General features: G+C 34.9%; 2 protein-coding genes and 1 long non-coding RNA gene across 8 annotated transcripts; 2 read left to right on the top strand and 1 right to left on the bottom strand.

Annotated features, from left to right (window-relative positions):
• Window positions 1-12,211: 12,211 nt before the first annotated feature.
• On the bottom strand, window positions 12,212-13,273 carry LOC128997379 (putative nuclease HARBI1). The gene has a single exon (XM_054423019.1). It carries the CDS (start codon window positions 13,271-13,273, stop codon window positions 12,212-12,214), a length of 1,062 nt encoding a protein of 353 aa, XP_054278994.1.
• Window positions 13,274-14,353: 1,080 nt separating this feature from the next.
• LOC128982742 (uncharacterized) lies at window positions 14,354-33,223 on the top strand. The gene is made up of 3 exons (XR_008489716.1): window positions 14,354-14,464; window positions 31,194-31,288; window positions 33,002-33,223. It is a non-coding gene; the product is annotated as an uncharacterized LOC128982742 (long non-coding RNA).
• Window positions 33,224-34,931: 1,708 nt separating this feature from the next.
• Window positions 34,932-121,619, top strand: LOC128983225 (proteoglycan 4). Of its 6 annotated transcripts, none has more exons than XM_054402447.1 (15): window positions 34,932-35,037; window positions 56,523-56,614; window positions 59,168-59,347; window positions 64,674-64,898; window positions 67,986-68,123; window positions 73,555-73,674; window positions 74,855-74,923; window positions 97,459-97,576; window positions 98,454-98,627; window positions 98,984-99,060; window positions 100,302-100,464; window positions 109,511-109,767; window positions 110,183-110,468; window positions 114,204-114,344; window positions 121,389-121,619. In XM_054402447.1, exons 2-15 carry the CDS (start codon window positions 56,534-56,536, stop codon window positions 121,568-121,570), a joined length of 2,211 nt encoding a protein of 736 aa, XP_054258422.1. In that variant the 5' UTR covers window positions 34,932-35,037; window positions 56,523-56,533; the 3' UTR covers window positions 121,571-121,619. The 6 variants fall into 6 exon arrangements, with proteins under 6 accessions (XP_054258422.1, XP_054258417.1, XP_054258419.1 ...); XM_054402442.1 differs by having other exon boundaries at window positions 112,536-114,344; XM_054402443.1 differs by having other exon boundaries at window positions 35,027-35,107; window positions 112,536-114,344.
• The last annotated feature ends 816 nt before the right edge of the window (window positions 121,620-122,435 follow it).

Below are 122,435 nucleotides of genomic sequence, written 5' to 3'. Positions count from 1 at the left end.
TTAAGTTTAAAATATTTATTTTACAAACCAGACAAACCAAGCGAATTTCCTTTATATTAATGTAAAGTTTAAACACGAAGTTTTAAGCATTAAAATATAAAGGGGCATGTGCCCTTATTGATGTAGCCGTTGTAAAGATTATGGTAAATCTTTATAATCTGGAACTTTCCTTTGCGTTGAAACGCTTCAACCGTGATATTGATACATGTTTACGACATAACAGATTAATAAAATTTGCTACCTATGTGCTGTTAGTTACTGTATGTTTGTCTCCCTATCCAAAATGTGCAAATAAGCAATTTAATTATTTAAAATATTGCGTTTAACGACAAACAGAAACATATGATAGATAACACTGCAATCCAAGACATGGCCAAACAAAGGCCACTAGTTAGCGGCTTCTAGTGTTAAATACCCAACTGCACACCTTTGAGTTTTCTTTATTATGCAATGTAAATAATTCACCTATTGGGTTTGATGATGATTGGAGTGTCGAATCGAACTCGATCACCATTTGCCATCTTTTATGTAAATTTATCGTCTGATGAGATAACAGTATGAGAGCACAAAAGTTTTAAGTGTTATTAGACTATCTTTTTTTACTTTTCATATACAATGTAATGTAGTAGTTTATGCAAGGAATGCGTTAAGATAGTGTCGTTTACTCTTTTTACGCGAGTTGCGTACACTACTTTACCTACGACAATATTTTCTTATTAATAACCAGACAGGATGTGAATGAAGCGCGAGGGATGTTGACTTGGAATGTCCAAGCGTTGTCCGTGAGAAATAACAGGGGAGAAATAGCAGCGTTTCGCATTTTTCCAAGAGAGGGTGGTCATTCAGGATTCGTCATCGGTATGCTTCTTTTTGGGGAGATGAGAGCTAAATCTCATTTCCATATGTGCCGTTGACTGTTACACATCGCGATGGAGTACACAACTACTAATAGAGGTGCGCTTAGTCTGATTTACAACGGGTATGGCTATTAAAAAACGCGAGAATAAATCTGGTGAAGTGATCTGGTGGTGTAGTAAATCGTTTAACGGAGGTTGTCTCGGAAAGGTGATTGTTAAGGAAGAAGTAGTGTTGAGGGAAGAAGCTCATCAGTGTATTCCGGACGTTGCAAAGTTGGAAGTGAAAAAAGCTACTGCTAACGCAAAGAAGAGGGTTCGACAAGAAGACAACATAACCGTGGCAAAGGTATGTAAACAATATCTTGAATAACATTTTCCTTGTCAAACAATTTTTCGTAATACATCTCTTTTTTTATTAATACTGAAGTCGAGGTTAAATTGTTTCTTTTCTATGGTTAGAGAATAATTTGTATACCGTACTTGACGAATTTAAATGCTCAAACGAGGATTCATAAGATGTAGTACATTTTCATTTTAATTTAAACAAGCATAACTGTCTAACAACCATCATTCTGTGAAAATAACCCTCTGATTGTTTCAAAATAAGACCGCATTATTTTAGGTTATACTAAGTCTTCATCAATGTTTTCATTACTGTTGTTTGAAAACATAGATTTTAAATATCGAGGGAGCAGCGTTTTCATAATGCACTAAAATATTAGTTTTAGGACGAGTTACGAACAATATTTTTCTTTACATTGTCATTACTTTTTGGTCCATTTACACTGTCACTACTCCAAAATACAGTAACACTGAAGTAGTGTACGCAACTTGCGTAAATAAAGTAAACGACACTATCTTAACGTATTCCTTGCGTAAACTACTATATTACATTGTATACGAAAAGAAAAAAAACGTCTAATAACACTTAAAATATGTGCTCTTATACTATTATCTCACCAGACGATAAATATACATAAAAGATGGCAAATGGTGATCGAGTTTGATTCGACACTCCAATCATCATCAGACCCAATACGCGAATTATTTACATTGTATAATAAAGAAAACTCAAAGGTGTGCAGTTGGAAATTTAACACTAGAAGCAGCTAACTAGTGGCCTTTTATTGGCCATGTCTTGGATTGCAGTGTTATCATATGTTTCTGTTTGCCGTACAGAAACATACAGTTACCGTACAGTAACTAACAGTTCATGGACAGTCAATTTTATTAATCTATTATGTCGTAAGCATTTATCAATATAGATATCTGTTGAAGCGTTTCAACCCAAAGGAAAGTTCCAGATTATAAAGTGGTAGGGGTGATGGGTAGGGGAGGGCTTTTATATAGCTACATTATCTGGGGGTGGGTGGGGTCCTTCCATCCACGGGGCTCCGCCTCCGTGGATGGAATAGGACTCCTGACGCAGGTAGAGCTGAGGATTATTGGGGTTAATCTGGGACCGCGGGCGAATTGGGAGTAATTAGGCTCCGGGCGAAATAAAACTCGGGCGGAATAGGACTACACGCATTTTCCGACCTCAGCTTCGCCTCGATCGTACAACTTGAGCACGGGTCGAAAAGAGTTGCTTTACTTAACATTTGTCACTTTTTAAAAGTGGTTAAATATACTATTTTTGACTATGGAAGCTGTTTTTCTCAATAAATCATATCGTCTCTAATTTGTGTAGTTTCCTTGGATGGAGGTTTTAAAACATTGTGCTAATTGAAATAAATTACTGATTATGACTGTTTGAACAGGAAAAACTTCTACTAATGTTAATCCCAGTCTGGAGAATTCTTTAATTGCTTGTCCTCCAATCGTCTTACTTGTGGTACTCATTGGAATATATTTTTAAAAGTTGATGAATGTAGCGGGCGGCGACAGTGACTGTAGTGCCGCATGTTCTCCTCCACGCATAGCTTATCCATCCGAGCCTTTTACTTCTGGAAACCACCCATATATCTGGGTGTTTAAACGTTCTTTTTAGCCCTCTGTCCTTTCGTATCTCAAATGCCACTATCTTGAACTGGTCCGCCTATTTTCTCTGTTCTCAAACCGAGCAATAAGGGTTTTCAGTTCTTTCGCCAGGGCCCAAGTTTCTAAACCATACAGTACTGGGATAATATGGTATGGCATGAATCGAATTTGTTTTATACTTACACCCTGCAGCTTATTGGAAAGTTTTCTAGAGACCTCAAAAAATATGCCTTGTCATCCTTTAGAGTAAGATAAAAGAATTGTACCCTGAGGGTGTATTATTGTTATTTATATTGTCTTGTTTCTGTCCTCTTATTGTTATATTTATTTATTTATTAGTTTAATTATTGTTATTGACGAAAGTTGTTCTGAAAAGCAGTTGTACTAAAAACACTTAAAAAATAAAGACATTTTTATTTATTTATTAGAAATGGTGGCAAAATTATCTTTCTTTCAACACAAAAATCACGAAAATCCGTCAAGTGGTTGATTCAGAATCGTGAAATAAAAAACCCCTGTCACGTTTTAATATAAATAAATTGTAGCTAAGATGCAGTAAAAATAAAATACCCCGCCGCAGCAAACCTGCAGACTAAGCCAATTTCAATTTGCCTGATTGGATTCACACTTAAATGTCTCCTTAAAAATATCTCATTTATTGCCTATTTAAATAACATTAGTTTAGCGAGTACTTAGGTTTGCTGCAACGGGAGGGTAGAAAGGTGTTTTTTTGTAACACGTTAATAGTTTAGTATGAAATAAATGCATTTTCCAAATTTGATCAAAATATGTTCATAAACAAGCAAACTACAACAGTTAAATTATTTTACGCCACACTACATTATTTTGACGAACTTCCCACGCAAGGATTTAGTCCAGAAAACAGCTGTTTGCCACCAGCTTATTCAAATGGGGTTTCATTGCGTAATACTGTTCTGCAATGAGTTTTACCGGACACCAATCAGCTGATTATACTGTATTTGCGTGGCAATGATTGGTTATAAACAAAAACATAACCTCTCTTAGAGGTTATGACTGGTGATGTTTAGTCCTTTAGTAGGTGGAAATATATAAGGATTTGTACGAATTAAGTAGTATGGCGTAAACTATCGTACGTAACTCGTCCAAAATGTGTTTACCGGACTCGTATGGTAATCCCGTACTCGACTTCGTCTCGCACGGGAACGACCACACTCGTCCGGTAAACACTTATTTTCAGGACTAGTAACGTAATATACTATTACGCCACACTACATTATTTTGAGGAACTTCCCACGCATGGATTTAGTCCAGAAAACAGCTGTTTGCCACCAGCTTATTCAAATGGGGTTTCATTGCGTAATACTGTTCTGCAATGAGTTTTACCGGACACCAATCAGCTGATTGTACTGTATTTGCGTGGCAATGATTGGTTATAAACAAAAACATAACCTCTCTTAGAGGTTATGACTGGTGATGTTTAGTCCTTTAGTTGGTGGAAATATATAAGGATTTGTACGAATTAAGTAGTATGGCGTAAACTATCGTACGTAACTCGTCCAAAATGTGTGTACCAGACTCGTATGGTAATCCCGTACTCGACTTCGTCTCGCACGAGAACGACCACACTCGTCCGGTAAACATTTATTTTCAGGACTAGTAACGTAATATACTATTACATAAGAATAACATGGCCATTTTAAATTTACCGATTTTTGGAATTTTCTCCGTTACCATTAGGCGCATAACAACGCTTCAATATACTACATTAATTTTTTTTAGCTCTACAAAATGGTTTGGAAAGAAAATGCTAAATGTTAAGTTTTTAGGGTCAAATTGGGAAAACCCAATTTTTGCCCCATAAAACCCCCCATAAACCCCTGATTCCATAGTCCGATCATGCTGGTTCGCGAACTCGTTTGAATAAACGTAGGTTTACACGTTTGTACCAAATTTCATCAAAATCGGATGATTTTTGCTCGAGTTATCGCGCTAACGGACACATATATATATGAATTCGAACGGATGGTGTTTTTGGTCTCTAGGGACCTCAAAACGAAAAAGTAAATCGGTCCCGGGTCCAGGTCTTACCATGAGTACTACGGTAATAGCTTATTCCCTATATGGGAAATTCGCTAACAAGTCTATTGCAATGCATATGGATACAGCTTGTGTATTAAATAAACGTTAATGCTCTAAGTAAATAAGCGAAAGGCTCATTTTCGGTCCTAGGGCCGCAAAAACCTGTTCGGTACCGACTCACACGTGCGTCTTTACCATTGTGTAGTCCATGGTTTAGATAATCCGCAATGAGTTGCCACAGCCAGACAACAGCCGTCGCCCGTGGGATTATTCCAATCATCTGAAAATATTTTGGCGTCAACATTGCCCCGTCCAGGCGTCTACTTGACCACGGAATTTGCTTTTCCAGGGATGCTATAATGAGTTGCATGCAACCGAAATACGGTGTACTCAGAATCTAACATGAATACATCCCAATCAGTAAATGACTTGTGTCTTGACGTAGGTAATGAATGATTACATCATAACTTTACCTTTACATGTTTGAGTTCGGGTTTGCTTTTTCTGAGTGGTAAAAGAATTCACTTTTAGCAATAAATGGCCAACCACCTCCATGTTTATTGCTCAAAGATAGAAGGCCAGTTTTAAAATCTTGTAAAATATCCATACAGGTACATATTTTCCTTATTCTAGGTTATAGCAGTGGAATCCATTATTACGACTTAAAAGTGTACAAACGGACATCTGAGTAAAAAAATGGGCTCAGAATGGGTTCAAAAATTCAAAAAAATGTTTCAACAGCTGCCATTTTTGACTCGGTTGTCCGTTTGAGTTCGGGTTTGCGGCATTGTATTTTACTAACAACGACCTTTAATTTGATGTGCATATCAATCTATGCTAACCTTGAAGACGTCCTCCTTACTCCAAGCTGGCGGCCCCCCCTGAAGGGGTAGTGTATCACACCGAATCATTTTTCAAAATAGTTTTATGTCCAGTGACTTTGTTCCAAGTTTTAAAGCTATATCTTTGTCATATTAATCTGTCCCGAAACTCATAAAACGAGAAATATTCTTGTTTTAAATTGATCGTAGATTATTCTTTTAAATGACTATTTTGCGTTAAGCCACATAGTGTGCGAGATATTTTATAAAAACAATAAAACTACATAACATAACTTATTGTTACGCTCCCATCATCCTTGTCACGGCTCGTCATCCTGTCCTGGATAAAAATTAATCACGGCATCCACCCAATCAATTAAATTGGCAACATAGTAACAATAAATCGTGTGCTCCCGCTATCTCCGCGTTCCGCCACCTCCGAACCCAAATCTGTCCCGCCACTTCCGAATTTTTGAGTGACCCTTTTAATGCCGTCATCGCCTGCGTTGGTAGCTGTCATTGCATCCACGGCTGCGAAGCCCCGTGGATGGAAGATTTAATGAAAATTTAACCCGTGGGTTAGGTTAGGTTAGGTTTCTTAATAACCGGTAACCCTTAATAAGCTTTCTGTTGCATGTAATAAACTATTTGACAATCACACTTACGTTAATCCTAATAAATACAGTAGGCCTATAGTTTTTATATGCTTTATCCTCAAAGATAGTAATACGCTCTAGAGTATTTGGATAAGGTCCCTCTAGGAATCCAAGATAGTTTAGCACAGGCCATTAACCAGCAGATCGTTGTGAGCTGTGAACGGAAATCCCAGTGTACAAGTATCGCTGCTGTTGTACCTTGTACTGTACCCAGGCTTAACTCTCAATAACGATCAAAGGTGAACTACAGACATTCTAGAAAGTCCTTTCTCTGTGATAAAGATAACTTAAATACCTCTGGAACCCGTTGGGGTGCCCCAAATCGCATGATATGGGGAAATATCACAGGAAACTTCATTATAATAAGGTACTTTATGGTTTTCAAATATGTAAAAAAATGTTGTTTAATTAATCTCCCACTAAACTAAGATTCACAATCTACTTGAAATTAAAAAGGTTTAAATGAGTATAAGAGATTGAAGAACGCTGCTTATAAAGAAAGACAATACTGTATGAAACACTATGTATGAAAGTTTTAGTTTTTATTTTACAAGATAGTAAAGTAAAATGGAAAATTGAAAAAAAAACTGTCTTACTTGTTTTATTTGCTGTTTGAAAATGTTTGTAATAAAAAATAATGACTTACGGCTGCTATTAAAATTTTATTCTTTACAAAACGTTCCAAATGCCAGTAGATGAATTATAAATCTAAAAAAAACTAAAATAATATTTAAAAAGATTACTGTATCTGTAAAGTTTAAAAAACGGCGCCTGGAACGTTTTACCTGGGAGCCATTGCATATCCTTAAATGGTTCAGTTTCTCGACAAAAACAAGACGACGCCTTCTTTACAGCAGCTGCTAAAACGAATCATTCAAGGCGTGGTTTGGCGTAGAGTTGTTAGTAGGCGTTTTGACTACGGTTTGCCACTCACAAGTAAGTAATTAATGACGCACTATATAATGGTACATGCTATATAGTCATTGTTAACACTAGGTGAATTACAAATTTGCAATATTTGATCTTACTTAGTTTAGTATTATCAGTTCCGATTCCATTAGAAACCTCATTTATATATCAAATGTCAACCGGTACAGAAGGCAGGTATTCCATATTGGTCTCTAGAAAACTGTTATGTCAAAATGGCTGTCAAACCAAACAAAAATAAATTATACTATGCCATTACAAACTATCCCAGTATCACTGTAATTTTCAAAAACTTTGGCATTGGAAAAGTAATCCGAAAAACTCATTTTTGTGTTTTAGAATAGAGTGCAGAGGACAATAATATATGGGCCAGTTTAAGATAATTTATTTATTTATTTATTTATTTATTCCAACGGTTTCTCCATTAATACAATTTTGTCAAACTATGAACTATACATAAGTAGTAAATAATAAGTTAATAACAGTGGTTACAAAAATCGTGCAATAATAATAAATAAAGCTGGCAATAAATACATGAGTGAGACCTAAAAACTACAATAAATAACAACAAGAAGACTATGCCTAGTAATAATGGTAACAAGTAACAAGCAGTAATGACGGTGACTTTACAACAGGCAATAACAACAACGATTAAATAACGATAAACGATTAAACGATAATGGAGGTTGAAGGATATGAAAGAACAGATTAATGTATAAACTCCAAGATATAGGGGCTTTCCAAACGTAAATACCCCCGCCGCAGCAAACCTGCAGACTAAGCGAATTTCCATTTGCTTCATTGGATTTACACCAAAATATCTCCTTAAATATATCACATTTATTCCCTATTTAAATAGAATTAGTTTAACGAGTACTTAGGTTTGCTGCAACAGGGAGGGTAAACAAGTTTTTTTTAATGTAAAATGTTAAAAGGTACTGTAGTTTAGTAAGAAATTAATGTATTTTCCAAATTTGATCAAAATATGTTCATAAATAAGCAAACTACAACAGTTGACTTATTCTCCATAAGAATAACATAGGAATTTTAAAATTACAATTTTTTGAATTTTCTCCGTGACCCTTAGGCGCATAATAACGCTTCAATATACTAAATTATTTGTTTCTTTAAGCTCTAATGGTTTGGAAAGTAATTGTGAAATTTTGTGTTTTTAGGGTCAAAAATGGGAAAACCCTATTTTTACCCTATAAAACCGCCCTTACCCCCCGTTCCCATAGTCCGATCATGCTGGTTCGCGAACTCATTCAAGTTTATCCTGCTTTACTCCTTTAAACCAAATTTCATCAAAATCGGACAAAAATTACTCAAGTTATCGCGTTCACGGACACACACACACACACATATATATACATATATAAAAATTTTAACGAATGGTGTTTTTGGCCTCTGGGGACATCAAAATGAAAAAGTAAATCGGTCCCAGGTCCAGGTCTTGCCATGCCACCTACGGTAATAGCTTACTTCCCTATTCGCTAAAAGGACAAATATGGACAGTCTATGCGTGAAGGAGTGATGATAAACTTTAAATACCCCCGCCGCAGCAAACCTGCCGACTAAGCGAATTTCCATTTGTCCGAATTGATTTTCAGTTAAATATTTTATAACATTAGGTTTAACGAGTACCTAGGTTTGCTGCTACAAGGAAACTAATAAAGTGTGTTTTTGAGTAAAATATTTATTGATAGCTTAGTACAAAATAAATAAATTTGCCAAGTTTGATCAAAATATATCCATAAACAAGCAAACTACAACATTTGACAATATTCTCCATAAGAATAACATAGGAATTTTAAATTTACAATTTTTTTAATTTTCTCCGTTACTAATAATCGAACAAAAATACTTTTATATACTAAATTATTTGTTTTTTAAGCTCTTTAAAAAGGTCTAAAGAGAAATCGGGAAATTTTGTGTTTTGAGGGTCAAAAGTGAGAAAAACCAATTTTTACCCCATAAAACCCCCCGTAAAGCCCCGTTCCCATGGTCCGATCGTGCTAGTTCGCGAACTCATTCAAGTTTATCCCGCTTTACACCTTTAAACCAAATTTCATCAAAATCGGACAAAAATTACTCAAGTTATCGCGTTCACGGACGTATATATATATATATATATATATATATATACATATATAAAAATTTGAACGAATGGTGTTTTTGGCCTCTGGGGACATCAAAATGAAAAAGTAAATCGGTCCCGGGTCTAGGTCTTACCGTGCCACCTACGGTAATAGCTACTTCCCTATAGGGAAATTCGCTAAAAGTATATTCCAAGGAGTACCATAAGGTAGACTAATACTTGGATGTATAAATACCAAGCAATGGAAGAAGTCTCCTATACAAGAGAAGAAGTGGGTGATAGAAGAGAATGGAGATGTGTTGTTTGGTTAGGGAGGCCAAAAACCTCTTATGATTTCAATCATTTCAGTAGCCACGTGGAAACTACTTATTACCAGTGTGGAAATTAGCGGCCAATTTTACTGCAAGCCTTTCCTCACGGACACAGATAAGATGCTGTTTTACTATAAACTCATTGGATTTATGCATGCAGTATATGGTTGGATGAAAAGATAGGTGGCTACGCAGCATTTGTTTACAAGGTGTTCACATTAAAACTCTGATAATTTGCCTTTATGCAGGCTATGTTTATGTCTGCAGCTCTTGAAAAAATTGACTTAAATGTAAACCTGGGGCCTATTCCTCCATAGGACTCTGCAACTCTTCACTCTGCACTTTGCACTTTGCACTTTTCCGCAGAGTGTAGAGTCCAGCTGTTCCTCCAATAATTGTTGCTACTCTTCAAATCACTGCTGTTGTTTGCAGAGTTGCAGAGTAAACCTAACCTCAAAGTTAAAGTTGCAATATAGAACAAACTTACACTTAAAACTTACTTATAAGTTACAATAAAAGTAATTATGAGTTGCAAGCGGAAAGAAACGTTATCCAAAAAGTTAGCTGTGCTAGAAGTAATTCGAAATGAAAAAAAATTATTGTTTGGAGCTTTTTCTGCTCATGTTTCGCACAAAATGAAGGAAGATGGCTGGCAAAAAGTGTTGGAGGTGGCAAAAGCTAATGGGCTAGTCTCTGATAACCGAGACTGGACATTTGTGCGGGACAAGTTGTTCAGTGTATGGAAAAGTCGAACCTTGGTAAGTAAAATATAAATATTTTACCTCATGTTAGGGTTGCCATATCCCCGGATTTCCCCGGAGATTACCGGATTTTGACGTTCAAAATTTAGCTCCGGGGGATTTCTGCAAAAAGTGGGAAATCTCCTCTTTTTTACTCTCTATTAAAATACATTATAAAACAACACTTTTGGAATAAAATAAATGTTTGCTTTTGCTAATATCGTTATGCAATAACTGAGAAATGCAACTCTCATACTCTCTACTAACTTGATGTTTTTTTTATTCCTTGGTTTCACTTTGGCCAATACCAGAACGTCTTTAGTCTATCTTTCTATTCCATTGCTCCCAGTCTGAAGGTATCGGTATTCACTACCAAAGCTTAGCAGACAGAGAGCGTTTTGTTGCCTATTATTCGTTATGTGACTAGTGAAATGTGACTAGTGATGCAACATTTTATATTTTCGTGTACCGTTTGAATATTGACATTGTGTAGCACAAATATTGAACAGAAACAGTAGGTCTATAAACTAATAAATATAAACAAATTACAGTACGTCACTGAACCCAAATGTCTATAGGCGAATAGCGGTAACAACTGGATGTTTTTTGGCAGTTCCATTTAAATAATAACAAAAACATGTTTACTTTCGGGCCAGTGATATCATTTTATTTATGTTTAAGCTTCAAATGACCCATAGTTTCTGTCATAATATCTTTGCTACTAGGTACGCTAACCTATTCAATTTTGCTAGCCCGCTAAATCTTATCCACTATTATAGTGGGGGCCGCCAGCTAAAATCTCCTCTTTTTTGTACATTACCATATGGCAACCCTACCTCATGTTAAATTTTTATTATAGGTTTATTTTATTTATTTATATTATTATATTTTTATAAGGCCAATTCTTATTATAGCCTACTTCTAATTTTAACTGTTGTTAATTTATATATATTTTAAATATATATTTTTTGCTGCAGAACCAGCCTATTAGGGGTGACTTGCATAGGTAATTTTAATACAAGATTATTAATTTTATTTTAGGCAAAGAAAGACAATGCACGCACCACTGGTTCAGGAGGCGGTAAAGATAAAATATTGGATGAGGTTGACAATATCATATTGGATATTATAGAACCAGACTCTCCTGCCGTACAAGGGATTGGAGGTCCGGAAAGCCAGTTTGACAGACAGGATGACGCAAACGTTTCTTCGGAAGACGAAGAATTTACATTTGCTAATGTATTACGTACTAGTACGCCTAAAGAAGAATTGAGATTGAGTAATGAGATGCCTTCCTGCAGTAATGAGGTTCCTGCTGCTAAAAGAAGGAAGTCAAACACCAGCGCTTCAATTAATAGGCCTACTAGTGCTGCTAATTTAAAAGAAGAAAAAGACAGCTTGAAGGTGCAACTGCTCAAGTCACAGCTGTACCTCAACAAATTAAATGCTCTAAAGCTCGAACGAGAACTAGGTTTGAAGCCCTCAGAGTATACCGCAGAACTTCCACAACAGGGAGCTGCGCAAGGTATTTTGCAATTCCAACTTAGTGACTCAACTGATGAAGTTCAAATAGTGGGCGAGTGTGGCATTCTCAACGACCAAGACTGTGTTGTTATGCTTAAAGATTAGAACAACAATTTGTATGAACAGTAACAAATTTATAATTCACACATTCATATGTAACTTTCATTTATTTGTAATAATTAAACAGTTTCATCTAACAATGTTGCTAATTATTTCCTTCATATCTTAATATAAATTTACTCAAAGAATTGTAGCAGTCTCTGAAGCCTTGCTTGAGCTGCATCACCAGCAGCAATTGGATCTGGGAGATCATTAGCTGGTTCTACATGATTATCTTCATAGATATCTTCTTCCATTACAATAAAATCGTTTTCATCTCTACCTACCAAACAAGCAACATTATGCAGTACACAGCAAACTAACACAATTTCTGCTGCATGTCTGGGGGATACACGTAAGTGGTTAAGGCAAGGAAATCTTTCTTTCATAATACCAAAAGTATTTTCAACCATTCTCCTTGTAGCCTTATGGGCACGATTGAATTTTCTTTCCCTCAAATTTTCAATATTTCCATTAAGTGGAGCCATAAGCCATTCCTTCATGCCATATGCACTGTCTCCTAAAATGACTGCATCAGGGAACGGTCTCCAACCATTTTCAAAACTCCTGTAAACAGCCGAGTTCCGAAACACTCGAGAATCATGTACACTTCCAGGCCAGTTTGGGTTTACAGCAAAAACTTCGTACTTAGGCCCGGAAATCATCATTACATTTAAAGAGTGTTTGCCGTGTCTGTTAACGTACTGCTCCTCGTGTGCTGAAGGAGCATCAATGTTTATCATCGTCCCATCCACACAGCCACAAACAGAAGGAAAACCTCCTTTTCTAAAAAACTTAACTGCTATGTCGTTTGTGTCTTCTGGCCAACACACAGTATTTTGAAACATTCTTCGGACTATAGCCTTGGTTACTTGCTTAATAGTTCTGCAAACACTGGACTTTGAAACACCATGCATAGCTGCAGTTGCGTGGTACTGTGATCCTTTTCCCAGCCAACTCAGGCACAGAAGTAGTTTCTGTTCAGCATTCAACCTCTTACTGCGGTTAGTTGACGGTATAAGTAGATCACCAATTTTTAACAAAACAAACTCTGCTTGTGTTCGATTTAACCTAAAAGCTTCTTTGAATTGAAAGTCACCAACAACATTAAAGTTAGACCGTTCTTTGTAAACTCTTCTATTACCTTCGTCTTCACTTGAATCATCACTAGAATTTATAAGCTCTTGAATTATATCCATTACATCAGTCACTAATCACAGATTAATAATTTATTCAAGCATAAATACTATATGAATAAAAATATTTGAGCCAAAGTCTTTTGAAGAGTGGATTTTTTCTTTTCATAACATTTGTAGACTCTTCAATATTTTTAACTCTTCATTATTTTCAAGGTATATTGGTGGAACAAAACAAGACTGATTTGTTTAAAAACTCTGCATTTCCCACTCTGCACTTCACTCTGCCTCTGCAAAAAATAAAAATTATGGTGGAACAGGAATTCGTGTGAAGAGTGCAAAGTGCAGAGTGAAGAGTTGCAGAGTCCTATGGAGGAATAGGCCCCAGCTGTTCTGAGTGATATATAAACTCTTCCATCGAGGTTACTAAAGGACTAAATTCCTGAAGTCGGGCTGGGAAAATTTCGTCTGTGCTGAGGTTGACTTCTTCCACGATAGTCTTCTTTGCTTCAAAAAGAAAGTTAAATCAACTTTAGCAAATCACTGAATTTTGTCACTGTTATATACCTCTGTAGTTTATAGTTTGCCGTTGTTAAGTCACACTGTTATCTATGTGTGTTTATTCGCTGTTATGTTACCAGATATTCATAGTTTATACCTTGTTAATATCATAAGTTGTCAGTCTTTGTTATTCTTATTTAATTAGTATCTGCCCTTGTTAACTCTTCATTGTTAATTTTTGTAACTTCTATGTCGAGTCTTTTGTCTCCACAACTGAATTTTGTCATTTATTATTAACTTACTTTTGTCTAACCTTGTAAATCTAGACTGTTAGTTATACTTTCCACCACCTTGTATACAACACATTGTATTATTGGCATTGCCATTGATAAATAAATAAGTACAGTATTATTTTAACATACTACTTGATCCATGTGCAGATGACGCACCCACCGCTAGTTTCCAACTAATACTAACCGTTTGAAAATTTCACCAAACCCAGCAAACTATGCATGATTTTTAGATAATATTATTACCGATTTCATTTACAGGTATTAAATTGCCACAGATAATTAGCAGACTAGGACTTGTTATTATACTCAGTGGAATTTCAAATGGTTTAAGTGAGCGCGGTAAGATGGTGGGAGTACCGTAGATGGATAGTGGCGCAGTCTACCAGCAGAAACAAGTACTCAACAGCTGATTCAACAATACTTACTTAGTCAGCTGAGCGCACGGATACGTCACAACAGCGTAAGTGTTACATTGACATTGATATTACATGCATATTTGCGGTGAATACGGTTAATACCTTTCTACAGTAATATTAACTAAATAACAGTATTAATAAATTAATATTAAATTCTTCATATTAAATAATACTCATCAAGTCTTCATAGTCTTTTATAGTAAGGCTCGTACCTTAAATTTTCTACTCGTGTCGTTAACCCTATTTACGCGAGTTGCATACACTACTTTACCTACGACATTGTTTTAATTATTAAAAATCACTACTTATAACTTCTAAAAGAGGTCATGTTTTCGTTTGTAACCTCTCTTCGTTTTGTTTTGTAACCTCTCATTGCCAGTGACAGTGATGCAACGAAACATTGTATCAAACACTAATTGCACCAATCAACAATTAAATTGGCCTGAGCAGCTGATTAGTTGAATTTCGAATCATTACAATTTTATTTCTCCTCTCTCAATCCTTGAACCTCATTGGTCCGTTACCCTTGTTGTTATGAGTAAAACTATGCTGTTATGAAAGTAAACAATGCTGTTATGAGATACTTTTCAATTCTAATAACTGTACTGAAACGGCTACTTTAATAAACGGTCGTAGGTAAAATATTATATTTACACCGAAATAGATTTTAAATATTTTCAAGCTTTATTAATGTCTTGTTGATTTATTAATATTGAATTTGGTTGAAGGAATGTGCAATAAATACGATTAAACTGCATACCATATTAAGGGTTTACATATTGTGCATCAAGTTTGTGTCTCTATAAAATTAAAGACCCCTTATATCTTAAGCGAATTTAACCTGTATGAGAATGCACATTTATATTCAAATAACTCCATCTGGCCTAATATTAGCATCGCTGTTACTATTTTATGCTTCTTATCAAACTTCAACCATGACTTGGTTACATAAATAATAGTCAAGAAACGGCAAGTTTAAAATTAAACAATACTAAACGTAAATGTCATCTTTTCTCATGGTTATATTATTCCAAAAATCCGATTTAAAACAATAACTAGTGAGAATGGGTCCTATCATTGCTTACTTAACAAGCAAAGATTAGGTTTTATCGTTCCTGCCTCGTTTACAGTAAAACACGTTTTGTCTTTTTCTTTCCCGAGTAATCCTCTCCATTACAAACATGAATATAATTGAGAACGTCGTTAAGAGTCCCTATACAATATAAATTCATAACTTTAATGTGTTGTACCTTACAACTATATATTTACAGCTAAATTTATAAATCGCAATTTTTAAAACACTTCTGAGTTCTATCTTTCACGATTGTTATATGCCTAATGTCATCAAAGCTGATTTCAAAACTCTACATAGTTCTCAGACATTTATGCCTACAACTCGTAAGTGGTTCCGTTATTATTTTATAAGTCTTACTAAAATTTTGCCAATTCCTCATAACTTTTGAACTGTGTCGGTGTCGTAGATTCTTAATAACAATCAAGCTGAAAAGACATTCAAATAGGCGTTAAATGACCATAAATGAATTGTAATTCTTCTTTGTTGAGGCAAACTTAGGACCTCGTGGTCCTTTATTACAGTTACTTAACCTCTAATACAAAGAAGCACACAAATAGGAGATTGGCACAATATCGGGTCCAACCTTAGCACTAAAAAATAGTTATTGTATTTAATTGACATCATATCAATAAGGAAAAATATTTACTAACGTTTGTTTATTTTCATAATCCTGAATCTATTTTCAGTACATGATGTATACTATGATTGTATGCGTAAAGAAAAAGGGCACGCATTTCCTATTTAATTTTAATTGGAAAATTCTGTAAAATTGAGAACGACGAATAAATTAAACAAGGCCTTTCTTGACCGTAGACATTAAATTTAACTTTTGTAAAATTACATATAAACACTATGAGAAAAGGAAAAACGGAAGAATCCAAGAAGACATGTTCCAAGTGGCATCGCTCTTATTTCAGGTGTTAACAAGAAACATCATTGAATAGTGGACTCGCTTTCACACTATAAGTCAAAGTCAATAGGTAACATTTATAAAGTATCATATCTGTAAAACGAGTTGTATTAGTTTTTATCTTGTTTACCCTATTATATAGGTATAATACTGAGGTACTGACTGGTTTGTTTACACCATTGCGCATATTTATGAGTAACCTTGAGGTTTCTCTCTTGACCTCTTGACAGCTTAGAGCGAAGTAGCAACTTTTGGTGTTGCGCCAATAGGCAAGTCTGTGAACCTGAATACCGGGACTGTTGGAGAACCATCATCCTTGGCTTTCTAAATAGCATAAGGTACAGGTACGAACCAAAACTTTATTGTGCTGTGATTCTGAAAAAAAATTGATAATAAATATAAATTAATTTATAATTTTTGCGAAAAAATCTGTTGGCGAACATTTGAGGTGAAATGTTATAGAGTTCATCGCAAAATGGCCAACAAGTATTTCTAAATTAGGTTGGAAGTTTTATGCCAGTATTTCAAGTTTATGAAAAGTCGAGAGTTGTGGACCATATTACCATAACATAAAATAACAAGTGCGATAACGCAATCTCAAACTAACCATTGACCAATGAAAAATCGTAGAGTATTTTTGCCTTAATAAATTAACTAGCTCGGGGGACACAATACGCTACTTTGTACCTTCCAAATAGGTTCCTTAACACCGTCCTAGTATGGTGGTAAAACATTATTCTTTGCTGTACCAAATAAATTTCATAAAAATACCAGTGGGTTACTTACATCAAAACCTTACAATACGTTTCCAAGCCATAAAATGCAAATGATAAAACGTGTGTAACCATTTTCATCTACTTTACCAACCACAAACATTACTTTTAGTCCACAACCAACCGTTAAATGTATAACTAAAGAGTAGTTCAACAATCTAAAATCTGATAGTCCAAAAGATTTTTTACTGCTACTTGTGAAGGAATAGTTCCTTCTAAGTAACAGCCCTTTTAATGTTTCTAAAATGCACATTTAAATGAGTTGTATGATATCTCCGCTCGGCCATTATTTGATACGCGCTTGATAGCCACATGTTTAATTTACTGCAGTTCATTTACGTAGCCACATGTAGTTAATTATTAACTCCTGCTTAAGAGGGTTCTACCATGGTTCTACGGGTTCTACCCGGTAAATTCAAGATGGTGGCCAAACTTGCTAATGTTTCAAAACATGTCCCTACGGAACAAACTCTCGACACTCTTAATTATTTGGAATCTAATTTGTTTCCAATGATTATTTGCTTTTTGTGCTCTTAACATATCAGAGCTTGCAATGGATGGGGATAAATTAATGTTTAACTGTTACTAAAAAGCTAAAATCACATGTGAAAAAGAAAAATTTACGGATTTTCAAAATGATTTTGTAAGTACTTAAAGAAACATTTAGGAAGTTTCAGATCACCCAGGGCGTAATTTGAATCTTTGTCAATATTTTAGAGTTAAGTTAAACTCGATAAACACTTTAATGCCACGAGGTTCTTTTTTGTAGGATCATGTTTACGTGGTAACCAGCCTGCGGGTTTTTCTAAAACCCTCTTAAGTGTAAATATAAGTTTATTTAATTCAGCAATACCATCATGTTTCGAATGCAGAACAGTCTGTGAGCAAAATGATTCTGTGATAATGTAAAACTGTTGGATTTTGCTTCAGTTTTGGGCTATAAAGTGTTATTGAAATAAAAGATAGGACTGTTAAAAATTTTTAACCAGCTGTAGGCCCGTTCTACGCATGGAGATCAAGCATACGGTTAACGGTTAAAAATGTATTTTATTCAGGATAGCAGGTTTAATATTTGTGGGTCCTTGCTACGCTATTGGCATTTCCTAATGTTTTAGCTAGGGAACGGTCTTGTTACTATCCAACGAGAACTGTCAACCTTTTAAAAGATAACACAATCAGATAAAATAAAAACAAAATTGATCGTATAATTGTAATAATAATGTATTGTTGAATATGCATAACTGAGTTAATATATTGTGTGATTGCTACACCATACACCCTTCGAAGAACGTAAAACAACTTGTGTTAATATAACGTATAACATAACGTTGTGTTGTATACTTCGATGAATACACCAGAGTAGTTGCTGTAATTAACAGTAATGTAACAGGTACAATAGAGTATTGTCCAATCCTGCAGCTGCTGTATTGTGTGTGATTTTCACTGTCTGCTGTGTCGACATTATACACCATACACCATTGTAGTAGCTGTAATTAACAGTAATGTAACATGTACAATAGTGTATCGTCTATTGTCCAACATTGCAGCTGCTGTATTGTGCATGATTTCCACTGACTGCTGTGTCGATATTATACACCATACATCAGTGTAGTAGCTGTAATTAACAGTAATGTAACAGGTACAATAGTGTATGGTCTATTGTCCAATACTGCAACTGCTGTATTGTGTGATTTACACTGTCTGCCGTATCGACATTATACACTATACACCAGAGAAGTAGCTGTAATTAACAGTAATGTAACAGGTACAATAGTGTATCGTCTATTGTTCAACACTGCAACTGCTGTATTGTGTGATTTACACTGTCTGCCGTATCGACATTATACACCATACACCAGTGTAGTAGCTGTAATTAACAGTAAAGTAATAGGTACAATAGTGTATCGTCTATTGTTCAACACTGCAGCTGCTGTATTGTGTGATTTTCACTGTCTGCTGTGTCGACATTATACACCATACACCAGTGTAGTAGCTGTAATTAACAGTAATGTAACAGGTACAATAGTGTATCGTCTATTGTCCAATACTGCAAATGCTGTATTGTGTGATTTTCACTGTCTGCTGTGTCGACATTATACACCATATACCAGTGTAGTAGCTGTAATTAACAGTAATGTAACAGGTGCAATAGTGTATCGTCTATTGTTCAACACTGCAGCTGCTGTATTGTGTGATTTTCACTGTCTGCTGTGTCGACATAATACACCATACACCAGTGTAGTAGCTGTAATTAACAGTAATGTAACAGGTATAATAGTGTATCGTCTATTTTCCAATACTGCAAATGCTGTATTGTATGATTTTTACTGTCTGCTGTGTCGACATTATACACCATACACCAGTGTAGTAGCTGTAATTAACAGTAATGTAACAGGTACAATAGTGTATCGTATATTGTCCAATACTGCTGCTGCTGTATTGAGTGTGATTTCCACTGTCTGCTGTGACGACATTATACACCATACACCAGAGTAGTAGCTGCAATTAACAGTAATGTAACAGGTACAATAGTGTATAGTCTATTGTCCAACACTGCTGCTGCTGTATTGTGTATGATTTCCACTGTATTCTGTGTCAACATTAAACACCATACACCAGTGTAGTAGCTGTAATTAACAGTAATGTAACAGGTACAATAGTGTATCGTAATATTGTCCAATACTGCAGCTGCTGTATTGTGTAATTTGCACTGTCTGCTGTGTCGACAGTATAAACCATACATCAGTGTAGTAGCTGTAATTAACAGTAATGTAACAGGTACAATAGTATATCGTAATATTGTCCAATACTGCAGCTTCTGTATTGAGTGATTTACACTGTCTGCTGTGTCGACATTATAAACCATACACTAGTGTAGTGGCTGTAATTAACAGTAATGTAACAGTTACAATAGTGTATCGTAATATTGTCCAATACTGCAGCTGCTGTATTGTGTGTGATTTTCACTGTCTGTTGTGACGACATTATACACCATACACCAATGTAGTAGCTGTAATTAACATTAATATAACATGTGAATAGTGTATCGTCTATTTTCCAATACTGCAAATGCTGTATTGAATGATTTTCACTGTCTGCTGTGTCGACATTATACACCATACATCAGTGTAGTAGCTGTAATTAACAGTAATGTAACAGGTACAATAGTGTATGGTCTATTGTCCAATACTGCAACTGCTGTATTGTGTGATTTACACTGTCTGCCGTATCGACATTATACACCATACACCAGAGAAGTAGCTGTAATTAACAGTAATGTAACAGGTACAATAGTGTATCGTCTATTGTTCAACACTGCAGCTGCTGTATTGTGTGTGATTGTCTGCTGTGTCGACATTATACACCATACATCAGTGTAGTAGCTGTAATTAACAGTAATGTAACGGGTACAATAGTGTATCGTCTATTGTCCAATACTGCAAATGCTGTATTGTGTGATTTTCACTGTCTGCTGTGTCGACATTATACACCATACACCAGAGTAGTAGCTGCAATTAACAGTAATGTAACAGGTACAATAGTGTATCGTATATTGTCCAACACTGCAGTTGCTGTATTGTGTGATTTTCACTGTCTGCTGTGTCGACATTATACAAAATACACCAGTGTGGTAGCTGTAATTAACAGTAATGCAACAGGTATAATAGTGTATCGTCTATTGTACAATACTGCAACTGCTGTATTGTGTGAATTTCACTGTCTGCTGTGTCGACATTATACACCATACACCAGTGTAGTAGCTGTTATTAACAGTAATGTAACAGGTACAATAGTGTATTGTCTATTGTCCAACACTGCTGCTGCTGTATTGTGTGTGATTTCCACTGCATGCTGTGACCACAATATACACCATACACCAGAGTAGTAACTGTAATTAACAGTAACATAACAGGTTCAATAGTGTATCGTAATATTGTCCAATACTGCAACTGCTGTATTGTGTGTGATTTTCACTGTCTGCTGTGTCCACATTACACACCATTCACCAGTGTAGTAGCTGTAATTAACAGTAATGTAACATGTACAATAGTGTATCGTATATAGTCGAATACTGCAACTGCTGTATTGTTTGTGATTTTCACTGTCTGCTGTGTCAACAATGCACATCATACACCAGTGTGGTAGCTGTAATTAACAGTAATGTAACAGCTACAATAGTGTATTGTAATATTGTCCAATACTGCAGCTGCTGTATTGTGTGTGATTTCCACTGTATGCTGTGACGACATTATACACCATACACCAGAGTAGTAGCTATTATTAACAGTAATGTAACAGGTACAATAGTGTATAGTCTATTGTCCAATACTGCAGCTGCTGTATTGTGTGATTTGCACTGTCTTCTGTGTCGACATTATAAACCATACACCTAGAGTAGTAGCTGTAATTAACAGTAATGTAACAGGTACAATAGTGTATCGTAATATTGTCTAATACTGCAGCTTCTGTATTGTGTGATTTGCACTGTCTGCTGTGTCGACATTATAAACCATACACCAGTATAGTAGCTGTAATTATCAGTAATGTAACAGGTACAAGAGTGTATCGTCTTTTGTTCAACACTGCAGCTGCTGTATTGTGTGATTTGCACTCTCTGCTGTGTCGACATTATAAACCATACACTAGTGTAGTAGCTGTAATTAACAGTAATGTAACAGGTACAATAGTGTATCGTAATATTGTCCAATACTGCAGCTGCTGTATTGTGTGTGATTTTCACTGTCTGCTGTGACGACATTATACACCATACACCAATGTAGTAGCTGTAATTAATATTAATATAACATGTGAATAGTGTGTCGTCTTTTGTTCAACACTGCAGCTGCTGTATTGTGTGTGATTTTTACTGTATGCTGTGTCAACATTATACACCATACACCAGTGTAGTAGCTGTAATTAACATTAATATAATATGTACAATAGTGTATCGTCTATTGTTCAACACTGCAGCTGATGTATTGTGTGATTTTCACTGTCTGCTGTGTCAACATTATACACCATACACCAGAGTAGTAGCTGTAATTAACATTAATATAACATTTACAATAGTGTATCGTCTATTTTTCAACACTGCAGCTGCTATATTGTGTGTGATTTTCAATGTGTGCTGTGTCAACATTATACACCATACACCAGAGTAGTAGCTGTAATTAACAGTAATGTAACAGGTACAATAGTGTATCGTCTATTGTTCAACACTGCAGCTGCTGTATTGTGTGATTTACACTGTCTGCTGTGTCAACATTATTCACCATACACCCAGAGTAGTAGCTGTAATTAACAGTAATGTAACAGGTACAATAGTGTATCGTATATTGTCCAATACTGCTGCTGCTGTATTGTGTGTGATTTCTACTGTATGCTGTGTCGACATTATACACCATACACCAGAGTAGTAGCTGTTATTAACTACAGGGTTTTCTATTGTTCAGGGACAGTTAACTGCTTAATAGTTTTTATTATTATATAATCAATTCAATTTAATCTTAAAAGAGGATTTATTTATTAGTGTATTTGTATATTTGTGATAAACTCAGATACCGCTGTAACGATGGCCACGAAGCTTGGTACATAGATGTACAATTTCATGGAGTAGGTTTATATACCATAACTTTGTGATTACTTTGAGGGCTTAGCCCTGGGACCGTCTTAAAGGCACCCATGTCCAAATTTTGAAAGAATTTTAGTTAGATTTATTTTATAACAAAACATATGAAAGTTAAATAATATTGAAGATGCATCAGCTGTTACATTATCTAAATATTAATAGGCAATCATGTTTCTTTAAAACCTTTTTTCTCAGCCCGTGTGCATCATAGGGAAAATCTACGCATACTGTTTGAAAGATATTTTCCTGTAGATGTGCAGAATCCCTTTATAAATTAAAATAGGCTAAAAAAGCACCAAAAATAAATTTGAGATTCGTTAAAAATATACATGGGGCTTATTGGTTGCTATGCTGGTGATAAAATAACAACAAAGTACCTATAAACAGAATATCAAAACAAAATAGAAGATATTTGAGTCACATGTTTTATTTACAGGGTGGGGCTGTGAAAATAGAAAAGTCTGTGCATTAAATATTTTTGGTCTTCACTGTACGACCTCTAGTCCGGCAGCCAAATGAGGATTTTATCCCTAACCTCGTTTTGTTCTATTAAGTTTTTTTTATTGTTGATTTGAGTTATTTAGGGTATGTAGACCATAAAACCAACGGGTACTTTTTTGGTACCCTTGGGCAATAGCCGCCATCTTGGAAAATGGCGGAAAACGTAATTTACAGTGTAAGCTTTTACTTAAAACTATGTTATGAAAGTACCATGCTATCTAGAGCAGTGCAAACACTTTTAAAATACTCACAGTGAAATTCCATGTAGGAAAATATTGTATTTTAATTATATATTGTGTGTTTTAAGGCCAGTATTTCTTTTTACAGTTAATAATTTAGATAAAAAATATGTTGAATCCCTACTTTTTTCAGCTTTGTGCTAAAATCTCTGAGAAAAGGCCATGATACATGTTACAAAAGTTGTAGATATTGAAATTGTGCATCCAATGCACCTATAGGGATCTTTGTTGGATCAAGGATAACGTCACAACACAGCGTTAAAGAATAACTTTTATTATTTTTCTTTCTCTGATAAAGAGGGGTATCTAATAAATGAAAATATTTTATATAATTTTTCCTAAGAATATTCTGTAGTTCTTTTCTACTGTTTTTGGTATCAAAATGCTCGATTAACCAACGGCTTTCATTTACGCTGATTATAATTCAAATCTTAGGATGTTTAATAAGCTAGTTATGGACCCCTCCAAAAAAAAAGTAATTTTAATTATAAAAAAGTCTCATTAAAGCCCTATATCTTTAGTAATTATTATGTTATGGTTTCATATAAAAACCAAGTTTTCCGCCACCATTTTGAAACAGCTTGACTGATATGGCTAATATCTGGTAAATTTTCAGTAACATTTAAACAACTATAACAACATTAACTAGGTGTACAATGCAGTTGTCTGCTAGCAATATTGAGTGGAGCCAGCATATTAATTCAATGTCAATGATATATTTGGTTCGCATAAATGTAAAGCCTATTTACAGATTCTAAAGTCAATGGTACGTCCGGTTCACGTAGACGGATTGTTTACTTGTAGTATCCAAACTCAATGGTGCATGTAAATGAATAGTCTACTAAATCAATTGTCCATTTATTTCGTTCATTTAGATAAAATGCCGAATTGCAGTATCCGAAGTCAATGGTAGGCTTAGGCCTACTTCTGCTTCACTTATATGGGATGTCTATGTGCAGTATTCAAAGTACGTCAAATGATACGCCGGGTTCATGTCAAAGAATTGTCTAATTGCAGTATCGAAACTATGAGTGTTATATTTGGTTCACCTTAATGGAATTCCTATTTGTAGACTGCAAATAGGAATTGCAGTGCATATTCAAAGTCTACATTAATACTTGCTCACACAAGTCATTGGTACATTGGTCTTGCTCACATAAAATACTGAAAAAGTTATTTACAGAATCCAAACGCAATATGGTGCATTCGCCTAATTCTGGCAACCCTTATGGTTATTAATTTTGTAGTAAATTATGCTCAATGCTATTAATCAAAAGCAGGAGTGTAGGATAAGAGAAGTTAAAGTCAATGATATAAGAGCTTTGCTACGCTCTGCTCAATAATTTCTATATCCTGCAAATGAATCATGGTAAACCTATGCGATACCTGCATTATTAAAAGGCAATAACGATTATTATTTGAGATCGCAGGTTCGAATCTCCTCGGCGGCCTTAAAATTTTGCTTCTGATTTTGTTAGAATATGATTTTCTCTTAACTTCACTGATCAGTTTTTTTTAGACATTTATAACTTAATTTTGTGATAAGAATGCATTTTTTATAAATACATTAACTTTTTGTGTGTAATCATTTCCTAACAGCGAATAATTGAGATAGGCTAATCGATTTTTAAAATTATCAATTCATTTTTAAGTATAGACATATAACTTAGGTCTAGTTTTATTTTAGCAGTTAAAAGTAAGAAATATATTGTCAACCACTTTCAAATTTTCCCTTTGGTGCAGTAAAATTTATCAATACGACTATAATGTAGACTAAAAAGAATAAGTGAAAACTTTAGGAATTGGTTTACTGGTACGTTTCATTACATTTATAATAACATCAAAATAAGCAGTTTGCTTAACTTGAAACCTTATTTTTCCTAGTAGCTGGAACCTATATATTTTTCCAACTTAACTTGTTAAAAAGAACATAACGATTATACAATTAAATATAAACGTCATGATTTTAATCACTCAATATAGAACTGATTGTTAATCAATTCGTATTACATGCAATTAACTAATATACTCTTTAGTATTCATCACATTTTTTTCTTTTGTACTGTATTTATAATGTGGTAGATTTGTTGACTAACATATGTCGAGGCTCTTGTTTACTTTTTAGTGTTGACTCGCAAATAATGTCATGGCAACCAATTAACCCATAAGGCCCATGTTAAATTTATAAAAGTTTGCATTCATGTAGGGAAAATTCCTATGGTCCGATTTGTACCATTTCAGATTTATACCTTCCCATGGTTGGGTACTATGACTGTGTTAAATTTCGTGAAGATCGCTTCAGCCGTTCAGGAGGAGTATTTGTAAAACAAAAGCAGGAGTGTAGTATAAGAGCTTCGCTCGCTCCGCTCAAAAAACAGTCGGTAACGTACTGGCTTTCATGGAACATATTGATTATTGGGTTTCAAAAAGTTTGAGGTAAAGATCATCAATCAATAAAAAATATTTTTTTGTAATTTGTTGATTTGTAAATTGGGAATGGCCCGGCAGCCAAACAGAGAATTTTCCTTGAAACTTGTTTTCTTCTATTACGTTTTTTTATTGTTGATATTTAATTTTGGTAGTATTTGCATAAAATAGCGGGTACTTACAAAGTACCTTTGAGCAACACCTACATTTTGAGATAATAACTGTCCGTGTTAATAAATAATTAGATTAATTTAAAATTAAAGTAATTAAGCTATAACTTATGCGTTTTTAGTTCGAACATCATGAAATTTTGCATGAAACCTCGTTACAATGTTACTAAAAATTTACCAGATATTAGCCATATCAGTCAAGCTGTTTCAAAATGGTGGCGGAAAACTTGGTTTTTATCTTTAAAAATTGCATTTGCCCAATTAAAAAAATTGGTATACGACCTTGTTTTAGTGTTACCTCTTAGCAAACAAAATATAAGTTTCGCCAATTTAAACCCGAGCTTTTTTAAGTTACTAGCAAGACACATTCTTTACATCATTATTATGACATGTAATAATAATACTCGATTTTAAAGTTGGCTGAATTCCCGTAGCACTTGTGCCTATGCTTGGTTACATTGAAAAAGACAATATGTTAAACAATTTATTTCAACATAGTTGAGTTTTATTATTTTGTGTTGTAACATAAATATTTTATTCGTGTAAAATTGTAACTTATATAATAGGCCTATATGAAAAAATAACTTGTTAATAATGTTTCAGTAACCTTAGTGACTATTAGCAAATTCCCTATGGGGAAGTAGCTACGAGTATTACCGTAGGTCCCATGGTAAGACCCAGGCCCGGGACCGATTTACTTTCTCATTTTGATGTCCACAGAGGCCAAAAACACTATTCGTTCAAATTTGTTATATATATATATTATGGAAAATATAAAAACTAGTTAATTTAAAATTCCCATGTTATTCTTATGGAGAATATTGTAAAATGTTGTAGTTGGCTTGTTTTTGGATATATTTTGATCAAACATGGCAGATTTATTTATTTTTTACCAATCTATTAATATTTTAATAAAAAAACACACTTTATTAGTTTCCCTGTAGCAGCAAACCTAGGTACTCGTTAAACATGTTATTTTAATAGATTAATTGAAAACCAATCCAGGCAAATGGTAATTCGCTTAGTCTGAAGGTTTGCTGCAGCGGGGGTATTAACTCATTATTCTACATTGTCGTAGTCTTCACTGTCATCTTGAGTTTGTCTCTTTCTTTTTAAAAAGGTACATTATTATATCCACAATGGCAAAATACTGTGGAAGGTAAGCCTGTGCTCACGCAACAACATCTTTTTCAATTCTGTTCACTGGTGTATATCAAACACCAAAAAAAAAAACTTGATAGGAATAATGGTGTAGTTAAATGCAAAGCTAGAGCAAGACAAATTTTGTTTTGGCCTAACATAAACAGAGACATTGAAAACCTAGTTTTAAGTTGTCAAATATGTGAAAAATATAGGTTTGCAAATGGCAAAGAACCATTGTTAAATCATGAAAAGGCTACTAGGCCTTGGCAGTTTGTATATAGTGACATACTAGAGTATGGTGGAAAAAATTATTTAGTTGTAAATGATGCTTATTCTAACTGGGTAGAATTAAGAGAGCTATTTGACAAATCAGCTAACAGTGTCATAAGAGTTCTAAAACATATTTTTTCGCAGTTTGGCGTACCAGATCGTTTTGTTTCAGATAATGTTCCTTTTAGTTCTCACATGTTTAAATCGTTTGCAAATGAATATAATTTTGAAAGTGTGACCAGTAGTCCTTTTTATCCAAGAAGTAATGGTAGATCTGAGAAAGCAGTGGCGATATGCAAAAATCTGTTGAGAAGGGCAAAGGACAGTGGTAAAGATATCGAATTGTTGCTATTGGATTATAGAAACACTCCCCTTAACAATGTTAATGTTAGTCCAGCACAGTTATTTTTAAATAGAGTATTGAAGTCAAAAATGCCTATAAATACAAAGGCATTAAATCCAAAAATAGTTCATGTCAACAGAGATAGGTTAGATGAAAAATCTAAGTTGTATTACGATAGGACATCAAAGTCACTATGTCATTTTGATAAAGGTGATAATGTTTTGATTCAAAAAGGTAAAGAGTGGATAAGTGGTAAAGTCATTGAAAAGTTAAACTTTCCCCCCAGAAGTTATGTTGTTCAGGATAGATATGGTCAAGTGTATCGTAGAAATAGAATTATGTTAAGAAAGTGTTATTCTAAGGTTATTCAGTCTGATTATTCTGATCTAATCGCACAAACTAATTTTGGGTTAGAAAATATTGAAAGGCCTAATCAGAATGAGTTTGAGAATAATGTTAACATACCAGTACCAGTACCTAATGTTTTACCTAATAGGCCAGTAACAAACCAAACCACTAGATTCGGTCGAACCATCAGAAAGCCTAACCATTTGAAGGAATATGTTTAAGTCTGTCTGTTCATTTGTTTAATCAACATTTGTCTTTATGGATTTAAATCATTTTGATTAAAAAAGGAGGATGTTACATAATAGTATAGCCTATAATATCTTTATATATAGTAGCCTACCTTTGCTATTAAAGGACTCTATGATACATAAGGCTGTGGTGTCGGGTGTACTATTTTTGTAACTCAATGTAAGAAGAACTAACTTATGAGGATGTAATAAATGTACTTCAATGCTTAAGCATGGTGTATTAATATTATCCAAGTTAATCTTGTTTAATTATAAATATTACTTAAGTAATATTGAACAAGGTTCATATTTGAGTTTGACCATAGTTGACTGAGGTTTTCTTCACCAAAATGAATAACACAGCTCATTTAGAACTTAAAATATAGATCTTTAATTAAAGACAGTCCTTTGAAAAATTGAAAAATTGAAAACCTAATGTTAGTTAGAGGTCTACAACTCACCTTAGACTCTACATATTTAAATGAAAATTGTCTCAAATGAAAGTTCTAAGTTGACTAGTGTTTTTAGACCAGAACGAATAACATAGTACACATAGCAGCTGAGACATATGTCTTTAAATACAGAAGAAAGTTAAGAAAAATCAACTCTTATTCTACGTTTAGGCTTATAACTCCCCCGAAACACGTTGGATTTCAATAAATAATAGCTCAAAAGAACCGCATTAACTCACTGAGTATTCCCATACCACAATATACAATATCACGTAAAAATAACTCGAGACACAATTATTACCTAATGATAAATTGTAAAAAAATCAATTTTTTTGTTGTTTGGGGGTCCAAAACTCATATTCAACTCAGCCGATTTGAATAGTCAATGGCTTAAATTAAAGCAAGTAACTCACTGAGTATTTCTAGTATTATAACATTTCATACGGCGTAATTATAACCGGAGATAATATCTTTAATTAAAGACAAATCTTGGAAAAACTAAAAAGTTGGTTAAAGTTCTATAAATCCCCTCAAACCCGATAGATTTGAATGAACAATGCCTCAAATGAAAGCCACCAGTTTGTTGAGTATTTTATTATAAAAAAATATAACATCCCATAATCAGTACTCAAAGTAACAATCTTTTATTTCAAAGAAAATTATGCAACCATTAAATTCTTTGTTAGTTGAAGTCTTTGAATTCACCTCCAACTCGTTCGATTTCAGTGATCTACATGTCAAATGGAAGCCAGTTGTTTACTGAGGGGTTTTATTGCAATACATACAACATTTAATAATAATAACTCAATGGGTTGATCAAAATTTAAACTTTCATTTTGAAAAAAAAATTTTCTTTGGATTGGAGATGAAAAGATTGGCCTTTGATGTCCTTAAATATAAATAGTTGATAGTTCAAATTAAATTTGGTAATTTTACAAACATTTTAATACCAAAAACAGTCCGAGAGAAGTACCGGATGGTCTCAGGAAAGATGTTAGAATTCTATTGAACATATATAATATCCTTATTTTTTATTGAAAATCAATAAACAAATTTATTTTCTAATGCTTTGTTCTGGCGTTACCCTTGATCCAACAAAGCATCCAATAGATGTATTTGATGCCAAATTTAAAGCTTTACAATTTTTATAATATACATTATAGTCATATTTTGAGTAATTAAGGCGCAAAATTGAAATAAAAAGAAATATGTCATTATTGTTTTATAAATTATAAACTTTGAAAAGTAATACTGACCTTGAAACAAATTATATATATTTAATATATAGTATTTCTGAGTAGGAAATTTAACCATAAACATTTAAAAATAACTTGCATTGCTCTAGCTTAAATAGTTGTTTAATTACATTGGTTTAAGTAAAAGCTTACACTGTAAATTACGTTTCCCGCCATTTTCCAAGATGGCGGCTGTTGCCCAAGGGTACCAAAAAAGTACCCGGTGAATTTAGGGTCTACTTACCCTAGATATCACATTTCAACAATAAAAAAAACTTAATAGGACAAAACCAGGTTCGGGTCAATTCTGCCGGACTACTCTAGTTTTTTAAATTTATAGTTTGTTAACACTTTCTTTTGATTCTGCCACATAGCCTAAGGGGGTTCTACCCGGCAGCCTGAATTTCAATACAAGATGGCGGATTATATGGATTGAGATATGGTCCGGGATTGAACATGCCTCTATTGTAAAAGCTCTTAACATTCTAAAACTAATTTGTTTCAAATTATTGTGTGCTTTTTGTGCTCTTAACATACCAGAGCTTGTAATGGATGGGGGAAAATGAATTTGTAACTATTATTTAGAAGTTAAAATCACACGTTAAAAAGACTAATTTGCGGATTTTCAAAATGATTTTATAAATACTTAAAGAAAAATTACAATTGACACACCCAGAAAAGTTTCAGTTCACCCAGCGCATAGTTTGACTTTATGAATATTTTACAGTTCATTTCAACTGAATAAACACTTTAATAATGTCAAGTGGTTCTTTTTTGTAGGACCATGTTAACGTGGCAACAGCCAGCGGGTGGAACCCCCAACGGAAATTCACAAAAGATTTTGATTTAAAAAATCATTAAGTACGGTTGAGATTTGTCTGTATATATAGCATGGTAAGTGTGTGAGTATATTTCGAGACCCACATTATTCTCGTAAGTATTCTTGCCCCGTTGCGAAGCACGGGCAGAACAACCAATTTATGTATAAGCTTACAAATGTTACGTTGGATAATCATAAAGATATATTTCAGATGTTACCAAAGCCAGTATTATTATTCTTGCTGGTGGTGACGGTCCTCACATTGTTTGGACTAATTTACTTCTTTCTCTGACCTTCGCTAACAGAGTAAGAGCATTGATTATATATACATGTATGTATTTGTATAGTGAATGGTAAGTGTCTGTGTGGTTTGTAAAGTAGTCTAACCACGTTAACAAGTAACGTGCATGTAAGAAAGAAACATTTTCTGGAAATGGTATACACAACAACTTACCGATGGGTGGAAGGGAAGGGGAAAGGCCTCTTGTTCTATGCTCATTGTTGATGATAGTGACATTATACTGTTTTGTGAATTTTCTAGTCTTTGTAATAGTTTATTGGCTAACTGAATGTGTAAATGAAAGTTCCATATATTTTTTATATGGCATATGATGATATCTTTAAATGGAATAGAACCTGGCATTTAACAACATTACCAAATCCAGACGAATCTTGTACAATCTTGTACATGTGCATTAAACCATAGGTTACCTATGAAGTAATGTCTACTAAGTTATTTAGTAGTAGAGTCATTTCATTGATACTAAGACGTTTCTCTCTTATGTGTATTTTTTCATCTGTACTGTGCTTAATGTTTTCTGAAGTTCCGTCTTCCTCTAAGGCAAGCTAATATTTCAACTTTATTAAGCTGTCTCATATATGGATCTGAGACCATCAGTACAAGTGTTTGTAGGTATTTTTTATTTATTTTAAAGTAACGAAGATTTACAGAAGACTTTAGTTCTATAGATTAAATATTCTAGTCAATAAACCAACTTTAATCAACCTAATGAGATAATTGTTGTTGTCGTTTCCATCTGATGTTTAAAATTTACCTTACGCAATATGCTTTTAATAAATGTATTTTGCTTTCATAAGTTTTTATACAAGATTGATATGACTATTTTATTTGGGTTTTATATCGCTAATCACAATAAAACTTTTCCTGTTTTGTGTTTGAAGAAATGAATGGTTTGGTGAAATTGTCAAACCATTTTGTACCTTTAGTGTATTTAGTAAGAATTTAATGTTGTATTGGTTGATAGTAAAATACCATAAATTAAAATATGAATTGTCAAAATCGTAAGTACTGTTTCAAAATAATTAGGATGTTTTATAATTTGCAATACATACTGTAGGCTGGTAGCTCAAGCCAGTGTCCAGTAAACGATTGATGTTGTAGATAGTCACAGCTGTTGTATAGTCACAGCTGACCATCAAGTCTATCAGCCTCATTGACCTGATGACCGGTGACGCCACTGATGCTGGTCGCTTTTCTGTTATTTCTGTCCCAAACAGATGATTCTGGTCAACCGCACAATGTTCAGCCTCCGGATGCTATTTGTTATATTTCATAGTCTTTAGTAACCGCTACAAAATAAGAACTCGTCAACTAATAGTCTGCCTTTTCTAAATGATTCAAAATACGTCATGTTTATAGAGAAAATACATCGTGTGTCTAGAGTTGTCAATAATTTTTTAGATTACGTTTATGGTGCTATTGTCGAACTGTATGTTGTTAAATTTAGATTCGTTTTAGTTGATGGTCCTCCAGTTTGTGCTTATTTTGTTCTGCATTAATTCAGACTAAGAAACTAGTTTGTTAAAAATGCGTGACTTCGCTTTGCAACCGCCTACAGATTAGCTACATGCTAAGTTCTGTGTACAATATTACCTACATGTGGCCTTCATTTATTGACTTTAAACTTTAACTTGTTTAATGTGAATTGAGAACAAAGTAAACATTTTACTTGCAATTTTTGGCTCAGATACTAATTGAACATTTGACCATTGTTTTAGCCCAGATACGATGGAGAGACGCTATGTTTATGCCTTGATGTCGATAGCGATTGGATCCGCCATCATAGTAGCAGTGTTCATCTATCTTGGCCCAGACTAGACACATCAATAAATAGATGTAAACATTTCATTGTTAATCATTCTTTTCATACTTTGGATACCTCAACATGTTGTTATTTTATACGTACCTTTTGTACAAAATAAACCATTAGATTGTCTTTGTATTAGGCTTTTTCTGACCTTTTTCCCGGATCTTTTTTACACAAATGCCAAAACTAGATAAGGGTATGGTCGTAAAAGTGCTGGTGTCACCTGAATGAATCTAGTACCCAGAATAGATCATTCGGATAGTACCTTGATAGTACCTGACGGTTCAACATCAAATAGTGAAAGACTGTTTATTTAAAGGACACGGCCTTCTCTGAAGCTGATAGAACGTCTGCAATGGATGTTTTTCATAGATCGACATGGAATAGAGTATAAAAAGTACAGCCTACAAGAAGTTGCAATGCAAGTATGTATGTATAAGCGTAAAAAATACAAACCACACGATATGCCTCAGCATAAAAACTAAACCAAAGTATATGTGTATTACTACAAAAATACACGCCTTAGTATTTGTATATCATTATAAAAAATTCAATTATACCTTTGTCTATTTCCTGTGATTTGTAAAGTATAAACTATCATACACAACTGGGTTTAGGTCTATTGCTTTGATTTTTAATCGTTTCAAATTTGTATTCGACCCTGAAGGGTATTGTTATTTTTATCGAATTAAAGAGTAAAAGTACCAATAAACATAAATTTTTTTGCAGTCACGGGTTTGAATTTTAGATTTCCTCAATAGTGTACATACACTCCGGCATTTATGTTTAAATTAAGCATTAAAGTTGATCCAAGCGTTGCACGAAAAACTATTGAATATTACAACTTGAATCTTTTCTTGATTCACAACTACACATTTATATCTAATTATATGATACCTACAGTATATTTCATGAAGAAATGTTCAGGGTTGATTTATAAATATTCCGGTGCCAGTCTGAGGGCCGTCCTCGTGTCGACAGATTTGTTGGCTATAATGTTCCACGATGGTCGGAGTTTAGCGCTCACCTGAGATCAAAGTAGTTTATGACAGTTGTTATGTATTGCTGTAGTCAGTTACGTTCGGTTAATATATTGTATATTAAGTTTCTCCAATAACAACAACAACTTGATATGATAAATAGCGATTAAACATGCATTTATAAAAGTGCTATATAGAAGTAACTTCATGATCAATTGCTACGAAACATTTATTTTAATATTGAAAATAAGACTTTGGGAATTGCTTTAGTAACCTAGGACGGTTCATTAAACAGTTATTGCCATGGCCATTAACAAAGCATGAACTATACTTAACACCCTTTCGATATCTGCATATACTGTATTTGATTGGTGTTCACTTGAACAGAAATCGTTTAGCCTGTCTTCACCCAAACTTAAAGAGAAGCAAACAAAAGCCCTTGAGATTAACCATTTTTGAGTATTACATATTACAATCTGAATCTTACATAATAATTCATTACCATCAAGATCACACGGTGAGCCAATGGCTGTTCTTTATTGTAATTTTATACGTCTCAATGTAAAACCCTGTCACAAAACTCATACCATCAAATATGACGATAAAGCTTCGGACCAAATTGCAAACATTTTACACAAATATCAAACATTATTGTACCGAAAGATTAAGTTAAATAACGAATAAAAAATGTGTGCAACGAATAAAATCGAGAACGCCACTTAAACAATGACGAAAATTGGCATTTTTATCCACCAAGGTTCCAAAACGTAGGTATTTCATCGACCATGGCTGATAATTAAATGGTTAAATGAAAAATCAATGGGAATCCCAGAGAACAAACGGCGGGTGGTTTTGAACAATGAGTGGAGCAAGACGCCAAAGTTATTCCGGGAGCTCCCCTCCATGATCGCTCCAGCTTGTGAGAGGGTCGTCTAGCGCCCAGACCCCGTCGCTGCTGCCGCTGCATGTGAGTACCTCCACACTGTCGTATCATCATCATAAATCACAAACTTACAAAGCTTTACTATGGACATTAGGTAACCAATTAATTAATATTTCCGTTAAGACAGCTAAAAACCACCATTTTAATTTTGAACATCTCATCATCATCATCATCATCAACATCATATCACCTTACCATACAACTATATCCCCAAGATTTTATTTTTTCTTACTCTCTGTTAAAAGCAGACAAACAATGTGTATTCCCCAAATTTGTTTGCCAAAAATTGAATTTTATCTGTATAATTGGAAATATCAAGTCTTGTCAAGTATGCCTTTCTTAAATTCTCTATCCATCATCTCTGCAGTAAAGTTCAATTTTTTTTTAGGTACGAGTACATGTTAATGTGTGGAATACTTCAACAGGCTGAAAAACATACTCAAGTAACGTTTTCATTTAACGTCTCCCCTTTACTAACACAATCACTTTCCATTTCAATTTTTTGATGTAATAATGTTATCAAGCTACGGACCAAAACGTTTACTCTTTCTTGTAAAGCAGTACATGTGTTAAATAAATTCATGATATGTTAAAGCCATTATGTGCAATAACTGTATGACTATTGCAAATTTTAACAGTATTGTTCAACACTTCCAACCCCTTTTGCGTTCTTCAGTATGAACATAGACCTACTAACAGTGTGTTCAATCTATGGTACAGATGATTGAACTGGGGGCCTATGGCGTTTGTCGTGTGGCAACTCTAAGTCGCCACCAGTTCGGGTCCAGTTTCGAACTGTCAAGGAGCTACTGACATTTCTCGGGATCGAACCGGCAAAACTTTGATTTATTGTTGAGGATTCTTCTAATTTCGAGATAAATAAAATAAACGGTATCAGCCAACTGAAACATACTTTCTCCCATAATAAGCTTGTAAACAACCTTTATCATGGGTAAGCGGTGGGAGTAACTATGATATTCTATAGGGATAAATCACAAAAGTTGTAATAACGTTTGAACCGTAATTGTTACAGCAATGGGGGTTGCACTATTTTTGTTTAGAATTATATGGACCATACATAACACATTAATTTTAATCAGAACAGGTTTTTCCTAAAATCCGATATTTTGTTGTTTTATGGGGGTTTTCTGGGAAATAACAAAATAAGTTACGATAACTTTTGAACAGTACTTTTTACGGTCATGGGATATGTACCATTTGTTAACATAATATATTAATTGTAATCAAAACTGGCCTTTTTCCTCAAATCCAATTTTTGTTATTTTATTGATGAATTAGTACCTACGTACCAAATTTCATCAAAATCGGAAAACAGGTGTGGTCTGCAGCTATGTAGACTTCCACACACACCAACACAGACATCACTTCGAAAACTACTTTTTTGGGTTCAGCAGGCTAAAGCGGATATATCCACTCAAAACTCAAACCCGAAATTTTTGACGAAAACAATACTTTTTCCATCTACTATGTATAGGGGAAGAAAGTAAAAAACATGAAAACTAAAGACTGAAAGATGCTAAATAAGCAAACTGTATAACTGAAACATTAAATTATGTTTTATGAGCAACAAGCAAGCATAATCTTAAATTTTGCGTATGTACCATCGAGGTTATATCAGATTGAAGCTCGTTCTGAGTACCCCAATAAATAATAGTGGATAGTTAATACTCTTAACTCAAATTAATCACAATATTCCCCACTCAAGCTTAAGTAATTGATAAGGTAGCATACTAAGTCATATTTGTTCAGGGGATATATTTTCTTAATGATTCAATGTAAGATCTAACGAAACGAGTGTTATAACGCGTCATTATTAAATTTACTGATATCAACCAGTCTTACAGCTCTTAACAGCTTTTTGTTAACGTACCCATACACGCTGGTACGATATCAATGATTACTAGAGTACATGTTGCTCGAATTCGAGCAATTGCAAAGAAATAAAATAATTATTTAAAAACAAATAAAAGTCATCATAATTTCCGATGAGCTTAAAAGACTCAACTCATAGATTACGTACCTAACAGTTCCATGTAATAAACATTTCTTGTAAATATTTTATCATTTTTCAAAAGCTGATCTGGTTTTTTAAATGTTTCCCACTTATAGCCTCATTAGGTTGTCCATGTTGATCTTCGTCAATGATAATGTAGTCTGCATGGTACCACCCATTGTCGCCAGTACGTTTACAAATTTCAGTCAATCTTTTATAGCGATAACATTTTGTTTACATGACTAAGAACTACCTGATTTTCTGCATAACCTCTCTGTCGCAATTTTTTTTGCATCAATTGACATTCGTTTGGCTAGTTACTGTTATATCGTAAATAAATGCAGAATGTAAAGGCCTAATGTCGTTCTGATGGTTTTTTCTTTCCCTTAAATGTGAATAATGCGAATCCTTCAATGAAAGTGGTTGCTAGGATGTAGTCACATTTTTTAAAATTCACTCGACTTTTATGAAAACATATATTTAATGACTAGCTGTACCCGCGTGCTTTGCTCCGTTTAACTTCTTAATTTTCAATATGAGCTCGTTCGCATGGCTCAATCACGTCCTGGTTGAAGTTCGTTCCCTACGCTCACTCACCTTTAGGTTGGAGCTCGTTCGCTGCGCTCACTTGCCTTCAGGTTAGCTCGTTCGCTACGCTAACTCGCCTCCAGGTTGAAGTTCGTTCGCTACGCTCACTCACCTTTTGGTTGCAAATTAGCTGTTGTCATAAATTAAAAAAAATAATAGTGCTGCACCCTGTTGGTAATCCTTGTAAATTTAATGCTATTGAACATCATATAACAGAACCAGCTTGTTTAATTGAAACAGCTGTTAAGATTCATTTATTCCTTTTAAATATGAAAAATCATAAGGTTAACATGGGAAACTCCAGAGCCACTGGGGCGGAGCCGGAAAGCCCGATCAGAATAAAAACCACTTAGTTTTCCTATTTAATGCCCAAAGAATCAGTGTACCGAATTTCAGCCTCCTAGGTAAATGGGAAGTGGGAGAATTAGTGATGAGTGAGTGAGTGAGTGAGTCAGTCAGTCAGTGAGGGCTTTGCCTTTTATATATTTAGATTAATGTCCTTGCCGTACCAGTTTAATTCAGACTTAGAGGGGTTTCCTTTGCCAATCATCATAAAGTTAAGTCCATGTTTCCTACAAATAGTAGCACTTCGGCTAACATCCTTGTTTATTGTTTGTGGGAATCTTCATACTGTAGCCGTATGTGTTCTTCATTACATAGGTTGATGACGATAATCATTTTTTTAAATCTCTATTTATTCTACCTTTGACTATTACCCAGACAGCACACTTTATCCCAGGGACATCCCATAGTAGTCCCATATGTCCTGAGAATGTCTCGGGATATGTACGCTATCCTCAGGATATCCCGAAAAATCCCGGGACGAGTACGAAATCCACAGGATATCCTACAATATACCGTAATGTCCCGGGATTTGTAAGTTAACCTCAGGATATCCTGTAAAGTCCCGGGATATGTACGAATGCCATAGGATATCCCAGAATGTCCCATGACATCCCGGGACATGTACAAAATCCACTGGATATCCTGTAATGTCCCGTAAACTTAATGTCCCGGTAACAAACTGAAGAAAAAAAATACTACCACTGATGAAATGTATATCTAAATTTAAATGTTCAATAAGGCCAATATATAATTATTTGTTTTTTTCACTAGTGCTTTCAGAAACTTGGTTTCCATCTTCAGGCTGTGTTTACACTAGTACAAAAAGTAAATATTTACTTAATAAATTAATTTTAAACAAAGTTAAAACAGATGATTTAAAGGATATTGGAAAAATAAAAAATAATATTAGAAAAATTAATCTTTTGAATGTTGGATATGTTACAGTGTTGTTCTTGATGTAATTATTTTCAGTAATTCCGAATTTATAATTGGGCCGTCTTCATTATTTAACAAATAATTTTAGTCTGTTTTTTTTTCTAAAAATAAGATTCCCACGCATTAAGATGTTGAGGTTTTATAATTTATTTTAAAAGTTTAAGGTTTCCCAGTTTGAAAATATGTCTTGTTAATACTATGGCTAGCAAGGGTTGACTTTACTTTACTGACATATTACTACCACTGAGTTCAGGAAAACTAGAGTTCTATCATAGTTGTGTGAAATGTGAATTTAATTCTAACTTTAAATTAATAAAACAACCAAAAACTAATTTTAATCATATAACAATCAATTATAACAGTGCTAATCTAATGGTGATTAAATAATCTATATTCAAATACCAGTATCCTCTCCAACTACCAGAAAAACAATTCAACTACTTGAGGCCTAAACAGATTAACAGAATCATATTATATACTGTAGTATCAAAAATATAAGTATTGCGACCATTGCAACTGTCGGCTACTCTTTCACCACTTGAAAACACCCATAATCATCAAGCGCAGAGAGCTCAGGAGGTAAGGTAAGAGGCTCATGAGGCGAAGCTATCAGGTTCGAGACCCGTCTGGGCCAAAAACTTTTTTCTCCTTTTTCTTCAAAATTTGTGTTTATTAACTATTTAATCAATTTACTAAACTTATAATTAAGCTTTTCATACTAAATCTATATTATTTTGTGTTTTTTATGTTCAGGCCCAGACCACACTTTATCCCAGGGACATCCCATAGTAGTCCCATATGTCCTGAGAATGTCCTGAGGACTACCCTGGGATGACCTCGGATGTCCCACGGATATGCGTGTGAGCTTATCCTTAGGACATCCCCGGGCGGGGACATTACGCATTCCTGTGGATATCCTGGGATATCCCAGGTTGACCATAGGACCACTATGGGATATCTTGCATATCCTGTCGCAATATCCGTGGGATGTCCTGAGGAGAAAGTGTGCTGTCTGGGTAATACAACCTTCTACTTGGTGGCGTTCTATGACTCTGCTATGTTTCCATGGTTAACAAATCGGTTCTTTCAATGATTTCTAAATACAGTACTATGTCAATTCATTTTTCTTATTTAGTCAAATATATAAAATTGCTCATGCTTTCTCGATTTTTTACATTGTAATATGTACGATTGTAAATTAAAATAGTAAATATTTAATTTCAACAAAATCAGTAAATGTACCCAATGCGTTTCATCATTGACTATTGGATCTTTCATTGAATTGAAAAATAAATAACAGCAATTATATTGTACAGCTGATCAAAATGTAAACAATTTCGTTTTTCATAAGGATAACATGGGAACTTTAACGGCCACTGGGGCAGAGCCCTAGGGTTTTTTCAAAAATGTAAGGTCAGTTTGCAAATCTACGCGACACGCTCTTTCCAATGAGACGTCAATGGATAAAATCGGTTAAGAAATGGCGGAGGAGTTCAACCAACAAAGTTTCATGTAGCGTATTAGTTATATAGATAGTTTTTCAGTATTTTCAAATAGACGGGTAGTTGAATGGTTAATAGTTCTCGCTTAGTAGTGGTCGCCAGTTCAATCCTGAGAAAAGTTAGTAGCTTGTAGATAGCCCAAACCAAACTCGGCCCAGCTGCTATTCGTCATTTTCGTCGTTTTATGAAATATCCTGACCAAACACCAATATATTAGTCATTCAAAAAGCTACACAGATAATCTCATTCCATTTTGCAATACCTTTGAACAATGCACATTGAAATAAAATTATTGCTGGTGTGACTAGTATAACTTATTGATCACTCATTTCGTCTTCGGGTAGCGACTTATCATTGGAAGGATCATTAATTCAATCAACTGTCACGAATACTAAATTTAATGATTCGATAATTGATTTTGAATTTCTTATACTGTAATACAATTCGAATTGGATTTACTGGATTAACCGTTGGACGTTTTAGAGTGTTGTTAGTAGTTTTGCTCGTTGCCATATTTCTACTTCGAGTTAGAGGTCTTCTGGCGTTTAACGTCTCTGTCATTAATTCATCCATATTTGATCTGCGCAGTACAAATGTAATCATCATAATTCCATATCATAAATAGAAACTTAAACGTGAAACAAACGAAGTGATAAATACAAACGACAGTTATTTCTAAGAGACAGGTACATTAACTAATTTCAGTGATTTAACAATGATATCCAGGAATCGTTTTAGGAACCAGGTATTCCATTCAAAAACACCAATAAAAGAAGATAAATATTTCAAAAATGTATACAAATGTTCCCTTAATTGTGATTTCCTACACCAAACTTAATCTACTGTAATATTTCTTCAATCGATCCTATTACTAAATACAATACTTCTCATCTTTAGTATTAAGGAGGTTGTTATCTTCTCTATATAAATAAAATTAGAGTTTTGTCTGTACATTGCTCAGAATTATATATGTTTAGGTTATTTTTACGTCTTATGTACATTAAATAAGCAGAAACGAGTCTTATCTCAATTTCTGTCTGTCTGTCTGTCTGTCTGTCTTTCCCTTTGTCTGTAACACTCAAATTGGCATTTTACGCTATCTTCTCCTGGAAAACGAGAGTACCTATCAAGATCCAAGTCATTTTAATGTATTCACTGGATTGGCGAGATTGTCTTTAGCCATTAAAATATGGCCTCACTACTTTGTAGATAATATTACGAACGTTCAAAAATGTAGTTTTGTGCGATTTATGTCAAGTTTTCGTCCAATTTTTATTGCATAATCATCTATGAAATAACGAACAGCTGTTCGGATCAAGATTATTTTTCCTAGCTGTCACTGATATGTTTACAAATGTTGTTTACAAATACCGCAACCTTTTTCAATCACATTTTGAATGTAAATCCCAAGTGATTAAAAACGTTTTTCTTACATAACGGATTTAATTAATCGAAAGTGCAATAATATAGTGTAATAGTGTAACCGTGTAAATGAAATTAAATAACTAGGCATCATCCAGTTCAGGAACCAGAGATTCTTTGTGTATAAATTGTTCTTGAGTTTTGATAACCAGAAAGAAGACCTTGAATCAGTGTTGTATACGGCTGGGAAACTTTAAATTTAATATTGATCGTCGCCAAATGGCTTAGAAATATGGTTTCTACTCATTGACACGGCGCTTCAATGGCGGTTGTGTAAAGTCTAAAGTAAAAAATCACAACTGCAGTGGGTGTTTGTAACAGAGGTTTACGGATGATGCTAAACTCGCTTTTCTAATGTGTTATTTTCTGTTCCTACCATTGACTATATATATATATAGTCAATAGTACCTACTCACCGTGTGATGCAATCGCTGGACTATACAGCCAATAGGCCCATAGCCCATCTCTTGTGTACGTACGCCTACCCAATTATTCATAACAAACTGTTCGACGACGATCCTTGATACCGGTACTTTTCCCTAGAATACACGGCCTACCTACTTAAGAAATAAAATTACAAACGTCCAAAAACCCAACGTTGTGTGATTTTTGTCACATTTCCTTCTAATGTTATTAGATGGCCTTTACCAATCATTGTTTAGAGAATAGGTACGTAATCTATTAAATAACAAAAAGTTGTTTGTATGAGGTTGTTTTTTTTTTCAAACTGACACCGATAAGTTTACATTAAAAGTTGTTTATAAATAAAGCAATTGATGGGAAATAACTTTGATTGCCGTTTTAAAACGTTTTACGAGAAAATCCAAAACCAAGAGATCAATAACCTCGGGACTTCTCATATAATTGGTCGGCTGTACTATAGTTCTCAACTGTGAACGTTGGTTTTTGGTACTGGTTCTATTCCTTAGAACCGTTGGTACTGTTGGTAGTAGCAAGAATCATTTTTAAGTACCAACACATCACTGTACTTTACAAATTAGTTATCGTTGGTGTTGCACCTTATTTATTATTACAGGCGTATTCAATTTGATTGATGTCTTAACTGTACAATTTTGGCTTTTTCTTTCTTGATTCCAAAATGTTAGTTTATGCTAAGAAAACGATAACGCATTTTAGTAAAACATTTATTCAGCAAACCATAATGAATTGTTTAAATGCTTTACGTTGTTTATGTATCAATAGTTCGTGGCCTATTTTGGTAATATTTACTATAAATTACCAATCGTCTATAGTACTTCATTTCATACAGTAAGCCGTCATTTCGGGTCATCATCGGTCCAAGCAAATATACATTGTTATGATGAAATTTGATGACATTAACAAAATATTTCAGATACTAATTTTACAAGTACTTTGTTATGCTTGAAGCGTAGCAAATCCCCTAATTAAGTTCTGTATTTTTGTGTGTATGTCTGTTAGTAAAGCATTAATGTCCTTATTTCTCAGTGTTTCACGGAAAGGACAAAAGTACCTTTATAATGAAAATGTCAACACGAATAAAGTGTTAAATTGGGAGGTTGAGGTAGTACCTTAAATACTTTTAACCATTGTGGAAGGTAACTTTCAATTATAGGCCTACATTAGGGCTATGCCTCATAGATCTATAAAGCATTTTTTAGTTTAATCATTGGATTTAACATATGGACCAACACGACCCAGGTTACATTTAATTTCGAAACATTTGTTTTGGCTTGAAACTGTCAGATACTGTATTTGAGAAGGTTTATATATAATAGTTTCGGAAAGTAATAATAACACGTACAATGCTGATCAAGAAGTTATTTATATAATAGTTTTGCCAGCATATCTGAAAATATGCAAACCAAATTCTGTTCTTAATAAAAAGGTTTCAATAACTGACTACAATAAGATCCCCGTGCGTAGAACGGGCACACAGCTAGTCCATAAAATAATCATACATACAACAATAGTCTCTGATAACAATGTAAATAGAAATATTTTAAATTAATAAAACGTCTGATCAGTCAGCCACAAATTGACAAATGAAGGCGGTGGTGCAGCCTCCCTAACCTGCCAGCACGATCGGGCTGTGAGCTGTGACCTGTGAGGTCGTCGTCAACACCTGTCTGTCTGTCTGTCATGCCGTGATATTTTAGTTTTAAACTCACTCATCTCTGCCGTGTTATGACAGCTTCCAATTCTTTTGTGCGTTTCCAGTGACAAATCGAATGCACGAACAGCTCACAACCTCTGACTGTTATATATCTAGACAGTGTGAGTTGTTCTATAATCCAGTAAGATCATTCATTGTTGCTGTACCATCAAATCAGTTCAATTTTTTTTTTTACATATGATTACACATGCCGGTAACTTTTGTTGAATACGTTAATTGATATAAACTTGCATAGTAGGTAAGTCATTCCGGTGGCACTATTTAATTTTCGATCATTTATAATACTCTGACTTATTATTAACAATGTGTGACCTCATTGTGACGTATATTTCAATGTGTGATTTTGAGGAGCAACTGAAGACGTATATCGATAACAGAAGATGTAACCAACTCAGTACCATTAGCTGGATAAGGAGTTGAAGTAGGTAACTATCGGTCAGGAGTTGAAGTAGATTACTAAACGGTATATCAGGAGTTGTGTAACTACTATAGTGGCATATTAGGAGGATGATGTGACGGTATATCAGGAGTTAGGTAACTATAGTGACATATTAGGAGGATGAAGTGACGGTATATCAGTAGTTAGGTAACTATAGTGGCATATTAGGAGGATGAAGTGACGGCATATCAGGAGGTAGGTAACTTTAGGGGCATATTAGGAGGATGAAGTGACGATATATCAGGAGTTACGTAACTATAGTGGCATATTAGGAGGATGAAGTGACGGTATATCAGGAGATAGGTAACTATAGTGGCGTATTATGAGGATGAAGTGACGGTATATCAGGAGATAGGTAACTATAGTGGCATATTAGGAGGATGAAGTGACGGTATATCAGGAGATAGGTAACTTTAGGGGCATATTAGGAGGATGAAGTGACGATATATCAGGAGTTAGGTAACTATAGTGGCATATTAGGAGGATGAAGTGACGGTATATCAGGAGGTAGGTAACTTTAGGGGCATATTAGGAGGATGAAGTGACGATATATCAGGAGTTAAGTAACTATAGTGGCGTATTAGGAGGATGAAGTGACGGTATATCAGGAGTTAGGTAACTATAGTGGCATATTAGGAGGATGAAGTGACGGTATATCAGGAGATAGGTAATTATAGTGGCATATTAGGAGGATGAAGTGACGGTATATCATGAGGTAGGTAACTTTAGGGGCATATTAGGAGGATGAAGTGACGATATATCAGGAGTTACGTAACTATAGTGGCGTATTAGGAGGATGAAGTGACGGTATATCAGGAGCTAGGTAATTATAGTGGCATATTAGGAGGATGTAGTGACGGTATATCAGGAGTTAGGTTACTATAGTGGCATATTATGAGTATGAAGTGACGGTATATCAGGAATTAATAGTCGTAACTCTCATGGGTAAATGTATTTAAATGTACGTCCACTCGTTTTTCCATTAAGTGACCATCTTTAACTAAGTGATAATGTCGCCGCAACCGTGTGCGCCTAGCCTAAAGTAACGAGTAAAACTGTTACTTTTTACAGGACCAGGCTAGAGCCTGCGTCCTAGCATTGAAAGGTGAGGGATGAAAGATACATAAATGTGTTGAGTATGATTAAGAGGAATTGTGCGTTTTGGTAATTTAATTCGTCAATATGGTGTTACTGATTGGCTTACCTGACTAATAAACCACAAGTAAACCCCATTTTTCTTTGCGAATTTGCCCATGGTCTCCTTGTTTCATTTGTTATTGAAATGGACATTTTGCTTCAAGTATTCAATAAATACACATAAATGTATATCTATGTACAAGAACTGTATCTTAATTTTATGATTTTATCTTGAACTATAAACTAATTATTAAAGAAAAATAAATTACATTATCATCTAATTATTAGAAAACGCAATGGACATTGTAAATACTACGAAACGTAGCGAGTTTTCTGTAATACTGAAGGTCGAGGGCCTCTGTACCTGCTAAACATTGGAATCCAGAATCCAACCCACTAATGAGCCGAGTCTGCAAAGCTTTTGATGAATCGTCCTGGCTCCGGGCTTGTCAGTAATGAGAGGCGACCTTCTGGTTATTGCCTCTAAACAGGCAGACATAACCAGTATCACTATCAACTACACTTATAGTAGTTTTACCTTTTAAGTTGATTTTATTTTTTAATTGGTTTCGCATAGAACACTTTTCTTCACGCTAACTCATCTTTCACGATCTACAATTCTTTACGTGTTTGCAAACATGCTTAGTAGAAAATCAAGTATATTTCATAACAAGAGTAGAAAGTGAGTCATTACATATTTGAGACCATTATGTTTGAAGTGAAGATTTATCGTGCACTACATGGTCGAGTAATATGTATAGCCCACTTGCACCCCCCTTGCACTCGTGTTTTAAACGTTAGTTTTTGCTACACTACAAATATAATTATTTTCATCACTTTGTATTCGAAAATAGCCCATTTCCATACAGCTGAGATCTTCGAAAATAGACACCATACGCCAAAAACAAATAGTGATCAGCTGAATTTTCCTGACATAAACATGACTTTCACTACACAAACAATACTTTGCCTGACATTAACAAAGTTACAACTGAAGTTTTAAATTTTTTTATTTGATTAAGTAGTTTTTTCATCGTGATGAAAAGTATTGTTCAATACTCGTCACTAAAGTACCATTCTACTCGCATAAATCTAGCCCCGGAATGGGTCTTTTTATAAGTCATAAGTCATAAGTTCTTTATTCCAGAATTACAAAATTACATTGCATTGGAATAGTCAAGTTTATAATGAAATGTACAAAAGATAAAATATAAAAAAATAACTCTACTAACTAAAACAATGTGACCTTCTAGTAATCTAACAAGACAGAAATCACTGACTACATGACAGTGGAAAAATCGCGGACTCTGTAGCAAGCATTTTCAACCAAAATTTGTTTAAGTTTTCTCCTGAACCTGAGCAAATCAGTCTCCAGCTTTAGATGTTGAGGAAGTTGGTTAAAAAGTTTAATTCCATTGTAAAGGAGATGATGTTTGAAAAATGAAGTTGAATGGACGGGAATGTTTAAGTTGTATGATGTGCGTAAGTTATATGTACTGGAGCTAATGTTGGTGGTAAATAATGACTGATGTTTTTTTACAAATGAAAGGGTTTCAAGGATGTATAGTGATGGAAGAGTCAAAATTGCAGCTGACCTGAATGATTCCTTACAAGATCGTCTTCTGAAAAGAGAAAATATAACACGAATAGCCTTTTTTTGCATTTTAAAAAGAAAAGAGGTATGATTATTTTCATATCCCCAAACAGGCAGAGCATAAACTAGATATGGAAATATTAAGCCGTAATAAACAGAAAGAAGAACTTCTGACGAGACTGTTGTGGCCAATGTTCGTAGTACAAAAATGCCTATACTTACACGTGTTATCACGTGATCAACATGAGATTTGAAGTTTAACCATTCGTCTAAGTGGATGCCTAAAAATTTAACAGACTGTACAGGATGAATGAAGGTTTGATCAAGAAGAAGTGACAGATTCGGATCTTTGTGGGATCTGTTTGAGATTCGAAAGTTGATCAGCTGGGTCTTTGCAGTGTTTGTTTTCAGAAGGTTGTCATCAAACCACTGAAGCAAGGTATTTGCCTCTATGAATGCCATTTGCTCGAGTGACTCTAGGGAGGGACTGGATAAGGCTAGGGAAGTATCATCTGCAAAAAGGCACAGTTTACCTTGGGTTATGCATGAGGGGATGTCATTTATGAAGAGGAGGAATAGCACAGGGCCTAGAACGGATCCCTGAGGCACACCTCTCGTTACAGGAGTTTCTGAAGACTTAAATCTACTTTGTAGCCCGGTGTGATCTATGGATTGTATTTCAACACATTGCCTCCTGCCTTTTAAAAATGACGAAAACCACTCTGATGCAACTCCTCGGACTCCTATGTTGTTTAATTTAGCTAGTAGGAGGTCATGGTCAACCATGTCAAACGCCTTACTCAAATCAAAGAAAATACCCATTGAGCGTTGCTTTGCATCCAAATCTTGCACCACTTGGTTCAATAAGGAAAATATTGCACTTGTAGTGTTTTTGCTTTTGACAAATCCATGTTGATCTTTGAATATTATATTATTCTTTTCGGAAAATTCCCAGAGCCTCTCTAAAACAGCCTTTTCATATATCTTGGACAAACTTGAAAGCATAGAAATGGGCCTATAATTATCACACTTCGTATGGTCACCCCTTTTGAGAATTGGCCTTACAACTGCAAGTTTGAGTGCATTGGGAAATTTTCCATGCAGAAAAGAGTGGTTTATGAGATGGGTTAGAGGATTAACGATGAAGTCTGAACACTCTCTTAAAATCGTTGACGGTATTTCATCAGCTCCTGAGCTTATCTTGTTTTTTAACTGATGAATTATTTGTTTTACTTCGGAATCTACTGTTGGGAATAAGAACAATGATTTATGGTTAATGTTTTGACTAAAAGCTTTAGTATTTGCGGCTCTGTAATTGGTCTGTTTTGTTACGTCTGCAAAAAATTTATTAAATATTTCTGACACTAAGGCAGGATTGTAAATCTTTTTACCTCCTTCAACTTCAAGACACACTTTATCCAAATGTTTCTTTTTTGGGGCTTTATTATCGTTTATTATACTCCATATGGCCTTGGACCTGTTATCCGCACTATCAATTCTCTTGGATACTACTTTGGATTTGGCACTTCTTATCATTTTACGATATTTAGATTTAAGTTGGTGAAAATGGCGTCTTAAGACGTGAGAGGAATCGAGGTCCTTCGTTTCTTTGTACCAAAAAAGTAGCTCTTCCTTCATTGCAAGTATATCTTTACTTGCATGGAATTTAAAAACATTACTTTGTTTTACACGAATAATCTTTTTGGGAAAAGCAATGTCAAACAAATACTTCAGCTGATCATAGAAAGCTTCAAATTTTTTGTCAACATCATCAGTCTCAATCATGTCAGTCCAAGTTTCTTGTCCTAGGAGGCATTTAAAAACCCTTTTGTTAGATTCATTAAATGATCTGGCAAATCGTGTTATTTTAGTAGGGTGGTCAGATGAGATATGAGATGGTATAAGAACAGCCTGAGCATGGTGGTCTGACAAAGCCGAAACAATAACAGAGCTCTCAAATGACAAACAGTTTGTAAGTATATGGTCTATTAGAGTTTTTGAGCCTAAAACTTCTCTAGTAAAATTTTTTACTATGTTTGTGAGACCATACGACGATAAGAAAGCCAAATACTTTGTTGTTCGAAGTGAGTGGTCTGATAGGTTGATATTAAAGTCACCCATGAGTATAATATTTAAATGTTTTCCTTTTAGATCATCAACTAATTCAGATATTTTATCGATAAATTCATCAAGTTGGTTACATGGAGGTCGGTAGACTGCTACTATTAGATATTTAACTGTAGGATTGATTTGAAGTGATATGGCTGCAAACTCACAGACTCCCTCAATGCAGTATTTAGAACAATCTAGCGGTTTGCACTTCAACAACGTTTTGCTCCAGATACCAACACCTCCATGTTTCATATGCACGCGACAGAAGGATGATTTATGTTCGTAACCATCAATTTTTAAGGTTTCTATTTGATTTGTTTTTAAATTGTGTTCAGTCAGACATAAAATATCGGGATTTTCTTCATTTAAAAAGATTTCTAGTTCATCTCTTTTACTGAACAGACCCCTTATGTTTTGATGTAAGGCTTTAAGGGGGGACGGTGCACCCTGGCCTCCAGTACTCCTTTGAGAAACTGGCCCCAAGGAACGCCCGTCGGCCTGCGTGCCTCCCCTAAAAAATGACTATTGAAGATGGTACGGGTAGTAGGTTTTGTTTTACGGATTGTTGATAATGATGAAGGTTTTGTACTGCATGTAGATTGTGTATGTGATGTAGATTTTGAGCTGCATGTAGATCGTGTATGTGATGTAGATTTTGTGCTGGATGTAGATCGTGTATGTGATGTAGTGTTTTCGGATTGGATCTCAGTATCTATCGTGGGCATTGATGGTGGGTATATGCTGGATTTTGGAGAGGGGTTATTGATATAGGAGATGATGAGGTTTGCCAGGGCTATTTTACCCCTCCGGTTAAGGTGAAGACCATGCTGGGTAAAGTGATGGCGGGATAGGGAGTCAAGTGGAACATAGCTCACGTTTTCTTGGGATAAAGCTAGAGACTGAAGCCTGAAATTGATTTTCTTGACTGTATCATTCAAATTTGGTTGATCGTGTCTCTGAGGGAGAGCAACTACCAATACTTTACGTGTTGACAGCGTTTTCAAAATGTGAGCCAAGTCGTCAACAAACTCGGTACAGAGCCCGTTTACATCGACATTGTTGGTGCCCCCCATTATGACTACATGGCCTTCGCTCACCATGCTTTTGGTACAGTCTACTACATTTTCTAGTACCTGTTTCATCTCTGCTCCCGGTTTTACATAACCCACAACATTACACTGATATTTTAGTTCCCCTCTCAAGATGGATGACAAAGAACGACCATGGCTGTCACTAAACACTTTTATTGTTGGGCCATTAATTAAAACTTCAGCCTGTTTATACCTGCGACTTAGTGGAGGGGTAGGTTTTGCGGGACTATTGCGCTTGAGAGGTTTATTTGTGACTGCTGGAGTCACGAGAGGGTTGTCAGAGGTAGATTCAGGAGTTTCAGGAGTCAAGGTTGACAACGGTGAGAAGCGGTTGTGTGTTACAATTGTATCAGCAGGAGGTGTAAGAGGGATGCTGTGGACAGGAGATGAGGTTTTCTGTCGCTTTACAATTTCCCAAGAGCCAATATTACTTCGCCTTACTACTAAAGGAGAATGAGTTTTAGTTTTAGCGAATTTCCCTATAGGGAAGTAGCTATTACCGTAGGTGGCACGGTAAGACCTAGACCCGGGACCGATTTACTTTTTCATTTTGATGTCCCCAGAGGCCAAAAACACCATTCGTTCAAATTTTTATATATATATATATATATATAGATTTATATATATATATATATATATATATATACGTCCGTGAACGCGATAACTTGAGTAATTTTTGTCCGATTTTGATGAAATTTGGTTTAAAGGTGTAAAGCGGGATGAACTTGAATGAGTTCGCGAACCAGCACGATCGGACCATGGGAACGGGGCTTTACGGGGGGTTTTATGGGGTAAAAATTGGTTTTTCTCACATTTGACCCTCAAAACACAAAATTTCCCAATTTCTCTTTAGACCTTTTTAAAGAGCTTAAAAAAAACAAATAATTTAGTATATAAAAGTATTTTTGTTCGATTATTAGTAACGGAGAAAATTTAAAAAATTGTAAATTAAAAATTCCCATGTTATTCTTATGGAGAATATTGTCAAATGTTGTAGTTTGCTTGTTTATGGATATATTTTGACCAAACTTGGCAAATTTATTTATTTTGTACTATGCTATCAATATTTTACTCAAAAACACACTTTATTAGTTTCCTTTTAGCAGCAAACCTAGGTAGGCCTACTCGTTAAACCTTATGTTATTAAAATATATTTAACTGAAAATAAATTCAGACAAATGGAAATTCGCTTAGTCGGCAGGTTTGCTGCGGCGGGGGTATTTTGGTGAACAGACTGGCTGACTGGGTCATTGGTTACAGATAAGATACCATTACAACCTTCAGTGATAGAAAAATCCTTGTACCAATCACAGAAGCTTATCCTACTACTGTTTTTCTTGGAACAGTAGCAATTTAGAACAATTTTTGCATTTACAACTACATTGAGACCACACTCAAAACTGTTGTTTTGTCTTTGGCACAGTACAGATTTGAATCGGTCTCTGCTGATTTTTAAATTATCAGTTAAACGTAATGCATGTTGCAGATTAAAATCGTCTAGGGTGTCAAGATGGAATGCTTCTTTGCTAGCAACATTTACAAACAATAGACTCCAGTGTGTGCCATTGCCCACAACCTCAGACTCAGGAGTGGTGGTATTAAGTGTTAGACTTTCATTGTTGTTAACACAGAAGAAGGCATACTTATATGAATCGAAATTCAAAGACGTTAATTGGCTTTTAACAACATCATCTGAACCATGCTTTAAAAGTTCACCAACCGCGGGACTAACAAACAGCGCTCGAGAGGTAACTGCATTGCTACATATTTTATTGAGAGACTGAAAATATGATTGTATGACTGTGTCATCCAACCATTTATCGGCGATCATAGTTTTTTGCCGCTTGACCAACTTTTCAAGTTCTTCAAGTTTTAACGTTTGATCTTTTTTAGCTTTTAAAGCATCGTTCATTTTGCTGGTGATGTTTTTAATTTTGTCATTATCATTTGCAATAAACGTGGTTCTGTTTTCACTATTAGATAGAGCTTCTTTCAAAGAATTGTTTTCATCCTTGATTTCATCCAGAGCGGATTGTAGCTTTTTAATACTTATTTTGCATGACTCTAAGTCCTTACTCATTGCCTCATTGGCCTCAATTACTGTGTCCTGAAGTTGAAATGACCTATTTAGCTCCGCACGCTTGTCCTTTTTGAAGTTATTTAAAAAATCATTTAACTGGGAGATTTCAAGCTTCAGCTCATCGTTTGTTGACTTAAGGTCATTATTTTCTATCGTAACCCTGTCCATTGTGTGTACAAGATGTGTAATGCCATCAACTAAAACATGACAATTAGCTTCAGGATAATTTACAACCATTGAATTGAGCTCTGAAGCTATAGATATTAAAGCATTCTCAGACTTACTGTCTAAATTTAAGTTCAAAAACAAACTATTTTCTAAGAAACTCATTTTTATACACAACATCAACAAATTAAGTAAGCAACAATACTTTAATTAAAAGTTTGTATTAGTCACATAACAACAAATCTATATATATAATACGTGAAGCCGTATTTTGTTAACGCAACTTCTCCCTTATTTGTGGACCAATTTCAACGTTTAAGGTGTCAAAAGATTCTTCTCAATATGTAGTTTTGCAATAAGGTTTTATAACTTTAAAATGCTTACTCTTAAGGGCGCGAGACCCTCTCAAAGGTCGGGTTTTCCCCATTAGAAATACACAGAACAAATTTAAAAACAAAAAAACAGCTGTTTATAAAAAAGAAACTCATTAGCTTTTTGGGAGTAAATATTGATGTTTTAATATTCAGTAGGTTAAGACCAAGTTAAACAGTTAATCAGTTTTGTTGGAAGAACGGAAAATGCCTGAAGTTCACAGAATAAATATTGAACACGGGAGGAGGAGACAATAAGGTATCTTATGCGTATAAGGAGAATAGAGAAAGAGAGGCCTGGTCTAACAGATACACATCCATATACACATTCACTTGGTGAGATGAATAATATTTGCCAGTTCTGCTATGCAACTTACTTTGGAAGTGAAAAAATATACGAAGCACATAGTGTTGTCACGATGGTAAAATAAACTTGCCTAATGTCAGATCAAATGAATGCACGCAAGAAATGTTTACTTCTGACACTGACAGATCTCAAAAAATTTAGTACAAACAATAATAATGGCCTTGACAATGATAAGTTCAATTAGTAAGATTATACCAAATCTTGGCGGACCTTATGTTTTTATTGTAAACTTTTGTCTTACTCGCTCTACTTTATTGAGGAAAAACACAAATGGTTTGTTAACTTCTAGGTTATGTTGCCAGTTCCTCGGAAAAACTTATACAAAGTTTTTTTGACTGAATTTTAGTGGCAATATTAGACATAAGTGAAGGAATTGGTGTTTATGTATTCAACGATCGAGTAGTTACAGTCAAGTTTATTTTTATGATTCAGGAGAGGCAAATAAAATACGCTGTTCAAAAAGAGAAAATGAAAATTGCTATCCAAATCTTATAGCTACCAGAGTTATCCAACCTTCAGCCTATTTCGACAAATGAATCCATACCTTCAAAACTTTGGGACAGGTAGCCTATTAAGAGAAACCCCAATGAACAACGTGAGAACGTTCTGATGCGGGTCATATACTGTGACTAACACACAACACGTTAAAATACGTTAACAAACTATCAATGGTTGTTGCTGCGTTAGCCTATTCAAAGCAGATTATGGCTTTCCAGTTGATAACCCAGAGTTTTTGGGTAAAAAATGGAGCACATTAAATGGTTGATATCATTCCAATTTTCAGGATTCTCTACGGAGAAAATTCGGTTGATTAGGGGGATGTCTAGGCAACAGTTTTCTTAAATTCTCAATACTGGAAAAACGTTGTTGCAACATGTTAGCTCGAATTGAAGCAGATCGTTTAGCATTCATTAGAAGTTATCAGTTAAAACTGAGAGCAGAAATAATGTAGGTGAACCTTGACGACACAAATAGAGATATTTAAAATTAGTTTTCTAACAAGTGTGTTCTAAGAGGTGTTTAAACAACTCTAAGATGTAACTAGAATTACTAGAATTTAAGCATAACGTTTTCCTCGGCGTTATGTTTCATACTATGCGGCTCATTGAGCCGCACGGGTTCTCTAGTCAATGTCGAATAAGCAAAAAAATAACAGAGTGGAGTGAGATCTCGAGGTTGGTAAACAGACTCAGGAGCCTGGCCGCAGATGTCCTCCGAGACGCAGGGAAGCAAGACAATCGCTGGACGACTAACAGACTTCACCAAGTTCCTGCAGATTACAAGCGGCAGACAGCCACACGTGCATGCTCTGATGGTTGCATCTCAGGCCGGGGCGGCGCAGCCGGATAGTAGTGGCCGAGCGGGTAGTGTTATTTGGTGCTGTCAGGTTGGTAACAGGGACAGCAACAGATGGACATGCGCGGGTTTGAATTAGAGATGGGCTAAATGAGTACATCGAAATACTGATTACTACCGGTACTGGTACTCTCGAGTATCAGTTACTTTTGATGATTACTTTGTACTCATGAGTACTCATCACGGCCGACGGGATTTGGTACCCGTAGAGTGTTCCTGTATCAGTATAATACCAAATACCATTAGTGATACCACTGACAGTACTCAGTTCCTTTACATAATGATTACTATGTGTTCTTAAGCAGTTTATTGATTTATAGTGATCAATGAAAGCAGTTTTCATATTTGTGGAATTTGTTATTACTAACAAATGATTATGTATTTTCAGTTATACTACTCAGTTAAGTTTAAACGAGTAGGCTACTACTGAACTGATACCCGAGACGAGTCCTGGTACTGGATTGAAGGTTTAGCAGTACCAGTACTCAATAGTAGAAACGAGTACTCCAGTATCAGATACTTTTGGTTTTGAGTAACAGTTACACACGGGACTGGTGAGTATCCGATACAAAGTATCAGATACTGCTGTCCCGACTCACCTCTAGTTTGAATGCGCAGTCGTGTTTCAGTTCTCGCTGGCAGGCCTATCGTAGGGTTAGTGACACTGTTTGTAACATTCAACTACTTACAGGGTCCGTTTGAAGTGTTCAAACACATCAAAAAAACAATAAAATACCACTGTACAACAACAGATTCCTCAAACAGAGCCCACTAATACGATTTAATCACAGATTAACCGGCAGCGAATTCACGTGTACTCCTCTCAGGCAGATCAGTTCTGCCAACCCAATCGTTTTTCGTGCCTTGAAGTGAAATATACTATCACTTAATAAACATACATTAGATTTTTATTACAGTTAGTAACGTTACAAAACTCATAGAATTTTTTAGGTTACGCCTTTAATTTAAAGTTAATATTTACATACATTTTTAAGGAGATGTTTTAGGGAAACCCCAACCAGTAAAATGGAAATTCGCTTGGTCTGCAGGCGGGAGTATTTAATTTAGTTAAATTTTTACTTTAATGAGAATAATTTCAAAACCTAAAAAGCCAGTTAGTTGTCTCCATGGTTGTGAAAAAGATTCACACTGCTTTTAGAAACATTATACAAGTTCTTACAATAAAATCCAAATTTAGTTCCCTTTTCTAAATTGTATTGTTTGTATAACTAAATATGCACTCTTATTGATTTGTTGGTTAAGAACAAGTTTTCGTTCAACATAAATGAAAAAAAACCCATGCCAATAGAGATATTTCTTCGGAGGGTTCATCGTTGAATTCTGTCTAAAGGTTCAGTTCAACAATTGCAAAATACCTTTTGGAACAGGTGTGCAAACAAGCGTAACTAAGAAACAAAAAATTGTCGAGTTAAAAGTTGAGGTGGTAAATGGTATAGGCGCTGGTTTAATTTGCTAGTCTTGATTTATACTGACATGCAACAGATACAACCAATCTCGGGTACAGGGAACAACACATCATAGCAGGTGCGGCAGTGCCAAGTACTGTTGGGCGCCATCTTGGCAAATCTCAGCACATCAACATGTGGTGGTGGTGTTCAAGACTTGCCTCTCAATTTGTTTCCTTGCCAAACGAATATAGTACTAATTGAATATTATTGCAAGAAACAACGGCTTGAAATTAAATTGATATTTTACATTTTCTGTGTGGTTTTATAGCGAGACCATATTGATATTCTTCCAAGATACACATCACTCGGTTTATGTATAACCACTGTAAATGTGGCTCCACAATGATCACATAATTGTTCTTACAGAAACTCCCAAGATGGAAGTGTCACTGACGGGCGCGGGAGGCAATCTGGTCTCCAGAGAACAGTCAGCCAGCTCAGAGTCATCCAGTTCTGTGGTAAGTGAAAGTGACAATATGACATAACTAATTTGCTGCGTAGTTTTAAATAGATTTCGTATTTTCACCTGGCGTTCGATACAAAAAAAATTGTTTATTCCTATATGCAAAATCAGTTTCACATTCAGTTTCGGTACATGGAAACAAATGTACAGGCAACGCTAAAATTGTGAGATAATATGTGTTTGTAATACTTAAAAAGATTTAAATATGTTTAAATACGAGTATTAACTGTTTTCCTAGCTGTGAATATTCTATAGTGCAACTATTCCAGCTATATTCGTATGGCCAACAATAACACGGAAGATGTATTCTTACTCTAGCGTGTCCACTGCTAGCTGGACTAGGCATGAGGTCAAATTAATTACTGCAGACTTAATCTAAACAATGCCACTACTGTTATTGAGGGCCTGAGCCAAGGGCCTGAGCCACAAACCTTGGCACAGCTACAAACAACACTTACGATAATTAAATGGCTTTACTGAGCTTAATTTACTCAAGGTAGAATTCTAGTCTAATCAAAGCAACCGATTTTTATTACCAAAAGGTGTCGGTTAGTCTCTCGGGTACGTTCTGTCGAATAACAACTATATTTAGTAAAAATACGTATTTAAATTTAATGTCTTCACAATCCAAAACATTGAATCTTTAAATAATATCATCAATCTATACCCTTAAAATGTTCACTTATTTACGTGAGCACGAAGCAACTAAAATGGCGTATTTAATATTTTAAGTGTCAATCATATCTGAATTTATAAATTTTCGGCCAAACATTCCATTCTATATCATATTTGTAGTGTATTTACAAGTAACTTAGTCGAAATGAGCCACCAACATGGAGCACTGTTGTAATTTTCTGATTTCTGTCGAGTACGTCAACAATTTAACCATGCCAGTGTGAAAAGTCAACTTACCATGGTAAACTAACATAATTAATTCACATAAACGATCACAATTACAAAAATTAGTGGAGAAAATAAAATATAAGACTGTCTCTGTGAGGGGATTACTCAACTATGTTATTTTTAATCAATTATTACCTACCTACATCTAAAACCTAGCTAGGTTTAAATGACATATTCGCTCTACTAATATTCTTTAAAACCTAGCTTCTGTAGTCAGTTTTGTATACAACAAGTCGGCTGGCTACACAAGTGATAATTAAATATTCAAGTTCTGCTTAGTTTCAAACCATCAGCAATGTTTAAACTCTCAATTAAATGGATTGTTAATGTATTTGACCATCGTTATACGTTATACATAGAAGCTGCAAAGGACCACTAACTCCCAAACAGCCCGTGCATGTTGTAGTGATTGAGCTGTTCAGTAATCAATCGTCCAACAGCCTTATCTCGCGCAATATCGGGTGTCCAGAGTCCACTAACCCGCACCGCGCCGCCGCTCTGGTCTCTCTCTGGTGCTCGAATTATTTCAGGAGCAGTTATTTTAAAGAGCGGTCAGTCTGTGGTGGGGAAAACAATAGCACTCAGCTGTCTTATATCGTTTGTCAATACGTATTGAAACCCAGAATATGAATGGTTAAAACTTAAGGTCAATCCATTAGGTACCGGTACCTTGTTTTTTACAGCCTACAATGACTTAACACAATATGGATGAATTTTGTAAATTTATGCAAGTAACATTTAAATGCACGAAAATAACAAATTATTCGAAGGAAAACAATAGAACTCTTTGAACTTAGGACCACAAGGTTGTCTTCTCTTAAAAAAATACAAGATTAACACTGATGAAAGTGAACCCCTCCAAATGAATTCTAAGTTGAGTTTTATTATTAACCTTTATTAAATCACATGTCTAAAACTCTTCTTCAAGTTGAGGCATTGACTTGAAAGTCCTTACTAAAACCTCATTTCTTAAATTCCAATAGTAACAGAGAGACCTATCTTACTATAGCGTCCTTGAAGATAATAGCTAGAATATGTTCAAAGCATTCTTGATTTCTCCCAGGGTTTAGGTCTAGACTGTAATTAGGTTCAATTGCGTGGTATCCACATTATTCTGATCTCTTTCAAACGATCAAACAAATTGAAATTAAATTTAAACGGTATTTTTTTTAGTTTTTGAGAGGGTGGTAAGAATCACCGACCTTTTTTTTTTTTTTTGTTGCTATTTGGCAACAGACACATTCTGGCCAAGGAGAGCTCCTTCTCCTCTGAGCAGTCATCACGTATGGGGTCTGAGAGTGCCCAGGACTATCAATATTGTTTAGTCTAATAGGTGATACAAGGTTGTGTGTCACAGGTGGAGAAGGACGTCGGCAACAGACACATTCTGGCCAAGGAGAGCTCCTTCTCCTCTGAGCAGTCATCACGTATGGGGTCTGAGAGTGCCCAGGACTATCAATATTGTTTAGTCTAATAGGTGATACAATGTTGTGTGTCACAGGTGGAGAAGGACGTCAGTAACAGACACATTCTGGCCAAGGAGAGCTCCTTCTCCTCTGAGCAGTCATCACGTATGGGGTCTGAGAGTGCCCAGGACTATCAATATTGTTTAGTCTAATAGGTGATACAATGTTGTGTGTCACAGGTGGAGAAGGACGTCGGCAACAGACACATTCTGGCCAAGGAGAGCTCCTTCTCTTCTGAGCAGTCATCACGTATGGTGTCTGAGAGTGTCATGTCCTCGTCCTCCGTGGTCGTGTCCAAGAAGGTGTCCTCCACCTCCGTGGTGTCCTCCAGTTCCCTCAGTAGCAGCTCTGAATCCCAGGTAAAGAGCATCACCCTCGGGTGATGGACCGTCGCCTCGCTTCGCCCAATAACAGCTCAACTGTGCCGCCTCTGTCGCCTTTAGTCCGTCGTCTTCTGTCCACACACACACACACTCATACTAGCGATCACATACACGGACACACAGTACAGCGTGACTTACCTTTAATATTGTCTCTACTCTACCACACATCTGATGTTTTATGTCACATAAAACACATTCCTAAATAATCATTACCAAACAATCTTTTACAAGTTTGAAAAAACACCCAAATCGCTTACTTGTGTTCTTAATAAAAAAATAGATTTCCAAATATTTTCAGGTGTGGACTAATGATGGACTGAGGAACGGTAACATTCTAGGGCAATTTTGACCAAACCTTGTTTATAGACAATCAAACATTCTATTTGTACTACATTGTGGATTTTGTATCAGAACGCTTTTTATAAAGTTTTGTTTTAAATTCACCGTATGTGATATAAAAAATGGATTCAAACTACTATTCCTATTAGATCTAAGTCATTATTATTTTATTTAGTGGCTTGTGTTTTTATAATTTATGCTTATTATTTGTGATTTCTAAATGTAACGGTTGGTATGAATTAAATTAAGAAGCAACTAATAAGTAAAAAGTTATTATATTGTTTGAAACGGTTATACGTAAAAGCATTTCCCTTTTGTATTTGCTATTTTTTAAACAGAATACTGTGATAGTTTTAGGCTTTTCTGTTTAACAGTGATTAATCAGTTGCTTGGGTTGAGCAATTTTGTGATGTTGTAATCTGCTTCTTTGCTTAGTGCTCTATAAAATCACAATTGTTTATCCTTTTTGAAATACTAAATCTATAATAGTTTTATTCAGTAGAAACAAAGATTGTAACCGTTGAATACTATTTATAAAAAGTTAAACATATTAGTTCGTGTATTACAATCTCAAATTCTGTACAATTTTGAATTCTGTACAATTTTTAAATCACTACACAAACAGCTCATCCTCAAATATTTTACGAATTCTAACACTCAGAGCTTACGTTAAAAGACATTTTTATACATAGGAATGTTGTGTACAATTTGATTGTAAAGATTGAAGTGTATTTCTATGTAAAGTAGTACAATAAAATGTTGGAGGTCAATGATTGTTATTTATTGAAGCTTCAAAATGTTTCCTGGCAGTTTAAAAGTTTCATTATTTGTTTCTATAGTGGGATGATCTAATCTGTTGATATTGTTAATCTTTTTACAATAATAATTTGAGGTCGTTACTGTTTGTGACAGTCAACTGTGACACCACATTCCTATTTATAAAACTATCTTTTGACACGTCTTGAAACATTTTGAAGCTCACATCCCTCTTCTCCTCTGTCTGTCTTAACTGCTTCACTCACCCAGGCACTCATACGTCACCACAACACGTACTACAATCGATATTCAACACATTCAACTGCTCTATTATTTTAATAGATCTACAGTACGCATTTGCAATCTATTATATTATTAAAGTGATACAATCAAATTTTATGTAAACTGTTAAGGTCATTTACCAAATAAAAATATAGGCATATGGCACATCAAAATTAAGCTTAGAGTGTGTAGATTTGCCGAAAAGTATTGATATGGACAAATTTCCTAAGGGCTCTGCCCCACAGGCTGATTTCCAAAGGGCTACGCCTGGCATGCTTCCAATGTTTAAATGATTTAATTTAATTTAGTTAATGAAACAGCTGGTCAGTACAATGAACTGGCGTTTGTTTATTTACTCGAATAAGATGTTTGTGACGCTGAGGAGGGTTATGTTTGGTTTAAAAGTGAGGTTGTATATAAGTTTTGTAAAGTATTGCTCAAAGTTTCATGTTTTAACTTGACTTAAATTGAAGAATTATGGTAAAACATGTAATTCATGAAGCATCAATATGAAGCAATTGATGCTATTGCTACACTAAGGTATGTTGTCATATTCTTATGGATCTATTAACATCAAAAGTAGGGGTTTGAAAGTAAGTAGGTTTACGCTTCTAAATCAGTTTATGTTTTCAAACTAAATCATAGAGTTGCTGTATTTTAAAACACACACCAGCACTACTTTAATAGCTCTCTAGGTCACATTTTCTTCCCGTTGCAAAGCACGGGTATAGCAGCTTGTAGTATTTTAAAATCAGAAATGATTGAAGGAATATCGTGACTAAGCATTGTAAAAGATAAAGCAATTAGATGTGTAATATATTTAATAAATATTTTATTTTAAAATATACAACAAATTACTGAAGACAAAGGTGTCCCGAACAAAAATGCAACAATGGCCACGTCGTTTATAACCATAAAACGATCATTGCTCTATGGAGGTTTCTCTTTCGATGTAAAAATTACATACATTACAACTACTCCTGATTTTTAACCTTACTTTAGATATGTTAACCTTAAAATGAGATAAGATAAGATAAACTTCCAATATTGAAGATATTCCATTAATTATGTATAAAAAATCTTAACTCTGGTTCAAAAGGTAATTTTTATTATTTTCTCATCTTTTATAAGGATGGCGAAATATACCACAAAAATCAACGAAACACTAATGAGTATAAAGAGGCTTGTTCGGCCATCGTTAATAAATTAACGATTTTGCCTTACTATATAGACAAGGACAATTACAGTTAACCATCGTTCCTTTTCCTGTATATGTTATATAAAGAGGCCAGTACAGTAGTCAATATGAATCTAATTTAAAAATCAACAAAATTCTCAGTCAATCCTCGGATTGCTCTTCTGAGATTTATGACCCTTTGAAAATTCGCTTATTTCTAATACTTAAAAAATAATAATATTTTAACAAACATTCATCATGAGTTCATCAATGTAATTTCCCTTCGGATTCAACTTTGCTTCAATCGTTCTACCATTGGAAATGCAATAGTTAGACATTTCCTTGACGAAATGTCATTGTAGAGTTAGTTAGGCAGCAATATTTTAAGTTGAAAAATCTAAAGAAAATCATTTTAATCCTGACATTTACCACTTGCTCAGACGATTGCCAAAGTAGGAATGACAATGGGATGGTCAATGTGTTTACGGCCACACTACATATTTAAATATTTGCTGAGGATCATTTAAATGGTTAAAATCAATGTTTTGTTAAAGAAGAGAGTCTTGAAAAATATACGCAAACGAATATAAGAATATTCCAATGACCTTAAATCGTAAACAGGATTACTCTTGAGATATCAATTATAATATCAGTTTTCTGTCCCCACCGACTTGAGGACTTAACAACCACTACTCGTAACTTCTTTGATAGGTTATGTTTTTGTTAAACCAGTTACTTCCTTTAGAATATTAGACTACTTAGCATTTACATATTTATAATTTTATCTTTAAAAATAACTTAAGCATCAATTTTGTTACGTTGATAATTAATTATTTGTAGGCTATTTACAAAATATATGAGGTTTCCAATAACTAATAATAGTTTACGACACGATCGCGTAAAGACTATTTACGCGAGTTGCGTACACTACTTTACCTACGACCGTTTTTTTTTTTTTTAATTACAGTACTACCAACACTACTCATAACTTCTAAGATAGGTTATGTTTTCGTTAATAACCTCTCATTGCCACTTATAGTTATGCAACGACTCATTGAATAGGTCTTATCAAGCTGAGAAATTTACGTTCGAACTATTAACAATTTTACTACTTTTCTCTCAATCCTTGAACCTCATTTGCCTGTTTCTAGCGCTGCAAACAAATACTGTAATGTAAGTAAACAACACGGTAAAGCAAATATTTTCAATTCTATGAACTGACTATTAAAAAAAAAAAAAAAAAAAAACGGCCGTGGATTAAAAGAAATACAATCAGTCGATGCCAGGCAAAATTCGTTACCGTACAGTGAATGTAATGACATACAGTTGTTTTTCGAAATAAATACTTGCGTGGAAAGTTCACTAAAGAACAGTAAGGCCAAAGTATATCACAACTGTACATCGTTCAAAAAATGTAGGCGGTTTGAGGGGAAGCGATTCCATCCCCTCAACCACATCTTAACTTTGAAAAACAACCGACAGCTGATTAGCTGACATATACTTTACACTTAAATAAGTGGCGGGGAACCCAGGAAATCCCCCTTAATCCGCCTACATTTTTTGAACAGACTATAGTCTAGAAAGTGACCTATTTCGGGATTAGATTGTGGTTTACAACTATCGAGCCATAATATTTTTTGACAATTAGCCTACTAAACGGTACTTTTCATCACGATGCAAAAAAAATCTCAAAACTTCTTGGTTTAAAAAAATTAGTTAAACGAACACTTTTTCGGCTAGGAAATAGTTATTTGTGTAACTAGAGGGCAAAGGCCTTTTGCACTCGTGTTACACATTATATTTTTCCTACAGTCACTATAAAGCGTATAAATAATTAGTCCTTCAAACACTATACAACACGTTTTTAGGTTCAGCTGGCAACACAAATAGGTGCCCTAGAGAAAGTAGTACCCGGTCCGTATCACTCCGCTATTTTTCCTCGGCAAGAAATGTGCTCCGCGACTTGAGAATATAGTTCCGTATGTTTTAGTAATTTGAAGTGGTTTCCGCGCCTAAAAAAATGCTTTAAAGTTATTTTCTTGTTTATTAAGATCGTAGGAATGTTTTAAAAACGTTTAAAAGAAAAGTCCAGAAAGTTCAGAAATACCGAAACTATAAACACAAAATGACAGGTTAAATCGTAGTTATAATGGTCAATCAGCTGCTCTTAATATTTTTAGGTGTTGCCAACCTATTTCTAAGCGTACACGGATTACGTGCATAATAGAACCACGTTGTTCTGTGTTGTTTCGTAGGAATCCTGATGTGCGCCAAAGTATAAACCGTACGACAAAGTTTAAACCGTACGACAAAGTATAAATATGCAGCAATCAGCAGCTTTCTGTACTATAAACAGTACAAGGAAGCCAAATTTGTCGGGTGACTGTAGGAAAAGTAATTTAATGTTTAGGAAATGCAAAATCATACGTTTTGTTATATTGGAAATCGACAATTTTTAGATAGATCATATGTACGGAGATGAGCTGTTTCGATATATTCTTATATTCTCATATAGAGAGACGAAAAATTATCATCAATACTGTGTGACATCACTAACAGCTTCTCACACTAACCTTTGAAATAAAATGAATGTAATAAACAAAGATGCATAATTATGACTTTTCTAAAGGAGAAAAACAAAATGTTTTAAATTTCTTATACATAACCATGCGTTTGCCGGATTGTTTGAGAAACGTTTGTTGAGTCAAAACCAAAGTACTTTTTGCACATTCCAAGTGTGATACATAGGAGAATACAGCCGGGGGTGGGGAGCAGCAATTGGCACCCATGGAAGAGGAGCCACCGGGGGCACAGCCTGAGCAAGCGCCACCACAAGAACCGCAACAGCAGCTAACAGAACAACCACCGGCCACCTCCGGCCAGGAGATCCAGCAAGAGAACATCAAGGAGGCATTGAAAGAGATCATCACTGAGATCGAGCAGGCTGTGGTAGCCGAACCCACCGACCCTCAGGTACTCTATGGGTAAATGATAGTGTTTATAGTTGTTTAGCCGCTATACCCGTGCCTTACAACGGGGTCAAGATGCAGAATATTCAATTTTGGTTCCTTGAAACTGCCGTAAAATTGTTGTTTCATCCTCCATTTAATTTAGAAATTAAATTAAACTGTACCACTTGACTTGATAACAGACCGTTTTCTAAACTCCGACTGTGGACACTTATTTATGGTATAAAAGTGGTGCCGATGCACTCATGAAAATGTTATGGGTTAGGCAAACGTCTGGAAAAACGTCTGGGCTAACTTTTTAACGCGTTGCAGTAGGAAACCCAAACGTGGCACATGTTTAAAACATATAAAACTGCACTTTTTCATCAAAGTCACAACTTTGCCCCGGATACAAAAATGAGCATTGTAAACATGTGCCGACTTTGGTTTTCCTACTGCAACGCGTTAAAAAGTTAACTGGGGGTGTTCCGACTTTTGCCTAACCCTGTTCAATAGACTCTTAGTAATCCGGCAGATATAGAACCGTGATACTGCCGGGTTAGTGAAAATGCCGGATTACTGGAATGTTATCAATATACACTGCAACAAGTGCATTTTAGCACTTAAAAAACGTCTCCGAGGATCGCAGGAACGAAAACAGCAGTTGCCGCGATCGGACATGATGAAGATGACGATTCTGTGACCGCGGGAGGCGATGATAACGTCTAAACGTCCGCGAGAGAGGCTCATGATTTTGACGCGATCGCGCAAGACGACGATGACGTGTCCGTGACCGCGGGAGTGGTTGATGATGCCTACTTGGCCGTGGGTGATTATCAGAATTTTTCCGCGATCGCGGAAGACTTCACCTGTCAAAAGACGCCGGATTACTGATGTGACGGAGTGGCGAAGTGCCGGATTAGAGAGGGTCTGCTCTATGTAGACCTAAATGATTTTATGTTTTAAAAATACGCTTACTAATTATTAGTAAGCGTATTTTTAAAACATAAAATCATATAGGTCTACATAGAGCAGACCCTCTCTAATCCGGCACTTCGCCACTCCGCCACACCAGTAATCCGGCGTCTTTTGTCTTCCGCGATCGCGGAAAAATTCTGATAAACACTGAGAAAAAAGAAAAATTATAATTATTAAGTGTATCTACTAAAAAAAATCATTTTGGAAGTCAATTGTGAGATAAAACGAATCCTAAAACTAAGTGTAATGTGATGTATTATAAATCATTGGTTGTTATAAATGCCACATAAAAAAGATATAAATAAGCCAAATGTTTCGATTATAGTAAGGCCTCTTTCCCTGTAGCTCACTAAGTATATTTTACACTGAGAAAAAAGAAAAATTATAATATTTGCCTTTAGTTTACCAAACATATCCTTGTTGTTATTTAATACACAATTTTCATGTTTGGACTGAATGTGCTAAAACACGGGTCCAGTTTTAAGTGTTAAATCGTTTGTAAGCTCTTGCACAGAGAACTTCACTGTTGCCTTTGTAACAAGAGTTCAACAAGTATAGACTATTCTTTGACGCAAGAGGAACTCGTTCTAACTCCCGACTGCTGTTTGTACAATCAGATGTTATTCTTGTGTCTATAAAATTATCTGCTTGAATATAACAATCCCCTTAAACAAATTTACAATAGTTATTTGTGTAACTAGCTCTCGTGTTCAGCAAAGGCAGTTTGCGCTCGTGTTACACGTTATATTTTTTACTATGAATCATATAAATAATTAGTCTTTCAAAGACTGTACAACACGTGTTTAGGTAAGGTTAAATCCAAACATTGAACGAAATGGGAAACGATGCACCAGCTGATCGTATTCGTAATATCATTAAGTGTTGCCAACTTATTTTCAAGCGTACACAGATTACGTGTATGATAAAAGCACGCTGTTTTGTGTTGTTTGGTTGGAATACTGATGTGCTCCAAAGTTAAAACTGTGCCCTAAGTAAAAACTGTACGCCAAAATAAGGCTTTCTGTACTATAATCTGTGCAAGGAAGCCCACTTTGTCGGGTGACTGTAGAAAAAAAATATTATTTTTAAATTACAACATAATGATTCGGCTTCTACTCTATTCTTTTACTTATTATTTTTCCCCACTTTTATAAAGTTATCCATACAATGCCAATGTCAAGGAATAATTATTATATTTTATCACTAGGGCCTAAAATGACTCTTTTGACCAGAGGTCAAGTTTTACGATCAAGGCGAAGCCGAGGACGGAAAATGCGCGAGGGTAAGAAAGTCACTTTTTGCCCGTGTGGTAAACTATATTTTTCGTCATATTGCACCTTTATTTGAACAAACTATGTTACAACACATAATTTAGAGTAACCTCTCAAAACTACTTCTAACTTGTTTTCAATTTAATTTGCTAATGGAAACAAGCAGCTGTTTAGTAAGAGTAGATGATTCAATCGTTTCGTGTATTACGATTGTGTTACAGTATATTATACCATCGATGTGTCGAGCAATCGACAACAATAGGCTAAAACAAACCTTACCTAATAAATCAATCAATAAATAATTTCAATCGATATGATTGCCACAACAATCAAAATTTATAACTGTTTACAACATCTGATTTTTACTTCCTAGAGACTAAAAATGATTTTTGCTCCCTAGAGAGTAAAAATGGTACTTTAGACCCGCAATGCATGCATTAAAACTGTTTTTAATGCTGTACGAAAAATAGTGTTATTTTGACCAAATAAGAATAGTACGGGATGATTTAACTAAATTTGCCAAATTTGATCAACATATATTTATAAAGGCCAGGTTTGTTCATTTATGCACATTGGTTCATAATCCTAGAAATTAAAACCTTAATTGATATATTTTACAAATATAGAGAAACGATTTAGATTATTATAAATTTAAACTGTTCTAAAATGTCAAATATTAACCTGGTTTGTATAACAAGTAGATTGATAAACTGCTGTGTTGCCAGACATGTTCCAGGGAGTTGTTTTAGATGTAGAATGCAACTCAGGCTAAGATCACTCTCTTCTCCCATTTACCTTTTACAATGATTAAATTCATCTTGAGTGTTCCACTGAGTTATAATTAATTGTTTGTCGTGCCACAGCCTGTTGCAGTGATCGATCTATCCCAGACAGAACCTGCAGAGCAAGTGATCTCTGGCCAGGAGATGCCTAACAAGCTAGACAGACAAACTTCCACCTCGTCCTTAGCAGACTATACAGGTCCTTCCTCTCAGAGACAGGTGAGATTTGGTGTTACAGTATCTGACAGCTGTTCGCGTACGTTTTTAATATAACAACTTTTGGAAATCCGTCAAAATATGATTGAAATCACACAGTGTGTGAAGAATTTATAAAAATATCTGTTTTTTGCATAACAGTAAAATAAAAAAAACGAAACGTGGATGTCATTGGTATGGATACAACATATAGTGGTAACACTGATGACATTGGTATGGATACAACATATAGTGGTAACACTGATGACATTGGTATGGATACAACATATAGTGGTAACACTGATGACATTGGTATGGATACAACATATAGTGGTAACACTGACAAGAGATTATGATGTGACACTTTTCAAACTACGGTTGTTTTCCATTTATTCTATACGTCGTTGACACATTCATTGTTTGGACAAGTTACATAGAACATTTATTGCAATCACAACATTATCATATATATTTAAAATGAATACTTAGCAATCCTGGTGGGGTAATAAATTCCCTATGAAATTGCAAACTTACATTTACTTTATACTGTACAATATATACAATATATATACTGTACAATATATACAATATATATATGTACAATATATATACTAAGATTTCTTTCATAGCAATGTAAGCCAGTTGAGCGGAGCGATCACGTTTGAAGCAATAAAGCTATAAATAAAATCATTTTATTGATATAATACAAAATACAACTATTCCATCAATTTAACCTATCAGTTTCGATCAGAACTATCACCATCTATAACAAGTTTCATAAGTAAAGATGTAGATATTAAATACATGTCCTTTGTATCGGTATTTTTCCTGGGTTTGCTTAATTTCATCTGGTATACCCACAGTTAAATTTGGTTGCACCCGACCTTGAATCTAAACCAATCGACATTTTCTCATTATTTTACAGAAATAATCCTGCATGGATCCATACGATTAGCAGATGCAACTTTTTAAAGACTTGCCTGCTTTTAGAGAATTCCACAAATAGTTGTTACCATACCTTATGAGGTTTGTTTTATTAAATTTTGTACATTTAACGTAATTATTATAAGCAATGTTTTCAAGCAAGTGTTCTACATTCAACTATCTCAAAACATTGCCAGAAGTAGTTGTTGTTCGTGCGTTTCGGGCATTTATTGCTTGTCTTCATCTTCTACAAATATCAGGCAGTTTTGAGAACGCATTCTGAAATTTTACTTAATATGACACTCTTATGTGAATTAGGTATTTTCTTGTAAAACAAAACGCAAAAATTAATTTATCCTTCTAGGGCATAATAATATACCCCAAGTCGTTGCCAACACAACAATCAATACAACAAGTGTGTTTCCAGCACGATGATATCATCAAAAATATTTCAAAGTAAATAATAAGAAAGCATGTTCATAATAGCCTATTTAGTTTAAATATTGATTTGAGAATACTTAGTTTTTAAACTGCAGAATCAAGTAGCTGTTTTAATTTCCAACAACATAAGATAAATGTTATTTGTTATAACCTTATTTAGCTATGTTAATCAAATCTGTAAAATAATATACCTATTTGATCAGTGGTCTTTTGCAAATTGTAGCTTAAATGTAAACTTGAGACTTTTTGTATTATTTGATCAGTGGTCATCATCCAAATATTTTTCCTTTTATTTTTTTATTTGTACTGTGTTTAGGTCGTGGCTTGATTTTAACATATGCTATGATCCCCTGTTTTGTTTACATTTACGTCGTTATTTTGTAACCATCATGGCAATCCGTAAGGCCAATGTTAAAATTTAAAAACTATGAGTTACTTTCAAAATACATATGCATTATCAAAAACTGAAATTGGTTTCGTCTAAACCTTCCAAACATTTGACAAAACAACCTTAGTAAGATTGGCTAAAATATGTTCAGCGGTTATTGAGTTAATGTGTTAGAAATTTTGCATTGAAGTCGACCAAGCTTCGCTTCGCTCCACTCAAAAAACTATAAATAACATCTACATCCTCATTTTGTATGCAGTTATGTGTGTTTCTGAAAATAAGAGCTTTTTTAATCATCAAAATTATAAATTTGCCAGAAATTTGACATTGCATTTAATCAATTATTACTTACTTTACATACAAATGTACATATTTCAAGGAATATTTATTTGAAAACCTTGACATTATCCTAAAAATATAAAATTATTCAGACCATAATAATATGTTGTTCAAATCGTGACGAAATTGTCATACGCTAATACATCGAATTAATACACGAATACTTGTTATGACACGACAACATGGCCGATGTTGCGTATTTAGAAGGTCGTGATTGTAATAAGGTAACTATAAAGCACACAGTGGAAAGTGTAACTGCCACCTCACTGGACTGTAGGAGAGAGTTTCTGGACCACTGCCTTTGCTGAGGTGTCTAAGTGTGTCCATGCATGTTCAGAATGTAGGCTATGTGTCGTTTGCTAATCTGCTTCCAATACAATACTGGTCAATTGACCTCTTTAAATATTCTTTTTACACGTCACAGATGTATATTTTTAAGGCGTTTTTTAGACGACCACTTTCTAGACTATGATATCCGTAGGCCTAGCTATACATATTATAGATATATAAATACAAATTGAATTATAAATATTATAAAATAACTATACATATTAAGATTTGTATTATTACAAGTATAAAGCTACCTATGAAGGCATTTATATTACTCATGGATATTAAAAACATTATAACAGCAATTTTATTTGCTAAGGTATTCGATATTGTTGTGTAAGTTATATAATTTGGTAGAAAACAAAACACAGGTTAACTCTAAGCATTACAAGAATAAATTGTTGTTCATTTTATGAATGTTATGATTGCAGTTCTGTCTACCTACACACACATGAACTACACTGCATTGCCTTTTTGTTGCATGACCCCTCGAACTTCAAAGTCAGCTGTTGACTTCTTGTTGATGAGTGTCCTGTAGTGTTATGTCTGTATAAAGATCAAATACAAACATGATCTTGTGTAGTCTGAGTGTTGGTGTGTTACATGTTGGAAGCCAGTAGCTGGATTTACCCAGACATAAATCAAAAATTATAGCCTATGTGTAGAGCAATGGTTAATGACCTTCTGCATACATATTATATTATGTGTTGTACAAGTTTCGTTTCAACCGTAGCCGACGCAACCGTTTGCACTTAACCATCAAGTGTGTTTGAGGAACGAGTGCTTGAACAAATAAACATTTACAGTTACGAACCAATGTCTGCAATGTGGGCAACGCATAGACTGTACTCGTCACCTTTATTGACGTAATGAAAAATTGTGTTTTTTATTATTTCATTGTGCTGACGAAACGCGTCGCAGAAGTCACAGCAGAACATCAGAAGACTGTTCAGTAATATTAACTGTCATTCCAGTAGTAGGGTATGAATACTGATTGTATTTGGTTCCTTGCAGTTGCGCTCAGCAGCCCAGAATATATTTAACATGATTTATCATTAATGTGAAATCGTTGGCATACAGTGTGTATTAAGCAAGTTTAGAGTTTTAAACCCAACACTGATGAGACAAGCCAATTATAATGTGAAAAGGACATATTATTAGTCAGGTTGGGTAGCAGGAAAATGTTTCAGTTCTGGCAGAGAGGCTTCAATTTTAGGTGGTTATAGTATACTAGTTTCTGAACCTAAAACCGTCCAGACCCCAATTTTTAAGGACCTCGGTCGTCCGTAATGACGTCATCAAAATGGCGGCCGTAAGAGGATGCTAGGTCCCCATGAATTGGCTATAACGACCGAATGCCAGAACCGATTTTCATGAAATTTGGCACACAAGTGCTTGAATACATTATCTCGGTCTGGGTTGAAAATGGTCAAGTTTCATCAAGTCATTTCAAAATGGCGGCTGTTCAAAACTAAAAAAAATATGAGGAAAATAATTGTGAATTGTTTTATACAGGGTGAGTTTTAAATGAGTTCCCCCCTACCTTTTTTATACATTTCTTAAGTTATCAACTTTAAACCATATCAGATCATTCTAGTGTAGCAAGTACTTCATTTTGACTGGGTATAAATTTTTGGCCGCCATCTTGGATCCGCCATTTTGGATAAAAAGTTATTTATTCAAATGTAAAGGTAGGGTTGTGACCCACCGTTTTTAAACAAGACTTTTACGCTGAATACGATGCTGCAATCCGTTTAAAAAAATGTTGATCCATTCTAAAGTTATGAGAACTTTTTATAACTTTATTTTTAGTCCATTATAACAATGTGCATTTACAAACTAAGGCCATAATCTCAAAATAGTGCTAGATAAAGATAACTGGACACCACCATTCATTGTTGACCTATTTTCACTCAGTTATGACGGATGTATTTTTTTCAGCCGCCATCTTGGATCCGCCATTTTGAAGTGTGATAAATTATTTTAAATATGAAGGTGGTGTTGTGACCCATCATTGTGAACTACTTTTTTATGTTGAATTCAATGCTGCAATCCGTTTTTCATTGTCATATTTGGTTTTTGAAATATTGACATTTTAAATCAAAATACTTGTTATATTTTGTCAAGAAAGCTTGATAACAAAAAACGGATAAAATAAAGCCCAGTCAAAATGAAGTACTCGCTACTCTACAATTATCTGACCTGGTTTGGAGTTGATATCTTAAGAAATGTATAAAAAAGTAGGGGGGAACTCATTTAAAACTCACCCTGTATAAAACAATTCACAATTATTTTCCTCATATTTTTTTTAGTTTTCAACAGCCGCCATTTTGAAATGACTTGATGAAACTTGACCATTTTCAACCCAGCCCGAGATAATGTATTCAATCACTTGTGTGCCAAATTTCATGAAAATCGGTTCAGGCATTCGGTCATTATAGCCAATTCATGGGGACCCAGCATCCTCTTACGGCCGCCATTTTATGACGTCATTATGGACAACCGAGGTCCTTAAAAATTGGGGTCTGGGCGGTTTTAGGTTCAGAAACTTTTATACTATAACCACCTAAAATTGCAGCCTCTCTGCCAGAACTGAAATATTCTGCCATCATATGCAGCTATACGACCCCACTATATGTACAATACAGTTTCGTATCGATATTTATTCAAAGCATATCAGTAAAACTACAGTACTAAAAGTTTGAATTTATCTCGTATTCATTCATGTTACTATGCCAGTGGCAGGAGTTCAATTTATTTCGAGATCCCAGATTTGAATTTCTTTTAAGTTTTGGTTTCAGTTTTGAGGTTTGAAACTTATTGTTTTCGCCATCACTACAGCCATGCACATGTTTCACTACCAAGTCTGTCTATGTGTCCGAGTGCTTGTATTTACTTCTACATATATAATGCACAATGCAGCCCATATATAGCACCATTTCTCATATCCGTACAAGAGGTCGTTTACAGGCTCTACACACAGTTTGTGTGTGTTGTGTTGTTTTGTATATCCAACCCCACCCCTGACTCTAGGAGGAGACCATTGACTTGTCACCCCTCAGGAAGCTGTTCCCTTCACTGTTCAGCGCCTCCTCACGGCCAGTATCCCTCCCCTCCACCACAGACCTCGTCCATCTATGGCAGAGTCTCCAGGTACCTCCTGCTGCTGTCTACACAGCTCACATCGCTTCTGCTTCCACTTCTACTCACTTCGCTCAAATGTGTTGGTGAATAACAACAACTTGCCTTAATTAATAGTAGAGCTTACAAGGGTGTGGTCTGCCTCTACGCAAAAGCATGTGTTCTTAGGCATAGTTGCGGAGGACGATGTTGTATCCCAGTTGTAAGAGTCTGTCTATCTAGGTTTAGGTTAGACACCGGGCGAATCGGTCAAAATATATTTTATATCATACCTTCATTCTACTTTGCAAACTGCTAGAATTACAAAAGAAGCATTCTTCGCTTGGTTTCTAAAACTCCAAACCATAAACTACTTACTCCTAATTCCTTGTGACCATTCTTGTTAAGTCGTCAGGCGTTATAATATTCAAAGAGTAAGTAGGTAATGCAGACATTTGGTTTTGAGGTAGACCATGGTCAATTCTTTTGGTGTGTTTTTAAACTAATAACATTAATAAGGGATGTTTTTTTTCCTATTTTGGTTTCCTAAAAACAATGTAATATGGATAAAGTTGTTACATTTCCATCTACCTATGACTATTATTCGATAGTCCATTCCTTAACACATTAAAAGCGATTCTTCCATAGACTAACACTTAGAAAAGAATCAGGTATTATTTCACCTTTAATCTTGAAGCTGATACAAGAGATTTGAGTGTTTTAACACTTAATATTCACACGCTAACATTAATACTCTTCCACCCAAATAAACATTTTTATGCACTGAACTTTAATGCATATGAAATATCATAGATTGTCTGGCACTTCAGATACATTATTTGTCATGGCTAATAACACTGTTAGTGCAGCAAAATAAATTTTCATATCCCATTTTAAGGGTTTATCAAGCTCAACAAATTTATGTTTTAGGTGCAGGACATTGCCTTATAAAATGTCGTAATACGATCAGGAAAAAGAGTTACAAAATATTATCAGAGTTAAAATGAATGGACTATTTGTGAAAACATGTAAACCATCTACGCCATTATCATAATTCAAAGAGTATACGTTATTGAATCTAAAAACTCTGAAACAACATGGTATGCCTTAGGTTTTCTTAAAGGAAAAACGTATTAAGTTCATTGATTGGGTAGAGCTTTTTAATCCACAAATAATTACTAAAAATATCAATGATGATTTATTCTGTTTCTAGATAGCACAAGAGTTGAACAACGTAATCAAGGAATCTACAGAGGAAGAAAATCAACAGGAAAATATTCAGGTAAACTATTATGTACCGGTACTATTATCTGAACCATTCAATATGTTTGTCAAACTGTTAGACCCGGGTTTGGAGCGATCAACGCCTCGCTCTATGATGTATGTTATTTTGCAAACTACAAAAAATGTTGTAAAAAATGGCCATAGAGATTTGGCACTCTGGACTACAGCCCAGCAGCTCATATACAAAGTATGGCCTACAATTGCCTACAAGGGCCTAAGAATGCATTTTAACACTACTCACTCCTCGACCATTGACTCCTTAACTTTTTTATGCTGGTCTGCATAATATAGTATTGGTATTTATCGGATTCGGATTAAATAATATTGGCTGCGTTGAAGATTCAAACAAGAGCGTCATACAACATAGATGTATGATCTATAGTATAGTCTAGTATATATTAGTATAATGTAGTATTAGTATTGCTTTTTCCGGTGTTTTACTAAAACTGTATCTTGACTAAACATAGTATCTCTAAGTTAGCTGTTATAGCGTATATGGAAGTATATGATAGTCTACATAAATGAGGTGTGCTATGGACATTTACACCACTTGAATCACATGTTATCGTAATTAATATTTTCTCTCTTGCAGCTAATCGCTATTATAGGCTTTCAGTAACGGTTGATACGAAATTGTATCTTGTTAATTTAAAAATTTAAAAATGAAGCATTTTAGTAATTTGTATAGTCTTTTTACGTCAAAACTACTGTGCCAATATTCATGTAATATTAGCCTACCTACAATGCGAAGGAAATTGTTCCTCTCGTCGTTTTCTTACCCATCAGTTATACAAACGATTAAGTATATGAAAATTAATAGTTGAGTGTAATGTTGGGAAGTTATACTCGGAAACGTGCTATATCATTGGCATAACTGAACTAGTTAGTAATCGTGTGTGCTTGGCTATCTTTTTGGACTATATCCATTTTACTGCTGCCAGTATGTCTGTCTGTCGTGTGTGTGGGCGTGTGTGTGTTGTGACAGACTTGGGGGGAGTGTAAAGTTGCAAAACCACTCATATTTTCAGTGATTCTGCTCCTTAATCCAACAGAGTATCTCATAACTTGTAGCTTTAAAATAGTTCCATGTTCGTTGATAGTTCAGTTAATTATTTATGAATATGGACCAGGAGGCTTAGTAATATTCGACTGCCCATTTCTGCTTAAGGTTTTCATAAAACATGGTATTCTACAATTACGTGAAGTTGTTAAGCTATCGAGGAATCCAGTGACAATTACCATCCTCAGCCAATGTACAGTAATTGCTTAGTCCTCAAAAGTCGGTAGTTAAATAGTGTTCTCTTCACATAACAGGTATTCTATCTTGCCTGAAATTCTGATCTGAAGGCGGCGCTGCAGTCAATATAGGTACAGCTGCGTGCTGCAGGTATTGCACACCACTTGACGAAGGCGGTGCTGCAGTCAATATAGGTACAGCTGCGTGCTGCAGGTATTGCACACCACTTGACGAAGGCTGCGCTGCAGTCAATATTGATACAGCTGCGTGCTGCAGGTATTGCACACCACTTGACGAAGGCGGCGCTGCAGTCAATATAGGTACAGCTGCGTGCTGCAGGTATTGCACACCACTTGACGAAGGCGGCGCTGCAGTCAATATTACAGCTGCGTGCTGCAGGTATTGCATACCACTTGACGAAGGCTGCGCTGCAGTCAATATAGATACAGCTGCGTGCTGCAGGTATTGCATACCTCCTGACGAAGGTGGCGGTGTTGCAGCCAATATAGGTACAGCTGCGTGCTGCAGGTATTGCATACCATTTGACGAAGTCGGCGCTGCAGTTAATATAGGTACAGCTGCGTGCTGCAGGTATTGTATACCATTTGACGAAGGCGGCGCTGCAGTCAATATAGGTACAGCTGCGTGCTGCAGGTATTGCATACCATTTGACGAAGGCGGCGCTGCAGTCAATATAGGTACAGCTGCGTGCTGCAGGTATTGCATACCACTTGACGAAGGCGGCGCTGAAGTCAATATAGGTACAGCTGCGTGCTGCTGGTGTTGCATATTACCTGACGTAGGCGGCGCTGCAGACAATATAGGTACAGCTGCGTGCTGCAGTTATTGCATAGCACTGGAAGAAGGCGACAAAAAGAGACTCATGGGAAGTTTACAACAGGGGTCAGCAAACTTTTGAACAGTCGGGCTATTAACAGTTATGAAAATTAACAGCTTTATTTATCTAGCACTTGTCTGTGGTGGACTAGAATGTTTGTAATTGTTATAATACAACCCATTGCCAAAATTTAGCAGAAACAGCGTTTTTTTTACTAACTTTTAATACGAATGCAATCAAAACTGAGTTTTAAATTATAATTATTTTTGCCTACAAAGTCATTGATAGGATTTGTGAATATGCACTCAATTTACAATTTCAATCCCTTTACTGATCTAAATGTTGTTTCACCAACCTTCATAGTAGATTTTTGTCGGCCAGTAGATGCAAAAAATATATGTTTTAAATGTCTGTTCACATAAGTACAGTGATTCAAACTTAAAAATGTACTAAACCTGGGTAAAACGTTTTATTTTTCAGTCCCCTTTATTTACGTGAGTTTCTTTGGATGTAACCGTGGCCACGGGATGGATATAAGCCGACTATAGTTTAGTTCGTTGCCTCAAACATCGACTTACACTAATGCAGTTTAACTACTATACTTTAACTGGGACTGTTATAGAGGCATCTTAATTAATGAATGATGCATTTAGCCGTTGTGGTCGGTTGGTGGGAACATCGAGGTAGGGTGGGAAAATGCCCAACCTTGATTGAACGAGGACAGGTTTTCACACTAAATTATTACAGAGTGGATAAGTAAATAGAACAACTCATTGCCACGTCCACGGCAACTAGAAATGTGACGGATTCAGCAAAACTAAGCTATGAGATACACAGGTTGTCCGACATTTTACTGTATAAATTGATTGAATAAAACCATCCGTGATAATCCATTGAACACGTCAAGCGTCAAGCCGCGGGGTCCATGTTCTAGAGTGTAAACAAACAATATGATTAATCGTCTAAGTTCGCGGCGCTGGAAATTGCAGGCCAGGTGGTAACCTTATCTGAGCTATTTCAGTCTGTGTCTATCGTGGCGCGGTCGGCGGTGGTTGGAGGAACTGCGCCAGTGCGACACGCGTGAGGGACGTGCAGGGCGTGCGTGCTGCGTGAGTATGCGTGTCTCGTGCAGTGTTGCCATCTAGTGTTGGATAACATGTAAATAACCACACACCTCTCTGTCGCCCCTCATCATGGACGCGTTCTTCTTGTTTTCTGTTTACTCTTACATTGTTTTGGTAGTTTGGTTTTTAACGTTGGGCACAACATTGCTGGTGTTGTGGTTAGGTTATGTCTACTTGGAAGATACCTAATATATGGCCACAAACCTCGCGGTACAGCTTCCGTTGACCTTTAAGATGCACAATACATTTTAACAAATTGAAAGTAAATAAATGTTGTTTCATTTGCTTACGTCTATCAAAGTTATTTCTGCTAGCTACTGTAAATAATTGTGAAACAAATTCGTAGATGTGGATTTTCTAACTAATCACTCTGCCAAATTTTACCATTTTTAATCATTTATTATCAAAGAGTGATTTATTTGTTTTTGTTCGTTGTAGTATTAATAATTAAATTATAAAAGGGTTGTTTCTTACCAAATTCCCTTTCTAAACGTAAAAAATGCCACCGGCGTAAAAACACACACAAAATAAAATAAAACACACAAACTCCTAATTACGCGATACTCCTATTCAAAGTTATTTCAGACAATGCCTTTTTTATGTATTTTAATTTAATTTGATTTAATGCTCTTAAGTTTGATCAATACAACAGTAGGCTTAAAAATACATTGATTGTAAAGAATTTTACATCTGCTTTTTAAATCCACGTTTTACTTATCTTAGTTATACACATTCCTGTAATTAGTTGTAAGGTTAAACATATTTATTTAACTCAAATTTCTCAAAGACAAAGCGGGATTATGAATGGATTCCAAGAAATCGACCTCAGACCAAAATACAGGATATTGTTGATAATTATTTACATCGTTGGCACGGAGGTAGTAGCAGTAGCAGGCCAGCTGTCACAGTGGTCAGTCGGTGTTAACAGCCTCCCATCTACAACCACACACATACACTACACTACACCACTTACTACCTCGGCCATCACGGTACATCCACTGCTCACTACATAAACAATTTATAGGTAAATACAGACATTACTATGGTACTGGAGGTACTGTAGAGGCGTTATAGCATTGAATATGCACCCATCAGACTGAATCATGTTTGGCCAGACTTAATAGTTGAAGAATACATCTGATGTAAATGTATCTTTACCGGCAACATATTAATTTTTGTTGTATTTAAAAAATCATTGGTGGACAAAGAGTATAAAACTCACGAAAACCTCACATTTAAACCTTTGAATCTGGACCCAGATGTAGTTTATCATTCTAACAAATAACAACGAAAAGATAACTCAGTCAAATTATATGAAAAACTAAAATAAATAACAGCTAACAAAAATAAAACTCAATATCTCGAATTAATTCTATTATTTACTTTCCTATATGTAATATCTTTAATAAATATATAATTTGAATTTGTTATAATTTTTTTTCTTTATGAATGGATGTAGTATCTATGAATCTATGAATCTTATAGGTGAATGAAATTTATCTATGAATCTTGTAGTACTTATTAAATCAATATTTGTAAAATATGCCAATGCCAGCAAATAAAATTTGGAACCTGAACAATTCTTCTTAATTCTAGTATGTGAATCACTTTTAACGGGTTTAAAGTAAGCATAATCAGTAGGCCTAAGTTGTTGAGGTGACAGAGGGGTGTGGTGTGGTGTGGTAGAGGGAGGAGGATGCACGCGCTCAAGACTAGCCGCAGCAGCAATGTCCTGCTGGGGGGCGCGGCCGCCATCAAGGGGGGCGGGGGGCTGCTGCAGCGGAGCGCCTCCGAGGTCATCTACAAGAGAGGGTTCAAACCGTCCGATCGCCTCGACCCTGATAAGAAGGAGTTTCTCACCGCACTCTCCACCAAGATGTGGCGCGCCTCATTGGTACGTCGGTAGCACCAGTTGCAACCGAATTATCGTTTGAATCTAGATAAATTAGCCACATATAGAGAGATACTAACGACATTCTTATGTTTATTATTTATGTGTCATAAAAGCTGCTCTTTGTGTTTAGCTTGGTTGAAAATTCGTTGTATACGGCAGAAAATAAGAACTATAATTGACAATATTAATATACTCGGCTGTTGATTAATTCCGTTTTCAATTTAAAACTGGCTACACTTTCACATAGGAATGTAATGAACCACTAGCATATATACATATATGTGTTGATATATTTGCTACGCTCATCGTGAGTAGTATTCTCTACTGTATAGTCAAGACTACTAGACTAATATATTCTAAGCACACTGATCGTCCAAAGTCTTCGGTTTTATCAATTGTAAAGTGATCAAGTAATGCTTTGAAAGGCACGGTTCTCATCAAACCAGTTCATACTGTGTTCCCATTTATTTTAGGTTTTTTTTTATAAAACATGATTCAAAGGATCTATAGCTCGACTGTATTATGAACTGTTGGTTGCTGTTGTTGATTTTTCAAATGCTTGAGGACGTAGTAAACGATGGTATGTTGTAAAAAATGTAATCGTCAGTTTAAGATACGTTTTTTGAGGAGGGATTGTTTTAAAACCCTAAAATACAGGTTTAATCAATATTTTACAATACGTTTAAAAAATGAACTGTGAACTTTGGTCGTCCTAAGCGTCAATATCTTAGAACGCGTCTTACATTTTTTTACTACTTGCGTCATCCGTTTTAAAAGTAAATTGGCAAAGAGTAATTTAATTATCTTACACTGAGTCAACACAATTTGTTAGTTTTCAAAACGCATCGACGGCATCTAGTCTACAGCTTGAAATTGTGTATTATTACTCTGAAGAAATTGTTTTAAATAACCGCGCGTTTCTACTACAAAAGATTTATTTGGTTTGTAAATGCTTCAATTGGGAAAAGTGTGATTCATAATTATGTTCCATGGGAATGGGCTTTTGTAAAAAAAATACGTAATCTAAATTTACGTTACACAATCAAGAGTAAAATTCCAAAAAATGACAAGTTTGTATAGTTCCTATTAAAAGATTTTTCCAATGACAGATTAGTAAACATGCTTACACATATTAGCTCTTCTCGTGACAGAAACTGTGGTTTTACGTACCGCAACTGCCAATCTCTGGTTTGAATAGTCTGGAAAATGTCCCAATTTAACAAGCACTGGGCAACGGTCCATGCGTAAACTATTCTCACTTTGGTGGCCCAAGTAAATATGTCCTCACTGATCAAAGAAGCCAGAATGTACCACTGCTAAATAGTAGCCTGATAGAGAGGCCGGAGGTCTAATAATACAGGTGAAGTCAAAACAGGGATGAGTTAGTCATAACAACAGGGCAAGACAATGTTGGCAAACTCGCGATAAGTCACAAGCATCTGTGCGTGTAAATGAGCTCACTTGGTATCGTATCAAGTTAAGACTCATTTATGATACAATAGAGCAGAGAGGATTCGTACACAAGCATCTGTGCGTTATATGCTCTCACTGGGTATCGTATCAATGGATAAGATTCATTTAGGATACTCTAGAGCAAAGAGGATTCGTCAGACCAGACACAGTTTCTGTTAGGCGATACATTTATAGAATATGTTTACACGGGGGTAGAGGTACACGTCACGTCGCGTCCATTTTTGATGGATATGCTCCCTGTGTAATCAAATGTAAGCGGCTCTACATCTATGTCACGTCCGGAAAATTGTTAAATGCTCCGGGAGCATACCGTGCCGTGACGTGACGCGACGTAGATGTATACCCCCCCCCCACCATCGGTAACGTCGATTCGACCTGGGAACAACCAGAAGAGGGGGACACCGAAACTGCCACGACGTTTTATGATCATAATCCATACCGAAACTGCCACGGAAATTAGTAAGGATTATAAGGGCGTTTTCGAGAGGGGTAGAAACACTGAAACTGCCACGGCAGATTCCCCAGATAGACGGGGAGAAACGGGAGACTTATAATTCCCATTTCTGTCTTAACCTTTTTTTCACAATAATATATTGATTGGAAAAATAAGTGATTGATTTGCCCTTTCGTGTTTATATTTTAGGAGTTATTTTTATGTTAATTTTTTGGTGTTGCGACTGCTAGAGTATTTACTTTATAAGTATTTATTCCGTCTCCTGAGAATATATTTACTTTAATGAATAATTATTTGCCACCAAGAAACAAGTTTTATGTTCATTAACCACTTATATAACACTGTATTTTATATGATCTGTTCGACGCTTTTAATTACACTAGAGGTGATCAAATACTAATATAGTACTGTAAAACTGTAATATTCAAAAATATTTTTATTCGCCAAAGACGCTAGGTTGCAGAACTACTAATACTGTACCAACCTCCATGCCCTGCAGAGGGGTGGTCACGCGGAATCTCAGTGGAATGCCCTCATATTCGCTTGACTCATGTAAGGGTATATTCTTCAAATTTGGTATTTCTCAACAGTTTTGTGCTATCCTTCAGAGAGTTAGTAGTAAGGGTGTTGGTGTGTTAGTTATACTAAGTTGATAGGCTTTCGATGGAGGATAAGGTATTTGAAACGAAGAGAGGGGGTGCGGAGTTGTTAGTAGACGGCTACCATTTTGTTAGACAATTTGTGGTGTTAATAAGTGGTTTTGCAAGCGAAAAAATTAGGAAGGATGTCGATCAAAATGCTTCACAGAATATATATAACAACGAGTAGGCCCTAACAGTAACTGAAACGATTTTAACGCGTATATAAAAAGGTACAGTTTTTATCATGCTGCAACTCATAAAATCGTTAACAAGGGATATTGATGTATATTTTTACTTGGGGTCTCTCAGGCTGAAAAATATAAATGGCAACCATTCTGCAGTCACTACAGTGGGTTGAGATAGAGACCTCTAGCTTTTGTCGATATTCTTTCTTCGATATATATTTCTTCGGCTAATGGCCTATAATATGAGGTGTCACTCGATGGGGTCACCAAAATAACCCATTTTGAGTTTAAGAACAAAATTTGAATACAACCAAAAGTTCACTTGCGTGCCATAGAGTACAGAGTTTTGTTTTCTTGGCGTAACCCATTAAAAAGTTAATTGGTGATGTCCATACTTTTGCCCAGCCCTGAATATGTGAATAAACATAATTGAGGTATATTACTAAATAAATATGCAAAAACATACACCGATTCTCATTTCATTCTGATTAAACATGATAAAATGGGAAGCTAATTCGTGATGATTTCCCACCAGGCGTAACATCCGTGACAATTATCTGTCATCACAGAAACGACCGAGATTATTACTTGCGATCACGGAAATACCTAAAAATGGAGAATAGTCGTAAGGAACTTCAACGAACATTCGTGATCGTATGTTACGATCACGGCAAAATCCGTGATAATTTATCGCAATCAAACGCATAACTGTGATGGTAAACTACGACCGCAATGATGATGACCGGTGATGATTTCACAATTGCGGCAACATTCACATTCATCTCCAGCGATTATTTTAACACCCGTAACTATTTTTCGCGATCGACGCAAAATTAATTATCATCTTGCACTTGCGGCTAAGTGTGTGATGATTTATCGATATTGCGGCAATGTCCATGGTCACTTCTACAGTAGTTTCTCGCAATGGCGTTTTTCGATTACGCAAAACGTGTAAACTCTGCGTTTTTGGGTGGATTTTACGGCAAATATTTGACCATTTTTATTTCCCGGTTTCTTACAAAATTCAATAAACACAATAAAAATGTAATACTCATGGACTTTTGTCTGATAATTAAAATCCACGTGCTATTCCCTGTTTCTAGGTTGGCAGGATTAGGTGACCCTGAATTATCACTACAAGTAGGCTAGGCTATTTAAGATGTATTTTTATCAACCGTTTCTAAAATGTATACTTATCAATTATGAAGTTTTATCTGGTATTATTAATGTAAACCTGCAAATTATTCGCCCTATGTATACAAGTATAATTGTATCTGTATATTTCTTGGCCTAGTCTTGTATTTTATTTGTATTTTATACTAAACAAAATCTGGACAGGCTCGAACTCAATTCTGTGTATTCTAGTCATCACAACGGATCTCATACTTGGACGCCAATTCCTCAGACAATTGGACAATTCGCAACGCAATGCTATTTTAGATTTAATTGCAAATCAAGTAAGTAAAACGGAAATTCGCTAGGTCTGCAGGTTTGCTGTGACGGGGGTATTTAATATTTTCTCTTACTCCTTGTGATCATTTCCCCTTACGTAGTAAAGAATTACAATTATTTTCAATAATCCCCTTTTATATAGAGCATGGAGGTAACTAATTTTATTATTGTATGAATAAATGTTTAAATATCGTAAAAAGTAATAATATTTCGAAACACCCTGTATGGTGTGGCTTAATACACTTTAAACTACTCCCAATAGTTTTAAAATAACTAAAACCCTTGAAAACCACACCTCACTCGACCTTAAACGTAAAAACAAAATTATTCAGGAACAAGGGCCCTTCGGAACAAAAAGGGCCCCAAAAAGGGCCTTAGGACCCCAACATTTTAGGGACTCATCGGATCTTCATTTCTCATATTATTAGTAGCTCACAGGTGAAATTTCATGAATGTAGAAATTTTGTTGTTTATAAAACCCTATTTTACATGTACTAGTATTTCACACTTACTCACGCAAATAATTGCTGTGTTGGGATGATTATTAATAAAAAAAATGTATTTAAAACTATTGGCAATGCGAACAGTGAGAACATTCGCAAGTAATGTTTAGGCAATGCGCAATGTGCAGACTGCAGAACCATTGTGGAGGGAGCCATCACTCAGTACAAGGGTTATTATTAAACACGTTTGAAAGGTCAGCCATATGGAATGCGGGACTTTCTTTATCCAGCACAATCAATAAATGATACTTACCTCAACACCGTGCGGGCAGCACAATTTTTATTTCAGCTGCAGTTATTTTAATAATTTGAAAGCCAATTTATCATTTTATTGGTTTTACATTTTTATTTAGTTAATTGTACACATAGTTAGAGCGTATCATTTTATCTGTTGGTGTCCAATCCTTGTAGGTCTAAGAAAACGAATGTGAACTCTCGAGGGAACATTTAATTGCACAAGTATTTAAATGGTCAGGACCAAAGGAGGATTGTCGTTTATTTAATTAATGTATGAGAATATATATTTCAACTTGTGTCAACATTGAATTCGCCAGGAAAGCATATAACCCCGCCACGGCAAACCTAGAGGCTAAACTAATTTCTATTTGCCTGATTTTATTTTCACTTAAATCTGTTTAAATAACATTACCTTTGAGTACCTAGGTTTGCTTCTACAGGGAGGCTAATAAAGTGTAATTTTAATAAAAAAAATAGCTTAGTATAAAATAATAAGTTTGCCAAGTTTGATCAAAACATACCCATGATTAAGCAAACTATAACAGTTTACTTTTTCTCCATAAAAAATAACATGGGAATTTTAATTTGCAACTTTTTTAATATCCTCCGTAACCAAAAGCCGTAAAATCACTTTAACTATCTAACTTACTTTATAACTAAAAAAATTTAAGAATTTTCATGTTATATTTAAATTTGTGTAGTTGAGGCTAGTTGATAAATGATGTTCAGCAAAGGAAACCTAGCGGATTCAACCGAAGAAGAAGAAAACCTAAAAAATCCAAATAATATTTTATTTGTACAAGTGAATAGCCTAATTCCTTCAAAACTCCAATTTTTAACCAAATTTTACAATTAATGATCTAATTTATTTAATAATCGGGAACCAACCAATTCTAAATCCTGTGTATTTTTCTTAATCATCTGTATAATCAAAATTATATTTACACAAAACAAACAATGTAAACAAAGACTAAGTATTTACTGTTTTTTGGAAGTTTGAACATTTAATGGACTCATGTCCGAAACATGTCACTTCTACAAAATATAATAGTTATATCAGGGTGCTCAGTTGTGTTTTATTTACTGTCATACGTAGTTAGTTCATATTGACGAGAAATAGATGAAAGTAAAATAAAAAGTCGTAGTCTGTGTTTTAAATTACCCATTAGTAAATTGAAAAATATTGAATTCACAATAAACTCTTTACTATTAAAAACCACTTTGCGCAAGATGGGGTACCGGTACAGTCTGTAACCAAAATCACAAAGTAATTTTACTAACATCGGCTACTTAGGTACTAAAACTAGTTACATTTATAGGCTACTACAGTACATTTCAGGTGTACGGCACAATATTAGTATTTGAAGACTCACCCTCACAATATTTTAGTGACATGAGAAAACTAGTTCTTATATTGAACAGTGCTTTAATTTATTTTATGCAAGAAAGCTTTTCCATATTTTATGCACATACTTTCCACCTCAAAACTCATCGTGTATCACAGCTTTTTGTTGCTGCTTGGTTTAAATTAGCTGTTGTCATAAATGGCCAAAATAATAGTTCTTTACCTTGTTGGTAGACCTTTTAACCTTTTAATGCTATTAAATATCAGTACCAGGGGATTAGATAGATAGATAGATAGATAGATAGATTTATTATGCGTCTGGACATTTTTCATACATTTAGATAATATAGCTAATTTAGACATTTAAGGATACTATATACATATATAGTATTACTAGTAGTAGGATATGAAAATAATTGATTTAAAGTAATGTGAGTGATTTACATTAAGCTACGTGGTATTTTTATGCAAGGCTTACAATATAATTAATTACCAAACGCTGTAAAGGACCTAAACTGAAGGACAGAAACGATGTCGCTAAATGTCACGCTGACATGACCCAAAGTGTTTTAAGAATCCTCTTCAAATTCAAGTTATTATCATAGATATTATCTACGTTGCCTAGACTTACTTTGGTCATAAAACACATTCACTAAGCGTAGTATCCTACAAACAGACCCTCTACTGATCTAGAGCTTTTCCTATGTCATTGACAGCAAAATTACATTCTAACATTGCCAATTAGGTATGAAAATAATAAAAAATGTTAATTATTGCATAAGACAAATACGGGCGATATAAATACCACATATCACATTACATTTTGCATGGATTATTCAAACATAAAATCTCAGCCATTCGTATATTTCGAACCGAGAACAAAAAGATTTTGGGATTACGAGTGAATGTAAATTTTAGGAAACCCAATATCCGTTTACGTAGTCAGTAACTACTGTTTGAAACTAAAGTAATTGGATAAAGTTTTGAATTATGTTTATCGGGGTAGTTTCAATTGTTATATTTGCTGGTATTGTTTTGCGATTTGCCAGTTGCATTGTACGGAGCTGTTGTTGTGATCACTGTACAACGGCTCCTCTAGCCGCTGGCCGGTCGCCAGACGAGCGTTCTGAAATAGCCTTGGTCTTGGTCTGGAGGTGTTTAGTCCAGGGACCAGCCTGGAGTCAGTCTCCACTGTCGCGCATCATGCCATAGACATGCATTTCCGCAGAAAAGTGAGTACGGCCTAGAGTGACTAATGTTGATGTAGTTCAAGCTTTGATCGGACTAACGATACCTAAAATATTTAACCTAGTCCTGGGTTTTAATCGTTGAATTTGTTAACACAAAATACATCAAATGACTCAGTGACTAGACAACCGGTGCCTCGATATAGCTCTGAAACAGATACTGTATCACCAGGGACTTGTAGGCTTAAGAATGGGCAGCCTTTCAAACCGGGTGAACTTGGAAAACTGCACACAGGGCCGTCCCTAGGTTTGTTAGCGGCAGCGCCCGGTGAAAATGTAGTTGCGGTGCCCCCTCGCCCCAGTACTTAAGTCCTCGCCACCCTAAGTTGAGGCAGCCCAAAGCCGCACGGCATTCGCATATGTTAGCTTCATACTACATTACATTTACATTTTGATTACACCTATACAAATTTTGATTACAAATTATTGTTAACTACAGCCTCATTTTTCAGATTCGTATATTTAAACGCCATAATCTGATAACCTGCACACCGCTCTAGAATGTTGTTCATTGCGTAAATAAAAATTCGTCTTTTAAAAGTTAGGAAAATATTGTTCAAACAGTGATGGATTGGAGGATTAACATCGATTGAGGATACAACTAATCTCTCTCGAATCTTTACTTTGGATATAACTTGAGTTCAAATGTTTGTATTTCAACTAAAGTGGTAACTTGTTATAATCTGGTAAACATGTATGTCACGCGTACAAAATTGACTAAATTTGAGCTTGTTATAGGCTGTTAGCAAGTACGTATCAGTTGTATTGATGATACAACGGACTGGACAGATGCTTGCGTAGATTAGTTTTATTGAAGGTTGTTTTGTTATCTTGTGTCGCTCTCCAGGAGCGTGTAGGTTGTGTTTATGAAAACATTAACACATTGAATTATTCAAATGTTAGTAATTGTCATCTTGAGACTCAACTGATCACTATCTACTGCTATAGTAACACATTGGTGGGGGACTTACAATTATCCAAGGCTCGAGTAGGTGTTTGAATTCTCAGTTCGTATACGAATATTATGTAAGACTGGTCGTCACTTGCTCTGAGCATCTATCAGATAAAATATTGCACAAAAGTAAGACTGTGTTTTTTATGGTTTCAAAAGAAATAATAGACTAGGTATACAATGCAGTTGTCTGCTTGCATTATTGAGCGGAGCTAGCATATTAATCCAATACTTTTCTAAAGTCAACAGTAGTGTTTCTCGTAAATAAGATCCGATGTCAATAATCTATTTATTTGCAGTATTCAAAAGTCAATTATAAGTCTGGTTCACGTAAATGAATTGTCTACTTACAGGAACCAAAGTCTATGTTTCATCTGGTTCTCATATATTAAATGTCTACTTGCAGTATCCAATGCCAATGATACATTTGGTTCGCATAAATAAAATGCCTATTTGCAGCATCCAACGTCAATGGTACGCCTGGTTCACTTAAGTGGAATGTCTATTTACAGGTTCTAAAGTCAATGGTACGTCTGTTTCACGTAAACGAAAAATTTACTTGCACTTGCTGTATCTAAACTTAATAGTACATTTGGTTCACGTAAATTGTTTTCTTCCAGTATCATAAATCAATGATACACCTGCTTCACATAATAAGAAATCTACTTGCAGTATCCAAAGTCAATGGTCCATTTTGTTCACACAAATAAGATGCCTGTTTGCTGTATCCAAAGCCAATGGTAGGCTTACTTCAGGTTTACTTAAATGGAATGTATATTTGCAGTATCCAAACTCAATGGCATTTTGGTTCACGTATATGAATTGTCTACTTGCAGGATCCAAAGCAATGGTTCATTTGATTCACATAAATGAAGTGCCTAGCTGCTATATCGACTGCTATAAGTCAATGGTACGTCTGGTTCACGTCAATGGAATGTCTATACTTGCAGTATACAAACTCAATTGTAGGCCTATATATTTGGTTCACGTAAATGGAATGGCTATTTGGATTAAAGTTTATGGTACATCAGCCTTAATCCGGCAACACTAATTATTGGTTATTCATTTTGTAATACATTTTGCTCAATGATATTAATCCGATCGTTCTTCCCCTTTTCTCTGTACGGCATTTGTAATGTACTATTTGGATGATTCGTTGACTAACATATGTTGCGACCCTTGTTTACCTTTTTATTATCTCGCAAATAATGTCATGGCAACCAATTAACCCATAAGGCCCATGTTAAATTTCCAAAATTTTAAATTCACGTAGGAAAAAGCCCTGTGGTCCGAATTGTACCATTTCAGATTTATACCTTCCCATGGTTGGTTACTATGATTGTGCTAAATTTGGTGCAGATCGCTTCAGCCGTTCAGGAGGAGTATTTGTAAAACAAAAGCAGGAGTGTAGTATAAGAGCTTCGCTTCGCTCCGCTCAATTAACATCAGTTCATCATTAATATGGTTGGAAAAATATTTAAAAAAAATAAATCTATATCTATAAAAGAGGAACTATGTATGTGTGTGTGTGTGTGTATGTATATACGTTATGGACTCCGAAACCGCTCGACAGATTGTAATGAAACTTTCAGGCATTATTAAGCATCTTTCAAGGATGGTTCGAGTGAAGTTTGGCGCAGATCTATCAAAAGGGCTCTGCCCCAGAGGGTTTTAAGTGGGCCAATGTCAGACTTTTTGATCTACAATGTTTACAAATAAATATAATTTAAAAGCAGATGTTTACTTTTACCAGTAGGTTTGAATAATTACAACATTCTGTATTAGCATTAGCCATGATTTGAAATAGTGCCACAGTGTTTCTACAGAGTGCAGCACAGAAAACTATTTTACTTTTGAATAAGTCCAAATGTATTAAACCCCAATCGCAGCACACCTGTGCACTTAACAACGTTTAAATTCTCCAATGTTAAATATTAAAACATAAAAACCTTTATAAAAGTACTGTATTATAAACAATAAAAGGGATGATTTTTTAAAATTTATGACAACAGCTAATTTGCAATCAAAAGGTGAGTGAGCGTAGCGAACGAACATCAACCTGGAGGCGAGTAAGCGTAGCGAACGAGCTAACCTGAAAACAAGTGAGCGCAGCGAACGATTTCCAACCTGAAGGTGAGTGAGCGTAGCGAACGAACTTCAACCAGGACGTGATTGAGCCATGCGAATACTTATGAAGTTAAGCGGGGCAAAGCCCGCGGGTACAGCTAGTACACTTATAAGTGTGTATCACATAGACCTACATATTATATGTTATATGTGCATCAACACCGTTATTTGTGTAACTAGTGTGCGAAGTGGTACTTCGCAATCGCGTTACACATTATATTATTCCTACAGTTACTATAAAGAATATAAGTAATTATATTATATTAGTCTAGTCTTCCAAACACTGCATACAACACTTTTTAGGTTAGATTGAATCAAAAGGTTTATATTCATTGGTTAAATAAATCCAGGCGTTTAACGAAATGGAAAACTCTGCACCAGCTGATTGAAGTCGTGATTGTAGTCGTTTTAGGTGTTGCCAACGTATTTTCAAACGTACACGTTACATGCCCAATAAAATTGCTGTTTTATGCTGTTTGGTTGGAGTGCTAAAGTGTGGCAAAAATATGGGCGCGCAAAAAAATGATTGCGGCAAAAGTAAGTGAATTAGCTACTTTGATTGCTATAATTAGTGCAAGGAAATCCGGTCTGCCGGGTAACTGTAGGGGAAATACGTTTTCATCAACTAATTGATGACAACAGGCTTTTACCAAATAAGCGATACAGTTGAATTTCGTTGTAAATTAAGTGATGGATGTATAAAACCACCGTATGAAACCATTTCATGCGGCATTTTCAACAAACCAACATTTTCTCCTCCGCATCCTCACCACAGTTGCGAATCACGGGTATGGCGGCTAGTTTACCGATAAAATATTCCAAATCATTAGCATCAACTTATCCAATCATACTGACTGCTATCGAACTGTTATACTCGCTATCATACGAATGTCACAAACAAGGCAGGGTTTCATTGCTAATTCACGAGATAATGGTTAAATTTAGTGCGCTGGTAGATTGCCAAGCGCAACACTATGTGCTGTTGTTGAACACAAACATCCTAATCTGGCCACTTGAGGTGATCCTATGGGTAAATCAGCTTGCTTGGACCAGTCCCAATAGATTATGGCATAGGCCCTACAGTAATTGAAATTTCTTAAAAACTTTAGCGAATTTCCCTATAAGGAAGTACCTATCACCGTAAGTGGCACGGTAAGACCTAGGCCCGGGACCGATTTACTTTTTCATTTTGATGTGCCCAGAGGCCAAAAACACCATTTGTTCGTATATATATATATATATATTTATATATAGATGTATACAAATTTAAAACATAACTAGTTAATAAAGTACCCTTTTTAAATATTTATTTTATTTTAACTGACGACATGTTTCGGAAACTAAGTCCATTATCAAGTCATATTTGTCATATTTAACCTCAACGTCATTCTCAAAAATAACAAAATTAGTAACTTAATCATATGTAAAAATAATTTAAATAGAAACTATCAAATCCAACTAATATTATACACGAGAAAGTTTGGATGTATGTATGTATGTTTGTGACAAGTAAGCGCGAAAAATACTGGTCAGATTGGGCTGAAATTTGGTATGGTGATAGCTCACATTCCCGATTAACACATAGCTATATTCTTATCTCAAAAATCCTTTCGGGCTCCGTCCCAGTGGGTCTGGAGTTTCCCTTGTTAACCTTACGAGTATTCATATTTAAAAGGAATTAAATAATTTTGTCAGTTGTTTCAACTACACAAGTTGGTTCTATGATATTAAATAGCATTACAAAGTTATAAGGTTTACCAACAGGGTGCATCACTATTAGATTTTTTGCATTTATGACAACAGCTAATTCGGCAACAAAAAGCTGTGATATATGATAACTTTACTTTTTCCTATTGTTTAGGTGCAGTGGTAGAACATTGTATCTATGGTAGGTGTGCTATACTATAGTATACTGTAAATTAATAGAACCAAATTTTCTTAAACCGTGCCCTCTCCCATTGCAAACGCAAAGCCAAGTATAATTGAAATAAGCATTTTTTTAATTATACGCCAACCCCGTACGAAGGACGGGTACTCTGCTAGTGTTAAATAAATCTGAATTATATCGTAACTTACTCTTATATCTGATTTTTTTAAATGTATTTCTTACTGCTTTAGTCATATATTGGTAATAAGGTATACACATATATTTGTTTTTCTCTTCATTTTCGGTTGATTTTCTTTGCTTTTGTATTTTGTTTTTCAATTTCCTCTTTATCATATTGTCTATCATTTTGGCCCTGTAACCATTTTTCTCTGCTAAGTATTGATTGGTATTTTTCTCTTTTTCGATGTTTTTTTTATATTCAAGGGAATATTAGTAAGTCTGTGGATGAGTGAATGGAAAGTAACGATTTTATTACTCCAAGGATGATTGGAATAGTATGGAATAATAATGTCTGTGGTCGTAGGTTTTCTAAATACTGTATGTTAAATGTAAGTCTGTTGCTATTCTTTGAGATTGTAATATCTAGAAATCTATTTGTTCTTTTTGAATCCCTCCTGTAAATTTTATTTTTGGAGATAGGCTATTAATATATTTTAGTAGATTATTAGCTTCATTTTCATTTCCTTTGAATAAACCAATTATATCGTCTACATATCTGTACCAGTATTGGATTTTTTCTTTTCGTGGGCTACAATCATTCATTATTTTGGTAGTTTCCATTTCTTTCATAAAGATATCTGCCATTATTCCAGATAGAGGGGAACCCATTGGAACACCATCTTCTTTTAGATAGAAAGAGGAATTGTAGCTGAAATAGTTTTGTTTCACTGTCAATTTTGTAAGCTGAATAATATCTTCAATTTCTTTTTTGTTTATTATATTGTATTCAATTAGTTCTTTTCTCAGAATGGTTAAGGTATCTTTCGTTGTGATATTTTTGTTTACATGTTACAAACATTAAACGAGATCAGTAAAATAAATACAATCATTAAAACCTATTTTTAGTATTGGGGCTTTTGAGTTAGTTGATTTTAGCATGTTTTTTTCTAGTTTGGTTGGACTTTTACATTTCATTATTTTACTATTAATTGCTTTTGAATATTTATTGGTTGGATCTTTGATTAGGACTTTAAATTTGTTATCTTCAAAAAAGTATCCACTTTTGTTTCATAATCATTTCTGTTTACTATTACAACAGCATTACGTTTATCCGCTTTTGTGATCATTGAATTATCTTCTTTTAAAATATTAGAAATAGATTTCAAGTCTTCGTTCGTCTCTTTTAGTGTATTTGGGTTAGTTATATTCTTTTATTTAACTCGTGTGTGAACCTAAATCTTATTGGATCTCGGATTTTCGTATCTGTTTTTCTTATGGCTACCTCCATATGAATTAGATAATTTTCTATGTTACTGTTCTTACGATCTAAAAAAGGTTACATTTTAAAGACTTACCTAATAGATTAGTTTCTTCTTGTGTAAATTGAATGTTACTTAGGTTTTGTACTGGATTGCTAAATTAGTTGTCATGAATAAGGATGATTTTTCAAAATTTACTTTTTTGAAGTTTAATAAGTTTATTGATCTTTTTCTTCTGTATTTCTTTTTTATTATCTATCAATGGTTTAATCCATTCTGAAATGTAGTGATTCATTTCATCAATGCTTTCTTCGTGGAAAATATTCTTACCTTCTTCATAAGATAGTTTGATTGATTCATTAAGTTGATGAGGTTTTGAATACTGTATAAGTAATTAATATCCTCCTTGACCCATATTTTTCTTGCAAAACATAAAATTTTCCAAATTCTCATTAGACCTTTTTAAAGAGTAAAAAAAAATAATTTAGTATATCAAAGTATTTTTGCACAGTTATTGGTAACGGGGAAAATTCAAAGAATTGTTAATTTAAAATTCCCATGTTATTCTTGTGGTGAATATTGTAAAATGTTGTATATTAGTTTGCTTGTTTATAATAATTTTGATCAAACTTGGCAAATTTATTTATTTTATGCTAAGCTATTAATATTTTTTTAAAACACACATTTTATTAGTTTCCTTGTAGCTGCAAACCTAGGTACTCGCTCAACCTAATGTAAATTAACATTACACCTTCATGTGAAACGCCAAAGTTTGGGGGCAAAATTTACCTCCCTTTGCTGTGACGTTTTGCTCTGGGGGTAAAACTCCTCTACCCCCAAACTAATAATATAACCATACAAATTAATAAAATTGGGCTTGTTTATTTCGGCACTAGTAATAAATTATACTATTATTCTCGCTGCAACAATCTCCCCATTATCAAAAGGTTGACTTGATGGAAGACGTAAGTCACGCGGCAGATTGTACACACAGATGCTCTGGAAGATGGGATTTTGCAAAACAATGTTTATTAACTTGGCGGGATTGTTTATTTTCGTCGGCCAAGGGTCAGAAATATTCGCGTTATGGTCTGGCGAGCGGCCAGTCCGGCTCTGGAGATCCAGACAGTCGCGAGGCAACCATGGTCGTCCGCAGCTGCGAGGTAATACAAACATCTCATATCATGCTGAAAATTATATCAATTTATGGGTTTTCTGTATGTAACCGATTGATTATCGTTAATCAAATTACTGTTTTATTCATTTATGTCACTAGGCTACCTACATTCTTACAGAAATTGCCATCAACACAAAAACTAAAGAATATTTCATAGAGGCTCTGTAATAGTCAATAGAAAACTCAGTAATAGTAGGCCTACATTTATTTAAAAATCAAGATGGTGGGTGGATACTTAAAAAATAGTATATTTCATCACTAGGGCCTAAAGTGACTTTTTCGTCCCGAGGTCAAGTTTTACGATCGAGGCGAAGCCGAGGTCAGAAAATGAGAGGTTATATGGGGCGAGCGCCGCGCGGCTACCTGACTATGTCGTGACAGTTTTGACACCGAACCGGATAAATTAATCGTACACCTATACTCGTCAAATTATCCATGTCGTGGTGCATCTGCGTCCATATATGCGAGCTTTTGAAACCTGTTTTTAAGCTTAGTGTTTTAATAGCGTTCTTATACCTAATAATAATAGCATAAAAATGTTCTATTAACCTAACCAAACTAAACCTAACCTAAAACAAGCTCTTCCAACCTCAGAGGCTTGTGTTAACCCCAACGATATACAACACTCCTCGTCACTTCTGCTTCATTGAGCAGACCCTTAACAGATTTATGACCTCGGCGCTCGCAATACACCAAATAAGCGAAGGTTAGAAAACACTTTTTACCCGTGTAGTGAACTATATTTTTCGTCATTTTGTATCCTTAATTAACAAACTAAGCTAGAAAACTAAATAACTTTTAAGTAAAGATAACCTCTCAAAACGACTTCCAGGTTGTTTTCAATTCTGCTAAAGCAGCTGTTTAGTAAATGATTCAATCATTTCGTCTACTACAATTGTGTTACAGTATATTATACTATCGATATGACGACCGATTGACAACAATAGGCTAACACCTTAGTTAATAAACCAATCGATTAATAATTTCAATCAATACGATTACCACAATCGAAATTTACAACTGTTTACAACAGCTGATTTTTACTCCCTAGAGACTAAAAATGACTGCTACTTTAGACCCAACGAGCACGTGCTTTAGACCTGCAACACATGCATTAAAACGGCTGTTCATGCTGCAGTATGACGAAAACATCCTTTTATGCCTATTAATCAACCGTCAAAACAGCTTGTTGGCTTGTATTATACCATTGACTGTTGGATACTGAAGTATACCATACACTACCATACTGTATATGCGTATGGTATAGTTGGCATATCAACCTATGCTTACATTTAAGATTCATTTCTTCTGAGTTCTAGCGGTCCTCCTCCTGAGGAAGTAGCGGATCACTGAATATGTAATAAAATAGTTTTTATGTCCAGTAACTTTGTGCAAAGTTTTGTTGCTCTATTTGAAATATTCCGAAAAGATTAACCCGGTCCTGGACTTTTGGAACAGTCTGTATATTCAAGTGAAACTTTAAACAATAATAACAGTGACATCTGCATAAGTGGTATTCTGAGCCAACTAAACGAATATTGTTTCGAAATAAACAATACGGTACTTGAAAAAGGTACCAGGTTAAGAAGGGACTTATTGAAGTATAGATTCAGATATATTAGTGACTATTGTTCTCTCTGCAATTGTAGTTCCCTGAGGAGTTTCCTAAAACCCTTAAAGGAGTGATCTCCTACGACATTGGATATGTCTTAAACTTTACAATTTAAAGGAGAAGAATAAGCATAAAATCCTAAAATCAAATAACAAGTCAAAAGACTGTATAACAAAAATAGCGTTGAGAAATAAAATGTTGATAAGGGCTGATATTTCTAAGACTAACAATAAACCCGTTGTCTACATTTGTGCCATATACAACATACAAAATATAAAATAATTTACAAAATAACGCTAGAACATTCAAAGCCTATGTACTCCATAGATAAAGCTTTAAGTACTTGGATACCGCAAGGGTTGTTATAAAAGATAGTGACAAACAGTGTAAACCCTAACCAATGTGTAAAGAAAAGTTGTGGGGAATTTCAACCTAATTATGTGAATTATTATTACATAAGAATAATTTGTAGAGAAAATGTATTAGGAATAAAATTATAAATAAGAGTAGGTACATTGCAGAATGGCTCATCTCTACAATAATGTACATTCTTTTTCTTCAACTGGTACAACTTTAACATGGCAACGGAATATCTATATCCATCCATGGTACTTATACTATTTACCGCCTCTTCATTTGATTTTACTTTGTAAAAATGTCATAGATCAACCATTTGTAGACAATGATCACTACTCGTATTTGGTGTTAATGGGCCCATGTTGTGTACAGGACGCGAGCGGAGTGAGGGTGAACGAGAATGATGGACTTTCCTCCCACAGACCCATCGACCTGGAGAAGTTGTTCACCCCTGCCTCGGACTCGGGCGAAGTCACCCCCTCCAGGAGTAGTGAGTACTGAGTAGAGAGTTACAATATCACTTGAAACCTGATTACATTATTTCATTGATATAATTTATTTTGTGGACAAACTAACAAATGTTAAGAGTCCAGAAAAGATAAAAAGGCTACTCATACTTTTCAAAGAGAAATCTTAAAAAATTATACCACATAATTCAAAGGTATAAAAAGTTGTCATCAATGTTTACATTTCTGTTGTTTACAAAAATAACTTAAACTATTGTGTGATTAGCAGCGTTTTCATAATGTGTGTTTCAAACAGTAAACAACATTTAATGTGCCATAAACAAATTTTAAGGTTAGCGAGGAGTTTAAAGATTCCTATTTGTAGTCACCTGAAAACTAGGATTTTGCAGATTATTAAGAGAACTAAAAATAGCTGTTTTCCGGACAGTATGATGAAAACCACGAATACTAGAAAAATACGAAAACCCATTTAAACAAGCTGCTTCTTTGCTACACTTTTGTGTCATAAATCAACTATTGTTTAGTAACAGTTTAAAAGTTTCACATACTGGGAAACCAAAATAAACCCAAAATCTGAATTTTGTTGATTTGACATTGAATTTACTTAACTTTACAACATATTAAAGATTTATATGCCAGGGGTTTTCTTTAATTTATAGATAATTATTTAGTTTTTGTTTTGTGTACATTTGTTTTCTTCTGGAGGCTATATGTTTGTGTAAATTACTCCCGCAAATAAATTTCTTTCATTCTAACTTTGCATTCGTGGTACATCAAATAATAAAATAAAATAAGATCTTAAATGCAATTATTTTTTAATAAAGAGTCCTCATATCAGCGAATCAAAACCTTGAGAATGAGAAAATATTATAAAGCAAATACTACTTTGCTGTTTGTTAGGAAAGATGTATGCGTCGTCTAGTTTCTACGGACCGCATCACCCGACGGTAGAGGAGCAAGTAGATCTGGCACGTCGCATCTCTCACTCACTGTCAGACATCAGCAACCGACAGTCCAAGGGTCAGTCCATGTACGTCAACCGCAAGAAACGCTCAGTCAAGTGGGTCCATGAAGGTAAACTGACCACTTCATAGTCTACCATAATCTTGCCTCTTCTTTTGATGAAGTCATCTTGTTTCAACAACCGCCGGGAGTAACAAAACCACCTGTCAGCTAATAGAGAATAAGTTCTTGCACAATACAACCTTTGAAACGTCTTGAAATATGCTTATTACAGAACCTATACCTTTTGATTTTGCAGATTGTTTACCTGTAGATGCAGCTCTTAAATACAGTGCCGGGATTCATGTTGGAACAGATCCTAAATCAGTCATATATTGTGAGACTAAAACTTAGACAACGAGTCTAAGAAACTTTTAGAACCATTAGTAATTAACTAATGATATATAATTAATATACTGATTTTACAGGAGAGGGAAAGGGACAGTTTCCTTCCTCTCCATTTGGGACTCTCCCAGCCTTCAACAATACTACAACCACCACTGAGGTAAGTTATATGTTATATTGTAATATGACAGCTTCATACCGGACAAAACTGTGTTTCGACCTCTCAATGAAATTGTTTTCCAAGTTGGAAACTTAATTTGATTGGCAATTTTATTTTTTGATCTAGTTGGCAACATGATAAAATAAGAGTGTGTTTATTGCTCATGGCAATCAACTCCTGTATTATGAAAATTGTGCTCTGTTCCATCAATTCCACGAGACAACTAGAATGTAGATCAATCCGCAATCAATTTGCTTAGGAAAATCAATGTAACAATAATACCTAGGAATCATTCACACTAATGGTTAAATTAATTTGGCTTTCAAGGAATCAGAAAAATGGTTGTTTCTGACTGGGTATTAGGAAAGGACAAGAATAAGTTCCGGTGATCTCCCCAAAAATAGATAAAAGGAATATATTAACTATAATCTGAATTGCTTAAATATGTCTTCAATGTTTTCAAAACAATGTTAATATTCATTAATAAAGTGGATCCCCCTTTAAATGTTTCCACTAATGCTAAAATATATAAGGTTTGTATTGTATCACTATCATTGGCGCAGTTTATCCAGCTATGCTGGTCAACAACGCAGCTTTGGTAATAAGGTAATAATTGTAAAAAATACAACTTTAGGTTTGATATTTACTTCTCAAAAATATCTTCCATGTACCTCCGTTGTTTCTAGTCTGATGGTGAAGGTTGATTAAATAAAAATAACATTAGGGTTATTTGTTAACTCCTCGTAATTGGCAACATTTCATAAAGTGTTTTTTTCTATATTTTAAACTATGTAAATACTGTACATAATTTAAAATATAAAAACAACTTTTAAAATACCTTTCAAAATTGCTAAGTCCTGAAAATTCCAATTTATATATTCAACGTTTGTATGCCAATGAATTTTGAACATTATTTAAAGGAAAGGTTGACATTGGGCCTTTGGCCCGAAGTCTGTGGCACTACCGACTGAGCCACATACTTAATAACTGTATCTTTGGTAATCCTATTGGTTGCGGTGGCAAGTAGTTTCGATTCACAAAATCACAATGGAACTGTGATAAGGCAGCACAAGGACACATCACTTCTTCTAAAGATCGTTATAGTTTACACACATTTAAAAACAAAACACTATACTTGGACTATAATTGGATAAATACAGGTACCGGTATATAAAATACTTATAATATAACTTGGTAATCTGGAGGCTGGATGTTTGATTGTAAACTATGACGGTTTGCAGGAGACTTCGTCCACCAAGTCGGTGCTGAAGCTAGTGATGGACCCCAGGGGTCAGGTGCAGGACCTCAACAGTCTCCAGAAGCAAGGCTACAACATCGAGCCTTGTCTCAGTCCGGAAGTGTGTTTTGACCTTGTACGTGACCTCAATGCACCCAAAGGCAAAGGTAAATCATAATATATTAATTTAGTTAAAGTTGACATAAATTCATTGATTCCAATCCAAGTATGTTTGCATCAATTTTGCAAATAGTATAGATTCACACAATCTATCTATATATTAATAGGCAAGCATGTTTCTTTAAAACCTTTTTTCTCAGCTCGTGTGCATCGCAGAGAAAATCTACGCTTACCGTTAGAAAGATATCTTCCTGTAGAAGTGCAGAATCCCTTTAAAAATTGAAATAGGCTCAAATATAAGCACAAAAAATGAATTTGAATTTTTTTAAATTTAACATGGGCTTTATGGGTTGCCATGATGGTGACGAAATAACAACGAAATATAAACAGAAAATCAAAACAAATGGAAGAAATTTCAATCACATGTTTTATTTACAGGGGCCGGGGGGGGGGGGGGGGTGAAAATAGAGAAGCCTGAAGAAGAGAAGCTTACATTACATTCCCATGTTAAAGCTGTCACAATTTTTTTTTCATTAAATTCGTCGTAGTTCATGTGAGTCACCAACAGACTGCGCTGATCTAAGTGACTTAAATTTCTATCGAATACACGATGTTTTTTACCAAGTCAAACTGTTTGAATTAGCTATAGCAACTGTTATGACCCATCAACTTTGTCAGCAACAAAAAAAGGTAGAAAATAGAATTAAAGAAACGCTTTCGGTGAATGGCTCACACAACTACATGTGTAAAAAATGGTGACAGTTGGTCCATATAGATGGAAAGTCTACTTCAGTATCCAATAATACGTGTATGTTACATGTTTTTGGTCGAGTTTTCGACCACTGGACGACCTCTAGTAGTAATAAATTTGTGAGCATACACAGCAACAGTGTGTATGACAACAGTCAACAAACAACAACTAAAAATGTAATCAACTCAATTGAACGGGAAGAAAGGCAACTAAATATATTTTACAGTACCTACGATTATTTCTATAAGATCACCGGTACGCGAATGTCTGTCGATAGTTTATTCTAGAACACTTATAGCCATGTTAGGTCTTTCCCAATCTTTCTAAAAGGGTATTGGTAAAAAGCTAGAATACGTTCGTTGGTTGGTAAATTATGCAGTATTTTGTTTCATGTTGATATAATATCTTTTTAAATTCTCAATAAAGTATAAAATATATCTGCTGTTTTATTAGTATAAATATATCGAGCAATTATCAAATGACCTAAGTGGTGCCAAAAGTGCTAGGCAAAGACACTGTTGACTCATTTGTTGGATACAAACACGTCAAGGTGACTGTTTGGCCATCAGTCAAGTCCAATGTTACTTAGATCAATTCAGTCATACTCCGATCGATCGCTGATCAGTGCTCCTGTACTGTGTATTGAAACTGACCTTAACCCCTTCCTACAGTAAGTACCTCCATACAACTCCTCGGTACAACTTTGTTGGTTTACCACAATTTTTTAGTATTGTAACGTCAACTTTAGAACAGTGTTTAACAAAATGTATGTTAAAATTCTACATGTTTATTTAACATGATTTTTAGTTAAACATAATGAATTAAAGTTTTCACCAAAGTATTAGACAGCCTAAATTGTTATAAAACTCTTAGCTATAATTGTCTTGAATTTTTCTTTTATACAAAAAGTATTTATAATATATGTCTCATTTTTTTATTATTTATTTTTTCTGGCTTGCTATATTGATCGGTAGCTCTAATATACAATTTATATAATAAAGCTAACAAGGTACCTATTTAACAACATGTAAGATTAAATATAAATTTCAGCACTGTAAATGAAAATTTGTCTGTTAAAGTTTAAAACTACATTATCACCGTACTTTAACATTTCACTCAGTGTAATATAAAGTAATGTTGTATAATTTTCCTTATCTTTAACTTACTATACAATTTAGTATAAAATAAAATATGTTTCACACTATGCAAAGATTATAACACTCTAAAATGTAATTTTTAAGACACTGATTAAATGACCGACCGTACTTACTTAAGTAGTTAACTTTAAAGTTTGAATCACTTAAGACTTGAACATAGATGGTAGGCTTTTTCATTTAATATACTTAGCCTATACGTCTTTATGAAACCCCCCCCCCCTCCCCGAGTGTTAAATGTTTTACATGTTTATTCAAATAAATATTTTTAGACAATTAAATAAATTTTAGTCAGACACTTTCAGTAAGATTTGGGTCATGGGAACGAGGTGTAAGAAATGTTTAATAATTCAAACATTGTTTTTTTACAAATTTCTACCCTTGAAACATAAAAATGCCCAATTTTGATTGAAACCACCATCTTGAGCTTAAAAACAATAACTATTTATATTGAAGCGGTGTTGAAGGATTTGTTGAAGGTTTCAGAGAAAATAAAAAAAAAAACTGTACATTAAAAATTCTTATATTATTCTCATGGAGAAAAAATGAAGTCCCTATACTGTACGTTAATGTTTAGTCTTATGGGGAAAGTTGCAATTTGCCTGTTTATGGATATATCTTGATAAAGTTTATTTATTTTAAACTATAGTCTTAACATTTTACCATAATAACACTTTTCCTTTTTTGTAGTAACAAGCCTAGGAACCTAATCACAATATCTAATACTATTTAAATCTATCTATATATACTATAATACGAGTAACGTTTGCACACAATGATTTAAAATACCCCCGCCGCAGCAAACCTGCCGTCTAAGCGAATTTCCATTTGGCTTAATTGATTTTCAATTGATCTATTTAAATAACATTAGGTTTAACGAGTACCTAGGTTTGCTGCTACAAGGAAACTAATAAAGTGTGTGTTTTGAGTACAATAATTATTGCTTAGTATAAAATGAATATATTTGCCCAAGTTTGATCAAAAGATATCCATAAACAAGCAAACTACAACATTTTACAATATTCTCCATAAGAATAACATGGGAATTTTAAATTTACAATTTTTTAGTTTTCTCCGTCGGCCTAACCAATAACCGTACAAAAACACTTTGATATACTGAATTGTTTGATTTTTAAAGCTCTTTAAGAAGGTTTAGAGAAAAATTAGGAAATTTTGTGTTTTGAGGGTCAAAAGTGAGAAAAACCAATTTTTACCCCATAAAACCCCCCATAAAACCCTCTTTCCATGGTCCGATCATGCTGGATCGCGAACTCATTCAAGTTTATCCCGCCTTACACCTTCAAACCAAATTTCATCAAAATCGGATAAAAATTACTCAAGTTCGTGTTCACGGACACACATATATATATATACATAATATATAAAAATTTGAACGAATGGTGTTTTTGGCCTCTGGGGACACCAAAATGAAAAAGTAAATCGGTCCAGGGCCTAAGTCTTACCATGAGACCTACGGTAATAGCTACTTCCCTATAGGGAAATTCGCTAAAACGGCTTCTACGATTTCCTATGAATTGTTAGGAATGTCTTATTTTTAGGCTAAACACAATGTCCATGCTAGCCACTGTTCTGGAAAAAAATCATTTTTCTTTAAAAGACCTATAATGAAATTTTAATTTTTTTTTAACATTGCTCTTAGGGAAGGCTAGGTAGCCAAGACAGCTTTACGAAAATGTAAATATTGTAACCACTGAGCTATAATAATATGTAACATATGCTTATAACAAATCATCTAAAGTACAGTGGCAAATTTCTAAATACAGTACAAAAGAAAAGGACATTCCCATGAATACGATTTAGCATTGATTATTTAATACACTTGGGATGTTTTACTAAGCACTTATAATATTTTACCGCAAAAGATTATACAATAATGCTGAACTAAGAGTATTGAGGAAACCCCAAGGACTTTCTGCAATGCGTTCAAACAGCCGTGGCACCTGAGGGATTAGGAGAAAGTTTGATTTTATTAGATATTTGAGGTGAAAAAAATAAAAATAAAATATAATACATTTAAAACTCCAAAGTTTTTATTTCCAAATTTATATTTGTAGCCAACTTTAGGCTGCCTTTATTGAGTATTTTCAAGAAATGCATAGAAGTTATTTGTAGGAAATGTTATTCTCTTTCAGAATATCACATTCACTTTGGTCGATTTCCCCTCCATTTAAAAATATTGGCAATAATCTAAGTGATCTCCTAATTTATAGTGGTGAGAAAATACTGAATTAGATATATTTTTGTTAAAATTTGTACAACTAAATCTAGACTTCTACCGGACTGATTTTGTTACATAATGGGTCGTTGGAAAGCCTAATTTGTAAAGATTTGCAAATTACTATGAAAGTACTGTTGAGGTTGCAAGCAAGATCGTTTGGCTATAAATCGATGATAAATAACTTCATTTTTTGAACAATTTGTGTTGGTCGTGATTTAGCTGTGTGCTTTAATGAAATGGAAGCTGTTATTTCAATGAAGGTTCTTAGGTCAAAACAAATAGAATAACGCATTTATAATTAAGTAAATATATCTCAAACTAAATTCCATATCCAATATATAATCAAATTTATATTTTCTGATTGAGCGATAGAGTATCTTGAACTTAACTGATTAAAACTATCAATATCTCAAGTGGAAGCTTTTGAAGTATTTTAAGACCAAGACATATAAAATTACTTAAATAAAAATTGAGTTACGTATCATTGATTGCAGATAGGTACTAAAACGATTGTAATAATTGTTGATTCGTGATTCAGCAGTGTGCTTTAGGTAGTCCGATCATAATAATCAATAGCTCAAATGAAAGCTGGTAGTTTTTAGACCAAAATGTATAATGTAATTAGAACTGCTAGAATACATCTTTAATCGAAGTGAAAAAATGCTTTCGTCGAGTTTAATGATGATAATTGATGACAAATATGTGCTTGCATATCTTTATTTTAAGACCAATATTATGAAAATCGGGCGGGTAGAAGAGCCCTCCTGTAAACCATCGCCCGCCTGCGAAGCATTGAACTCGAAAAAATACAAATTCAACTCCCATAAAAAATGTACAGTGAGGCAGTTTGTGCATAACTCGAAATATACGTCAAAATGAATGCCGATGCTTGATGGCAAAACTGCGGTACGTCCATACCTTTAGATTACGGCCAAAATTAGAAGAGCTAACCCGACTCGGAAAAGAAAAACCAATTATTTTTATAGATGGAAATAATAATTGGTTTACCAGTATGCATCATCTAATCATACGAAACGTGTGTTAATAATTCAACAGCTTCTTGTTATATTGTTATCTAATTAATTTGTCTTTGATTAAGTGTTGTTGTTAACAATTTGCATTTGTATTTAAAGTGTGTTCATCGTGTTAAGTATGTGATTCTAATGTTATGTGCTTAAACTGTACCATTAATATTAGTGAGTAAAGTGTTGTATGGATTTCATAACCATTATTTTACTAGAGACCGTTGTATTTAACCACAACGGACACTGTTGCTAGTACAATATAATCAATCGACGAAGAAAATTCAACGATGCAAACAAGGAAAGCCATTTCCAGTAAGGCCAGGGACACACTTAACGGCGAAACCGCCGGACGGCGGATCCGGCGGCGCCGGAGCAAGTTGAAATACACAGGAAGGCATGGGGCAGGGCACACTTCTCCGGTTCGGCGAAACTGCCGATCCGGCGGTAAAATGCTCCGGATTTACTTATTAGTTTGGTTCACGAGAAACCAGAACTTTGTGATAGGTCATTGGAAATTTACAAAGACAAAAACAAAACGAGGGACAGCTGGCGACAAATTTGTGCCGCACTGAATCCAGCCTTTCCAGCGTTTCGTGTCTTTTTAAGTGTCTTTTCCTTGTATTTGCACTATAATCTTCGATAGTAGCTCGTCGAATGAGGGGACAGACATTCGAAAATAATTAAAAAACTTATTTTCTTCATTTATCAACTGTAAAAATCGAGTGTAAAAAGCTCCATGTAGCTGTCTGTTTTCCAGAATAGGATGCACCCAAACAGTTCGGTGGTGTTTTCTCTTCCTCCTGTGGTGGATTGAACACAGCAAGGCCAACTTTTGAGGTCTTGACAGCACCATTTTTAATACTAAACTTTACTAGAAATGTACTAGTCTAAGACAAAACTGATTCAGAGTTCATTGCACTCTATTTATTGTTGCCGGCTCCAGCAAAATAGTTTCCGCCGGAACAAGTGTGTTCTGAGACCACAGAAAACATATAGTAGTATGTTTTCTGTGGTTCTGACCCTCAACCTTCGGCGGATCCGGCGTTCGGCGGTTTCGCCAGTTAACGCTCCTTTCACACTATACGTTTTCGCTCGTACGAGTGTTAATCGTGCGGGCAGACGGTCGTGGGTCTGTTGCTTTCACACTATACGATTTGTATCGTACGAGTAATAAATCGAAACCCCCCACTCCACCAGTACAGAGTTCATTGATACTTCAGTGGAAAGTTTTGTGGAGTATGGATCGGGAGCAAATTATTGCTGCGCTAATTATTTACAGACGCAGGAAAAGAAATAAACGCGGCCTTCTGCACTGGGTACATCCCATAAATGTAAAACGTGAGGAAGTGGGTGTGTTTAATACATTATTCGAAGATTTGAGGAACGATGAAGCCAAGTTTTTTTAACTATTTTCGTATGTCGAAAGAATCGTTCGACGAATTGAAAAATCTGGATTCAATGCGAAGCACACTTCTTCCCAGGCTTTTCTTGTAGCAATTCTATCTTTGTAAACGTCCAATGTTTTGTCCCATAAAACAACTTTTGATTCAACAAGTGAAATTAAAACTTCAGGGTCTATTGCATCCATTTGAACTATATTAAGACAACTGAAACTAATTACAACAACTGAATAATACTATACAGTGCGCACAGGTAATTAAACTCAATAACCAAACAATTAAACTGAAAAAAGAAATAAAAACTATATAGCAAAAACGCTGCGAACTGCACTCGGGGAGGGCTCCCGCACGACTAACAACCGTGTAGTGTGAAAAGGGCCATATGGTCACATGGTCCACTAGCAGTAGACACGACTATTACTCGTGCGGGAGTCGGATACCAACCGTGTGCACCTACGGTCGCTACGCGGGTGAAAATCGTACACGGTTTGTAATCGTATAATGTGAAAGGGGCCATAAGCTCCAATGCGATACAACAAATACGACTAATAACCGCACGAGCGAAAACGTATAGTGTGAAAGGAGCGGTGTGTCCCTGGCCTTATCCATAAGTATTTTCCACTGATGCACTAGGACGTCTTTACAGTCCATCCCAGCCAAGACAAATGTTTTTATTTGCGTTTATTATTAGTGTTAGTATTATTAGTGTAGTATTATTATTTGTGGACCAACATCATTCCAACATCTACGAACTGTTGATGGTATGTTGTGCGTCACATATAGAGAAGCCTGTCAACGTTTGGGATTGCTAGAGAATGACGCTCATTGGGACAATATGCTCGAAGATGCAGTGATTTCGTCAAGTGCCAAACAAATACGGACATTGTTTTCTATAACTTTGTCTACATGCTTCCTATCAAACCCGATTAATTTATAGAACAAATATAAAGATCATAATATGACTGAAGATATATGGCATCAGATGCGACATAGAACATCTAATGAAGAAATGAACGAAGAAATTCATAACTAAGCATTAATTTTAATTGAGGACATGTGCGTTATGATTGCCAACAAAAGATTAGTACAATATTGGGAATGAAAACACTCAATCGCCCAATGCATGATGCATTTAATCAAGAGTTGAGACGTGAAACCCAATACGATTCCGAGGCACTGAAAGAAACTGTTAAAAGAAAAATCCCCCTTTCAAATCAACAAAAAAATATGTCTACGATACCCAAATAAAAGTAGTAAACGATGAAAGTGGTGTATTTTTTTCTTAGATGCTCCTGGAGGAACCGGAAAAACGTTTTTAATCTCATTGATTTTGGCCACAATTCGATCGCAAAATAGAATCACACTGGCGCTTGCTTCATCAGCCATTGCAGCTACATTGCTGGAAGGCGGTCGAACATCTCATTCAGCACTTAGGTTGCTTTTGAGTGTGAAAACTATCGAAACTCCAACATGCAACCTTTTGAGGAATTCTGCAATGGCCGAAGTGGTAAAGGAAAGCAAATTGATCGTTTCGGACGAATGCACCATGGTCTACAAAAAATCTTTGGAGGCATTAGACCGTACGATGCAAGATTTAAGAAACGTCCAAACCCTGTTTGGTGGAGCGATGATTATATTGGCAGGATTTCAGACAAACATTGCCAGTGATTCCATAATCAACGTCAGCTGACGAACTCGATGCTTGAAGTCGTCCTTTATATGGAAAAATGTCAAAACACTCAAATTAAATATTAATATGCTATCGTACAATTGCAAAACGACCAATCTGGAGAACTTTTTTTCAAACAATTGCTCGAAATTGGAAATGGTGAAACACCTGTTGACACATCGTCTGGATACATTACATTCCTTGCCAATTTTTCCAATTTTACAAAATCAACAAACAAGCTAATTGAGGAGATGTTCCAAACATGGCTCAAAACTACAAAAATTATGTTTGGTTGAGCGAACGAGTTCTAGCTGCAAAAAATGTTTGTCATAGAAATGAATATTCAAATTCAAAATAAGATAACTGGTGACTTAAAGACATACAAATCTGTTGATTCCGTTGCCAACCAGGATGATATTGTTCATTATCCAATTGAGTTTTTAAATTCACTGGAATTGCTCGGATTACCACCTCACAGTCTACAATTAAATGTCGGTTTGGTAATCATCATGTGAGGAACATAATCTAGTTACGCCTTTGTAATGGCACTTGGATTACGGAAAAAAATGAAAAACTTGTAAGTCCCCGCTTTTTAGGATTCATAGTATTGCACCGTTTAAGGACTATTTTCTTTTGTAAGAAACAACAACTTGCTTATTAACGGACATAAATTATTAATGTTTTCTTCCAATATCTTTATTGGAATGAAAATGGTATTCATCATATCAGTTTATTTCCTTAATCTTATATATAATAATCTTATATCTTATAATATTATAATCTTATATATAGATAATTTTGCAATCGTTATACTAGTTTTTACCATGTTTTAGTGACTGATTTTCATCATTTCAGGAGCTGAACTCTTTGCTAAGCGCCGCAAGAAATCAGAGAAGTGGGTTGTAGACGAAAATAACGTCAAGACTACTTCATTTTTCTCAGAAAACAATAGCTTCAACTACGTGGGGACCAATCAACAAGGAACTAGCTACAAAGCTTATCAGCCACCTTCTATCCAGCCTCCTACCCCTTCTGGTAAACTACCAACTCAGTCATACCTCAAGAATGGTACGACACGCGTCGAGAATGTGCAGAAAATGAATGAAATTGTGGTAAGTGCAAGTGTACATTCAACTATAGACATTAATAAAATAGGGCCTATGCATAAAATATACAAAAGATATGTAACCTTTATTTGCAGCAAAGCCATGTAATCAAGAGTATTCTTGCAAATTACATACTCTTCTTAAATATATACAGAATTTGTGGCGGGGGTATTATTGCAGACAGAATCTGGACGTGAGACTCATAAAGGGGTTATTTGGGGAAAAGAAAGGGTGCTTAATTCAATTTTAAAATTTTATATAGTTTTTGGCCATTCACTGGTGCAATGACTTATATGCAATAATTTTATTTTTCAACACTCCTGTTTAATTGAATATAGGCCAAATACTTTTATTTTTATGAAGTATAGGAGAATACGGACAATATGTTTAAACTAGTCCTTAGACTGTATTTGTTCAACAGGAGAGATTTGCTCAGCCGAGACTTAAGCTAGTAAAGTCACCTTGGGAAGCTGCCCTAGAGACAGGGTCAGTCGAAGCTGCATTTCAGGAAATTTCTTTGCCCTCTCACCACTCGTTCCCCCCACCAGCAACTCCTACAATGTTCGCCCCGACGCCGACCACAGTGTTTCAAACAGTCACTGGAGCACCAGTGACACCTGTGCCTGCGCCGCCTAAGCCCACTGGCCTATATCAACCCACAACACCGAAGGCTTGGACTGCACCGGAAGCAGAGCTGCAGCCTTTCAGTGAGTATTAATATAGAAACAAATAAGGAACACTACTGTACTTATAATTCAAGATATACAAAACATTCCCAAATTGTATCGCTTACATTTCCAATTTTGTTTGCTGTATTTTTAAGTTTAATAATAACGACATGATAGAACCATTGGCTATACACAGGAGCTGTGGCATAAATTTTGATTAACCCTTTCGACTATCATTTTAGGCTTCTATGCCCTAGGTTTAATTTATTATGCAGATCATTATGCCTACCAGTAATTTAACTTCAAATTATAGTCAACTAATAATAAAAAATATAAAAAATCCCACAATTTCTTTTTAAATTTGTTTAAGCCGTAATATGATACGGTTGCGAAACGGCCGATGTCGGCTCACGGCCGACCAGAGAGGTGAAAGGGTTAATATATAACCCAATATACTAGTACCCTCTGGTGAGATGGTTCTAGAGTTAATTTATTTTCTTGGTATCAAATTTTTATTGAAAGTCTACTCTGTGTATAGTCAATTATAAAACTGTACATATAGAATTGTTTGGAAAATAAGTTTACATCTCTTAACCTATGCAAATGATCTGCTTTTTGGCTTATTAGTTTAAGACATTAGTAACAATTCAAATTTAGGCTTTGGAATGTTAGTGAACTGCAAATGCCATTAATTATTTTGTGTGTTTAAACGCTGGTGGCATTTTTTTTAAAGATTGTGAGTGAAAAGTTCAAATCATGTTCTTAAAACAATTGAATTAAAAGAGTATGAAATCTATTTTAAAAGAATAAAATTCTTCACTGCTGTTAAATGGATTATTTTTATTCAGTTTTTTGTTTTGTTTTGTATAGTGTAAGGTTTAATAAAATCATACACGGCCAGCTATTCAAAGGTGGTCTGAAACAACAACACTAATGTTTTTCGGACAGCCTGTCTAGTGTCTTTCGTGGGGAGTTATAGTATTCAAAACAACCTTTTTTGCATCTCCATAGATAGGTTATACAGATGAAGATAATTAATTTAACAGAATATCTACAGAAAATTAAAAAAATAATATGGTCTCTTCTATGATGGAACAGCAGGAATTATTTTTAATTTCTATTTTGTGTTTATCTTAAAAACAATTCTCATAAGAATTGTATTAAATGTGTTATAAAAGGAAAATTAGAGGATACTAAATTAATTTACATGCTCACAATACAATCAACCTTATGATTAAAACACTAAACCAAAAAATACTTCAGCAGCACAGAAAAAGAGACTGTAGCCTATACTTTTTACCCTACAAAATCTCAAAGCCAATGATATTCTTTACATAAATTTCAAACTCAGACATAATATTTAAACTAACAGAGATTCTGCATGTGCTAACACTTACGTAGCTAACTCATTGTACATTACCTATTTTTTTACCTTAACAAACCAAATGGCTTAAAACACCTACATTTGTATGGTTGCCATTTCAGAATAAAGTATTTAAGATTTTAAGTACATTAAAGCTATGACTATTAGTTTTAACGAATTGTCAGTAAAATATTTACTAACTATTAATCACTGTTCTTATTTCCCAAATACGAACTATTACAGCTTTCTATTACTAAACCGCTATCCATTTTGGCCTTGGGGTTTGTGTTATTTAATGTTTTTAAATGGCAAGTTGTTGCTTTTTTGTCTACCTACTTTAAAGGTGTCATAACTATTTAACTGTTTAACTATTTAACTATTTAACTGTATTTAACTATCTAATGGATTTTCCTTGTTAATTTTAAATGAAAAAAGATCAAACCCAATCCAAAATACGTTTATTTGCCCTTACTAGGAAATCAATTTTTCCTGAATGATTTCCATGCCTGTTATGCTGTATTTTTTCTTTATTAAATATAAAATCAATAACGAGCTAAACGCTTTTCTATTAACATATTGATTTGACAGTATATCTGTATTCGAGTTTTCTTCAAGGCTTTAATAATATAGTTACGATTAGTATTGTATACTATCACCTTTTATTTGTTCGTGTATTTTTTTGCTATTGCTTTAAATTAACCAGTGTGTGCTTCATCTGCTTTATAACTGACTGCTTTCTATAGGCACTGTCGACTTGGACAAGCTTTTCGAGGGCAGGCCTAGAACGCCAACCTCAGTGAGCATCTTATATGAGGCTTCCTCTAACACTTTACTTGCCACAGAGACTTCAAACATTAAACGTAACACTCCCGTTTTAGAACCTCCTCCTAATCCTCTCCCGGCAGTTGTAACCAAGGTTATGGACTCTAGACCAATTAAACCTGTAATCAAACAAGTTAACGAGCGGTTGGAAGCAAAGGGTATAAAACAGACTCCACCCAAGAGAAAAATTGAACAAGTTCTTGAACAAGGTAAACAAGAACGTTCTATACCCACACCTGTCAGTTTTCTTGATATAAAAGCTGTCATGGATCCTAACAGACCACTAACTCCACTGCCACAGAGTGCCGATGTAATGAGAAGAGAAATGGTTAAAGAACTAGTACCATTTAATCCAGACGTCCCAATAAGAGGTTTTGGTACAATGCTTGTGAATTCCCCACTTCCTTTTGAAGAGGTTAAAACACCACCACCTCCCCCACCTCCACCTACTCCTCCCCCTAGAATAACTGAAATGAGTGATGAATTGTCTATCAACATTTTTGAAACAAAAAGAGTTGATATTGGTCCAAAGTCAGGCACTGTTAAAACAAGGACTGGGGACACCAAAAAGATGACTTTTGACTCTGAAACGTTCATGGCTGATGGAACAAATGCAATTGAGGACACTGAAATGAATAATCTATCAGTAAGCGTTTCTGCTGGAGGTGATGCTGTTGTAATAGGAGAAGAAACTTTAGAAACAACAGAGGAAACTAAACTTGTTCAAGGTGGATCTCTTAAAACGAGAGTTCAATATACAGTTAAGGAAGGGGAGGAAGTGGAAGTTGAAATAAAACCACAAGATATTGAGCCTGACGAGTTAGTATATGTTGAAGTGCCTAAGGGAAAAAATGATCGCAAAGATAGCGAAACTGGAGATACAAATAACAGGGAAGGCGTTAAGGAAGTCACTAAGCCACCTTTAGCTGAAACAGTGAATGTATGTTTGTCAAAACCGTCAAAAAATTACCTTAAAGAAAATCCTGAGGTTTCAGAGGAAATTGCTGAAGTTAAAGAAGATGAAAGCCAAGTCGAAGTTGAAGCAACATTTTCATCCAGTAAGAAAATAGAAACAACAGAAACTGCTAAACTTGAATCAAGTTCTAGCAGCCACAAAGAATATTCATCAGTATCAAGAAAACAGTCCTCCTCGAGTCAAAAAAGTGTGGAGCTGGATGATCCGTCAAAGCCTTATGAAAAAGTACCCGTAAAAGAGTTGATAAATACATTTGAAAACAGTAGTAGACCATTAATGAGGCCTAAAAATGGCAATGAGCAGCCATCCAACCTTGAGGGAGTGCAAAATACAAGCGAAAATGAGGACGACTCTCGACAAACACAATTTGTGTCTTACTCACAAACAAATCAATCTTTTAAACCGAGTACACAACCCTTACAAGCTTCACCACCCCTTGTTATTAAACAACAACACTTTGAAACTTCCCAAACACAACAGGGTGAAGAAAAGACCCAATCCTTTCAATATCAATCACAGCAAGTTGTAATAAAACAACAGTCACAACAACAACAAGCACAGACACATTCTTCTTTTCAACCAATCTCACACAACGCCCCCGCTGCCCTTACAGATGATCAACGATACTATGTGTCCAACACCAAGGTAGAATCTCGAACCTTCCCCAATGCTGTCGTCTCAAACTCTGAAACTCTTGAAGAATCAAGCTTTACTCTTTCAAAGAAGACCTCCCAAGAGATAAAATCTTCAATGAGTAAGTTAAAAATCCACTTTCTCCCCGTCTCTTTGGAACAATCGCACTGCATGGCTTAGCAATTCTGTACTTGCCAAAGGGTTTGTTTGAAAGTAACTATTATTTTAGTGTTTAAAGGGTTAGTTATAGAATTGTGTATTGTGCAAGGGAAATCTCCTGCCTTCTGGAATGGATAAAAATGGTGTTTAAATTGAATATGTGTACAGCCTGAGAAAGATAGTCTGTATATTAGCATGTGTTTGAAGTAATTCTATAGAACCAGAGTTAATATATTGATTATTCAACATTTGTACATATTTACTTGTATTAACGTATAAATGTAACTATGACTAGGGTTCCATCAAGTTGTATAAATTAGATTTGTAAGTCATTTGTAATATTATTAGAGTTTCCCTTGGAAAACAGATTAAAAGAAATTAGGTTAACTTTTATTTTGTTGGTTGCCTTGTGTTTTTGAAGTCCAATTTATTTACTGGTGAACATTTTGCCACAGGATGTGACATCTTCAGAGTTACACTAAAAACTACATTCTAATATTTACAAGTGGTTGTGAGTCATTATTTTTTTACAGCACAAGGATTACATTAAATTATTAATTTTAACGTTTTTGAAACTAGGTAACTTGATTAAGCAATTGCAGCAAGAACTGATAATTTTCCAACTAACATTGTTATTTGTAGTGGTGCCAAATAATATTTCACAAGAAAATTCTATATTAGGTAAACTGAAAAATACAAAACAACAAACTATTACCATAACATGTGTCTGCTCACGTCTTTGGAATCCATTGTTGTTGGGAACTAAAACGACTCCTTCTATATAATTTCCCATCGATGTTGACCTTATAATCTCTAATGTTGGAATTTTTTCGAACCACTAGTCCGTATCACTTCAGGTTAGACACCCACATCTTTTCCCAAAACTCAAAACTTTTATCTCCTTTAAAAGGTGTCTTTTGTCGTAGTTTCGCTTCTGTTTTTCTTTTTCTGTGGTGCCCATTGCCTTAATACTTTTCAAGCCTGGGCACTTCGGCTCCAATGTTTTGTTGAAGTAGGAACAGTGCGTCTGATGTTCCTACCAAAAAGAAGCTCAGCTGAACTATAACTACAGCTTAGTGGAGTAGAACGATATGCTAATAAGCCATTATAAAGATCATGATTTTTTCAGAATGTTTTTAGCAATTTGAACTCATTTGAACTGCACGCTCTGCCTGTCCATTGCTTTGTGGAAACATCGAGCTAGAAGTAATCAGTTCAAAGTGGCACTCCTTAGCAAATTCCTTCATCTCTCTCAAATTGAATGGGCTGTTATCAGACCTTAGAACAGAAGGCAAGCCATGTTGAGCAAATATGCTTTTCAAGGTCTTGATTAATGAAGAGGCATTTGTTTTGTTCTATTGAACCAATTCTATGTACTTGGAAAAATAGTCTTGAATAACTAGATAAGTTTTCTTTTTATGCTGAAGCAGATCAGCTCCCAATACTTGTCACGGTTGATCAGGCAAAGGTGAAGGAATTAGAGGCTCACAAAGGAATATGTGAATTTTCAATGCAAATAAGGCATCCCTCCAGTTTTTGTTTGATATCATTAGTTACTTCCGGCCACCAGACGGCATCACGAGCTCTTGAAATACACCTGTTAACACCTTGATGTCCAGTTTGATTACTGTTCAGAACCTCTGCTCTAATTTTACTAGGCACAAATAATCTACTACCATGGACAATCAAGTTGTTATGAAGCACCAAATCACGTCTCTCTTTAAAAATGCAGTTCTCTTCAATTTTGTCCAATCACCAGATGGAATCGCATCTTTCAATACACCACACAAGGTATCGGCTTCGACACTCTTTTAGTGACGGGAATAGATGACATTACTTGACAAACGTGAATTTACATTTCATTTAAGAGGTCTCCAGTGTTCTCTTCATCACTCAGAGTCATCGAGTTCCTTGATAAAATATCAGGATAACTTTGCCTTTTCAGTGATGGATATCAAAGCTTAAAGGTAGCAACCTCACTTAAAACCTTTGAAGACGGGCAGAAAGACTGTTGATTGTATTACCAAGAATTTGAACAAGCGGCAGGAGATCAGAAATCAAATAGAAAGACTTTAGTTTGGCTGAAAGACCTTGACAAAAATTGAGAAAGATGTTTGCAAGCCCATGTATATGCTAGATCCTTCTTTTATATTTTAGCGTATCTCTGTTCAACTTCACTGAGACTTCGAGAAATGAATTAAACTGGCCACCAAATTTCTTTGTGCCAGTACCAATACTCCGCCGATCCCAAAGCCTGATGAATCTGCATGAAATCCTTGTAGGCAGCTCTGGGTCAAATGCGAGAAGCGACACAGCAGCAGTAACTAGATTTTTGATATACGGTACTCGAATTGCCTCTGATGTTGATGCCTCTGAGCCGTGACAATGTGACTTCTTTGCTGGACAGTAGGATGAGTGTTTCCCGGTGATCTATCTGTTCTGCCACATCTGGAACACTAGTAAGATTGCACTTGTTTTAGCGAAATTCCCTATAGGGAAGTAGCTATTACCGTAGGTGGCACGGTAAGACCTAGACCCGGGACCGATTTACATTTTCATTTTGATGTCCCCAGAGACCAAAAACACCATTCGTTAAAATTTTTATAATATATATTTGAATAAATATATCGTTCACTATTGAGGGCTACTATTATTATTAATAAATGAAATAAATAATTAAACATTTAGTACCCTTTTTTTAAGTTATTAATTTATTGAATAAACTTACATGTTTCGGCTCTTATACAGTCTGTACAGGAAATTTTGTAAATACCGCTTTTGTTAAATTTTGATGATTCTTCAGTTATTTGTTGATGTTTGGACACTTTTGAATTTATAATCTTAAAGACGTTGTTTTTTGTTCTATATGTTGCTTTGTAATTTGTTTTAGATAAGGTTTTCCTTAAATCATTAAATCCTTAAGGCACTGAAGAATCATCAAAATTTAACAAAAGCGGTATTTACAAAATTTCCTGTACAGACTGTAACAAGTATTATATTGGCCAAACTAGTAGAAGCTTCAAATGTAGATTCCAAGAACATATTCAGGCATTTAAATCTAAAAATTCAACAAGTATGAAATCAAACTACGCAGAACACCTAATAAAAACTAATCATAAATATCAAAATATAGAAAATAATTTATCAATAATTGAATTAGAACCAAACAAAGCCAAATTATTCATTAAAGAAGAATTCCACATATATAGAAACCATAAAAAATATCCTGAAAACATACACAATGCAAATTCAAAAAGAAAACATAATATATGAAAAAATCTTATATAATAAATCAAAAGAAAACAACACTTAAGCCAACCTATATACTAGAAAAAATTCCAAAATCATATGATAATTTACTTATTTATTATTTACATTTCTATTTATTTACTATTTGTTCATAACTGTGATCATGGCCTAAGAGCCGAAACATGTAAGTTTATTCAATAAATTAATAACTTAAAAAAGGGTACTAAATGTTTAATTATTTATTTCATTTATTAATATATATATTTATATATATATACGTCCGTGAACGCGATAACTTGAGTAATTTTTGTCCGATTTTGATGAAATTTGGTTTAAAGGTGTAAAGCGGGATAAACTTGAATGAGTTCACAAACCAGCATGATCGGACCATGGGAACGGGGCTTTACGTGGGTTTTATGTGGAAAAATTGGTTTTTCTCACTTTTGACCCTTAAAACACAAAATTTCCCCATTTCTCTTTAGACCTTTTTAAAGAGCTTAAAAAAACAAAAAAAATAGTATATAAAAGTATTTTTGTTCGGTTATTAATAACGGAGAAAATTACAAAAATTGTAAATTTAAAATTCCCATGTTATTCTTGGAGAATATTGTCAAATGTTGTAGTTTGCTTTTTTAATGATATATTTTGATCAAACTTGGCAAATTTATTTATTTTGTACTAAGCTATCAATATTTTACTCAAAAACACACTTTATTAGCTTCCTTGTAGCAGCAAACATAGGTACTCGTTAAACCTAATGTTATTTAAATATATTTAACTGAAAATCAATTCAGACAAATGGAAATTCGCTTAGTCGGCAGGTTTGCTGCGGCGGGGGTATTATTCCTTGCAACCTTCATAACGCCATTATGATCATCCTGCATCCTCGGATCCCGCTTTGGCTTGTCGAATTACATCTTGCTGTACTTCAATGGCGTCAGATTGCCGAATACTTGTTTTAGATTCATCTAGCGGAAGATAATTCTGGAGCTGCAATTTTGTGGATAATGTCCTGTTCAACAAACCTGAAACCAATTTCAGTAACAAAATATCCGTGTTGAAGTTGCATTTGTCACAAAACCATTCACATTTATGAGCCAATTTATAAATATAATTTATACAGGGTGATCAACTCAAGGAAGCCACCAAATTGGAAAATGGCGGCTGAATTTCTAAAAAAAAACTTAATTAATAATTTTAACTGCCACTAAAAAGGAAAAAAAGGAATGTCCCTCATTTTAAGTTTTCTCTAATTCTAACCGTTTCTGACATCCTAATGGTGGCCTCCTTGAGTTGATCACCCTATAGCTGTCAACAGACTTATTTGTTCCTTGTTCTCTTTGAAGAAACCTTGTTCGTTCATAAAACAGGTTTTTACGAACTGGTAAATAGTCGTTTTATTTGTTTTTCACCTATTCATAAGTCTTCCTTTCATCAGGAGAAAGCCCAATAGATGTGAGTAATGAATCGTTTCACTTCCTAAACAATAGACTACTAGTAGACAGTTTACCTGTTGGTTCACCTCTTTTTTTAATAATCCTGATGCTGAGTGATAAACTTCAAATCTTCGTATCCATTGAGTCATTGAGACCATTTTGCAGGTTCCCGGGCATCAGACGGCTCCAGTGGTTCTAGATGAACAGTACTCACTTGTGGAGATGGCTTTTGTTATTTCTTCAATAGATCAGCCAACACTTTTGTCAATTTATCAATTTTGGACAGTTCAGACATTATGGTTGTTACTATACCGCTGCCCCTATGTAGCGGTGCCAAATAATATTTCACAAGAAAATTCTACAACAACCTTTATTTAAGTATTTTGGGTAAACTGAAAAATATAAAACAACAAATAACAATAATCATAACTTGTGTTAGCAAATAAAATAAAATAAATTAATTGCATTAATTAACAAATTACCCTATTCAATGATTGCATGATTACAACATGAAATGATTACTAGAGATTAGGAGAAGAAATTATTCACTATAGCATGTTTATGAGTTGTCTATAAATGAGTGTACAAACAATGACTCTCACAGGATCTGAGAAAATCCACTTGATCACTCTGTGTTTTTATTCTTTCAAGAATACAACTGCACAGTAAGGGGTTGTTATGCATTGCATATACTGTCATTGATAGAAGGAACAATTCATTGCTGAGTGTCTAATAGTTTATAATGTCTTACTCTGTGCTAATTTGTCCCATGCAGGGCCGCAGCTATACATTTTCCAATGGAGAGTAAGTGCTTTATTTGCCGCCCTTTCACTACGCAACTATGGAATTTGTTCTAAGATCCAATGACATTCTTAACACGAGGCACACACATTTTTTCTAAGACACAGCCCAAACGTTTCATCAATTTTATATATAAGGTTACGGTATTAAAAATGTATTAATTTTTAAGATTGGTATATTATTATGAAACCCCTAAACCTGTTAGAGCAATTTTTAAGTGAACAAATAAAACAAATTCTGTAATATGTGTTTATTAAATTACATTGATCATAGCCTACTGCATACGTACAGTTTCTCAATAAGTTTATTAAATTTATAGAAGGGGATGATCTCAGGCTTTGGGTACGATACGAGCGGCAAGCGGCGGGCGGTGTTATCTAATCTATACATGTTACCAAAAATGTAGGTGCCAATCAAGAGGGGTACAGGAGTAGGATGGCAGGGGCAGCAGTGCTCCACTCCACACACGCCTGTAAAATTACAAGAAAGTACTTTGACTATGAGCCTGTAGTCTTGTCTACGGATCCTGTGCGTTCATATAAATATTCTCTTAAGAGTCCCTTGAATTGGCACTTCAGTATGCAAAAGCAAACTTTTTGTATGATAAAGTTTAAAAAAGAATGTATAGCAACCTCAATTTTGCTGCACCCCAAAATTTGCCGCTTGGGGCAATCCCCCTGCCCTGGGGGGGGGGGGGGGGGCAAGCTGCGACCCTGGTACCATATTTAAACTTGGCTCTATCCAATTAAACCAGGTAAAATTAAAACCTCACTAACTCGACGGTCAACAGCTGACAGGGTGCACAAAAAATACAATTTTTCAGACCATTTAGTTTTAATTGTTGAATGTTTGACATTTGTTTTAAGATTGTTTACTCAATATGTAAGAACACTCATGTAAGTAATAAATTTATATGTAAAAATTATTAGTCCGTTACGGATTAATTAATTAAAACCCGTTAAAAATGTCAATGTTCCTGATAATTTGAAACCCCCAAACTCAACTACTCTGAGTACACAGATTGACGAGTTGGTGAGATTTTACTGCAACTAACTTCATACATCCGTGTCTGTGTACATAACACACAATCTTTGTGGTTTGTGGTGTGGGACTGCAACTGTTAAGAATTTAAATCTATGTATACTTTTGCACAGACGTTATTTGACTGCATATCTTATAAAACGCTGTAAATTTTGATACAATAAAGATAAAATTAGATATATCATAGATTAAATCATGTAGGGTAATGATCAGGAAGTGGATTTCATGTAATATACTAATTCAGAGTTGGGGAAGAGTTGGGGTATTGGGGAAGTTGTCTGTGTCTCATACTACCCTCCCTATATGAGATCCTAATTGACATGATCTTTATCAGCTAACTATGAAAGTAAAAAACCTTATAAAGTAAATTTATTTTATTCAAGATACTTTTTATAAGTACTTCAAAGGTGCGCGATGCATGACTAAAATCACTATAAATGTACTGTCTCTAAAATGCAATATTATGATTGCTGTGACAGGTTCTGCAGCCAAGTTACCACCAGCATCCTTGGAGCCACCACCATCCGCTACTTACCATCCTCAGGAATACAACTCTCTCAACAACTACAACACTGCCCCTCGTGGCTGGACCAAGAACATGGACTACTACAGACCCGTCGTCTTCTTGCCAGCCAAGACACCTACCTTCACTGACTTTTAACTCGATTGTACAAAACTGTATATTGTATCATAAACATTTGTAAATTATATGACAGATTTCATCTGAAAACCTCCTTATTAGTAGGTTTGTATAGCTGCATATAGTGGCAGAATATTTCAGTTCTGGCGGGGAGGCTGCAATTTTAGGTGGTTAACTGGTTATATACAAGTTTCTGAACCTAAAACCGCCCAGACCCCAATTTTTAAGGACCTCGGTCGTCCGTAATGACGTCATCAAGATGGCGGCCGTAAGAGGATGCTGGGTCGCCATGAATTGGCTATAATGGCCGAATGCCTGAACCGATTTTTATGAAATTTGGCACACAAGTTCTTCAATACATTATCTCGGCCCAGGTTATCAATGGTCGAGTTTCATCAAGTTGTTTCAAAATGGCGGCCATTAAAAGCTAAAATAAAAAAAATCTTTCAGTGTTTTGTGTTCTTAACTCCCTCCAGAGATCTGCAGCAACCTATTCACTTTCCATTCAATCAAAGGTTGCATTACCGTCTCTGCATTTCATGGAATAGGGAAAATACCCCCACCACAGCAAACCTGCAGATTAAGTGAGTTTCCATCTGCCTGATTTGATTTTCAATTAAATCAATTTCACTAACATTAGGTTTCATGAGTACCTAGGTTTGCTGCTACATAGCAGATAAATAAAGTGAGTTTTTATTATTAGTATATTTTTAAATAAATAAATTTGCCAAGTTTCATTAAAATATAATCATAAACAAGCAAAGTACAACAGTTTATGTACTCTCCGTATTAATAACATAAAAATTTTAAATTTACAATGTTTTGAATTTTCCTTGTAACCAATTTTTTTTAATACCCTCGTCGCAGCATACCTGCAGCTGCAGAC

Source organism: Macrosteles quadrilineatus, unplaced genomic scaffold, assembly GCF_028750875.1.
Source record: "Macrosteles quadrilineatus isolate MER2022 unplaced genomic scaffold, UCM_ALF_1.0 Scaffold_1__1_contigs__length_201487025, whole genome shotgun sequence".
NCBI classification, from domain to species: domain Eukaryota; kingdom Metazoa; phylum Arthropoda; class Insecta; order Hemiptera; family Cicadellidae; genus Macrosteles; species Macrosteles quadrilineatus.
This window is presented reverse-complemented; position numbering and strand designations above follow the sequence as displayed.

Coding starts and splice junctions, on each gene's coding strand:
- LOC128997379 (XM_054423019.1), bottom strand. CDS start 13,273: ATGGATATAATTCAAGAGCTTATAAATTCTAGTGATGATTCAAGTGAA.
- LOC128983225 (XM_054402442.1), top strand. CDS start 56,534: ATGGAAGTGTCACTGACGGGCGCGGGAGGCAATCTGGTCTCCAGAGAA. Junction 110,469..112,535: donor AGCAGAGCTGCAGCCTTTCA/GTGAGTATTAAT, acceptor TGCTTTCTATAG/GCACTGTCGACTTGGACAAG. Junction 114,345..121,388: donor AGAGATAAAATCTTCAATGA/GTAAGTTAAAAA, acceptor TTGCTGTGACAG/GTTCTGCAGCCAAGTTACCA.